The 144,179-nt window shown below is 45.5% G+C and overlaps 1 protein-coding gene across 3 annotated transcripts; it reads left to right on the top strand.

Annotated features, from left to right (window-relative positions):
- The first annotated feature begins 22,606 nt into the window (after window positions 1-22,606).
- Window positions 22,607-133,829, top strand: AMOTL2 (angiomotin like 2). 3 transcript variants are annotated; one of them, XM_063915555.1, is made up of 10 exons: window positions 22,607-22,709; window positions 122,711-123,500; window positions 124,672-124,825; window positions 125,937-126,081; window positions 126,533-126,625; window positions 129,464-129,759; window positions 129,864-130,159; window positions 130,274-130,458; window positions 130,588-130,734; window positions 132,496-133,829. In XM_063915555.1, the coding sequence occupies exons 2-10, from the start codon at window positions 122,812-122,814 to the stop codon at window positions 132,546-132,548; spliced, it is 2,058 nt and encodes a 685-aa protein (XP_063771625.1). In that variant the 5' UTR covers window positions 22,607-22,709; window positions 122,711-122,811; the 3' UTR covers window positions 132,549-133,829. The 3 variants fall into 3 exon arrangements, with proteins under 3 accessions (XP_063771625.1, XP_063771624.1, XP_063771626.1); XM_063915554.1 differs by lacking the exon at window positions 22,607-22,709 and adding an exon at window positions 120,824-121,023; XM_063915556.1 differs by lacking the exon at window positions 22,607-22,709 and adding an exon at window positions 122,377-122,398.
- The last annotated feature ends 10,350 nt before the right edge of the window (window positions 133,830-144,179 follow it).

The raw sequence follows: 144,179 nt of genomic DNA, 5'->3' as shown, positions 1-144,179 counted from the left end.
TGTCCTGAAAAATGCGGTTGCACCCAGTGTCCACTTAACCACGGACATGTGGATAAGTGGAGCAGGGCAAACTAAGGACTACATGACTTTGACAGCCCACTGGGTAGATGTATTGCCTCCCGCAGCAACAACAGCAGCGGCACCAGTAGCAGCATCTCACAAACACCAGCACGTTCCTAGGCAGGCTACGCTGTGTATCACCGGTTTCCATAAGAGGCACATCGCTGACAACCTCTTACGGAAACTGAGGGACATCATCGCACAATGGCTTACCCCACTTAGACTCTACCTGGGAATTTGTGATATTGGACAACGCCACCAATATTGTGCGTGCATTACATCCAGCATGTCCCATACAATTAATTTTGTGGTGCAGAATTTTTTGACAAATGACAGGGGCGTGCAGGAGATGCTGTCGGTGGCCCGAAAATTTGTGGACCACTTTCAGCCACTGCGTGGCACCTCGGTGCACCTCTTTTTCTTCTTTGCATCATGTGCTGTTTGGGGACTAGTTTTTCTAAGTGCCATCCTGTCTGACACTGCAGTGCCACTCCTTGATGGGCAAGGTGTTTGTGCCTTACACTTGTGTCGCTTAGCTTAGTCATACAACAACCTCAGTGCACATCTTTTTCTTCTTTGCATCATGTGCTGTTTGGGGCCTAGTTTTTAAAAGTGCCATCCAGTCTGCCACTGCAGTGCCACTCTTAGATCGGCCAGGTGTTTGTGCTGCACACTTGTGTCGCTTAGCTTAGTCACCCAGCAACCTCAGTGCACCTCATTTTTTTCTTTGCATGATGTACTGTTTGGGGCCTAGTTTTTAGAAGTGCCATCCTGTCTGACACTGCAGTGTCACTCCTAGATGGGCCAGGTATTTGTGCTGCACACTTGTGTCGCTTAGCAAAGTCATCCAGCTACCTTGGTGCAACCTTTTGGCCTAAAAACAATATTGTGAGGCGTGAGGTGTTTAGAATAGACTGGAAATTAGTGGAAATTAATGTTATTGAGGTTAATAATACCGTAGGATCAAAAATTACCCCCAAATTCTGTGATTTTAGCTGTTTTTGTGTTGTTGTTTTTCAAAAATTATCCAGATCCAAAACCAAAACCCGAAAGGGTGGTTTTGGTAAAACCAATCCAGATTCAAAACACGAGCGAGGATCGAGATCCAAAACCAAAGCACAAAACACGAAAAGTGCCTGCTGCACATCTCTAGGTTTTTTTTTTTCTCTTTGCTGTTTGGTAACTACTGTAGAGCAATGATATTATACACACGATTATCAGGAAATTTCTGTGTTGGATTGTTTTCTATTTATAGTACTTGCAAGTTGGTTTGATTGGTTATTGCTAATACATTACTAATTTTTAAAACATTTTTGAACAGAAGTAACTGCCGTGTGTTTGTACCACTGCTCTGTTGCTTAGCCAGGCTTTGGCTTATGTTGGTGAGGTGGTCAAAATTGACTGGAAATCAGTGGAAATGAATATTATTGAGGTTAATAATACTGTAGGAACAAAAACAGGCCAAAATTATGTAATTGTAGCTGTTTTTATGATTTTTAAAAGAAAAAATACAGATCCAAAACCCGAAAAAATGGCCCGGCACACCCCCTAAAATTAGCCCACTCAAATCTAAAGGGGAGTACACACGGAGCGATCCGTTCTTAAAATGTAAGCAATCTGACTAGATTACTTAGATTTTAGGCATGGATCTCTCGTATGTATGCCCCACAGTGATAGCGATGCCTGGCCCCGCACGTCGCTATCGCTGGTGCTAGATTGGCCTCAGCACACATCGCACAAAGCTGAGCGGGGGGAGAGATGTGTGCTGAGCAGTCTATGACAAATCGCTCAGCACACATCTCTCCCCGTGTGTACTGCCCTTTACTCACTCTGCACAAGTTATATCTCCCCCACCTGCAGTGCACATGGTCTTACAAATTAGAGGAAAATGTTGTTTTGCAATCAACATTGAATTAGGCTCTATGTATTGAACTCAGCTAAAGCCTACAGTGGTCCATGCCCTCTCAACTGTACATGATAGTATATTGTATGTTACTGTGAATCTGTCCATAACAGGAGCAACATCACCTCACTTATGGCCTGAACTAAGGGCCTAATTCAGACTTGATCGCTAGGCTGCATTTTCGTAAAGCGGCTGATAATGTCTAAACTACGCATGCACCGCAATGCGCAGGCGTGTCACAAGGGTACAAAGCGGATTGCCGCTCAACGATGGGTTTGTGCGAAGGATCCATTTGCACGGGTATTTGCAAGGAGATTGACAGGAAGAAGTCGTTTGTGGGTGGCAACTGACCGTTTTCTGGGAGCAAGAAAAACAATGGGAAAGCGCTAATTTAATCTGTAGTAGATTTTATTATTAAATTGTTAATTATAAAAATTAGTACCGGTCAGTATCAATAAAATTGACTCACATTTAAGTAAAACACATATACATTACACCAATCCATATAGACAGTGACCCGCAAAAGCTGTATTCTAAATGCAACCCAGTCTCTGTTTAAAAGTCCTTGAATGATACTTTCTGTTTTGGCTACAAGTTTACTGTTTAGTCCACATATCCCCTATAGCAATAAACACATGCACTTAAAAGCTCCTTTCTTTGCGGTTGATAAATGCCTGTTGCTTTAATGATGCAATTAATCGCTTTTTTTTTAGTTTTGACTGCCAAAATAATTTGATAGAGAGCAGTCATGCATGGCCATGCAAAAACTATGCTAAATCCAGAGCTGTCGTTAGCAGATAGAATATCTCAGCATATTATAGCATATTGTTTATGGATCAGTCAGCAAACCTATTTCACCGCAGTTGGATGATTACCCTCCCGGCTGCAGCTCTCTTATTCAGCCTTATCTGGAGTCCGTAGATCACCTCTATAGCAGCGATGTTCCTCCCGGCTGCTTGCTCACCATCAGCTTTCTCGGGAGTGTATGGTCACTTCTCCACCTTGTGCCCCTCTTTGCACTGGGGTATATTGTTGACCAGCCGGCTGGTAAATGTATCTCCGCTATACCGTGTATATGGGAGATGAAACAGACGCGTTTCCCCGCCTTTGGACCTCGGCGGCTTCCTCAGTGTGATTCACTCTCCCCGGCCGTACGTCTTTTAAAGCACATATCTTTCCCGCGGCCCGTGCTAGCATAGACGTCCTATTCTACACGCCTCCTTTGCACAGCTGATACTAGCACACAAGCATAATGGCTTAACTCCTTATTCAAATCTGAGCCCCGTTATCGGCTCATCGACATAGCAGCATCCCTTTACTCGTCTTCAAAGATAATTATTTGTACCTTCAAGAGCTTTTCATATTAATAATATTATCCATAAACATAAACTGATATACATAAAAATATATGTATGCGGGTCACTGTCTTTATGGATTGGTGTAATGTATATGTGTTTTACTTAAATGTGAGTCAATTTTATTGATACTGGCCGGTACTAATTTTTATAATTAACAATTTAATAATAAAATCTACTACAGATTAAATTAGCGCTTTCCCATTGTTTTTCTTGTTCTATTGATTTTTAAGGGTTTTTAAACCAATTACCCCTGGGAAAGCAGCAATTTCTTCTGTGTAATAAAGGCGCCTGTGGTTTTTTGTTTTTGTTTTCTGGGAGCGTTTGGAAAAATGCAGGTGTGTCCAAGCGTTTGCAGGGAGGGTTCCTGACGTCAATTCTGGTCCTGGACAGGCTGAAGTGTTTGTAGCGGCTGAGTAAGTCCTGGGCTACTCAGATTGCACAAAATCTGTTTTCTCTTACGTCCTAGAGGATGCTGGGGACTCCGTAAGGACCATGGGGATAGACGGGCTCCGCAGGAGACATGGGCACTTTAAGAAAGACTTTAGATCTGGGTGTGCACTGGCTCCTCCCTCTATGCCCCTCCTCCAGACCTCAGTTTGATACTGTGCCCAGAGGAGATGGGTGCATTACAGGGAGCTCTCCTGAGCTTTCTGACAGAAAGTATATTTGTTAGGTTTTTTATTTTCAGGGAGCCTGCTGGCAACAGACTCCCTGCATCGAGGGACTGAGGGGAGAGAAGCAGACCTACTTCTGTGAGTTTCAAGGCTCTGCAGAAACACAGGTCTCACCCTGGAGTTCATCCCGGAGCCGCGCCGCCGTCCTCCTCACAGAGCCGGAAGATAGAAGCCGGGTGAGTATGAGAAGAAAAGAAGACTTCAGAGGCGGCAGAAGACTTCATGATCTTCACTGAGGTAACGCACAGCGGTGAAGCTGTGCGCCATTGCTCCCATACACCTCACACACGGCAGTCACTGTAAGGGTGCAGGGCGCAGGGGGGGGCGCCCTGGCCAGCATATAAACCTCTTTTCTGGCAAAAATAATATATATACAGCTGGCCACTGTATATATATAAGAGCCCCCGCCAGTTTTCAGTATATTTGAGCGGGGCTTCTCCCTCAGCACTCACCAGCGCCATTTTCTCCACAGCACAGCGCTGAGAGGAAGCTCCCCAGACTCTCCCCTGCATAATCCACGGTGAAAGAGGGTTTTGTGGGGGAACTGTCTTCAGATAAGAGGATTCCCTGAGTGTGTGGTGTGTCGGTATGCGTGTGTCGACATGTCTGAGGTAGAAGGCTTTCAGGAGGAGGAGGAGGTAAAAATGAATGAGGTGTCTCCGTCGACAATGCCGACACGTGACTGGATGGATATGTGGAATGTTTTAAGTGCTAATGTTAATTTATTGCACAAAAGATTAGACAAAGCTGAAGCTAGGGTACAGTCAGGGATTCAACCCATGCCTGCCCCTATGTCGCAGGGACCTTCGGGGTCTCAAAAGCGCCCACTATTCCAAATTGTTGACACAGATACCGACACGGATTCTGACTCCAGTGTCGACTACGATGATGCAAAGTTGCAGCCAAAATTGGCTAAATGTATTCGATATATGATTATTGCAATAAAAGATGTTTTGCATATCACAGAGGAACCCCCTGTCCCTGACACGAGGGTACACATGTATAAGGGAAAGAAACCTGAGGTAACCTTTCCCCCCTCACATGAGTTGAACGAATTATGTGAAAAAGCTTGGGGATCTCCAGACAAAAACCTGCAGATTCCCAAAAAGGATTCTTATGGCGTATCCTATCCCGCCAACGGACAGGATACGGTGGGAATCCTCCCCTAGGGTGGATAAAGCATTGACACGCTTATCCAAAAAGGTAGCGCTACCCAGTGACGTACGGTGAGGTAAATGGCTGGGGGGGCACTGGCAAGTATCAGAGCCAGATTTACACACACATATATGAACCTGATAGAGGAGCATGTCAGGGAGGGCTGCATTAGGGGGGTCATTCCGAGTTAGATTGCTCGCTAGCTACTTTTAGCAGCCGTGCAAACACATAGTCGCCGCCCATGGGTGAGTGTATTTTCGCTTTGCAAGAGGGCGAACGCCTGTGCAGCCAAGTGGTTTCAAACACATTTTGTACAGAACAAGACCAGCGGCGCCCCCACCCCCCTCATGTAAAATAGGGGCAGTGCGCGTCGTAGGCGCGTGACAAAAATATAGGGGCATGGCTTCATGGGGAAGAGGTGTGGCCACAAAATAAAACTAATTCATATTACGGTGCACATTAGTCTCCATTATTCAAATTACACAGTAAAGTAGCGCCACTACACCAGGCAAAGCCCCTTTTACACATTACGGCAGACAGTCCACCTTTTTACACATTACGGCAGACAGCATCCCCTTTTTACACATTACGGCAGACAGTGTCAACCTTTTACACATTACGGCAGACAGCATCCCCTTTATACACATTACGGCAGACAGCGTCCCCATTTTTACACATTGCGGCAGACAGAGTCCCACTTTTTACACATAACGGCAGACAGCGTCCCCTTATTACACATTGCGGCAGACAGCGTCCCCTTATTGCACATTACGGCAGACAGTCCCCTTTTTTCCACATTGTGGCAGAGACCCATTTTTTACACATTAAAAAAAATCCTGAGATCATGTGCTGTTAGCAGAGATAACAACCTGATCTCAGGCACTGAAGCCTCGGCTGCTGGGGGAGATAAGAGAGAGATGCTTTGAGTAAACCCCCCTCCCCCTCCCTTCCTCCCTTTCCCAGTTCACTCGATCAGTGTGGAGATCAGGCAGCAGGGGGAGGAAGATCTTACCCTGGCCACGTTCCTGCAGTACAGTTGTACACCTCTCCAGCCCAAGCCAGTGGGAGCGCTTGTGAATAGCACCAGTCAGGGGAGGAAGCTGTTGCATTGCATCATGGGGGGAAGGGGCATGCCTTGAGACCCTCTCAAACCACGCATGTCAGAGCTGCCTCTTCTGGCATTGTTTTCAATGCAGAGTTACAGCCTGGCGTGCGGCTCCGCCCCCTAGCTCCAAGCAGTTTCTGGTTACCAGAGGGAGGCAGAGCTATTGCTGCCTCTCCGCTGTCCCTATGAACGAGCAGTGAGTGCAGCAACTTCATACTGCAATGGAAGCAGCTGATGTTTACACTGATCTGTATTATAACAATAAGGATACAATTTTATTGACCCTGGGGCATATAAAAGATGCTGTCTTATATATGAGAGATGCTCAAAGAGACATTAGTCTACTGCAGGGGTGGCCAACCAGTCAGAGACAAAGGGCCAAGAAATCTTGTCAGGTACATCAAAGAGCCGACTTCGAGCCGAAGGCGCACTTGCAAAAATGGGGTGTGACCTTGTGCCTGCTAGGCCACACCCTTGGTATAAAATACATTGAAAAAGCCAGATGCAACATAAAATACAATTAAAAAGCTACTTCTACATCAAATAATTTAAAAAGCCAGATCTGCAGAAAATATATTGAAAAGCCAGATTCACATAATACACTTCAGTTCCCCCATGTGTCACTCCAGCCAGCACCCGCCTGTGTCACTCCAGCCATCTCTCCCATGTGTATTTGGCTCCCTCTTGTGGTCACGTGACTTTGAGTGTTGGGAGCCACATTTGAATAAAGAAAGAGCCGCATGTGGCTCAAGAGCCACGCGTTGGCCACCACTGGTCTACTGGGTTCTAGAATCAACGCTATGTCGATTTCTGCTAGACGAGTCCTATGGACCCGGCAATGGACAGGTGATGCCGACTCAAAGAGGCATATGGAGGTATTACCTTACAAGGGTGAGGAATTGTTTGGAGAAGGTCTCTCGGACCTGGTCTCCACAGCTACAGCTGGTAAATCAATTTTTTTGCCTTATATTCCCTCACAGCCTAAGAAAGCGCCACATTATCAAATGCAGTCCTTTCGATCACAAAGAAACAAGAAAGTACGAGGTGCGTCCTTTCTTGCTATAGGTAAGGGCAGAGGAAAAAAGCTGCACAACACAGCTAGTTCCCAGGACAAGAAGTCCTCTACAAAATCCACCGCATGATGTCTTCGACTTTTCAGCCACATCTGGGTTCACTCACAGGTGGATCCCTGGGCGATAGAAATTGTCTCCCAGGGTTACAAGCTGGAATTCGAAGAGGTGCCCCCTCGCCGGTTTTTCAAATCGGCCCTACCAGCTTCTCCCCCAGAAAGGGAGATAGTGTTAAATGCAATTCACAAATTGTATCTTCAACAGGTGGTGGTCAAGGTTCCCCTGCTTCAACAAGGAAGATGTTCAAGATGGAATCGCTAAGAGCGGTCATCGCCAGCCTGGAAGGGGGGGATTTTATGGTATCTCTGGACATAAAGGATGCATACCTTCATGTTCCCATTTATCCACCTCATCAGGCGTACCTAAGATTTGAGGTACAGGATTGTCATTACCAATTTCAGACGTTGCCGTTTGGGCTTTCCACGGCCCCGAGAATTTTCACCAAGGTAATGGCGGAAATGATGGTGCTCCTGCGAAAGCAAGGTGTCACAATTATCCCGTACTTGGACGATCTCCTCATAAAAGCGAGATCAAGAGAGCAGTTGCTGAACAGCGTATCACTTTCACTGAAGGTGTTACAGCAACACAGCTGGATTCTCAATATCCCCAAGTCGCAGTTGGTTCCTACGACTCGTCTGACTTTCTTGGGCATGATTCTGGATACGGACCAGAAAAGGGTTTATCCTCCGATAGAAAAAGGCCCAGGAACTCAGGACTCTGGTCAGGAACCTATTGAAACCAAAACAGGTGTCAGTGCATCACTGCACTCGAGTCCTGGGAAAGATGGCGGCATCATACAAGGCCATTCCCTTCGGCAGGTTCCATGCGACGATCTTCCAATGGGACCTACTGGACAAGTGGTCCGGGTCACATCTACAGATTCATCAGTTGATCACCCTATCCCCCAGGGCCAGGGTATCTCTCCTGTGGTGGCTGCAGAGTGCTCACCTTCTAGAGGGCCGCAGGTGCGGCATTCAGGACTGGATCCTGGTGACCACGGATGCGAGCCTCCGAGGTTGGGGAGCAGTCACACAGGGAAGAAATTTCCAAGGTCTTTGGTCAAGTCAGGAGACTTGTCTTCACATCAACATCCTGGAACTAAGGGCCATATACAACGCCCTACGGCAAGTGGAGACCTTACTTCGCGACCAACCAGTTCTGATCCAGTCAGACAACGTCACCGCAGTAGCTCATGTAAACCGCCAATGCGGCACAAGGAGCAGAGCGGCAATGGCGGAAGCCACCAGAATTCTTCGCTGGGCGGAGAATCATGTAAGTGCACTGTCAGCAGTGCTCATTCCGGGAGTGGACAACTGGGAAGCAGACTTCCTCAGCAGACGCGACCTGCATCCAGGAGAGTGGGGACTTCATCAGGAAGTCTTCGCACAGATTGCAAGTCGGTGGGGACTGCCCCAGATAGACATGATGGCGTCCCGTCTCAACAAAAAGCTACAGAGGTATTCCGCCAGGTCAAGAGACCCTCAGGCGGTAGCTGTAGACGCCCTAGTGACACCGTGGGTGTTCCGGACGGTCTATGTATTTCCTCCTCTTCCTCTCATACCCAAGGTGTTGATAATAGTAAGAAAAAGAGGAGTGAGAACAATCCTCATTGTTCCAGATTGGCCACGAAGGACCTGGTATCCGGATCTGCAGGAAATGCTCACAGAAGATCCGTGGCCTCTTCCTCTAAGACAGGACTGGTTGCAACAGGGGCCTTGTCTGTTCCAAGACTTACCGCGGCTGCGTTTGACGGCATGGCGGTTGAACGCCGGATCCTAGCGGAAAAAGGTATTCCGGATGAGGTCCGCTAATAATGGCTAGGAAGGACGTGACATCTAAACATTATCACCGTATATGGCGAAAATATGTTTCTTGGTGTGAGGCCAGGAATGCTCCTACGGAAGAATTCCATCTTGGCCGCTTCCTTCACTTCCTACAAACTGGAGTGAATATGGGCCTAAAATTAGGCTCCATTAAGGTTCAGATTTCGGCCTTATCCATTTTCTTTCAAAAAGAATTGGCTTCTCTTCCAGAAGTACAGACGTTTGTGAAGGGAGTGCTGCATATTCAGCCTCCTTTTGTACCTCCGGTGGCACCTTGGGACCTTAACGTGGTGTTGAGTTTCCTTAAGTCCCACTGGTTTGAACCACTTAAAACGGTGGAGTTGAAATATCTCACTTGGAAAGTGGTCAGGTTGTTAGCCTTGGCTTCGGCTAGGCGAGTGTCGGAATTGGCGGCTTGGTCTCATAAAAGCCCCTATCTAGTGTTCCACATGGATAGAGCGGAATTGCGGACCAGTCCTCAATTCTTGCCTAAGGTGGTATCATCTTTTCATATTAACCAACCTATTGTGGTGCCTGTGGCTACGCGAGACTTGGAGGATTCCGAGTCCCTTGATGTAGTCAGGGCTTTGAAAATTTACGTGGCCAGAACGGCTAGAGTCAGAAAAACAGAAGCACTGTTTGTCCTATATGCGGCCAACAAGGTTGGCGCCCCTGCTTCAAAGCAGACTATTGCTCGCTGGATCTGTAACACGATTCAGCAGGCGCATTCGACGGCTGGATTGCCGTTACCAAAATCGGTTAAGGCCCATTCCACTAGGAAGGTGGGCTCATCTTGGGCGGCTGCCCGAGGGGTCTCGGTACTGCAACTATGCCGAGCTGCTACTTGGTCGGGTTCAAACACCTTTGCAAAGTTCTATAAGTTTGATACCCTGGCTGAGGAGGACCTCCTGTTTGCTCAATCGGTGCTGCAGAGTCATCCGCACTCTCCCGCCCGTTTGGGAGTTTTGGTATAATCCCCATGGTCCTTACGGAGTCCCCAGCATCCTCTAGGACGTAAGAGAAAATAAGATTTTAAACCTACCGGTAAATCTTTTTCTCGTAGTCCGTAGAGGATGCTGGGCGCCCGTCCCAAGTGCGGACTACTTCTGCAAGACTTGTATATAGTTATTGCTTACATAAGGGTTATGTTATAGTTTTAATCGGTCTTCGACTGATGCTGTGTTGTTGTCATACTGTTAACTGGTGAGTATATCACAAGTTATACGGTGTGATTGGTGTGGCTGGTATGAATCTTGCCCTTGGATTAACAAAAATCCTTTCCTCGTACTGTCCGTCTCCTCTGGGCACAGTTTCTCTAACTGAGGTCTGGAAGAGGGGCATAGAGGAGCCAGTGCACACCCAGATTTAAAGTCTTTCTTAAAGTGCCCATGTCTCCTGCGGAGCCCGTCTATCCCCATGGTCCTTACGGAGTCCCCAGCATCCTCTACGGACTACGAGAAAAAGATTTACCGGTAGGTTTAAAATCTTATTTGTACAGCTCTGCTACACATGCGTCGAACACTTGCAAAGCGAAAATACACTCCCCTATGGGTGGCAACTATGCGAACGCAGGACTGCAAAAAAAAAACCTAGCGAGCGAACAGGTCTGAATTAGCCCCTAAGTGCTATCTCTGTAATCTATGTGGCTCTGTACATGGTTTTGTCAGCCATACAGATTTACTCTAATACATGGATGTCCATACCAATTTACATCAACGTTGTTTTACGTCTTAAGCCAGATAGATTAAATTGATCTTTGCGAGCACAGCCTTTATTTCAGATGAATTAACCTATTAAGTAATCCTAATTACTAACAATTATTCAGCAGGGATTGATGTCTTTGTTGTAGATCGTTGCAGCGACCACAGCAAAAACAATCATGTATTTGACTATTTGTCATTACATGTGACCAGGTTTTGATCAATAAATCTTCACCACACATTATGAACGACGTATATTTACCATGGCCGCTTCCTGCACACCTGCCTCCTGTTTAATTCCTCTTCTTTTGTTCTCACAGACAGCCTCCGCCTTTCTTCCAACCTGGCCATCTGCTTCCTAAACAGCCAGCTGGGGTCCTTAGGTGTCTCCAGTCCCTTTGTAATGGTATCACAATGAATGGGACATACAGTACAATACACTGATAGATGAACTGGCTGCTTTAAATTCCACAATCTATATATTCCCCGCTGGCACTGAGGCATTATACCCATTAAGGAGTCCTAAGGATCTGACCCCAGAGACACACATTATATGACTGCTATACAACACTGTACACAATATTAATTCTCTATACACCAATATTAATGGTAACATTTTATAATAAAACAGTTTTAGAAATTCAGCGATTAGTATTATATGCTAAGATGTATAAACGCCCAGCAGAAGAGATTACTGACCCGTGCAGCTCAGAATCTTTTTACGTATATCAATTTTTATGTTCATTGTGAGGAGTGTTCTCTATATATGTTATGATAATGTTTTTAATATGTATATATTTTAGGTAGCTTGAAGAATTGTATAGATTGTATTTGTCTCAGACTGCTGTTGCTTCATTAACCAGACCTGTGTCTAATATGAAATATAATTCCTCGGTGATGTATTTTTTCACATTTATTTGGTATCTTGTTCAGGCATAGTCCGACTGCAGCTAACAGGGCAGCCATCAGGGAAAGACTGCGGGGACTGGTGTCCCAGGCCCTTACAGAAAGGGGTGCCACCCCTGGCTCCTTCCGCCAATACCTGTAAAGCTGCACCAGTCTATGAATCAGCAGCAGGCTAATGTGCAGGGAGAACCTCTTAAAACTAAAGATGAGCGGGTTCGGTTCTCAGAGAACCGAACCCTACCGGACTTCACCACCCGAGCCCGGATCCGAGTCAGGCTCAAGTTTTCCCGCTTGGCTCGGAAACCAGAACGAGGCAAAACGTCATTATCCCGCTGTTGGATTCTCCTGGGGTTTGGATTCCATATAAGGGGCCGCGCGTCGCCGCCATTTTCACTCCGGCATTGGAGAGTGACGTGTCTCCGTCCTCAGTGTCCTCAGTGTCCGTGTCTTGTGCTGCTTCTGTCCAGTCACAGTGGTTGTGTCCTCTGCTGCCATATGTCCAGTGCTGCTGTATAAGTACAGTCCAGTGGTGCTGTGTTGTTCTGCATCAGTCCAATAGTGTCTTGTGCTGCATAGTCCAGTCACAATGGTGGTGTCCTCTGCTGCCATATGTCCAGTGCTGCTGTATAAGTCCAGTCCTTTGGTGCTGTGTTGTGCTGCATCAGTCCAGTCACAATGGTGGTGTCCTCTGCTGCCATATGTCCAGTGCTGCTGTATAAGTCCAGTCCAGTGGTGCTGTGTTGTGCTGCATCAGTCCAATGGTGGTGTCCTCTGCTGCCATATGTCCAGTGTAGCTGTATAAGTCCAGTCCATTGCAGTGGTGCTGTGTTGTCCTACATCAGTCCAGTGGTGGTGTCCCTGTGCTGCCGTATATGTCCAATGGTACTGCCGTATATGCCCAGTGATCCTGCCGTATATGTCCATTGATACTGCCGTATATGTCCAGAGGTACTGCCGTTTAAATCCAGTGATCCTGCCGTATAATTCCAGTGATCCTGCCATATAAGTCCAGTGATCCTGCCGTATATGTCCATTGATACTGCTGTATGTGTCCAGCGGTACTGCCGTATAAATCCAGTGATACTGCCGTATAATTCCAGTGATCCTACTGTATAATTCCAGTGGTAATAGCGTATAAATCCAGTGATCCCGCCGTATAATTACAGTGATACTGGCGTATAAGTCCAGTTCAGTGATACTGCCGAATATGTCCAGTGATACTGCTATATATGTCCATTGATACTGCCATATATGTCCAGCGGTACTGCCGTATATGTCCAGCGGTACTGCCGTATAAATCCAGTGATCCTGCCGTATAATTCCAGTGGTACTGCCATATAAGTCCAGTGATCCTGCCGTATCATTCCAGTGATCCTGCCGTATAAATCCAGTGATCCTGCCGTATAATTACAGTGGTACTGGCGTATAAATCCAGTCCAGTGATACTGTCGTATATGTCCATTGATACTGCCGTATATGTCCAGCGGTACTGCCGTATATGTCCAGCGGTACTGCCATATAATTGCAGTTATCCTGCCGTATAACTCCAGTGATCCTGCCGTATAACTCCAGTGATCCTGCCGTATAATTGCAGTGATCCTGCCGTATAATTGCAGTGATCCTGCCGTATAATTCCAGTGATCCTGCCGTATAATTCCATATAATCCATATAATTCTGTATAGGTCCAGTCCAGTGGTGCTGCCATATAAATTCAGGGGTGCTGTCCTGTGCTGTATATTATTTACTCCAAATAAAGGGGTTATTAATATTTAATCCCATTCATTTTCACAGAGTTTGCCCATTGTGGTGTAGAAGTACGCTCTCCTGTACCGCATATTGGGGGTAATTCCAAGTCGATCGCAGCAGGATTTTTGTTACCAGTTGGGCAAAACCATGTGCACTGCAGGGGAGGCAGATATAACATGTGCAGAAAGAGTTAGATTTGGGTGGGTTATTTTATTTCTGTGCAGGGTAAATACTGGCTGCTTTATTTTTACACTGCAAATTAGATTGCAGATTGAACACACCACACCCAAATCTAACTCTCTCTGCACATGTTAAATCTGCCTCCCCTGCAGTGCACATGGTTTTGCCCAACTGCTAACAAAAATCCTGCTGCGATCAACTTGGAATTACCCCCATTGTTATATCACTCTAGAAAAATAATGGAGAACAAAAATTTGGAGGATAAGATAGGGAAAGATCAAGAACCACTTCCTCCTAGTGCTGAAGCTGCTGCCACTAGTCATGACATAGATGATGAAATTACATCAACGTCATCTGCCAAGGCCAATGCCCAAAAGCCAAAGTTCAGTAAAAAGACCCCAAAAAAGAAATTTAAATGGTCTGAGGAGAAACGTAAACTTGCCAATATGCCATTTATGACACGGAGTGACAAGGAACAGCTAAGGCCCTAGCCTATGTTCATGACAAGTGGTACAGCTTCAAATGACAATGGAAGCCCTCATCCTCCCGCTAGAAAAATGATAAGAGTTAAGCTGGAAAAAGCACAGCAAAGAACTGTGCGTTCTAAGATGGTATCACAAATCCCCAAGGAGAGGCCAAGAAGAGGCCAAGGGTCGGCGGTTGCGATGCCTGACCTTCCCAACACTGGATGGGAAGAGGTGGCTCCTTCCACCATTTGCACGCACTCTGCAAGTGCTGGAAGTAGCACCCAGAGTCCAGTTCCTGATATTCAAATTGAAGATGTCACTGTTGAAGTACACCAGGATGAGGATATGGGTGTTGCTGACGCTGAGGAGGAAGTTGACAATGAGGATTCTGATGGTGATGTGGTTTGTTTAAATCAGGCACCGGGGGAGACACCTGTTGTCCATGGGATGATTAAGCCCATTGTGATGCCTGGGCAAAATACGAAGAAAGACACCTCTTCGGTGTGGAATTATTTCTCCACAAATCCAGACAACAGGTGTCAAGCCGTGTAATAAGTACGGGTAAGGACGTTAACCACCTAGGAACATCGTCCCTTATACGTCACCTGCAGCGCATTCATAAGAAGTCAGTATCAAGTTGTGAAAATTTGGGTAAGAGCGTAAGCAGTCCACTGACACCTAAATCCCTTCTTCCTCTTGTACCCAAGCTCCTGCAAGCCACACCACCAACTCCCTCAACGTCAACTTCCTCCTCAGTCAGGAACATCAGTAGTCCTGCAGGCCATGTCACTGGCAAGACTGAGGAGTCCTCTCCTAACTGGGATTCCTCCACAGGATCCTTGAGTGGTACACCTACTGTTGCTGCTGCCGCTGCTGTTGTTGCTGCTGGGAGTCGATTGTCATCCCAGAGGAGAAGTCGGAAGACCACTTGTACTACTTCAACTAAGCAATTGACTGTCCAACAGTCCTTTGTGAGGAACATGAAATATGACACAGTCATCCTTTTGCAAAGCGGATAACTGAGGCCTTGACAGCTATGTTGGTGTTAGACGTGCGTCCGGTATCCACCATTAGTTCAGTGGGATTTAGAGAATTGTTTGAGGTACTGTGTCCACGGTACCAAATCTCATCTAGGTTCCACTTCCTTAGGCAGGCGATACCGAGAATGTACAGAGACGTCAGAAAAAGTGTCCTCGGTGTCCTACAAAATGCAGTTGTACCCACTGTCCACTTAACCACGGACATGTGGACAAGTAGAACAGGGCAGACTAAGGACTATATGACTGTGACAGCCCACTGGGTAAATGTATGGCCTTCCGCAACAACAACAGCAGCGGCACCAGTAGCATCATCTCGCAAACGCCAGCTCATTCCTAGGCAGGCTACGCTATGTATCACCGCTTTCCGTAAGAGGCATACCGCTGACAACCTCTTACGGAAACTGAGGGACATCATTGCACAATGGCTTACCCCAATTAGACTCTCCTGGGGATTTGTGATATCGGACAACGCCACCAACATTGTGCGTGCATTACATCTGGGAAAATTCCAGCACGTCCCATGTTTTGCACATATAATTCATTTGGTGGTGCAGATTTTTTTAAATAATGATAGGGGCGTGCAGGAGATGCTGTCGGTGTCCCAAAAAATTGCGGGACTCTTTCGGCACCGCGTGCCGAAGACTGGAGCGCCATCAAACACACCTGAACCTGCCCTGCCATACCCTGAAGCAAGAGGTGGTAACGAGGTGGAATTCAACCCTCTATATGCTTAAGAGGATGAAGGAGCAGCAAAAGGCCATTCAAGCCTATACAACCACCTTCAATATAGGCAAAGGAGGGGAAATGCACCTGACTCCAGCGCAGTGGAGAATGATTTCCGTCTTGTGCAAGGTTCTCCAACCCTTTGAACTTGCCACACGTGAAGTCAGTTCAGACACTGCCATCAGGCTTTTGCAGAAGCAGCTGGAGAAATTGAAGGAGGAGCTAAGACGGAGCAATTCCGCAAAGTATGCGGGACATGTGGAGGGAGCCCTTCATTCGCTTTGCCAGGATTCAAGGGTGGTCAATCTGTTGAAATCAGAGCACTACATTTTGGCCACAGTGCTCGATCCTAGGTTTAAAACCTACGTTGTATCTCTCTTTCCGGCAGACACAAGTCTGCAGAAGTTCAAAGTTCTGCTGGTGAGAAAATTGTCAACTCAAGCGGAACGTAACCTGTCAACAGCTCCTCCTTTGCTTTCTCCTGCAACTGGGGCTGCGAGGAAAAGGATAAGATTTCCTAGCCCACCCGCTGGCGGTGATGCAGGGCAGTCAGGAGTGAGTGCTGACATCTGGTCCGGATTGAAGGACCTGCCAACGATTACTGACATGTCTACTGTCACTGCATATGATTCTGTCACCATTGAAAGAATGGTGGACGATTATATGAGTGACAGCATCCAAGTAGGCATGTCAGACAGTCCATACATACACTGTCAGGAAAAAGAGGCAATTTGGATGCCCTTGCACAAACTGGCTTTATTTTACCTAAGTTGCCCCCCCTCCAGTGTGTACTCCGAAAGAGTGTTTAGTGCAGCCGGTAACCTTGTCAGCGATTGGCATAGGAGGTTACTTCCACAAAATGTGGAGAAGATGATGTTCATCAAAATGAATTATAAATTCCTCCGGGAAGACCTTGACCAGCAATTGCCTCCAGAAAGTACACAGGGACCTGTGATGGTGGATTCCAGTGGGGACGAATTAATACTCTGTGAGGAGGAGGAGGATGTACACCGTGAAAGGAGTGAGGAATCGGATGATGAGGATGAGGTCGACATCTTGTCTCTGTAGAGCCAGTTTGTGCAAGGAGAGATTGATTGCTTCTTTTTTGGTGGGGGCCCAAACCAACCAGTCATTTCAGCCACAGTCCTGTGGCAGACCCTGTCGCTGAAATGATTGTTTTGTTAAAGTGTGCATCTTGCACCTCTTTTTCTTCTTTGCATCATGTGCTGTTTGGTGCCTAGTTTTATTAAGTGCCATCCTGTCTGCCACTGCAGTGCCACTCCTAGATGGGCCACGTGTTTGTGCTGCACACTTGTGTCACTTAGCGTAGTCATACAGCCACCTTGATGCAAACTTTTGGCCTAAAAACAATATTGTGAGGATTGAGGTGTTCAGAATAGAGTGGAAATGAATGTTATTGAAGTTAATAATACCGTAGGATCAAAATGACCCCCAAATTCTGTGAATTTAGCTTTTTTTATGTTGTTTTTTTTAAATCATCCAGATCCAAAACCAAAACCCGAAGGGGTGGTTTTGGCAAAACCAATCCAAAACTAAAACACGAGCGGCGAATTAGAACCAAAACATAAAAAACGAAAAAAAAGTGCCCACCGCACATCTCTACTTAAAAAAAGCCCTATCTGCACATCAGATCTTTATAAACTGTTCCTTTAGGTCCGCACCACTCTACCTATATGACATTACATAGGGGTGGAGCAGTGCGGTAGACCCTTTTTTTTGGGAGGTAGGGTCCCCACAATTTGTGATGGCAGACCTGGCAGCTAGCAATAAAAACCCTGTATTGAAGAATGGGGCCAGTGGGCGCTTCCAAATGCTGCAGCATGTCAATTATGCTGCAAGTGTGTGTGTGTGGGGGGGGCTGCGAGCGATAATGCAAGATCACAAACCAATGGATTTGTACGTAAGCACACAAATCCTAAGCAGGCCCTTAGCGCCTTAATTTAAGTAAGTTGTACCTACCAGGACCGGACTGCCCATCTGGCACTTCTGGCAGCAGCTTCCGGCTCTACATTTTGCTGATGCCCTGACTCGCGGCACGCCCCCATGAGCAGTTTCCCGCCTCCCCTCCCCAAATTGCCCACTCCAAAAAAATATGAACAGTGTCTGCGCACCCCCTTGCATGCGCGCATACAAATGCCGGGGCCGAAAAGATTCACCAGTCCTTCCATAGTATCTACTATGTGTATTTTCTTCAGTTGTGGTGTTTTGTGGTGTACTCCAGTGTATAGTAAGCGGTGTAATATGTTAATTTGTATTCAGAATGATTCCATGGTACATGCACATTCCGTTTATCACAATTAACAGTCTCAACAAACCTTAGGGGCATACCTCCCAACTTTACATTTGGAGGAAGAGGGACTTTGGCGCAGTGTAGCCCCGCCCCGCTGGGAAAAGAGGGTGTGGCTCATTTGCGTCACTATGGGTGCATGCCCAGTGCTCTATGAGCTGCTGGCATGCCCCCTCTCCCTCTGTCTCCCCGTGAATAGACCCTATGCGCATGTGCACAGCGTCTATTCACCGCTGCTCTGCTAAGCAGTGCAGCAAGTGATAGAGACTCCCAACTGCCCCCACCCCCACCGCAGACTGCGGCCCGCGGGTGGAACAGCGGGACAGTCCCAAAAAAAACAGGACCGTCCTGCGGAAATCTTAAGGCTGGCTAATCTTAAGGCATAGTATATGCCCCTGTAAATTCCTGCATGCTCTGCCATGATTTTAATATGCCCTAATAGCAAAACTGTGGTTGGCATGCTGGGGTGTGTAGTTCCACAGCAGCTGAAGGGCTGCATGTTGAAATATATGCAAGTAGCATCAATGTCAGTATAAATGCTATAAAGTGTAAAATAGCTAATTATTTTTTATATGTTCTAATATTAGAGCCCACATTGCCATCATTGATAATCCTGGAGGATTTCTCCAGATTTCAGATTTCTGTGCAATCCCATGCTTGTAACCTATTCAGGAGTCCAAATTACTATTTTGTGAATGGGCCAAAGTTGATTGTTACCTACCAGATTTGGCATTGTAGGTGCCATCAGTGGGAGAACTTCACTGCCGCCACCTGGAGACAAGCTCTCCTGCAAGGCGCCCTCATTTTCAGAATTAAAGTGCTGCAGGGGTGGGGACGCACAGTGTATAATGGCTGTACACAATTCAGAACGCAGGCCAGACTACCAAGACCGAGCGGCCCAGGTCCCAATATTCTGGTGGTGCTCCATCCCCCCCTTACATCCTCAACACTTGCTGCCTAAAGGCTCTTACATTGCCTCTGGGAGTTACTTCCTTGGGTTCCACCACTTTAACCATGAATAAATATCAAGGAAACCATAGGAGAGCATATAGGCAATACATTCAGCACCATCACTAGTCTGTACATCTGTCTGAGGAGTGATGTAAACACAAAGAAGAGTATGACACAATTCATGACCTTCCTCCCACCTTTGAACTTGCTCTAGGCCAGGGGTGGCCAACCAGTCAGAGACAAAGAGACAAAAACTCTTGTATGGTACGTCAAAGAGCCAACATCAAGCCAAAGGCGCGTGTGCAAAAATGAGGTGTGACCTTGTGCCTGCTAGGCCACACCCCTGGTATAAAAGACAATGAAAATGCCAGATCCACATAAAATACATTTTAAAGCCAAAATCAACATAAAATACATTGAAAAAGACACTTCCACATAAAATAATTTAAAAATCCAGATCCAAATAAAATATATTGAAAAAGCCATATTCACATAATACACTTCAGCTCCTCTATGTGTCACTTGAGCCAGCTCCCCCATATGTCAATGTGTCACTCCAGCCAGCACCCTCCTGTGTCACTCCAGTCAGCAGATGGTTTTGCCCATCTGCTAACAAATTTACTGCTACGATCATGTCTGAATTAGGCCCATAGAGCTCAGACATATTGTATGGATTGTGCATACATTATATCTCCGTGCTAGTTTATTCAGGTCTTATGCCCCTAAATAATTTTTTTGTGTGCTTTAAGGAGACGTCCACCCAGGGGCATAGCCAGAACATTGTAGGCCCTATAGCAACATTTTGACCTCTTCACAGCAGTTATTAATTTTATGCCCCATAATAGTGTCCTAGTTCATATTCTGAACCATAGTAGTGCCTAGGTTAATGTTATGCCCCATAGCAGTACCCTAGTTTATTTTATGAACTATAATAATGTCCTAGTTCACATCATGTCACATTGTAAGGGTGCCAGTATACATTATGTAACACAGCAACCCCAATTTACATTATGGCAAACAGTGTCCTCAGTTCATATTATGCCACATTACAGTGCCCCTAGTTCACATTATGTAATATTACAATGCCCTCCAGTTCACTGTATATCACATAGCAATGAGCAAGTTCAGGGGCATAACTAGATATATTGTAGGCTTCAAGGCAACATTTTGTAAGGACCCTATGTGCCACCCAATGGTGAAAATTTTATAAAACACATGCAACTTTAACTGGGACTTAGTTGGGCCCCTCTCAGCTCTGGCCTCATAGCAGCTGCACTGCCTGCACCTATGGTAGCTACGCCAGTGGCGGAACTAGCGAGCGGTGGGCCCAGGTGCGACAAAATGCTTTGGGCCCCTCATCCCATCCAAGTCCACCCCCTCACCCCTGGAGAGGACCTGGTGAGGGGGACCTGCTCAGGGCCAGAGAAATGGATACCTAGCAACAGTGCCGTAACTAGACATTTTAGCACTGTGTGCAAGAAACGGCATCGGAGCCCCACCCCTGCATGCAATACATAGTGGCGTGGCTTCGTGGGGAAGGGGTGTGTCCACAAAATAATACCAATTCATAAAACGGTGCACAGTAGTCTCCATTATTCAAATTATGCCGCACAGTAGCACCACTACACCAGGTAGAGACCCTTTTACACCGTACGACGGACAGATTCCTCTTTTTACACATTACAACAGACAGTGTCCCCTTTTTACACATTACGGCAGACAGCGTCCCCCTTTTTACACATAACGGCAGACAGCGTGCCCTTTTTACACATAGCGGCAGACAGCATGCACTTTTTACACATAGCGGCAGACAGCGTCCCCTTTTTACACATAACGGCAGACAGCGTGCCCTTGTTAAACATAGCGGCAGACAGCGTGCCCTTGTTAAACATAGCGGCAGACAGCGTCCCCTTTTTACACATTACGGCAGACAGTGTGCCCTTGTTACACATTTACGGCAGACAGCATCCCCCTTTTTACACATTACGGCAGACAGATTCCCCCTTTTTACACATTGTGGCAGACAGCGTCCCCTTTTTACACATAACGGCAGACAGCGTGCCCTTGTTACACATAGCGGCAGACAGTACACTTTTTACACATAACGGCAGACAGCGTGCCCTTGTTAAACATAGCGGCAGACAGCGTCCCCTTTTTACACATTACGGCAGACAGTGTGCCCTTGTTACACATCACGGCAGACAGATTCCCCCTTTTTACACATTGCGTCAGGCAGATTGCCTCTTTTTACACATTACGTCAGGCAGATTCCCCCTTTTTACACATTGCGGCAAGCAGATTCCCCCTTTTTACACATTGTGGCAGGCAGATTCCCCCTTTTTACACATTGCGGCAAGCAGATTCCCCCTTTTTACACATTGCGGCAGGCATATTCCCCCTTTTTACACATTCCGGCAAGCAGATTCCCCCTTTTTACACATTGCGGCAGGCAGTCCCCCATTTTTACACATTGCGGCAGGCAGTCCCCCTTTTTGTACATGGAAAGAAAGAAAGAAAGAAAGAAAGAAAGAAAGAAAGAAAGAAAGAAAGAAAGAAAGAAAGAAAGAAAGAAAGAAAGAAAGAAAGAAAGAAGAATTATACTTACCCTCTCCGCTGGCTCAGGCTCCTCGGTGCAGCTTCTGGTCACGATTCCCGGGCAGGAGAGAAGGAGGAGGAGGGAGGTGGAGGAGGGAGCCACAGCAGCGCTGTGTTATTGGTGGAGGCGCTGCTGCTGCTGCCCCTCTGCTTCACTATAGGCTGTTCTCGGAAGACAGCCTATAGTGAAGCAGAGGGACAGCAGCAGCAGCGCTTCCACCAATAACACAGCGCTGCTGCGGCTCCCTCCTCCACCTCCCTCCTCCTCCTTCTCCCCCGTACCGCTGCGCTCCTCTCCTCTCTGTCCGGGTGGCTGTGTGCTGCGGGCAGCGGTTGCCCGCAGCACACAGCGGCATGTAATGAGTCAGTTTGACTCATTACATGCTTTGGGCCCCTGGACAGTGGCGGGCCCCAGTGCAACGCACTGGTTGCACTGGCGGTAGTTCCGCCTCTGAGCTATGCCCTTGCGTCCATCTACAGATCTTGAAGCTCATCCCACCATATAGAAAGGTAGGGATCACCTTCCTCCACTATTCAGAGATGAAAGCAGATCGCTGTATATGCAGCCAGAGATCTGCATTCATCTCCTCACATGCTGGGGGCCGCCGACCACAGAGCAAGGCCGCCCAGCATGTGTGAGGCCGCCTCCTGATGCGTCCACAATTAGATTGTTGACCCATCTGAACTAATATTGACCCCTTTGCAGTGCAGCCTTGGTGCGCTGTCAGGTGGACGGCGCCCTTTTTTTAATTTTAAATCTCGTATAACCACCCGATCACGTGACTAATGGATCCGGAAGTGAGGCTAGTTACCAGGCAACAGGAGAGCATCAGAGGGAGGAAGCCGGTGACGGGACACGGTGGACGGCGGTTGACGATAGCGAGGTGAGTCTCCGTAGGCGGAAGAGATGTGCAGTAAGCCGCTCTGAGAGCCGCGACTGTCAACATCCCTTCCCCAAGACAGGATCCACTCCCGAGGCTCACCGGTTTCCAGGGAGTGTCTGTGTACAGACACACTTCTGGGAGCCGGGGCAGAGGTGAGGACACCCAGTCCGGAGAGTCTCGGAGACCCTTACTTTCTACCTTAGCCCACACTGTTATCCAAGCTGCACCGTGAAGACCCTCAGTAACTTTAAGGAGACCTAGGGCACAGCGGTGATGCTTTTGTACTTTAGGAGTAGCTCCCTGCCAGTGCAGGTCCTGCGCGCTGGCAGGAGCTACTCGTCGCTGTGAGGGTCGCAGCGGCTATGTGTGACGTCACGCAGCCACCAGGGCCCGCCCCCCCCCCAAAGATCCAGGCATGCCTGCGTTGCACGGTCCGCGCCCCCTAAACGGCGGTTAAACGCCGCAGGCCCGCCCCTTCCCAGCCAGTGGCTGCCTCTCAATCAGGCAGTGGCAATCGCAGGGCTGAGACAGCCGTCGGCTGTCTGGCATGCGCTGGCGCACTGCGACTCTGGCGCATGTGCAGTTCAGACCTGATCGGCTGCTGTGCGAAAACGCACAGCACCGATCAGATCTGAATTAGGCCCCTAATGCGCGCAAACAGCTCACAGATCAGCGGGACGCCGCAGTCTGTTCTTTGACCATAGAGACACCTTCTTGAACTTTTATTTGTGCATCAATTTGTTAAGACTTGATCTATCAATTTTGAACTATAAATCTGGAAAAGACCAAGTTGTTTACAACAGAACTTAATCAAATTTTGGATCCTTTCTCTCAGGGACAGAAAGCTCTATTCCAGTTAGTGTTAATTTACAACATTCACTGTGTATGAGCTAGAAATACCGATTATACAGTGGGGTGGTCTACAGTATGCCGAATGTCGGGATCCCGGCGCACAGTATACCGGCGCCGGAATCCCGACACCCGGCATACCGACATATATTCTCCCTCGTGGGGGTCCACGACCCCCCTGGAGGGAGAATAAAATAGCGTGGCGTGCGTAGCGCGCCACCGTGCCCGCAGCATGGCGTGCGCAGCGAGCCCGCAAGGGGCTCATTTGCGCTCGTCACACTGTCGGTATGCCGGCGGTCGGGCTCCCGGTGCTGTATGCTGGTCGCCGGGAGCCCGGCCGCCGGCATACCATACTACACCCATACAGTGAATGCATGCTACAGGAATATAAATTTTAATAAATCGTGTATTTTCCATGGTAACAAGTGCAGTATTTTCACACAATCTTCATACAATATTCACAAACTGATTATTAAGATAAGCAAAACACGATTACAAACTAGAATAATATTTAGGAGATCATCAAGGTGACATACAGTAGCGACAGGGGTTGAGCGCTACATACCCCAGAACTGTTTTTTTTTTTTTAAAGGCTGCATATGACGTCACGCCCTGGCCCGCTCCCGTTTGTAATGCCCCGCCCCCCCGATGGCCTGCCACTATCAAACACACTCCAGCCGCATCATTTCTGCGGCCGCAATGTATAAGGTCGCGCATGTGCACAATCGCCGATGCGCGTGTGCTGCCCGCGTGGCTGCATCCAGGTCTGAATTGGGCCCTAAGGGGGACATTTACTAAGCAGTGATAAAAGTGAAGAAGTGAGCCAGTGGAGAAGTTGTCCATGGCAACCAATCAGCTGCTCTGTAAACTTTTATAGTATGCAAATTCTAAATGTTACTTCAATGCCGATTGGTAGCCATGGGCAACTTCTCCACTTGCTCACTTCTCCACTTTTATCACTGCTTAGTCATGCTTGCCTACCTGACCCTCTCCATGAGGGAGAAAATGCTCTGTTCCTGGACTTTCCTGGTAATGTATGATTGCCATCACCTGTGGTGAGCTAGTTAATTGACAAGCAAGGTGTTTCACCACAGGTGATGGCAATCATACGTTACCAGGAAAGTCCAGGAACAGAGCATGTTCTCAGTCATGGAGAGGGTCAGGTAGGCAAGTATGTGCTTAGTACATCTCCCCCTAAGTCCTTAATATTGATGTCAGGCCTTTTTTGGACTCCTCCAGACACGTGGAAAACTATAGCCCTTTTGTGTAAGGTAAGGTATTGCGGGAGCAGTGACAGTGTAGAAAGTGCTGCCGTCAGACAGAAAGTAATAGTTGTTATCGGGTTATCGTCCTAGTCAGATATAGGGGCCCCATCCATCCATCCACTGACAAGCGCATACCTCCCAACATGACCCTCTCCAGGAGGGACAGAATGCTCTGCTCCTGGACTTCCCTCTTAATTGATGATTGCCATCACCTGTGGTGAAACACCTTTCTTATCCATTAACCTGCTCAAAACAGGTGCCGGCAATCATACATTAAGAGAAAAGTCCAGAAGCAGAGCATTCTGTCCCTCCTGGAGAGGGTCATGTTGGGAGGTATGCAAGCGTGAATGATGCAGATTTCATGCTGTATTGGGAGTATCCACCAGGAATGTGATGATGTCAGGTGTGTCTGCCATTAGTGCAGGTGGATTTGTGATTATTCCACCTGCTTTAAGGCTACACCCAAATGGTGGGTATGGTCCTGCAGAAGGGAAGCGCAGAATTATTCTACATATTTACAAAATACAGTTTCATATTCTGAGATTATATATTTTGTGAGGAAAGATATAGATCAGTGTTTTTTTTGTGGTATAGTCAGTCAACGTAGCAGTAAGAAACTTTAATGGACAGATATACAGATATATTAATATACAGATCATTCTTCAAATCTCTCTTTAGACTAATCATTCTTCAGATCTAAGCCGAACTAAGTTGATTATTAATCATAAGGTGAAAACAGTGATAGGTGGCGGAAGTGGGCATAAAGGAACAAATAGGAGAATGTATAAGTAGGGGCCCATCAAAAAATGGTGTGTGAGCTGCTGATGAGTGTGACCAGCCACCAAAAAGCGTGCTGTCAACCCACTGAAACCCCCAGACGGATCCACTTTGCATCCCAGCATCCCCTAGTTCAGGGGTTCCCAACCACGGTCCTCAAGGCACACTAATGGTCCAGGTTTTAAGGATAGCCATACTTGAGTACATGCGCATTTATTAGTATCTCAGTTAGTTTGATTATACCATCTGTGCTTAAGCATGGATATCACTAAAACCTGGACTTGTGTTTCCTGAGGACTGAGGTCAGAAAACACTGCCTTAGTCTCACAGCAATTCTTTTCGGATTACGTGGTTAGCATTAATGCCTCACAGCACTGAGGTCTTGGGTTCAGTTCTCACCAAGGCCCTATCTGTGTGGAGTTGCTATGTTCTCCTCGTGTTTATGTAGGTTTCCTCCAGCTACACTGGGCTCCTCCCACAACCCCAAAAAAACCTGTATTGGTAGGTAAATTGTTTTCTGTCAAATATTAACCCTAGTGCAGTGGCTCCCAAATGTGGTCCTCAAGGCACCTTAATAGTTTATGCTTTACAGATATCCCTGTTTGTGCACAGATGGTGTAATGAAACTGACTCAGTACTAATTAAGTAACCTTTGCCTAAGTATTGATGCCCTGAAAACCTGAACCACTGGGGTGCCTTGAGGACTACGTTTGGGAAGACAGCCCTAGTGTATATGTGTGTGTATCTATGGATATGGAATATAGGGCCTAATTCAGAGTTGGTCACAGCAGCAAATGTGTGCAGAGAGAGATAGATTTGTACATTTGTAAATTTTATACAGGCATATTTATTAACATTATTTTTATTAAAATAGTGTAAAAAAGGGTGTTTTCACCCTTGCCAGCAAACTCGCCTGACCTGAACCCCATAGAAAATCTATGGGGCATTGCCAAGATAAAGATGAGAGATATGAGACCGAACAATGCAGAAGAGCTGAAGGTCGCTATTGAGGCATCCTGGTCTTCCATAGCACCTCAGCAGTGCCACAGGCTGATAGAATCCATGCCACACCGCATTGAGGCTGTAATTCATGCAAAAGGGGCCCAAACCAAGTGCTGAGTACATATGCATGATTATACTTTTCAGAGGGCCGCCATTTCTGTATTTAAATCATTTTTTTATTGATTTTATGTAATATTCTAATTTTCTGAGATTTTGGATTTGGGCTTTTCTTAAGCGGTAAGCCCCAATGATCAAAATTATAACAAATAAAGACTTGAAATATCTCACTTTGCATGTAATGAGTTTATATTATATATTAGTTTCACCTTTGAAATTAACTGAAATAAATTAACTTTTGCACGATATTCTCTAATTCTCTGAGTTTCACCTGTAATGATCTCTGACTGATATTTAGTTTCCATCCAAATCAGAATGACATATTGGGGGTAATTCTGAGTTGATCGCAGCAGTTGGGCAAAACCATGTGCACTGCAGGGAAGGCAGATATAATATGTGCAGAGAGAGTTAGATTTGGGTTGGGTGTGTTCAATCTGCAATCTAAATTGCAGTGTAAAAATAAAGCAGCCAGTATTTACCCTGCACATAAACAAAATGACCCACCCAAATCTAACTCTCTCTGCACATGTTATATCTGCCTCCCCTGCAGTGCACATGGTTTTGCCCAACTGCTAACAAAATTCCTGCTGCGATCAACTCAGAATTACCCCCATTATCCGGATCATTCAGTGTGTACACCCAATCTGTGTGATCCCGTGGTCGCATATCTTCTGGTCAGCCGTGCTGCGCAACCAATTGGAAGATATTGCATGCGACCTGGTGCAGTGTAATAAAGGATGGAACAAGGGATCATTACATCATTCCGATGTGTACTGCCAATGCGATATGTTGGCATGTTGGCTGGCATATTGGCTGGGTACACATAGTTCTGATGTGTAGTCCCCATTAGCCTTCCACTTTTATTTTTCAAGATATCATAAGATAATAAAATGTATTTGTGGTAATAATTTAATAATATAAAAAAAAAAAACATACTAAAATTACAGGTAAGCTGGTCAGACACTAAACCAACTAGTTGGTTGGTGGGAAAGAAAATCTGGTAATGGATAGAAGCAAATGACAATCAGCAATTTGCTCCCACACCCAGGAACACCGACAAATTGTTAAAATCAAACCAACTTAACCAACTTGTCTGAACAATAGCTTTTGTCTGTTTTCGTGGGTTTTGCAGAAAACTGCTGTCATTTGTTCCCATCTATTACCAGATTTTCATTCCAACCAGCCAATGAGTTGGATGGTTGGATGAAAGTTTTTCTACTGTATGGCCAGCTTTAAAGGGGCTGGAGCACCCTCAAGCAGCAAATTTATGTCAGAATGTAATGCCAAAGCCATGATGATAACACACAGCCTGAATACTATGGGGTGCGAATGGATGAGAGACAATTCTGGGATGAATTCTCCAGTTCGAATCCAGTGAAACACTACATAGGGGGTAACTCAGAGTTGATCGCGGCAGCCAGGGCTGTTTCTAGCCAATTTGGCTCCCAGTGCGAGATTTAAAAATGCGCCCCCCCATGACATAAAAAATGTGCCCCCCCCCCCCCCACACACACACCTAGATGGGGGAAAAAAATTGCGTGCGCACCCGGCAAGGGGGCGTGGCCTCATCTAAATGGGTGTGGCCTCATTTAAATGGGCATGGCCTCGTCTGATAAGACTACCTCACAATCCAGTTTTTGACCCTGCTCCAACAGATCACGACCACCACAGGAGAAAAAAATTCTACCATATTAAGCCCCACACAGTAATGCCCCCTGCACCATATTATGCCACACACCGCAATGCCCTTGATACATTAAATCCCCACACTACGGCAGGCAAGAGTCCCCATTTCACACATTACGGCAGGTGTCCCCATTTTACACATTGAGAGAGAGAATACTTACAGAGGCGATTACCGCTCTTCGGCCAGCCTCACCAGTCGCTCCTCACGCCGGCCTTTCCCTCTTCCTAACTTGGATCCCCCTCTGTACTCCGCTCGGGGGGGAGTTTCGCGGAGTGACGGGGTTGCGCAACCGAGTCATTCAGTGAAACTCCGCCCCCCGAGCGAGTTACTTGGGAGAAATACGAGGGGGAAGCAGGGAGTCACAGTTAGTGCTGCACCGGGCGCCCAGTGCGGTTGCACTGCTCGCCTGCCCCAAGAAACAGCCCTGGCGGCAGCAAATTTGTTAGCAGTTGGGCAAAACAATGGTGGTCATTCTGAGTTGATCGCTGGCTAGCAGTTTTTAGCAGCTGTGCAAACGCTATGCCGCCTCCCACTGGGAGTGTATTTTAGCTTAGCAGAAGTGCGAACGAAAGGATCGCAGAGCGGCGGCAAACTTTTTTTGTGCAGTTTCACAGTAGCTTCAGACCTACGCAGTGCTTGCGTTCAATTCAGACTATTCAGTTCCTGTTTTGACGTCACGAACATGCCCTGCGTTCGCCCAGCCACGCCTGCGTTTTTCCTGGCACGCCTGCGTTTTTACGAACACTCCCTGAAAACGGTCAGTTGACACCCAGAAACGCCCTCTTCCTGTCAATCACTCTGCGGCCAGCAGTGCGACTGAAAAGCTTCGCTAGATCTTGTGTGAAACTACAACATCCGTTGTAATAGTACGACGCACGAGCGCATTGTGCCACATACGCATGCGCAGAAGTGTAAATTTTTTTGCCTGAACGCTGCGCAGCGAAGGAAAGCAGCTAGCGATCAACTCAGAATGACCCCCAATATGCATTGTAGGGAGTGTGTGTGTGTGTGTGTGGGGGGGGGGGGGGGGGCAGATATAACGTGCAGATAGATTTGGGTGGGGTGTGTTCAAGCTGAAATCTAAATTGCAGTGTAAAAATAATGCAGCCAGTATTTACCCTGCACAGAAATAACATAACCCACCTAAATCTAACTCTCTCTGCACATGTTATATCTGTCCCCCCTGCAGTGCACATGGTTTTGCCCAACTGCTAACAAATTTGCTGCTGCGATCAACTATGAATTACCCCCATAGAGCGATACCACAATGCACACGTCTTCAGTATGACAGAGACAACTCATACAGAGCCGATGCTATTCATCGCTTTACATACTGCCCAGCTAAAGGCAGCACTCCCAGGAATTTGCACGCATCCTTCATTTTCCAGTCCTGTCATCCCCTCGTTCCGGTCACATGAAGTACACCACCAGTGCACATAGATAGGGTGACTGGCTTCTGACAACACACAGCAGGTGGATAATTAATGACTGATGCCTACATGGATGTTATCAGTGGATCGAGTTTGCTCACATTCCCTAAGCCCCATGTTATCTTGTACTGTGGTTCATATCACCAGAGATAACTATAATTATAGAATTATATTGTGTTATCAATGGATCCCATTATCCGCAAATCCCATTATCACCGCTTGCTTCATTTACTGAATTCCACCCTCCCTGGATTCTGCTAATCAACTTGCAGATTATCACAATAAATAAACCCCAGGAAATTACTGTCCGCCTGTTATACCCAGCCTCTGTTGTCTGCAGAGGAGTTACAAAAAAAATTCAAATGTTCCGCCAAATCCCTTGCATGCTACATTAGATAGGCCACAATTAGTGACCAGTTCGGAACATATTTTGAATTTTACTTGTCCCCAAACTGGCTGAACAGCCCGCCCCATTCAGCAGCATTCCAAGCATCTCCCTCTGATTGCCACAAATTAGCTGATTACAGACATTTACATAATGCATGTTATTCCGTAGGCCTTTATTATAGAGCAACAAAGCAGGTAATTACAGTAGAGGTTAATGCTGAAGCCGTGTCTGAGATGTTTTAAAGCAAATTGCTGTTTCAGTTATGTAAGGTGACCAAATTCTTGGTTGCCAGAACAATGCAGGAGTATAACTGGAGTTTGTCAAGTATCATGTGACGTTTCTGATCAGTTATTACACTGTAATTATACAGTTTCAACTTATGTTCTTTTTAATGGGCTGTCTGTGGTTGATTTCTCTTACATACGGTAATATAGTTACTATTCAATGCAGTTGTAGCTAAAACATCTAAGGGCAAGGGAGTAGCTACCATAGGTGTAGGGAGTACATCTGCTATGGGGCCCAGCGCTGAGAGGGGCCACATTCCCTGTCATAGTTACATGTATTATAAACATTTTTCACCATTGAGTGGTACATAGGGGTCTTTACAAACTTTTGCCTTGGGCACTACAATATACCTAGGTATACCCCTGGACCTGCATACCTCCCAACATGACCCTCTCCAGGAGGGACAGAATGCTCTGCTCCTGGACTTCCCTCTTAAGGTATGATTGCTATCACCTGTGCTAAAACACCTTTCTTATCCATTAACCTGTTCAACACAGGTGACGGCAACCATACATTAAGCGGAAAGTCCAGGAGCAGAGCAATTTGTCCCTCCTGGAGAGGGTCATGTTGGTATGTATGGACCTGCTCATTGTAATGTGGTATACAGTGAACTGGAGGGCATGATAATATTATATAATATAAACTGGGGCACAGTAATGTTGCACAATATGAAGTGGAGACACTCTAGTATGGTATAATATGAACTGGGGCACTGTAATGTGGCAAACTATGAAGTGGAGGCACTCTAGTATGGTATAATATGAACTGGGGCACTGTCATGCTGCACAATATGAAGTGGAGGCACTCTAATATGGTATAATATGAACTGGACTGGGGCACTGTAATGTTGCACAGTATGAAGTGGAGGCACTCTAGTATGGTATAATATGAACTGGGGCACTGTAATGCTGCACAATATGAAGTGGAGGCACTCTAGTATGGTATAATATGAACTGGACTGGGGCACTGTAATGTTGCACAATATGAAGTGGAGGCACTCTAGTATGGTATAATATGAACTGGGGCACTGTAATGCTGCACAATATGAAGTGGAGGCACTCTAGTATGGTATAATATGAACTGGGGGCACTGTAATGTGACATAATATGAAGTGGATGCACTCTAGTATGGTATAATATGAACTGGGGCACTGAAATTTTGCACAATATGAAGTGGAGGCACTCTAGTATGGTATAATATGAACTCGGGCACTGTAATGTTGCACAATATTAAGTGGAGGCACTCTAGTATGGTATAATATGAACTGAGGCACTGTAATGTTGCACAATATGAAGTGAAGGCACTCTATTATGGTGTAATATGAACTTAGGGCACTGTAATGGGGCACAATATGAAGTAGAGGCACTATAGTGTGGCATAATATGAACTGGGGGCACTGTAATGTGACATAATATGAAGTGGAGGCACTATAGTGTGGCATAATATGAACTGGGGGCAGCACTGTAATGTGGCATAATATAAACTGGAAGCACTATGTCCTAATGTGAATTGGGGGCACTGTGTGGCATGATGTGTACTGGAAACCATACAATGTGACATTACTGTGGTTCATAAAATAAGGCACTGCTATGGGGCATAACATTAACTAAGGCACTCCTATGGTTCAGAAAATGAACTAGGACACTTTTATTGGGCATAAAATTAAAAGCTGCTGCGGAGAAGCATTGGGACATGGGCCCCTTGAAAATGTTTCTGTGGGGCCCACATTGTTCTGGCTGCGCCCGTGTCTAGGGGTCTATATAGCAAACAATTTTGCACTTACGTTTCCAAGTGATGACCAGTTAGTCTATTTGTCTCATAGCGGGCATGATCAGGTGCATCACATTGTAGAGAGCAAGCCATTACTCTCTACAGCTCTGAATATTTGCTACTACGACCAAGAGCTAAGTGACTTCTATAACATCGCTTTGTAGATAGTGTGTTTTCTACTATTCAGGTAGCACAAAAATGTAAAATAATCCTTTAAACCTCACCTTATATAACGCCATCTGAGAGTGGCATTATAGGAGGACTATCCTTATCTCACCTGAAAACTGCTAGCACAGCTGGATCTCTTCCAATCAGTCTCTGCAGTACCCTGATACTCCTCCTACTCTCCTCCCCATTGACAATTCTAAATTCCTTGTCGTATAAACAACCCTTATGAAGCTAAGAACACTGTACGCTGTTTATGAAGCTAAGAACACTGTACGCTGTTTATTTAAGAAATACCGTAATGATACGCTATTTGCGTAACGATCGCTCAGCCGTAGGCGAGACGCTCAAGCGTCACGTTCGCTCACGGCCCAGTGATCACAGGACACGTTATTGGTTATGTCTAGGGGAAAGATTCGCTGTAACGTAGCGTACGCTAGAGACCACGAGGAGGTCACCAGCGATGCAGACGCTCACAACACTATACCTTTATGTTAAACCTTATACCGATGAAATACACTGAATACCTTAATGTGAGTACAGGGTGTAAGTGCAACCTTGTGGAACCTGACTATCTACAAAGCTGCATGAGCGTCACCGACGCTCAAATGAACACTTATCACTATAGGAAATACACAGATACTGGTTTAGGTTTCCAAGGCCTATTAACTGTATTATGTCTAATATACTTGTAAAAGGGGATAACAGTACATATGATACACTACAATATAACAGAGACTTCCTAACCACAGAACTAAACAATAAATACAAAAAGACAATACTACACTGACCTAAATGCAATACGATACAATACTATAATACTATAAGGTATTTAAGAGAAAAAGAGGAGAGAGAGAGATAGAGAGAGAGAGAGAGAGATTGGCTCGCAGAAAGACAATGATTATGGAGAGAACTTACGCACAAAGGGTATGATCGCCAGCGCCTCGATATCCAGCTCCCGATTATCAGCAGATAACCGTTGATGAGAGAGTGAGAGCTGGATGTGGTCGGCCTGCCTATTTATGCTCCACACACAATGCAATCTCCTGGTCCTACAATCCCATTGTCCATTGGCCGAAGGAATTCGGCCCTGCATCATAACAAAAGGTCATAGGGTGATTCATACAGGTGGGCTGTGACGATTTCCAACAGCTCAGGTGGGTGGGAAACTGGGTTTCCCGCCGCATACCTGAGTATGTGTAATTAATAGAAATGGACATAAACTTCTTATGTCCATAACTATTCGCACGAGCGATTAATACGCTCCAAACCAACACCGGAATATTGCTAATTAAATACTCTTCCGATGGGTACCAAACACTGCTGTATGATTCCTGTTAAACCCTTCGTACGATGCAAAGAGGGATTCCTCAGCTCTGGGACATTATACTTTAACCAAACTTACAGAAACTATCAAAGGGATCATGATCTATAAACTACATTAATTGTGAACATTTGTAACTAATGAGTCGCACGCTACGATCACATAAACTCTACCGTAAATGCGCATACTGCGCGTGCGAGTGCACGCTATTGCGGGTATGCGCTTCCACGGGAGAGCGTACGCATGCGCAGCACGGACCAGTGTGCGGTGCAAATATGGCAACGTGCATTGAGACATTTTTCTGACTTTGACAGTCCACCCTTTGGCAGTCAATAATAACTGCCACAAAATATTTAAGGAGAAAAATGTAAGTCAGGGGTTAATTGATTTCCATGGTGGGGAAAGGAAGAAGAATGGAGTAGGTGTGAAGAGGGTATGACCTAGTGAGAAAGTAGAAGCATGTGTGTATGAGTCCATGTTTGGAGGGTCATGTATCATCGTGCCGTACGTGTGGTAAATCAAGCTTCGAGGTATTGCGAAGTATACATTTGAATTCCTTCTTATCCTGTGGTACAGGTCTGTGGATGGGCTGTCAAACTCTACCGAGCTCATTTCGGCTGTGGTTGTAACACAATGGGGATGCACATTTTAGTTGATGATACATGAATTGGGGGGGGTATGTGGTTGCTGCTATCTGTGCCTGTATTCCCTATCGACTATGTGTGTTATTACCTGAGGGTTGCAGAGATGAAGATAAAGAACACTTACGAAAAATGCAATGATATTCTATGTCAGGTTAATGTACGTTCGTCGATTGGGGTCTTGATTGGTGTCGGTTGATTGGAGTCTTCTTCTTTGTGCTTTTGCTCATAAATCGTGAGTAAAGCATACAACGTCCATGGATTTACAAAAAATGTTGGGCTAGCGTGATTTTAAAGTTCCTAGGGAAACTGGGGTACCCATGGCATTGTCCATCAAAATCTTGTTTATCAGGTCGTCTGCTCTTCTTCTTTCCATCTTTCCGTTGTCGGCCCCTTGGCTCATCAAATCCTTCGTCTACGTGGGTCTTTGTACCTCGGAGGAAAACATAGAAATGGGTGAAAGGCGGACCGTATACTCATTACATCATTACGTCATGGTTTCTAGCATTGGGTCATAAATCAAATCCAGGTTAATTACAGTTTCCTCACTCCTTAAGCTCATCACTTTCGTACTTTGCTTGCACCTCATCAAAGCCTGCCCGCATCTAAATATCAATCCAATAGATATAACGACACCCAAAATACATAGGAGAAACTTTCCAACATCCATTATGACTCCTTGAGCCCAGTCTCCTAAACCGGAGAACCAATTTCGCGGGTTCAACCATGACACCCAACCAGTCAGCTCATTACCTACAGCAGCAAGGGTGAGATTGTGTTTTCGACGAAATTCCCACTTTAATTGCAGAATATCGTCCATCTTTTGGTCTATGACCTCTACCGGATCCTCGGTGCTATTTGTGATATACGTGCAACACTTTATGCCGTACTGTGTTGCCAATGTAACACAATATCCGCCTGTTACTGCTGTAAGATAATTAAGAACCATCCTATGCTGAACTAGTTCTGTTTTGTAAGCTTGAAGTTCTCTTCCAGTGTATCTAAACGTGTCATCATACATTTCAGTGATATTATCTAACAAATTGGCGAGTGCGGAAATGTATCTATAATTCATCACACCTCGAGCGGTGCGAGTGAAATCTAACGCTACCAGAACCTGAATCCCGGTGGATTCATGGATAAGATCAGAGGCCGGATGCTCTAACCTTTCTGACAGTTGTCTTTTAACAAGGTGCTCGTAGTGAGTGTGAGTATAAGGAGTTTGGGCACCACGGTGTATGTCCTTCATTTTGTCATGTGTAACAGTCATTACTTCAGGCAATACTTTTCCAATATAACACAATCCTTCAGAGTTTGGGGCAAGCCACTTGTACGCCTTTCTCCCGCATATGAAATATGCATCATCGGGGAGAACATATGGGACGGAGAAGGACATGACCATGTTACAAACCTTCCAGGTGAAATCTCCTGACCCTAATTCTTCCATCTGTCTAATGCACGTATCAGTTTGTACGATATGTGCACAGTATCCTGGTGATACCTCTCCAACTTTAGTAATCCTATTTCCTAAAGTATATCGATACCGGAAAGATTTTCCTCTACTGGCTATGTGGCGTACGAGCTCTGTATCTGTAGGCATTCTATCTGCTCTGTGTGAAAAGGTCATGGTAAGGTTGCTCCATGACACTTCCCAATTTCCCGGTTTTCTGGGATTGGAGATGTTAAAACATATGAGGGACCTATCCACATGGTATTGGTGGAGCTTCAAACTAGGAGGGCTGGAGATGTTAAACCTCCGGTCCACCGGTCTCCCACCACTTAGCTCAAGTACCTCCCCTAACGTTAAAGGAAATGGTACTAGCCCTGATTTACTGTGACCCTGAGGTACTTGAGAGCATACCCAACAATCTGTTTGGTTTAACACGTTACCCACTAAGGAGTGATAGTCACTCAATGGATGCCGGTCTATATGGATATTAAAACTAGATTGGCATTTCTTTATGCATCCATCTTCAACCAGATTATCACAGAGCCTACAGATACAATTTTCTTCAGCTAACAACCCATCACAATTTCTTCTATCGGATCGTTTTCTGATACTCGCCTTTGCTTGTCGGTTTGGTTGATCTTGGAAAACTACGCCTCCATCATCATAATCGGAACCCATTCCAGAACCTCTTTCGACCTCTATGGTACTCTCGCCGGAACAGACTGCTCTGGTCAACATCATGGTTAACATCAAAATCCGGACCACAGTCTCTTGGGGCAAGTCCATCTTTGAGGAGGAAATAGAGAAGAATGAGAAGGGGGAAAAAGAAATTTTAAAGGAGAGGGGATGGGAAGTGGAGAAAACAATAAAAGGGAGAGGGGAGTCGACAGCTGCTTTCGGTCTTCAAGGCTCAGGTGCCGCCTCAGTCCTCCTGGAACAGACACTCTAGTGATACAACCTCTACCGTCTGTTCCTTATCACGGGACTTCTCTGGATCAGCAACCTTCTTGCAGTGGGATGAATGGACCCAAGTCTCTCTCTCAGCAACCTTCAATGCTGTGGTGCTAGTCAATAAGACCTGGTATGGTCCTTCCCATCTATCAATAAGACAACCTGAGCGTAGAAAATTTCGTATCATTACATAATCCCCAGGTTCAATGTCATGACAATTACTATCTGGTAAATCAGGAATCACCAACTTCAGATTATCATTTTGATTCCTCAACTGCTTACTCATGTTAATCAAGTATTTGACAGTTACTTCATTGTTACATTTCAAATCATCCTGAGGGTTAATCATGACATGCGGTTGTCGACCAAACAGAATTTCAAAAGGAGACAGATTAAGAGGGGACCTGGGAGTGGTTCTGATGCTATACAAAACAATGGGTAAAGCTTCTGGCCACGTCAATCCTGTCTCTGCCATTACTTTACTCAATTTATTTTTAATAGTGCTGTTCACTCTTTCGACCTTCGCACTCGCCTGTGGACGGTACGGAGTGTGCAGCTTACTATCAATTCCCATCAACTTACACATTCCTTGAAAGACATCACCTGTAAAATGGGTACCCCTATCACTTTCAATGATTCTAGGGATACCATATCTACATACAAATTCCTGCACAATTTTCTTAGCTGTAAACATAGCGGTATTTGTAGCTGCTGGAAAAGCTTCGACCCAATTTGAGAAAACATCTATACAGACAAGTACATACTTTAAATTTCTACATGGGGGCAATTGAATGAAGTCAATTTGTATTACTTGGAAAGGGCCGCCGGCAGGTGGGATATGGGATGGTTCTGTTGGTATTGCTTTTCCAATATTCTTTCTCAGACAGGTAAGGCATGACATTGCTCTTTTACTAGCATGAGAGGAGAATCCTGGGGCGCACCAGTATGCTCTTACCAACTTGCACATCCCCTCCTTGCCTAGATGAGTCAGCCCGTGAGCTGCTTCAGCCAGACACGGAAGGTATGCCCTGGGGGCCACTGGTTTACCATGTCCATCCGTCCAGAGCCCTGAGGACTCCTGGCCATATCCCTTTGCCTTCCAGACTGCCTTCTCCTGAGTGGAACACAAATTCTGCATTTCACACAACTTTTGTGTGTTGATGGTATTAAATACCATCAGTTGTGTGGTGTCTGTCCGTATGGGGGTAGCAGCTGCAAGCTTTGCAGCTTCGTCTGCTCGGCTGTTACCAAGGGATACTGGGTCTTGACTATATGTATGTGCTTTACATTTGATAACAGCCACTCTGTCGGGTTCCTGTATCGCTGTTAGAAGCCTTTTTATGTGAGCTGCATGCGCTATCGGTGTACCAGCTGCCGTCATGAAATTTCTGAGACGCCATAGCGCTCCGAAATCATGGACTACCCCGAACGCGTATCTAGAATCGGTGTAGATATTGGCAGACTTACCCTTAGCCAATTCACATGCTCTGGTTAGGGCGACCAGTTCAGCAACCTGGGCTGAGTGAGGTGGGCCTAGCGGTTCCGCTTCTATGGTGTCTTGGTCATCTACGACTGCGTATCCAGTACACAAGTCTCCCGAGTCTGACTGTCTGTGACAACTACCGTCCGTGTAGAACGTGAGTTCTGCATCTTCTAGTGGATTGTCACTGATGTCAGGCCTTGCGGAAAAATTTTGGGTCAAATATTCCATACAATCATGTGCATCTTCCTTTGCATTAAATCCTCCTTCCCCATCACTCTCACCTCCCACCCTTTGTGCCTGTCCAGGCACACCTGGGAGAAATGTTGCAGGGTTTAATGCGCTGCATCTCCTTATGGTGATGTTTACTGGGGCCATTAATGCCAATTCCCATCTCGTAAACCTTGCTGATGAGACATGTCTGGTTTGGGCAGAATTCAATAAGGCCGATACCGCATGTGGTGTATGGATTGTGAGGTTGTGGCCTAGCACGACATCTTCGCTTTTCGTCACTAGCAATGCTATCGCTGCAACGCTACGCAAGCATGTGGGGAGGGATCGCGCTACCGTGTCTAGCTGCGCGCTGTAGTATGCAATTGGCCTGCTGGCATCACCGTGTTTTTGTGTTAGTACACCTGCTGCGCACCCAGCACTTTCTGTTCCGTATAGTTCAAAGGGTTTCCCATAGTCTGGCATACCTAATGCTGGTGCCTGCGTTAGGCACTGTTTGAGTCTCTCAAATGCTGTTTCGGATTCGTCTGTATGCGAAATCCGATCAGGTTTGTTTGAAGAGACCATTTCCTGCAAAGGTAGCGCCAATATGGAAAACCCTGGGATCCAATTACGGCAATACCCACACATTCCTAAAAACGTCCTGATCTGTTGCTGGGTTTGTGGCAGTGTCATGTCTCTAATGGCTTGGATTCTATCAGCGGTCAGGTGTCTCAGTCCTTGTGTTAGACAGTGTCCCAAGTATTTTACCTTAGCTTGGCATAATTGCAACTTGTCTTTGGAGACCTTGTGACCTGTGTCTGAAAGATGAAACAGGAGCTGTTTCGTATCCTTCAGGGATGCCTCCAATGAATCAGAACACAGCAGTAGATCATCCACGTACTGTATCAACACTGATCCACTTTCCGGTTGGAAAGACTGTAAACAATCATGCAAAGCCTGAGAAAATATACTTGGACTATCTATGAAACCTTGGGGTAACCGAGTCCACGTATATTGGACTCCTCTGTATGTGAATGCAAACAAATATTGGCTGTCAGGGTGCAGAGGTACCGAAAAGAAAGCGGAGCAGAGGTCAATAACAGTGAAAAATTTGGCAGTGGGAGGAATTTGCATTAGGATGACAGCTGGATTAGGCACTACGGGGAACTGACTCTCAACTATTTTGTTAATCCCCCTTAGATCCTGCACTAGCCTGTAACCCCTCCCCCCACTCTTTTTAACAGGGAAGATGGGACTATTTGCTGTGCTGGACGTTCTTACTAGAATGCCCTGTTGTAGCAAGCGCTCTATTACCGGGAAAACTCCTAACTCCACCTCTGGCTTCAGAGGATACTGTGGGATTTTTGGAGCTATCCTACCATCTTTTACTTGTACAACTACTGGAGCTACATTTGCCATTAATCCAGTGTCCTGTCCATCTTTTGTCCAAAGCGACTCTGGTATCTGAGATGCCATCTCTTCTACTTGGGATGGATTCCTATTTGTCATAATGGAATGTGACATTAATTTTGATGGGGAGTCTAACATGTCTCGTACTTCCTGAGCGTGATTCTCAGGGATGTCCAAGAATACACCTTCAGGAGTACAATAAATGACGCAACCCATTTTACATAGTAAGTCTCTTCCCAGGAGATTGGTCGGTGCCGATGCAGCCAGCAAAAAGGAATGCTTGGTATGCAAAGGCCCTATTGTAATCTCGGCTGGTTTGCTAACAGGGTAGTGCTGGACTACTCCTGTTACTCCTATGGCTGGAACTGTCCTACCAGTGGTTCTCATGCCCACTGTCGAATTGATCACTGACTTGGCCGCCCCTGTGTCTACAAGAAAGTTTAAAGTTTTACCGGCTACATTGATTGCAATCTCTGGTTCGCTTCCAAGACTGGCAATCAATTTAACTGGTTGCAGATTACAGGTATGGCCACACCCCTATTGGGTATGCTGACCTCCCTGAATCCCGCTGGCAGCAACTACTTGTGAGGGAGTTAGCTGGGAACTACCAGAGGCATGCCAATCTCTGTGTGGGGGATATCTTTTTGTTTCCCCTGTATGTGGCTCAAAACTCCGCCTCTGTGGACCCTGCTCCCAATGTCGTGTGTGGTGTTGTTGTCTAGGGGGTTGAAAAGATCTTTGTACATTTCTTACTCTACAGTCTCGTGCAAAATGTCCTGGTTTGTTACAAGAAAAACATGTTATTACACTTGCCTTACCCACAGGATTCGGTGGTACATACGCAGGCTGCCTTGTGGTCAGCGCCTGTATACTTACGGACATCAACTTATCACTTTGCGACTCCCTGTGCCTAGTGATATTTCTGTCGTGATCAATAGCAGCCTCTCTCAAGGTGGACACTGACAGACCTCGCCAACATGGCTGCGTGGTCTGTACCCTAGCTTTTAATGTTTCTTTCAAACCATCCATCAGTACAGATACTGCTACTTCTCGATGGTTTGGGTTGGTCTTAATGTCTTCTATACCAGTGTACTTTGCCATTTCTAATAGTGCCCGGTGAAAATATTCTATTGCCGTTTCGGACTCCTTTTGCTTAATGGAAAATATTTTATTCCATTTAACAACGGCTGGGAAATACTCTTTTAGCTGTAAATTTATCCTTTTTACATTATCCTTATTGTACACGTCTGTAAGCGGTACATCTTTATCCAATGCACAATCAGCTAAAAACTGAGTTGCATCAACATTGGAAGGTAAACAAGCTCTTAGCAGTATCTGCCAATCCTTGTTGTTGGGTTCTACCGTGTTACCTAAATCCCTGATGTATTTTTGGCTAGCAACTAAATCCTTCCTGGGGTCAGGAAATTCGGACACTATTGTTCTTAATTCCATTCTGGAAAATGGAGTGTACATGGCAATGTTCCTTATGGGAGTGGCTCCAGACACATCTGTTTTTCCATTGGGAACTGCTATTACCCTTACAGGAGCAATTCTAACAGCCTCTTCCTGTGTAGATTCTACAGCTTGTTGTGGTACAATTGTTTCAGTGTAGTGCATGGTGCCGTACTTACCCGTTGACACGACCTCACCTATCCCTCCGCTAGGGGCTTTCACTAATCTCGTGGGTGTCGCTGTGCCTACTGTGGTCTCTGCTATGGTGGCTGCAAGAGAGAGAGCTGAAATTGTTGCTGAATCGTCTTCTTGATCACACTCCTGAGGAAGGTTCAAAACAGGGTACATCTTGCACGGGTTAATACTTGCATGAGTTATTTGGTTAACATCATTAACATTTACAGTGTTACTAAGAGTTTGTGTTTTACAACCCAGTGCGTTTCTCTCCGCAATCAACTTCTCTCCTGCAATGTATGGTGGGGGAGGAGCTGTGGCAATCAACTTCCTGACTGCCCCAGATCCCGCCGCCAGAGCCAAACCTCTCTGTATCTCACCTTCCTGGTGCCATAACTGTAAATAATCATGATGCTGAATTCGTCTCTTTGCTGATTTTACGAGACATATCCTCCTCCTTAAATTTTGTAACACCTCTGGACTGAAGCTACCTATTCTTGGGAACTTGTCCCTGTCTTGTACAGTCATTCTCTCCCATTCATCACATAAAACCTCTGTGTGACTACCGTATTTTTCACACATGATGTATCTTGCCGACCCGACTGGTCGGTTCTCTGAATCAACCTGAACCTGGGTTGATCGCCCCCTACCTGAGCAACTGGCCCCCATCGTCTGTAGGTGTTGCTTAATCCTCCTTGGATTTTCTGTATCAAGGTTTTCAGCAAGCCTTTTCAGACAACCAAATTACTCCACAGTAGGCCGGCGGTGGCGGTTTACCGAGTACCCCACTCACTCGCCCACCTCGACCAATACGACCTGTAAACACCGTTATGATGCCAGCGTACTCGATACAGGGCCCCTATGGAACCTTCAGTTTACTGGAACATATGAGGGTTACCCGCAGGACACTTACTCTTTCCAGTAAAGTTGGGGTTGTTAGATAGTTCCTGAGTGACCAGCGAACTTCCCTTCCAAAAATAAAAAATTACACAAATCACGTCAGAATGTACAAATAGCGTTTGTGACCACTTTACTCTAATGGTATTTAGGTCAGATTACTAACTACTGCACACAATTACGTGTGGTCCAATCGTTCAGTACACGAGCACTATTTGTCATGTACTGAAAGACCAATGGAATCGATGTTTCCGGCCGCGATTCCTTCAACCAGAGCTTATGGCCTATATGGGTTCTGCACCAACACCCCAGGCGTTGTGCCACTGGACTTTTATAGCGGACCTTTTACCTTACGACCTCCTGGTCTTGTTCCTTATGACCTCCTGGTCTTGTTACCTTATGGTCCGCTATACTCTAATGCTCAAATATTATTTAACCAGGGATGCCTCCCTGGCCACCGTATATGTCACTTACACGTATGTTCCTTAACGAGTACCCGACTTTCCTTTTGGTTCCACCTTAAAGTTATATAAACTTTTGTATACAAAACACACTCACTCAACACATGTACACTTTGTTTCTATATCTATTTCTGCGCAGAAATTGTCTTCAGGCCAAAAGTGTTACCAATTAGGAGCAGGATCTGTTAAACTAAATTTCAGATTTTCCAAAAAAATAGATTTGCGTTATTTACCGCTTCGCGTTATCTACCGCTGTGCGTTACTTATCGCTTTTGCGCTAATTATCGCTTTGCGCTAATTCAACTTTTCGTGACTTGGGCTACGTGGGCGTAACCAGACGCTACGTTGCGTAATGAACGCTGCGTGCGTCTGCCTTTTGGATTGCGTACGTTAGTCTTTGTTAGCGACACGTGTACGCAATGCAAAGGATCCACCGTAACACAATATATTTATTTATCAATGTAGGTGATCCCTGATCATCTACCGCAATCCACACTGCCTGCCTTGTATCTCAGACAAACCGTGTGTTTGTTCTATACTTTAACTATTACCTCTAAAATAACAGCAAATCTCTTTTTTAGCACTTTCTATCAACTATAAAAAATTGGCAAACAGGAATAGTGATATACGAAAATGAAACAGAAATGCAGATAAATGTATGCGTACGCAAGACAAAAGAAAAATAAACAGTTTTAAAAGACACAAGCGTTTTGTTCTTACTTCCGGTTACCGGATTCCTTCAGCACTCTTTACCTAAGCGAAGCAGACGCTTATCCCGCCAGCACTATGAGACAACCTCCCACCCTTTGCTGGAGGGATAATGTCTGCTGATCTACCTAGTGCAGATGTGAAAAGGACCGGACGAGCCCGCAATTGACAATTCTAAATTCCTTGTCGTATAAACAACCCTTATGAAGCTAAGAACACTGTACGCTGTTTATGAAGCTAAGAACACTGTACGCTGTTTATTTAAGAAATACCGTAATGATACGCTATTTGCGTAACGATCGCTCAGCCGTAGGCGAGACGCTCAAGCGTCACGTTCGCTCACGGCCCAGTGATCACAGGACACGTTATTGGTTATGTCTAGGGGAAAGATTCGCTGTAACGTAGCGTACGCTAGAGACCACGAGGAGGTCACCAGCGATGCAGACGCTCACAACACTATACCTTTATGTTAAACCTTATACCGATGAAATACACTGAATACCTTAATGTGAGTACAGGGTGTAAGTGCAACCTTGTGGAACCTGACTATCTACAAAGCTGCATGAGCGTCACCGACGCTCAAATGAACACTTATCACTATAGGAAATACACAGATACTGGTTTAGGTTTCCAAGGCCTATTAACTGTATTATGTCTAATATACTTGTAAAAGGGGATAACAGTACATATGATACACTACAATATAACAGAGACTTCCTAACCACAGAACTAAACAATAAATACAAAAAGACAATACTACACTGACCTAAATGCAATACGATACAATACTATAATACTATAAGGTATTTAAGAGAAAAAGAGGAGAGAGAGAGATAGAGAGAGAGAGAGAGAGATTGGCTCGCAGAAAGACAATGATTATGGAGAGAACTTACGCACAAAGGGTATGATCGCCAGCGCCTCGATATCCAGCTCCCGATTATCAGCAGATAACCGTTGATGAGAGAGTGAGAGCTGGATGTGGTCGGCCTGCCTATTTATGCTCCACACACAATGCAATCTCCTGGTCCTACAATCCCATTGTCCATTGGCCGAAGGAATTCGGCCCTGCATCATAACAAAAGGTCATAGGGTGATTCATACAGGTGGGCTGTGACGATTTCCAACAGCTCAGGTGGGTGGGAAACTGGGTTTCCCGCCGCATACCTGAGTATGTGTAATTAATAGAAATGGACATAAACTTCTTATGTCCATAACTATTCGCACGAGCGATTAATACGCTCCAAACCAACACCGGAATATTGCTAATTAAATACTCTTCCGATGGGTACCAAACACTGCTGTATGATTCCTGTTAAACCCTTCGTACGATGCAAAGAGGGATTCCTCAGCTCTGGGACATTATACTTTAACCAAACTTACAGAAACTATCAAAGGGATCATGATCTATAAACTACATTAATTGTGAACATTTGTAACTAATGAGTCGCACGCTACGATCACATAAACTCTACCGTAAATGCGCATACTGCGCGTGCGAGTGCACGCTATTGCGGGTATGCGCTTCCACGGGAGAGCGTACGCATGCGCAGCACGGACCAGTGTGCGGTGCAAATATGGCAACGTGCATTGAGACATTTTTCTGACTTTGACACCTTCTTGGGCAAATACAATATATATATATATATATATATATATATATATATGTCGGTAGAATGGTCGTGCAATCAATGCTGTTTGTCCTTTTAATAATATAGTCCGTGATTTGCAAATGATGCGAATGCTGGCACCTCTAATTTAACAATGTTACCACCATTGTTAATCCATGGACAAATGCACTGAAAGAAACGAGGGCGCACTCGGTGAGATAAAATATCAAGTAGTTTTACTACAAATAACACATGTTCACGTACATCATAGTTAAAAAGCACCAGTGTAAAGAAGAATCGCTGCTGTCTCCGGATCACAGCCTGCGGCTCGTCCTGCACAGTTCTGGCTGCAGTCTTTAATAAGTCAGCGTCTCAGCTTTTAGACTCAATGCTCACAGACAGCAAATCGAACACGTCCTAAATTGGACACGTCCAACGCGTTTCGTCACCGTTGGACTATTAGAGATGAGCGGGTTCGGTTCGTCGAGATCCGAACCCCCCCCGAACTTCACGTGGTTTACACGGGTCCGAGGCAGCCTCGGTTCTTCCCACCTAACACGCAAAACCCGAACGGGGGAAAACGTCATCATCCCACTGTCGGATTCTCGCGAGATTCGGATTCCATATTAAGAGCCGCGCGTTGCCGCCATTTTCACTCGTGCATTGTCGATTGAGCGGAGAGGATGTGGCTACGTTCTCTGCCTGAAAAGCTCAATATCTGTGCTCAGTGTGCTGCATTGTGGTGACGACCAGTATATAGTAGTACAGTAGGCCATTGCTGTATCTTGCTGCTCTGTGTCACTTCTAGTATCCTGATCAGTGCTCAATATCTGTGCTGCATTGTGGTAATCAGTATATAGTAGTACAGTGCTGCATTGTGGTGACCACCAGTATATAGTAGTACAGTACAGTAGTCCATTGCTGTATCTTGCAGCTCTGTGTCAGACTCAGTTCTATTCTCCTGATCAGTGCTCAATATCTGTGCTGCATTGTGATGACCAGTATATAATAGTACAGTGCTGCATTTTGGTGACCACCAGTATATAGTAGTACAGTACAGTAGTCCATTGCTGTATCTTGCAGCTCCGTGTCAGACTCAGTTCTATTCTCCTGATCAGTGCTCAATATCTGTGCTGCATTGTGGTGACCAGTATATAGTAGTACAGTGCTGCATTGTGGTGACCACCAGTATATAGTAGTACAGTACAGTAGTCCATTGCTGTATCTTGCAGCTCCGTGTCAGACACTGTTCTATTCTCCTGATCAGTACTCAATATTTGTGCTGCATTGTGGTGACCAGTATATAGTAGTACAGTGCTGCATTGTGATGACCACCAGTATATAGAAGTACAGAACAGTAGGCCATTGCTGTATCTTGCTGCTCTGTGTCACTTCTAGTATCCTGACCAGTGCTCAATATCTGTGCTGCATTGTGGTGACCAGTATATAGTAATACAGTGCTGCACTGTGGTGACCACCAGTATATAGTAGTACAGTACAGTAGTCCATTGCTGTATCTTGCAGGTCCGTGTCAGACTCAGTTCTATTCTCCTGATCAGTGCTAAATATCTGTGCTGCATTGTTGTGACCAGTATATAGTAGTACAGTGCTGCATTGTGGTGACCACCAGTATATAGTAGTACAGTACAGTAGTCCATTGCTGTATCTTGCAGGTCCGTGTCAGACTCAGTTCTATTCTCCTGATCAGTGCTCAATATCTGTGCTGCATTGTGGTAACCAGTATATAGTAGTACAGTGCTGCATTGTGGTGACCACCAGTATATAGTAGTACAGTACAGTAGTCCATTGCTGTATCTTGCAGCTCCGTGTCAGACACTGTTCTATTCTCCTGATCAGTGCTCAATATTTGTGCTGCATTGTGGTGACCAGTATATAGTAGTACAGTGCTGCATTGTGATGACCACCAGTATATAGTAGTACAGAACAGTAGGCCATTGCTGTATCTTGCTGCTCTGTGTCACTTCTAGTATCCTGATCAGTGCTCAATATCTGTGCTGCATTGTGGTGACCAGTATATAGTAGTACAGTGCTGCACTGTGGTGACCACCAGTATATACTAGTACAGTACAGTAGTCCATTGCTGTATCTTGCAGGTCCGTGTCAGACTCAGTTCTATTCTCCTGATCAGTGCTAAATATCTGTGCTGCATTGTTGTGACCAGTATATAGTAGTACAGTGCTGCATTGTGGTGACCACCAGTATATAGTAGTACAGTACAGTAGTCCATTGCTGTATCTTGCAGGTCCGTGTCAGACTCAGTTCTATTCTCCTGACCAGTGCTAAATATCTGTGCTGCATTGTTGTGACCAGTATATAGTAGTACAGTGCTGCATTGTGGTGACCACCAGTATATAGTAGTACAGTACAGTAGTCCACAATTCGGCATACACAAGAGGATGGAAGTCATCGCAAACGTCAGAGACCCACCTGAAAAACATCTTGCCACACCTGCGTTTTTTCAAACACACCCACAAAACGCCATGTTTTCTTCCCTTAATGCTGGCTTCCTGTCAGTCAAAATGCGATTGCGTTGAAGTACAATGCATTTGCAGGAATAATCGCAAACCACAGGTGCGCATGTACAATGCAAATGCTGCGCATGCGCATTCGTTCAATGATTGTCTGGAATATGTTTTCTCAATTTTACGATCCGTGCTGAACAGTAGTTTTCTACAGTTAAATATGTAAGCTTTCATATAGTCAGTTACCCCCTGCCTCTACGTGCATTCACAGAAATCCAAAACGTAACATTCTTGTTACTACAACAAAGGTGACATTTGAGTAAAATGTGAGCTGCATACTGTATAATAGATTTCCCTAAAGCAACAAGAGAAATACTTATTTGATAAGAAGACAAGCTGTATATATAGTAACTGGTCTATGCTACTGTACTTTGCACAGTTCCTTACATTTGTGTACTGTACAGGAACCTTTCACTGTATGCAAACTAACCGGTTTTAGGCAAATAAGTTCCTTTTATTCATTAAGTGAACATTTTATAGATTACCAGGTAAGTCTATTTGAATTTTCTCATTGAGATTCAGCGGAATTTTGGGGGGGGAAAAGTAGCAAATTGGAACTGTACAGTTAAGGTGATTAGTTCAGTGGAGGACTGCATTTGAGTATACTTTCAGTATACTGTGCAAGAAAGTAACTACATGTCCAGTGTAATGTGGCATAATCTGAATTGGAGGGCACTGTAAAGTGGCATAATATGAACTGAAGGCACTATAATGTAGCATAATATGAACTGGAGGCCCTATAGTGTAGCATAATATGAACTGGAGGCACTATAGTGTAGCATAATATGAACTGGAGGCACTATAGTGTAGCATAATATGAACTGGAGGCACTATAGTGTAGCAAAATATGTCCTGGAGGCACATAATATTGGGACATAGCTATACCAGGATACAATTTAGGAAGGATAGAATGGAAAGAATAGGAGGAGGGGTAGCAATGTATGTGAAAAAAAGCATAAATGCTACTTTAATACAAAATATTGAAGACAAAACTGAGGCCTTTTGGGTCGCCACAGAAACCGGGGAGAATGATATTATTCGCATTGGGGTGATCTATAGACCACCAGGCCAGGGGCAGGATTTGGACAGGAACCTATTGTTGGACATCACTAAAATGGCTTTAAAGGGAGAAGTCATAATCATGGGAGACTTTAATTTACCTGATGTAAATTGGGAGGGGTCTTTTGCAAGTTCAGCTACAAGTGGCACATTTCTACATTCCTTACAGTGAGCATCTCTCAAGCAATTGGTGAGGGAGCCCACTTGCAAAGACTCAATATTAGATTTAATTCTCAAAAATGGTGACAGGATATCAGACATATATGTGGGTGAGCACCTGGGATCCAGTAATCATCAAGCAGTATGGTTTAGTACGAAAGACAGGATCCAACTCCTGTCACACAAAAACAAAGGTGTTGAATTTTAGAAATGCTGACTTTGCAAAAACGGGGAGATGTTTAAGTGATTCATTGGCGGACTGGAGGAACTGGGAAGGAGTGCAGGAGAGGTGAGAAAAACTGAAAGGTGCAATACTAAGGGCAATAGACCTTTGTATCATAAGGGTTAGGAAAAGCACCAGGAAAAGGAAGCCAGTGTGGTTCACAAAAGAAGTATCAACCAGTGTGAAAGCAAAAAAGATGGCTTTTAGGAAATACAAACAGACTCAAAATAATAACGACAAAGAGGTGTATCTTGACAGACAGAAGGATGCTAAGAAAGTGATCAGACGTGCAAAGGCAGAAGCTAAGGAGAAAATGGCCCAGTCAGTAGATAAAGGGGGCAAAACTATATAAATGAAAGGAGAAAATCAAATGGAGGAATAATAAGACTTAAGACAGAGAGTGAGAATTTGGTGGAGGGAGACAAGGTAATAGCAGATCACCTAAATCATTATTTTTGCTCAGGATTTACTACATAAGGAGAATGAGATGGGAAGGGGCCACAGTTAAGCTGCAAGGACATTCTTAAAAATAAGGTAGATGAAACAACATTTATAGAGGAGAAGGTCCTAACAGAACTTTCAAAACTAAAAGTGGATAAATCAATGGAGCCAGATAGGATACACCCTAGAATACTAAAAGAGCTAAAAGATGTGCTGGTGGCACCATTACCAGAATTAACCAGTCACTAAATTCAGATGCCATTCTAGAGGGCTGGAAAAGAGCGAATGTAGTACCACTGTACAAAAGTGGAAGCAAGGAAGAAGCAAGTAACTACAGACCAGTAAGCCTTACATCAGTAGTAGGGAAAGTAATGGAAAAACTATTAAAAGAAAGAGTTGTGGAATATCTTAAATTAAACAATTTACAGGATCCAAAACAGCATGGATTTACTGGTGGAAGATCATGCCAAACAAATCTTACTTACTTTTTTGACTCTTTGATGAAAATAATAGATCAAGGGGGAGCTGTAGATGTAGCATGTCTAGACTTTAGTAAGGCAATTGACACTGTCCCACATCGCAGACTGCTAAATAAACTTGAAAGCGTAGGGGTGGATTATAAAACAGTTAAATGGATAAGAACCTGGTTGCATGATAGGAAACAGACAGTTGTAGTAAATGGAGTGCAATCTTTGGAAGGAAATGTTACCAGTGGAGTACCCCAGGGATCTGTACTTGGACCAGTTCTCTTTAATATCTTTGTTGGTAAAATTGCAAATGGTATTAAAGGGAAAGTATGCCTTTTTGCTGCAGATGATACAAAGATTTGCAACAAGGTAGATATACCGGGAGGGGTAAAATAAATGATTGATGACCTAGCTAGGCTTGACAAATTGTCAAGAACGTGGCAACTACAGTTTAATGCTAAAAAATGAAAAATCGTGTACTTGGGTCTCAAAAACCCAAAGGCTAAATATAGTATCAAATGTACTATCATGGAAACTACTGAGGAGGGAAGGGATTTAGGAGTCACTATTTCAAGTGACTAAAAGGCAAGAAAGCAATGCAACAAGGCAATGAGAAAGGCAAGTCAGATGCTTGGTTACATAGTGAGAGGAATCAGTTTCAGGAAAAAAGAAGTGATAATGCCACTGTATAGGTCATTGGTACGGCCTCATCTGGAATACTGTGTCCAGTTCTGGAGACCATATCTCCAGAAGGATATAAATACATTAGAGAGTGTACAAAGAAGGGCAACTGAAATGGTGCATGGCTTACATCACAAAACTAACCCGGAAAGGCTAAAATATCTTAACATGTATAGTTTGGAGGAGAGAAGGGAAAGGAGGGACATGATAGAAACTTTCAAATATACCAAGGGTTTTAACAAAGTTCAGGAGGGAAACATTCTTCAAAGGAAAAGGAGTATTAGAACTCGAGGACATACACTGAAACTGGAGGGAGGCAGGTTCAGGGGCAATTTAAGGAAAAATTACTTCACAGAAAGGGTAGTGGACAAGTGGAATAACCTCCCATCAGAGGTGGCAGAGGCTAAGACTGTAGAGCAATTTAAATATGCTTGGGATAGGCATATGAATATCCTTACAAAGAATTAAGGTTAAAAAAGGGTTGAGATTACCTAAAGGATAAAAAAAAGGACAGACTAGATGGGCCAAGTGGTTCTTATCTGCCGTCAAATTCTATGTTTTTAACTGGAGGCCCTATAGTGTAGCATAATATGAACTGGAGGCACTATAGTGTAGCATAATATGAACTGGAGGCACTATAGTGAAACATATTATGAACTGGAGGCACTATAGTGAAGCATATTATGAACTGAAGGCACTATAGTGAAGCATATTATGAACTGGAGGCACTATAGTGTAGCATATTATGAACTGGAGGCACTATAGTGAAGCATATTATGAACTGGAGGCATTATAGTGAAGCATATTATGAACTGTAGGCACAATAGTGAAGCATATTATGAACTGGAGGCACTATAGTGAAACATTATGAACTGGAGGCACTTCAATGTGCCATAATTTAAACTTTAGGGCACTATAATGTGGCACAATATGAAGTGGAAGCTCTGTAATGTGACATAATATAAACTGAGGACACCGTATGTCATGTGAATTGGGGGTATTGTGTGGCAAAATTTATACTGGCAGTCCTATAATGTGACATAATGTGAATTAAGACATTTCTATGGCTCAGAAAATGAACTAGGGCACTATTATGGGGCATAACATTAACAACTGCTGCAGAGAGGTGTCTCTCTAGAATCATTGGGACAGGGGTCAATTCTAAATGTTGCTATGGGCCCACAAAGTTTGGGTTACACCCTTGCTGGTGCCTCTATAGGTCAGGGAACAATGGGATGGCAGTATGTTGTTCGTTATCCCAAAATCCTTACTTGCAGGCAACAGATAAAAAGTTATTGCTGATTGGATTATAAGGGTTACTTACTGCAGATGTGCACTGTTGTGCAATGTTACTAGTTAATGTTAGCCTTGTATTCATGCCTGTCATACAATATACCTGGCTGCATAAGGCCTCACTCCCACTGGTATTGTTTAAATGTTGTTTACACATGTGTCATTGGCCCTGATACTAGAAGCCTTTGTTACTATATGCATTGGCATAGTTCCTTATGTTGCTATCTGTTGCGGACTATTTTTCAGACTGTAACTTTAGAGAATTGGAAAACATACAAACATTAGTAAAATGCTAAATAGTGTTTCAAATGCAAACTGAATATATATTGTGCTTTAGATCATATAACATATGTAACAGTCAAAGGGGAAGGTGGGCCCCCTCAGCTCTGGGCCCCATAGCAGCTGCACTCCCTGCACCTATGGTAGCTGTGCCCTAGTTTATTTATTTATTAAAAGTTTCTTATATAGCACAGCTTTACAATTGTACACAATGATAACACAAAACCGGGTAATAATAACAAATATTCATAGAGGTAGGAAGGCCCTGCTCACAAGCTTACAATGTATGGGGAAATAGGCATTGATACACAAGGATAGGTGCTGTCTATTGCATAGTTGTCCACTGGATTGCAAAGGTTCTAGGTGGGCTTCCTGATATCACATCACAGAAATTATGAACCAGGGTCAGAAGGAAGGGAAAGTGAAGAAAGAGAAAATTTGTGGAGGATATGTGTGGACTGTACAGTGGGGATGCGTTTTGAGTAGAGATGTGCACCGGAAATTTTTCGGGTTTTGGTTTTGGGTTCGGTTCCGTGGCCGTGTTTTGGGTTCGAACGCGTTTTGGCAAAACCTCACCGAATTTTTTTTGTCGGATTCGGGTGTGTTTTGGATTCGGGTGTTTTTTTCAAAAAACCCTAAAAAACAGCATAAATCATAGAATTTGGGGGTCATTTTGATCCCAAAGTATTATTAACCTCAATAACCATAATTTCCACTCATTTTCAGTCTATTCTGAACACCTCACACCTCACAATATTATTTTTAGTCCTAAAATTTGCACCAAGGTCGCTGGATGACTAAGCTCAGCGACCCAAGTGGCCGACACAAACACCTGGCCCATCTAGGAGTGGCACTGCAGTGTCACGCAGGATGGCCCTTCCAAAAAACACTCCCCAAACAGCACATGACGCAAAGAAAAAAAGAGGCGCAATGAGGTAGCTGTGTGACTAAGCTCAGCGACCCTAGTGGCCGACACAAACACCTGGCCCATCTAGGAGTGGCACTGCAGTGTCACGCAGGATGGCCCTTCCAAAAAACACTCCCCAAACAGCACATGACACAAAGAAAAAAAGAGGCGCAATGAGGTAGCTGTGTGAGTAAGCTAAGCGACCCTAGTGGCCGACACAAACACCTGGCCCATCTAGGAGTGGCACTGCAGTGTCAGGCCGGATGGCCCTTCCAAAAAATACTCCCCAAACAGCACATGACGCAAAGAAGAAAAAAAAGAGGCGCAATGAGGTAGCTGTGTGACTAAGATAAGTGACCCTAGTGGCCGACACAAACACCTGGCCCATCTAGGAGTGGCACTGCAGTGTCACGCAGGATGGCCCTTCCCAAAAATACTCCCCAAACAGCACATGACGCAAAGAAGAAAAAAAAGAGGCGCAATGAGGTAGCTGTGTGACTAAGATAAGCGACCCTAGTGGCCGACACAAACACCTGGCCCATCTAGGAGTGGCACTGCAGTGTCACGCAGGATGGCCCTTCCAAAAAACACTCCCCAAACAGCACATGACGCAAAGAAAAATGAAAGAAAAAAGAGGTGCAAGATGGAATTGTCCTTGGGCCCTCCCACCCACCCTTATGTTGTATAAACAGGACATGCACACTTTATCCAACCCATCATTTCAGTGACAGGGTCTGCCACACGACTGTGACTGAAATGACGGGTTGGTTTGGACCCCCACCAAAAAAGAAGCAATTAATCTCTCCTTGCACAAACTGGCTCTACAGAGGCAAGATATCCACCTCATCATCATCCTCCGATTCATCACCGTGTACATCCCCCTCCTCACAGATTATCAATTCGTCCCCACTGGAATCCACCATCACAGCTCCCTGTGTACTTTGTGGAGGCAATTGCTGCTGGTGAATGTCTCCACGGAGGAATTGATTATAATTCATTTTAATGAACATCATCTTCTCCACATTTTCTGGAAGTAACCTCGTACGCCGATTGCTGACAAGGTGAGCGGCGGCACTAAACACTCTTTCGGAGTACACACTTGTGGGAGGGCAACTTAGGTAGAATAAAGCCAGTTTGTGCAAGGGCCTCCAAATTGCCTCTTTTTCCTGCCAGTATACGTACGGACTGTCAGACGTGCCTACTTGGATGCGGTCACTCATATAATCCTCCACCATTCTTTCAATGGAGAGAGAATCATATGCAGTGCCAGTAGACCACATGTCCGTAATCGTTGTCAGGTCCTTCAGTCCGGACCAGATGTCAGCATCAGCAGTCGCTCCAGACTGCCCTGCATCACCGCCAGCGGGTGGGCTCGGAATTCTGAGCCTTTTCCTCGCACCCCCAGTTGCGGGAGAATGTGAAGGAGGAGATGTTGACAGGTCGCGTTCCGCTTGACTTGACAATTTTCTCACCAGCAGTTCTTTGAACCCCTGCAGACTTGTGTCTGCCGGAAAGAGAGATACAACGTAGGTTTTAAATCTAGGATCGAGCACGGTGGCCAAAATGTAGTGCTCTGATTTCAACAGATTGACCACCCGTGAATCCTTGTTAAGCGAATTAAGGGCTCCATCCACAAGTCCCACATGCCTAGTGGAATCGATCAGTGTTAGCTCCTCCTTCAATGTCTCCAGCTTCTTCTGCAAAAGCCTGATGAGGGGAATGACCTGACTCAGGCTGGCAGTGTCTGAACTGACTTCACGTGTGGCAAGTTCAAAAGGTTGCAGAACCTTGCACAACATTGAAATCATTCTCCACTGCGCTTGAGACAGGTGCATTCCACCTCCTATATCGTGGTCAGTTGTATAGGCTTGAATGGCCTTTTGCTGCTCCTCCAACCTCTGAAGCATATAGAGGGTTGAATTCCACCTCGTTACCACTTCTTGCTTCAGATGATGGCAGGGCAGGTTCAGGCGTTTTTGGTGTTGCTCCAGTCTTCTGTACGTGGTGCCTGTACGCCGAAAGTGTCCCGCAATTCTTCTGGCCACCGACAGCATCTCTTGCACGCCCCTCTCGTTTTTTAAATAATTCTGCACCACCAAATTCAAGGTATGTGCAAAACATGGGACGTGCTGGAATTTGCCCATATTTAATGCACACACAATATTGCTGGCGTTGTCCGATGCCACAAATCCACAGGAGAGTCCAATTGGGGTAAGCCATTCTGCGATGATCTTCCTCAGTTGCCGTAAGAGGTTTTTAGCTGTGTGCGTATTCTGGAAAGCGGTGATACAAAACGTAGCCTGCCTAGGAAAGAGTTGGCGTTTGCGAGATGCTGCTACTGGTGCCGCCGCTGCTGTTCTTGCGGCGGGAGTCAATACATCTACCCAGTGGGCTGTTACAGTCATATAGTCCTGAGTCTGCCCTGCTCCACTTGTCCACATGTCCGTGGTTAAGTGGACATTGGGTACAACTGCATTTTTTAGGACACTGGTGAGTCTTTTTCTGAGGTCTGTGTACATTTTCGGTATCGCCTGCCTAGAGAAATGGAACCTAGATGGTATTTGGTACCGGGGACACAGTACCTCAATCAAGTCTATAGTTGGCTCTGCAGTAATGATGGATACCGGAACCACGTTTCTCACCGCCCAGGATGCCAAGGCCTGAGTTATCCGCTTTGCAGCAGGATGACTGCTGTGATATTTCATCTTCCTCGCAAAGGACTGTTGGACAGTCAATTGCTTGGTGGAAGTAGTAAAAGTGGTCTTACGACTTCCCCTCTGGGATGACCATCGACTCCCAGCAGCAACAACAGCAGCGCCAGCAGCAGTAGGCGTTACACGCAAGGATGCATCGGAGGAATCCCAGGCAGGAGAGGACTCGTCAGAATTGCCAGTGACATGGCCTGCAGGACTATTGGCATTCCTGGGGAAGGAGGAAATTGACACTGAGGGAGTTGGTGGGGTGGTTTGCGTGAGCTTGGTTACAAGAGGAAGGGATTTACTGGTCAGTGGACTGCTTCCGCTGTCGCCCAAAGTTTTTGAACTTGTCACTGACTTATGATGAATGCGCTGCAGGTGACGTATAAGGGAGGATGTTCCGAGGTGGTTAACGTCCTTACCCCTACTTATTACAGCTTGACAAAGGCAACACACGGCTTGACACCTGTTGTCCGCATTTCTGTTGAAATAGTTCCACACCGAAGAGCTGATTTTTTTGGTATTTTCACCAGGCATGTCAATGGCCATATTCCTCCCACGGACAACAGGTGTCTCCCCGGGTGCCTGACTTAAACAAACCACTTCACCATCAGAATCCTCCTTGTCAATTTCCTCCCCAGCGCCAGCAACACCCATATCCTCCTCATCCTGGTGTACTTCAACACTGACATCTTCAATCTGACTATCAGGAACTGGACTGCGGGTGCTCCTTCCAGCACTTGCAGGGGGCGTGCAAATGGTGGAAGGCGCATGCTCTTCACGTCCAGTGTTGGGAAGGTCAGGCATCGCAACCGACACAATTGGACTCTCCTTGTGGATTTGTGATTTCGAAGAACGCACAGTTCTTTGCTGTGCTTTTGCCAGCTTAAGTCTTTTCATTTTTCTAGCGAGAGGCTGAGTGCTTCCATCCTCATGTGAAGCTGAACCACTAGCCATGAACATAGGCCAGGGCCTCAGCCGTTCCTTGCCACTCCGTGTGGTAAATGGCATATTGGCAAGTTTACGCTTCTCCTCCGACGATTTTATTTTAGATTTTTGAGACCTTTTTTTACTGATATTTTGTGTTTTGGATTTTACATGCTCTGTACTATGACATTGGGCATCGGCCTTGGCAGACGACGTTGATGGAATTTCATCGTCTCGGCCATGACTAGTGGCAGCAGCTTCAGCACGAGGTGGAAGTGGATCTTGATCTTTCCCTATTTTTGGAACCTCAACATTTTTGTTCTCCATATTTTAATAGGCACAACTAAAAGGCACCTCAGGTAAACAATGGAGATGGATGGATACTAGTATACTTATGGATGACGAGTGACTGACGACACAGAGGTAGCTACAGCCGTGGACTACCGTACTGCGTCTGCTAGTATAGAGATGATAATGATATAAAAAATATATATATATCACTACTGCAGGTATATATAATATAATGACGGACCTGCTGGACACTGTCAGCAGACTCCTAAACTACTAGTATGAAGAAGATAGAAAAAAAAACCCCTCCACAGGTAGGTATACAATTATGGACGAGCACTGACGACACAGAGGTAGCCACAGCCGTGGACTACCGTACTGCGTCTGTTAGTATAGAGATGATAATGATATAAAAAATATATATATATATCACTACTGCAGGTATATATAATACAATGACGGACCTGCTGGACACTGTCAGCAGACTCCTAAACTACTAGTATGAAGAAGATAGAAAAAAAAAACCCACCACAGGTAGGTATACAATTATGGACGAGCACTGACGACACAGAGGTAGCTACAGCCGTGGACTACCGTACTGCGTCTGCTAGTTTAGAGATGATAATGATATAAAAAAAATATATATATCACTACTGCAGGTATATATAATATAATGACGGACCTGCTGGACACTGTCAGCAGACTCCTAAACTACTAGTATGAAGAAGATAGAAAAAAAAACCCCACCACAGGTAGGTATACAATTATGGACGAGCACTAACGACACAGAGGTAGCTACAGCCGTGGACTACCGTACTGCGTCTGCTAGTATAGAGATGATAATGATATAAAAAATATATATATATCACTACTGCAGGTATATATAATATAATGACGGACCTGCTGGACACTGTCAGCAGACTCCTAAACTACTAGTATGAAGAAGATAGAAAAAAAAAAAAAACCACCACAGGTAGGTATACAATTATGGACGAGCACTGACGACACAGAGGTAGCTACAGCCGTGGACTACCGTACTGCGTCTGCTAGTATAGAGATGATAATGATATAAAAAATATATATATATCACTACTGCAGGTATATATAATATAATGACGGACCTGCTGGACACTGTCAGCAGACTCCTAAACTACTAGTATGAAGAAGATAGAAAAAAAAACCCCACCACAGGTAGGTATACAATTATGGACGAGCACTGACGACACAGAGGTAGCCACAGCCGTGGACTACCGTACTGCATCTGCTAATATAGAGATGATAAAGATGATAGAGATGAACAAAAAAAATATAACACTACTGCAGGTAAATATTTATATAATATAATGAATGACGGACCTGCTGGACACTGTCAGCAGAATGCGTTTATAGAATAAAAAAAAAAAAACACCACAGGAGTGTTTAACTTTTTCAGGCAGACAATATACTGGTGGTCACTGGTCAGTCACACTGGCAGCAAAAGTGTGCACTGTACTCCTGCTATAACTGCACCCCAGTCTCCCCCACAATTAAGCTGTGTGAGCAGTGAGCACTCAGCACAGTCAGATATACATATAGATGATATTATCATGCAGCACACTGAGGCTGAGCACAGATATGGTATGTGACTGTGTATCGTTTTTTTTCAGGCAGAGAACGGATTATATTAAATAATAAAGTGGTCAGTCACTAGTAACTATCAGCAAAACTCTGCACTCTGAGTACTCCTAATGCTCCCCAAAATTACTAAGTAATCAACTCAAGTGTCTCTATCTACTAACGGAGAGGACGCCAGCCACGTCCTCTCCCTATCAATCTCAATGCATGTGTGAAAATAGCGGCGACGCGCGGCACCTTATATAGAATCCGAGTCTCGCGATAGAATACGAGCCTCGCGAGAATCCGACAGCGGGATGATGACGTTCGGGCGCGCTCGGGTTAGCCAAACAAGGCGGGAAGATCCGAGTCTGCCTCGGACCCGTGTAAAAAGGCTGAAGTTCGGGGGGGTTCGGATTCCGAGGAACCGAACCCGCTCATCTCTAGTTTTGAGTAGGATTTTGATCAGCTTTATAAATAAATGACGGTAACTAAAGGGGGGTACTCACGGAGCGATCGCTGCTTAAAATCTAAGCAATCTGACTCCATGTGTACTCCTCACAGCGATAGCGATGTGCAGCCCCGCGCATCGCTATCGCTGGTGCTAGATTGTCCCGCTGGGTGAAATGAGCGCTCCCCCCCCCCCGTCTCCCCCCCGCACACTCAGCACACATCGCGCTCTGCTGAGCAGTGGGAGAGATGTGTGCTGAGCGGTTCGCCCAGCACACATCTCTCCCCACATCTGCCGGTGAGTACTGGCCTTTAGATGAGGTGTGCAGGTCAGAGCTGTGCCTGTTATTCTGCATTTGCTGGCAGTATGTTGTCATTGTAGGAATTTCACCATCCCCCTCCCTGTGCTTTCCAGCAGAAAGGGCGAGAGGTGCAAAATGACTTTGTTTAAGTACAACAGGACCAGATTGTCACAGGCTGCTGGCTGCCAATTAGCATGGAATGCTTATTGACTCCGCAGCTTCAATTGCAAGCTTCGCTGGCCAGCATTCCTCTCTCCCACTGTGCCTTTATTGCTGTTTCTATCAATCATTCAATACATTACTGTACCACGTGCCTTTGAAGGTGATAATAAGAATGTAGAGATTAATGGCTAACTCTTAGGGATTTCAGAATGAAGGCTATGTAAGTGGAGGGATGTCTGAAAATAAACAAAAAAGAGTCTAATCGGATATATCAAAGACATAATAAGGAAAATTATTTTATTATTAAGTTATTTATATAGCGCACACATATTCCGCAGCGCTTTACAGAGAATATTTGTCCATTCACATCGTCCCTACTCCAGGGGAGCTCACAATCTATATTCCCTACTACATGTACACACGCACATATACACTAGGGTTAATTTTGTCTGGAGCCAATAAACATACCAGCAGGGCCAGATTAAGGGAGGGGTGACAGGGGTGGTCGTCCCGGGGGCCCCACATTAGGAGCTCCCACACACAGCAGTGTTTTGGGGTTTAGTCCTTCAGCAGCTGAGTTGTGCTGCTGCCGCCGAGGAAGTCGTCTGTGTTCAGCATGTCTCGTGGGACAGTAAGGGGAAATCCCATGAGACAGTGGGCAGGATGCGGCAGCATGGGGTGCTTCATTACTGGTCCTACCTCGGGGGCTGCTACGTGGACGGCCCAGGGGTTGGTGTGTCTGTGTGTGTGTGTCACGGCTGGTTATAAGCAATTTTACTGGGCAAGCTTGGGGACAATGGGGCTAATTCAGGTTGGATCGCAAATCGCGATCCAATCGGAATTTTTACGATGGCCCCCACACTTTCTGCGGGGCGGCTGCAGAAAAAGCGATCACCTCTGCCTGTCAATCAGGCAGAGGCGTTTGCGGGGTGGGGGGTGGCAATGCTCCATTTCCAGGGAGGAGACGGAACATTGCGGGGGCGGGGCAGCGAGAATTGTGGGCGGAGGTGGATGAACAGGGACATGTCATGGGCGTGATCGTGGTGGCTGCATGACATCACACGCAGCCGCTGCGATCGGGATACTGGCAGAGGGTCTCCTGCTGCCACAGCTAGGCTGCACTGGCAGGAGGCTCCCACAGTTTCTGCTAACAAGCAGAAATTGCAAACGCTTCACAATTTCTGCTTGTTGGAACGGTTTGCAATTTCTGCTTGTTGGAACGCTTCGCAATTTCTGCTTGTTGAACTGGGGGAGGCTCCGGTCAGAATGCTAGGCGGCCTTGCCCAGCGATGGACGGCCCCCAGCATGTGATCCAAAGGATAGCAAATTCTGCTGATTAGCAGAATTTGCTATCCTTACTGAATTTGCCCCAATATGCAAACTCCACAAGGTTAGGGCTGTGGTGGGAATGGAACCCCAGACCTCAGTGCTGCAAGGCAGCAGTGCTAACCATTACACCATTCGTGCTGCCACAATAAGAGAAATACCAATAACTCATCATCATCATTTATGTGTGAGTTGCCAAAAAAAACCCATCAGCATCATATCGTCGTGACACATCACAGTGAGAGTTTATGGTCTATAAAACACTCAACAAAAGGTCATTTTTGCAGATGCCAACATTGTGTTATGAATGTGCCAACACGGTCATATACAGCAGAGCGTGTTGCATATACAGATGTGTAATAGATTTGTATATCAAGCTGTATTGTATATTTTCTTTCCTTAAATGTTATTAATGCATTTAAAATTTTTTTTTTTTAGTTTTTTTTATATTCCCGCGACCGTTTACAGTGGAGCTCAACCTAAGTGCCAACAAGCAGGTTTCCTATGCCAAACATAAAGTGTGGATCTGGAGAGTTTAGCAGAAAGCTCTGGACTGCACCCACCAGATACTCATTTGTTTCCCTGCAGAACTACAGATCACATATTTCAATGGAATCTTTCCATTTTTATTGTAACATTTCCCAGAACGCACCCACCACTTCCTGTTGTAACGTATCACATTCCCGATGTCACATTCCAACTAAAAGTCATTTTTTTACTTTAAATCTCAGTTGCACAGGAAAATTAGGGGAAATATTAGTTTCACCAGTGATCTGTGGTACGGACTGTTTTCAGAAGCCGTTAATGTACAGTATTCGGCTTTTACTGTTTTATTTTACTAACCAGAGACACTTATTCCAGTTGTTGCAGTGTTTACAAAGATTCTAATCCTGATTATCCATCATCACAGTTTATAAAGAATGCTGAGCGATTCCAGTTTTGTTACTCTGCAAAATCTTGTCTCAATTTATTTTGAACACTTGCTGTTTTCTTTCCAGGGCTAATTAATATTTTAGATTCTGACTATAACTATGCTAACTTCAAATAGATTTTTAGGAGTTATCAAAGAGTATTAGCATCTTTGGGGTCTAGTCATGAAGCAGTGAAAAGAGTGGAGGAGGGAGCCTGTGGAGAAGTTGCTCATGGCACCAATCAGCTGCTCTGTACAATTGTATAGTATGCAAATTATAAATGTTACTTCAATGCTGATTGGTAGCCATGAGCAACTTCTTCACTGGCTCACTTCAAACTTTTCACTGCTTCATGAATAGACTCCTTAGATTGCAAATGTAGCCCCCATAAGTTTCTACAGGGACTGCATAAATGCCAAATTTGCCAAGCTCATTCTGGAGCTTGGCCCCAGTAGCTAATGCTATCTTTAGATGTTATTAGCCATTGTAGCCTATGGGCTACATTCTGCAAAATTACCGGGAGAGGGATCCTCAGCAGACTGTACATGAGCAGTAGCGCATCCAGACTCAATCACTTTACTTATGATTAATGCAGGAAGACCCTGTCTCTGAATGGCTATTTTATTATCAGTTATTTATATAGCGCACACATATTCCGCAGCGCTTTTCAGAGCATATTTGGCCATTCACATCAGCCCCTGCCCCAGTGGAGCTTAGAATCTACATTGCATACATTTTGTTGGGAGCCAATTAAACTACCTGGATATTTTTTGAATGTGGGAGGAAACCGGAGTCCCCATAGGAAACCCACAAAAGCATCGAAAGACTATACAAACTCCACACAGTTAATAAATCCTAGCAGTACATAATTTCTTATTGCCGCATAAGCAGCAATAATAAATTATAATTATAAGGTCTAAAACACAATCTTTAAAAAATGGGCCCAGGCATCGTGAAAATGGGGAATTGCCATGTTGGCCATCTCCATCTTCATCTCTTTTCAGTAGCGGATCTTGCTGGTTCCGGTATGAATGGTCGACCATGTTATGGTCGACAGTCATTAGGTCGACCACTATTGGTCGACATTGACATGGTCGACATGGACACATGGTCGACACATGAAAATGGTCGACACGTGAAAGGTCGACATATGAAAAGGTCGACATGAATTTTTTAACTTTTTTGGGTGTCGTTTTTTGCGTAAAGTGACTGGGAACCCCAATTAGTGCACCGCGTCCCCTCGCATGGCTCGCTTCGCTCGCCATGCTTCGGGCATGTGCCTTCGCTCCGCTACCGCTTCGCTCGGCACACTTTATCGTTCCAATCGTAGTCCATGTGGATCGTAAAGTATGGAAAAGTTCCCCAAAAGAAAAAAAAGTTAAAAAACTCATGTCGACCTTTTCATGTGTCGACCATTTTCATGTGTCGACCATGTGTCCATGTCGACCATGTCAATGTCGACCAATAGTGGTCGACCTAATGACTGTCGACCATAACATGGTCGACCATGTGAACGGATACCGATCTTGCTACGGGAACGCAGGATTTTTGCCCGGGGCGCTGCCTTCCGGAGGGTGCCGCGGCAAGATCCGCTACTGGTGGTGCCCCCCGGTGTTGTGTGGTGCTGTGCGGTGCGCAATGATGGCAATGCGCACCGCACGGCATTGTGGGACCGCCACATAGATGCTAGGGGTCATAATTGACCTCTAGTGTCTATGCTGTGCTATGGGAGAGACGTCATGACGACTCTCCCATAGATCCGAGGAGCGGCGCCGGTGGCCAGAGACGGAGGACAGCAGCGGTCGGGAAGTAGGAGCGGGGATTGTGAGTATTTTTGTATTTATTTTATTTATTTATTACTTTTTTGGGGTGATCGGTGCTACTGGGGGCATAGTATTGGGGGCACAGTACAGGGGGCACAACTGTTGAGGGCACAGCTACAGGGGGCATAACTGACCATGCCCCTTCTCCAAAGCCACGCCCCTTTTTTTTACCCTGGGCGCCACAAGGCCTAGATCCGGCCCTGTCTCTTTCCTATGCACATGCCGAGGCGCATATACTGGAACACAGCCAGGATCAAACTGGGCAATTTAATCGTTCACAGCTGCGATCAGCCGCAACAGAGCACGTTTTACCATCCACTAAGAAAGCAAAAAAATAATGGTAAATACAGCCTAGACTACATAATTTATCGCCGCAAAACTTGGGAGAAATTACCTTATTTTGGCTAAAGTGCACATGGCCATAGAAGTGCTGGGTGTGGGTTGGGAAGTATAGTCCCTGCTGCTTTGTGTAGCGTAAGCCACACACAAGTGTGCATGCCACTAAATGGGTGTTTTTAGAAATGTGAATCCAGTGTTTGCACATTTTCGGAGCATACAGAAGAGGAGCGGCACTATGCAGGTGTCAGTACACAATGGGTAACAGCAAGGGCTGGCTCGACAAAATGTGTGTTCTCTTCTTACTTTAGAGAGTGACGCTAGCCACGACCTGGCTCAATTACACATTTAAAAGGCAAAAAAGGAAGTTTACCAGCGCTTGCTGTTAATGAAGTATAAAGTAATAAATAGATATCTGAACGGTTTATAAAAAGATACACATTTATTATATACACATATTTTAAAAGCAACACAAAAATTAAATAAAAATAAAAAAATTAGTATAGAAAGGCCACACTAACAACCTGTATAGGTAATGCAATTATGATATTCCTCAGGTGCTGGCTAGGATTCACTCAAATGGGGTTATTGTCACTGAAATAGACCTCATTAATCGGCTGTTTTTGCATAGTTCCGATACTTTGCAGTCATGAAGTTAATCTCACTGGTCAAAATATGCACTATCCATGAGGTGTCCACTAGAGATGAGCGGGTTCGGTTTCTTTGAATCCGAACCCGCACGAACTTCACTTTTTTTTTCACGGGTCCGAGCGACTCGGATCTTCCCGCCTTGCTCGGTTAACCCGAGCGCGCCCGAACGTCATCATGACGCTGTCGGATTCTCGCGAGACTCGGATTCTATATAAGGAGCCGCGCGTCGCCGCCATTTTCACACGTGCATTGAGATTGATAGGGAGAGGACGTGGCTGGCGTCCTCTCCATTTAGATTAGATTTAGAAGAGAGAGAGAGAGAGAGATTGCTGTGATACTGTAGATTAGAAGAGAGTGCAGACAGAGTTTAGTGACTGACGACCACAGTGACCAGTGACCACCAGAGACAGTGCAGTTGTTTGTTTTATTTAATATATCCGTTCTCTGCCTGAAAAAAACGATACACAGTCACACAGTGACTCAGTCTGTGTGCACTGCTCAGCCCAGTGTGCTGCACATCAATGTATTGTATATAAAGCTTATAATTGTGGGGGAGACTGGGGAGCACTGCAGGTTGTTATAGCAGGAGCCAGGAGTACATGATAAATAATATTATATTAAAATTAAACAGTGCACACTTTTGCTGCAGGAGTGCCACTGCCAGTGTGACTAGTGGTGACCAGTGCCTGACCACCAGTATATTAGTAGTATTGTATACTATCTCTTTATCAACCAGTCTATATTAGCAGCAGACACAGTACAGTGCGGTAGTTCACGGCTGTGGCTACCTCTGTGTCGGCACTCGGCAGGCAGTCCGTCCATCCATAATTGTATTATAATATATACCACCTAACCGTGGTTTTTTTTTCATTCTTTATACCGTCGTCATACTAGTTGTTACGAGTATACTACTATCTCTTTATCAACCAGTGTACAGTGCGGTAGTTCACGGCTGTGGCTACCTCTGTGTCGGCACTCGGCAGGCAGTCCGTCCAACCATAATTGTATTATATACCACCTAACCGTGGTTTTTTTTTCATTCTTTATACCGTCGTCATACTAGTTGTTACGAGTATACTACTATCTCTTTATCAACCAGTGTACAGTGCGGTAGTTCACGGCTGTGGCTACCTCTGTGTCGGCACTCGGCAGGCAGTCCGTCCATCCATAATTGTATTATAATATATACCACCTAACCGTGGTTTTTTTTTCATTCTTTAAACCGTCGTCATACTAGTTGTTACGAGTATACTACTATCTCTTTATCAACCAGTGTACAGTGCGGTAGTTCACGGCTGTGGCTACCTCTGTGTCGGCACTCGGCAGGCAGTCCGTCCAACCATAATTGTATTATAATATATACCACCTAACCGTGGTTTTTTTTTCATTCTTTATACCGTCGTCATACTAGTTGTTACGAGTATACTACTATCTCTTTATCAACCAGTGTACAGTGCGGTAGTTCACGGCTGTGGCTACCTCTGTGTCGGCACTCGGCAGGCAGTCCGTCCAACCATAATTGTATTATATACCACCTAACCGTGGTTTTTTTTTCATTCTTTATACCGTCGTCATACTAGTTGTTACGAGTATACTACTATCTCTTTATCAACCAGTGTACAGTGCGGTAGTTCACGGCTGTGGCTACCTCTGTGTCGGCACTCGGCAGGCAGTCCGTCCAACCATAATTGTATTATAATATATACCACCTAACCGTGTTTTTTTTTTCATTCTTTATACCGTCGTCATACTAGTTGTTACGAGTATACTACTATCTCTTTATCAACCAGTGTACAGTGCGGTAGTTCACGGCTGTGGCTACCTCTGTGTCGGCACTCGGCAGGCAGTCCGTCCATCCATAATTGTATTATAATATATACCACCTAACCGTGGTTTTTTTTTCATTCTTTATACCGTCGTCATACTAGTTGTTACGAGTATACTACTATCTCTTTATCAACCAGTGTACAGTGCGGTAGTTCACGGCTGTGGCTACCTCTGTGTCGGCACTCGGCAGGCAGTCCGTCCAACCATAATTGTATTATAATATATACCACCTAACCGTGGTTTTTTTTTCATTCTTTATACCGTCGTCATACTAGTTGTTACGAGTATACTACTATCTCTTTATCAACCAGTGTACAGTGCGGTAGTTCACGGCTGTGGCTACCTCTGTGTCGGCACTCGGCAGGCAGTCCGTCCAACCATAATTGTATTATAATATATACCACCTAACCGTGGTTTTTTTTTCATTCTTTATACCGTCGTCATACTAGTTGTTACGAGTATACTACTATCTCTTTATCAACCAGTGTACAGTGCGGTAGTTCACGGCTGTGGCTACCTCTGTGTCGGCACTCGGCAGGCAGTCCGTCCATCCATAATTGTATTATATACCACCTAACCGTGGTTTTTTTATACCACCTAACCGTGGCAGTCCGTCCATAATTGTATACTAGTATCCAATCCATCCATCTCCATTGTTTACCTGAGGTGCCTTTTAGTTCTGCCTATAAAATATGGAGAACAAAAAAGTTGAGGTTCCAAAATTAGGGAAAGATCAAGATCCACTTCCACCTCGTGCTGAAGCTGCTGCCACTAGTCATGGCCGAGACGATGAAATGCCAGCAACGTCGTCTGCCAAGGCCGATGCCCAATGTCATAGTACAGAGCATGTCAAATCCAAAACACCAAATATCAGAAAAAAAAGGACTCCAAAACCTAAAATAAAATTGTCGGAGGAGAAGCGTAAACTTGCCAATATGCCATTTACCACACGGAGTGGCAAGGAACGGCTGAGGCCCTGGCCTATGTTCATGGCTAGTGGTTCAGCTTCACATGAGGATGGAAGCACTCAGCCTCTCGCTAGAAAACTGAAAAGACTCAAGCTGGCAAAAGCACCGCAAAGAACTGTGCGTTCTTTGAAATCCCAAATCCACAAGGAGAGTCCAATTGTGTCGGTTGCGATGCCTGACCTTCCCAACACTGGACGTGAAGAGCATGCGCCTTCCACCATTTGCACGCCCCCTGCAAGTGCTGGAAGGAGCACCCGCAGTCCAGTTCCTGATAGTCAGATTGAAGATGTCAGTGTTGAAGTACACCAGGATGAGGAGGATATGGGTGTTGCTGGCGCTGGGGAGGAAATTGACCAGGAGGATTCTGATGGTGAGGTGGTTTGTTTAAGTCAGGCACCCGGGGAGACACCTGTTGTCCGTGGGAGGAATATGGCCGTTGACATGCCAGGTGAAAATACCAAAAAAATCAGCTCTTCGGTGTGGAGGTATTTCACCAGAAATGCGGACAACAGGTGTCAAGCCGTGTGTTCCCTTTGTCAAGCTGTAATAAGTAGGGGTAAGGACGTTAACCACCTCGGAACATCCTCCCTTATACGTCACCTGCAGCGCATTCATAATAAGTCAGTGACAAGTTCAAAAACTTTGGGTGACAGCGGAAGCAGTCCACTGACCAGTAAATCCCTTCCTCTTGTAACCAAGCTCACGCAAACCACCCCACCAACTCCCTCAGTGTCAATTTCCTCCTTCCCCAGGAATGCCAATAGTCCTGCAGGCCATGTCACTGGCAAGTCTGACGAGTCCTCTCCTGCCTGGGATTCCTCCGATGCATCCTTGCGTGTAACGCCTACTGCTGCTGGCGCTGCTGTTGTTGCCGCTGGGAGTCGATGGTCATCCCAGAGGGGAAGTCGTAAGCCCACTTGTACTACTTCCAGTAAGCAATTGACTGTTCAACAGTCCTTTGCGAGGAAGATGAAATATCACAGCAGTCATCCTACTGCAAAGCGGATAACTGAGGCCTTGGCATCCTGGGTGGTGAGAAACGTGGTTCCGGTATCCATCATTACTGCAGAGCCAACTAGAGACTTGTTGGAGGTACTGTGTCCCCGGTACCAAATACCATCTAGGTTCCATTTCTCTAGGCAGGCGATACCGAAAATGTACACAGACCTCAGAAAAAGAGTCACCAGTGTCCTAAAAAATGCAGCTGTACCCAATGTCCACTTAACCACGGACATGTGGACAAGTGGAGCAGGGCAGGGTCAGGACTATATGACTGTGACAGCCCACTGGGTAGATGTATGGACTCCCGCCGCAAGAACAGCAGCGGCGGCACCAGTAGCAGCATCTCGCAAACGCCAACTCTTTCCTAGGCAGGCTACGCTTTGTATCACCGCTTTCCAGAATACGCACACAGCTGAAAACCTCTTACGGCAACTGAGGAAGATCATCGCGGAATGGCTTACCCCAATTGGACTCTCCTGTGGATTTGTGGCATCGGACAACGCCAGCAATATTGTGTGTGCATTAAATCTGGGCCAATTCCAGCACGTCCCATGTTTTGCACATACCTTGAATTTGGTGGTGCAGAATTTTTTAAAAAACGACAGGGGCGTGCAAGAGATGCTGTCGGTGGCCAGAAGAATTGCGGGACACTTTCGGCGTACAGGCACCACGTACAGAAAACTGGAGCACCACCAAAAACTACTGAACCTGCCCTGCCATCATCTGAAGCAAGAAGTGGTAACGAGGTGGAATTCAACCCTCTATATGCTTCAGAGGTTGGAGGAGCAGCAAAAGGCCATTCAAGCCTATACAATTGAGCACGATATAGTAGGTGGAATGCACCTGTCTCAAGTGCAGTGGAGAATGATTTCAACGTTGTGCAAGGTTCTGATGCCCTTTGAACTTGCCACACGTGAAGTCAGTTCAGACACTGCCAGCCTGAGTCAGGTCATTCCCCTCATCAGGCTTTTGCAGAAGAAGCTGGAGGCATTGAAGGAGGAGCTAACACGGAGCGATTCCGCTAGGCATGTGGGACTTGTGGATGCAGCCCTTAATTCGCTTAACAAGGATTCACGGGTGGTCAATCTGTTGAAATCAGAGCACTACATTTTGGCCACCGTGCTCGATCCTAGATTTAAAGCCTACCTTGGATCTCTCTTTCCGGCAGACACAGGTCTGCTGGGGTTGAAAGACCTGCTGGTGACAAAATTGTCAAGTCAAGCGGAACGCGACCTGTCAACATCTCCTCCTTCACATTCTCCCGCAACTGGGGGTGCGAGGAAAAGGCTCAGAATTCCGAGCCCACCCGCTGGCGGTGATGCAGGGCAGTCTGGAGCGACTGCTGATGCTGACATCTGGTCCGGACTGAAGGACCTGACAACGATTACGGACATGTCGTCTACTGTCACTGCATATGATTCTCTCAACATTGATAGAATGGTGGAGGATTATATGAGTGACCGCATCCAAGTAGGCACGTCACACAGTCCGTACTTATACTGGCAGGAAAAAGAGGCAATTTGGAGGCCCTTGCACAAACTGGCTTTATTCTACCTAAGTTGCCCTCCCACAAGTGTGTACTCCGAAAGAGTGTTTAGTGCCGCCGCTCACCTTGTCAGCAATCGGCGTACGAGGTTACATCCAGAAAATGTGGAGAAGATGATGTTCATTAAAATGAATTATAATCAATTCCTCCGCGGAGACATTGACCAGCAGCAATTGCCTCCACAAAGTACACAGGGAGCTGAGATGGTGGATTCCAGTGGGGACGAATTGATAATCTGTGAGGAGGGGGATGTACACGGTGATATATCGGAGGGTGAAGATGAGGTGGACATCTTGCCTCTGTAGAGCCAGTTTGTGCAAGGAGAGATTAATTGCTTCTTTTTTTGGGGGGGTCCAAACCAACCCGTCATATCAGTCACAGTCGTGTGGCAGACCCTGTCACTGAAATGATGGGTTGGTTAAAGTGTGCATGTCCTGTTTTGTTTATACAACATAAGGGTGGGTGGGAGGGCCCAAGGATAATTCCATCTTGCACCTCTTTTTTCTTTTCTTTTTCTTTGCATCATGTGCTGATTGGGGAGGGTTTTTTGGAAGGGACATCCTGCGTGACACTGCAGTGCCACTCCTAGATGGGCCCGGTGTTTGTGTCGGCCACTAGGGTCGCTAATCTTACTCACACAGCTACCTCATTGCGCCTCTTTTTTTCTTTGCGTCATGTGCTGTTTGGGGAGGGTTTTTTGGAAGGGACATCCTGCGTGACACTGCAGTGCCACTCCTAGATGTGCCCGGTGTTTGTGTCGGCCACTAGGGTCGCTAATCTTACTCACACAGCTACCTCATTGCGCCTCTTTTTTTCTTTGCGTCATGTGCTGTTTGGGGAGGGTTTTTTGGAAGGGACATCCTGCGTGACACTGCAGTGCCACTCCTAGATGTGCCCGGTGTTTGTGTCGGCCACTAGGGTCGCTTAGCTTACTCACACAGTCAGCTACCTCATTGCGCCTCTTTTTTTCTTTGCGTCATGTGCTGTTTGGGGAGGGTTTTTTGGAAGGGCCATCCTGCGTGACACTGCAGTGCCACTCCTAGATGGGCCCGGTGTTTGTGTCGGCCACTAGGGTCGCTAATCTTACTCACACAGCTACCTCATTGCGCCTCTTTTTTTCTTTGCGTCATGTGCTGTTTGGGGAGGGTTTTTTGGAAGGGACATCCTGCGTGACACTGCAGTGCCACTCCTAGATGGGCCCGGTGTTTGTGTCGGCCACTAGGGTCGCTTATCTTACTCACACAGCGACCTCGGTGCAAATATTAGGACTAAAAATAATATTGTGAGGTGTGAGGTATTCAGAATAGACTGAAAATGAGTGTAAATTATGGTTTTTGAGGTTAATAATACTTTGGGATCAAAATGACCCCCAAATTCTATGATTTAAGCTGTTTTTTAGTGTTTTTGGAAAAAAACACCCAAATCCAAAACACACCCGAATCCGACAAAAATAATTCGGTGAGGTTTTGCCAAAACGCGTTCGAACCCAAAACACGGCCGCGGAACCGAACCCAAAACCAAAACACAAAACCCGAAAAATTTCAGGCGCTCATCTCTAGTGTCCACCTCATAGATAGTTCAAAGGACTCGTCCGGTTCCAGCTAGGACCAAATCAAGAGGGTCGGGCGCCAAATGAGAAAGTCCCAAAGTGCAAGGAGTGACCAATAGTTGCTAGCATGTGCAGTAAATTCCAAATAACAGGTAGGTGTGGAAAAAGGCACAATGCGTTTCGCTGGTGTCTCAAATCCTGCTTCCTCAGGAGCATGTATTACACATTTAGCTGTTATCATTTATAGAGGATGAGGGGAATTACACTTATACATTATAGCAGACCCCTCCAGCCACCTTAAAAAATAAAGTAAAATAAAAAACATATAAAAGTAATCTGTTATATTTTTTATTTTCGGTGATACTTTGTCATTGCATTGTTGAGTCTCTCATCTGCTGCACTGTATATAGCAGCGTATAGTGTGTCTATATGTGTAGTGGGCAGAGATCTTTGTCCTATTTTCTTCTGTTTCACAAGTGAGGGTGGTGGGATTATTAGGAAATGACTGCATTCCTGACATTACCATACAGACAGAATGAGGTGTGTGAAGCAGAAGGTGGGGGTGAGATGAGACGACAAAGTGCATCCTGTCTGCCTCCTCTCTCATAATCCCAGGTGAAGTCATTATTTGGGAGATATAAATTGTAAAATGTCATTATCACCTTTGGATAGATTAATATGAAATTCTTTGTTGCCACTGATTGTGCCTCTGTAATATAACCTGATTGTTTATCAGTGTATTTGGGTGTAATTATGCCTGACACATGCCTGGCACACATTCTAGGGCTGAATACTTCTTACAATACCTACATCTCAGCAATTGGTTGTAAATAAGCTATTTGTATATTCAGCTTTTGTCCAACTCAACTACATTATCATGCATGCACCAGCAGTATTTTATATATATATATATATATATATATATATATACATACACACACACACGCGCGCGCGCACACACACACACATACAGTGCATCTGGAAAGTGTTCACATCGCTTCACTTTTTCCACATTTTGTTATGTTGCAGCCTTATTCCAAAACAGAATAAATTAATTTTTTACCTCAAAATTCTACACACAGGGGGTAATTCCAAGTTGATCGCAGCAGGAATTTTTTTAGCAGTTGGGCAAAACCATGTGCACTGCAGGGGAGGCAGATATAACATGTGCAGAGAGAGTTAGATTTGGGTGTGGTGTGTTCAATCTGCAATCTAATTTGCAGTGTAAAATAAAGCAGCCAGTATTTACCATGCACAGAAATAAAATAACCCACCCAAATCTAACTTTTTCTGCACGTTATATCTGCCTCCCCTGCAGTGCACATGGTTTTGCCCAAATGCTAAAAAATTTCCTGCTGCGATCAACTTGGAATTACCCCTACTGTACCTAATAATGACAATGTGAAGATTTTGAGATTTTTGCTAATTTATTAAAAATAAAAAAAACTAAGAAATTACATATACATAAGTATTCACAGCCTTTGCCATGAAGCTCAAAATTGAGCTCAGGTACATTCTGTTTCCACTGATCATCACTGAGATGTTTCTTAAGCTTCATTGGAGTACACCTGTGGTAAATTCAGTTGATTGGACATGATTTGGAAAGGCACACACCTGTCTATATAAGGTCCCACACTTGACAGTGCATGTCTGAGCACAAACCAAGCATTAAGTCAAAGGAATTGTGTGTAGACTACCGAGACAAGATTGTCTCAAGGCACAAATCTGGGGAAGGGTACAGAAAAATATCAGCTGCTTTGAAGGTCTCAATGAGCACAGAGGCCTCCATCATCCGTAAATGGAAGCTCAGACCCACCAGGACTCTTCCTAGAGCTGGCTAGCCATCTAAACTGAGCTATAGGGGAAGGAGGGCCCTAGTCAGGGACGTGACCAAGAACCCAATGGTCGCTTTGCCAGAGCTACTGCATTCCTCTGTGGAGAGAGGAGAACCTTCCAGAAGGACAACCATCTCTGCAGCAATCCACCAATCAGACCTGTATGGTAGAGTGGCCAGACGGAAGCCACTCCTTAGTAAAAAGCACATGGCAGCCCGCCTGGAGTTTGCCATAATGCACCTGAAGGACTCTCAGACCATGAGAAACAAAATTCTCTAGTCTGATGAGACAAAGATTGAACTCTTTGGGATGAATGCCATGCGTCATGTTTGGAGGAAACCAGGCACCGCTCATCACCAGGCCAATAACATCCCTACAGTGAAGCCAGGTGGTGGCAGCATCATGCTGTGGGGATGTTTTTCAGCAGCAGGAACTGGGAGACTAGTCAGAATAGAGGGAAAGATTAATGCAGCAATGTACAGAGACATCCTGGATGAAAACCTGCTCCAGAGCGCTTTTGACCTCAGACTGGGGCAACGGTTCATCTTTCAGCAGGACAATGACCCTAGGCACACAGCCAAGATATCAAAGGAGTGGCTTCAGGACAACTCTGTGAATGTACTTGAGTGGCCCAGCCAGACCCCAGACTTGAATCCGATTGAACATCTATGGAGAGATCTGAAAATGGCTGTGCACCAACGCTTCTCATCCAAACTGATGGAGCTTGAGAGGTGGGTGAAACTGCCCAAAGATAGGTGTGCCAAGCTTGTGGCATCATATTCAAAAAGACTTTAGGCTGTAATTACTGCCAAAGGTGCATCAACAAAGTATTGAGCAAAGGCTGTGAATATATTTGTAATAAATTTGCAAAAAAATTTTTTTTTTACACGTTGTCATTATGGGGTATTGTGTGTAGAATTTTGAGGGAAAAATGAATTTATTACATTTTGGAATAAGGCCGTAACATAACAAAATGTGGAAAAAGTGAAGCGCTGTGAATACTTTCTGGATGTGTAAAAAAAATAAACATATATAGTCCCTGTGACAGCTGGCCACACCCCTTCTGGAGACCGACCACACCGCTAAACATGCATTCCCCAGTGAGTCCTTCATGCTTCATGATGGAGGTTACAGAGCCACTGACACCGTATTACATAGGGAAAGAAAGCAAAGGTGACCATACACTGCAGTCGACTAGCCAATAGTTGGAAGGTGTTTGGAGGTGATAGCTAGTCACTGTCACAGCATGAAGTTGCTAAATGACAGTCTGGTGGATTGGACAGGCTTGATAACTAAACCAAATAATCCAGACAATTTTTCAGCCATTTTCAGGCTGTGAATGATAATTATTCAATACCATGCACTCAATGATAATTATTCAAACCAGTGGTTTGGTTGACTAGTAATTGTGCACTGTATGATCATCTTATTATTCAATTATACCAGGAACAAAATGTAAACAACCTAATTGGGGACAGAAGAAGATGGACAAAGGGGTGAGACAGGTATTCCTCTGAAGCCTCGCATTCTAGTATGTAAAACCAGAAGACCATGGGTGGAATTCAAATGTTTGAAAAGTCGGTTGGGTGTCTGTTTTTCCTGTCTATTAGGAAAAAACAAACCCCCAACTGACTTTTCAAACATTTGAATCTCCCCCCATGAATTCTGAGATCCTGTCCATCACAGAGAGTGTGAATTCTTCCATTTCCATACATTGGTCAATTCTGTTGAACCAGTCACGTATCCCATCCTCCTACTTTTACTGTACTAAATACAAATACCAACACTACCATGCAGGAAGACGTCTCCCCGTCCCGTCTCCTGCTGCCAAATGTCATGGGGACTGAAGGCTGGATCCTGAGAGCTTCCCAAAATTCGGTAGTTTCCAATAAATCCCAGGACAGTAGGAAAGCATGATGACAGCCCTCTTATGTACAATTCCCTGGATGCTGGGCATTGCTCCATCAGTCATTGCAACTCCCTAAACCAAGGCAATACATAGCAAAACCTGCAAACCCAGCATGAAAACAGTTTAACTGCTACATATTTTTAATCTGCTTTTAGTTTTAGTACATACTGTTTAATATACATTGATAATATATGTAGCAGACAAAAAAAGAATGAGTGTGCATTCTCCAAACATTACTAATCAGAATACATTTAGCTATTTAAGTAAGTAAAAGTGAGGCTCTGTGCATAATTTTGCCCAAAAGTATGGGCCTTTCCCACAGCGTCCAGGTAACCTCATCAGAACTGCAGTTCTAAATTGTAATGTTTGGAGAGTGCACATGCATTCAGTTTTTCTGTGTGCGGCACTACAAGCCTCAGCATGGTAGCACCTCTCATTATGGGGGTAATTCTGAGTTGATCGCAGAAGCAAATTTGTTAGCAGTTGGGCAAAACCATGTGCACTGCAGGTGGGGCAGATATAACATTTGCAGAGAGAGTAAGGGTGTGTACACACGGTGAGATCCTTGCTATGTTCGTTACTTGCGATTTCCCTTAAACTCCCCTGAGCCCAGATAGGACAGATTTTGACTAACTTTTCTTGAGATATGGACTATGTGTGCTTACGATTTTGGCTTATGTGAGATTTTGGCTTATGTGAGATGAACTAGATAGTACACCGATCTAGCAAGGATTGACTTGCCTGCACAGTCTATCTTTTCTTGCGATGCCGACCTGGCGGGGCCGCGCATCGGGATCGCAAGGTGACTTTCACCTTGCAATTTGCACTAACTTTTCTTGCGATTTTGACTATATAGTCAAAATCTCAAGACAAAATCTCACCGTGTGTACAACTGTACACACCTTTAGATTTGGGTGGGCTATTTTGTTTCTGTGCAGGGTAAATACTGGGTGCTTTATTTTTACACTGCAATTTAGATTTCAGTTTGAACACACCCCACCCAAATCTAACTCTCTCTGCACATTTTATATCTGCCCCCCCCTGCAGTGCACATGGTTTTGCCGAACTGCTAACAAATGTGCTGCTACGATCAACTCTGAATTAGGCCCTATGGGGGTAATTCTGAGTTGATCGCAGCAGCTAGTTTGTTAGCAATTGGGCAAAACCATGTGCACTGCAGAGGGGCAGATATAACATTTGCAGAGAGAGTTAGATTTGGGTGGGGTATAGTTTCTGTGCAGGGTAAATACTGGCTGCTTTATTTTTACACTGCAATTTAGATCTCAGTTTGAATACATCCCACCCAAATCTAACTCTCTCTGCACCTGTTATATCTGTCCCCCCTCAGTGCACATGGTTTTGCCCAACTGCTAACAAATTTGCTGCTGCGATCAACTCAGAATTAGGCCCTATTTACAGTTAGGGTGGGCAGTCTAGGTCTCTCCCCACCCCCCCTCCTATATTATATAATATGTCGGATGAATAAAACATGTTACATTTTGAAATATTTCCTCATCTCAAGGCACAAAAATGTTGTTATGATAATCGAATTATTAACAATCTCAAAAACCATTACATTCTCAGCATGTTACATTTGTCTACAGCTGAAAAATGACATTCTAGCCATTAAAATTTTACAGCCATTAGATACATCATATCTGAGAACCACAGTAATGGTTCTCCTTAATACCGTCTGTTCATGTTGCTTAAAGGGATAATGACATCTTTTTTAAAATGCCAGGGACAAACGCAGGGAATTTTATGTAGGAGTTTCTGTATATATATATATATATATACTAGCTGTTCTGCCCGTTCTTCTTTGCACGGGAGTTTCTGATTTTCACAGTTGTAAATATAAATGAGTGTAAAAAAAATTGGCAAATCTATAGAGATGTAAATTTGAGACGTCTAAGTGTAAGTATATTAATCCAAGGTTCTTGCGTTACCTGAGGTGCACCTGCAGCAGATAGATAGATAGATAGATAGATAGATAGATAGATAGATACTGTATTACTATTCTATGTTTATTAATACTCTTTTGGGTTTTTTACTCTGACAAATGGAATCGAAATCACACGTCAGGGCCTCCGGGTAACCTAGGCACAAATGCAGCAACCCAGGCAATTGAAGCACTGAAGTACTGCTGCCATTAGGTTAACACCTTGATAATATTACATCAGAGCACAGAGGTCACCCCTAACACCCCCCTCCCTCTGCCTCCCCTCCCTCCTCTTAGCCACAAGGGACTATTTGCTGCTGGGTCCCACCACTACCCATACCCGGCTCAGTGACAGGGAGAAGCCCTCGCCTCTGGCGTCTCCAGCATGTTGTTTGTCTCTGGCATTCCCTATCACACAGGCCGGGTGTCGGATGGCTGCTAACGCAGGTCAGATTCAGACTCTTCCTGTTATTCAGGACCACAGGCGGATTGGCCATAGGGCCTACAGGGAAGATTCCCGGTGGGCCGGCGCACCTGCGGGGCCTGTATTGTTTGAGGACGTGTGGTCCTATTTATAGACATAATGAATAAGATGCCAAACAATTTTCATATATGAAAATTACTTTTTCTTTAGCCTGTGATTGCAGATGATCTAGTGTATGCTCTGTCTGCCTGCTTGGCTGACATATAAGATTGAGTGAATAGTGATTGGGATACGGTTGGTGTAATAAGCAAGAAAATATATCTTTCTAAAGAATTATATAGTTTCCTAAATTCTGAAGGTCTATCATATAATGTGCTCATAACATTTAATTTTATTTCCTTTTAACTTCCCCTTGATGCTGGACATGCCCACTATCTGGAAAGTCTTGGGGGGAGGGTGCTGCTGCCATGGCCCATGGCTAGACCTTACACCTCTGGTGCTGCCCAAGTGGGGCCACTAGTACAAATTTTTCCAGGGCCGCTTTTTGTTCTCAATCCGCCCCTCTTCAGGACGTGAGACTCCGCTTCGCTCCAGGCCCCGGCGCCCCATTCTCTCTGCTGGAAACCTTGGGTGACCAGGGACACAGAAAAGGCTTCTCATCCTCCAGCCCGCAGCCCGCAGCTGTCGTTGAGAGTGGTGTCCCCAGCAACCAGCAATGCAGAGTGGCAGTGGAGTGAGGAGGCTTGGTGGGGGGGGAACATCACCAGCAGAGGGGTAAGGACGGCGTGAGATGTTCACCTGTAGAGGTTTCACAAGGCCTGGCGGGTGTGATAGGGTCAGCAACAGGTGGGTGAAGAGGCAAGAAAAGGAGTGATACAGTGACCAAAAGGTAGGGCTTATGACCTACTAATAACAATTTTAAAACAGGGACGCACCAAATAACAGCCTTGCCGTGGGTGAGAAAAATTCCGGCTGATGGGGTCTGAACTTGGACTGAAACGGCATCTGGAGTGTCACTATTCATCTTCGTGACCCCGAAAACAATGGATTTTTACATGTCACTCCCTTCCCAACCCCACCCCTAGGGGTGCTAGGGGTGTCTTACCCACACAGTATTTTTTACCTTGTAAGTCAATTGTGCACCAAGTTTGGTGTAAATTGCTCCAGGCATTCCAGAGTTATGCTGGAACATAAACACACATGCATCTATATCTATATATTTATATCTATATATCTATCTATCTATATATATATATATATATATATATATATATATATATATACTGCTCAAAATAATAAAGGGAACACTAAAATAACACATCCTAGATCTGAATGAATGAAATATTCTTATTAAATACTTTGTTCTTTACATAGTTGAATGTGCTGATAACAAAATCACACAAAAATGTCAATAGAAATCAAATTTATTAACCCATGGAGGTCTGGATTTGGAGTCACCCTCAAAATTAAAGTGGAAAAACACACTACAGGCTGATCCAACTTTGATGTAATATCCTTAAAACAAGTCAAAATGAGGCTCAGTAGTGTGTGTGGCCTCCACGTGACTGTATGACCTCCCTACAATGCCTGGTCATGCTCCTGATGAGGTGGCTGATGGTCTCCTGAGGGATCTCCTCCCAGACCTGGACTAAAGCATCCGCCAACTCCTGGACAGTCTGTGGTGCAACTTGGCGTTAGTGGATGGAGCGAGACATGATGTCCCGGATGTGCTCAATTGGATTCAGGTCTGGGGAACGGGCGGGCCAGTCCATAGCATCAATGACTTCGTCTTGCAGGAACTGCTGACACACTCCAGCCACATGAGGTCTAGCATTATCTTGCATTAGGAGGAACCCGGGGCCAACCGCACCAGCATATGGTCTCACAAGGGGTCTGAAGATCTCATCTCGGTACCTAATGGCAGTCAGGCTACCTCTGGCGAGCACATGGAGGGCTGTGCGGCCCCCCAAAGAAATGCCACCCCACACCATTACTGACCCACTGCCAAACCGGTCATGCTGGAGGATGTTGCAGGCAGCAGAACATTCTCCTTGGCATCTCCAGACTCTGTCACATCTGTCACATGTGCTCAGTGAGAACCTGCTTTCATCTGTGAAGAGCACAGGGCGCCAGTGGCGAATTTGCCAATCTTGGTGTTCTCTGGCAAATGCCAAACGTCCTGCACGGTGTTGGGCTGTAAGCACAACCCCCACCGGTGGACGTCGGGCCCTCATACCACCCTCATGGAGTCTGTTTCTGATCGTTTGGGTAGACACATGCACATTTGTTGCTTGCTGGAGGTCATTTTGCAGGGCTCTGGCAGTGCTCCTCCTGTTCCTCCTTGCACAAAGGCGGAGGTAGCGGTCCTGCTGCTGGGTTGTTGCCCTGCTACGGCCTCCTCCACATCTCCTGATGTACTGGCCTGTCTCCTGGTAGCGCCTCCATGCTCTGGACACTACGCTGACAGACACAGCAAACCTTCTTGCCACAGTTCGCATTGATGTGCCATCCTGGATGAGCTGCACTACCTGAGCCACTTGTGTGGGTTGTAGGGAGGTCATACAGGCACGTGGAGGCCACACACACTACTGAGCCTCACTTTGATTTGTTTTAAGGACATTACATCAAAGTTGGATCAGCCTGTAGTGTGTTTTTCCACTTTAATTTTGAGGGTGACTCCAAATCCAGACCTCCATGGGTTAATAAATTTGATTTCCATTGATAATTTTTGTGTGATTTTGTTGTCAGCACATTCAACTATGTAAAAAATAAGATTTTACTTACCGGTAAATCTATTTCTCGTAGTCCGTAGAGGATGCTGGGACTCCGTAAGGACCATGAGGAATAGACGGGCTCCGCAGGAGATAGGGCACTTTAAGAAAGCTTTGGACTCTGGGTGTGCAGTGGCTCCTCCCTCTATGCCCCTCCTCCAGACCTCAGTTAGGGAAACTGTGCCCAGAGGAGATGGACAGTACGAGGAAGGATTTTTGTAAATCTAAGGGCGAGATTCATACCAGCCACACCAATCACACCGTATAACTAGTAATAAACTTACCCAGTTAACAGTATGAACAACAACATAGCCACGGTTCCACCGAAAAACTATAACATAACCCTAATGTAAGCAATAACTATATACAAGTCTTGCAGAAGAAGTCCGCACTTGGGACGGGCGCCCAGCATCCTCTACGGACTACGAGAAATAGATTTACCGGTAAGTAAAATCTTATTTTCTCTAATGTCCTTGAGGATGCTGGGACTCCGTAAGGACCATGGGGATTATACCAAAGCTCCCAAACGGGCGGGAGAGTGCAGATGACTCTGCAGCACCGATTGAGCAAACAGGAGGTCCTCCTCAGCCAGGGTATCAAACTTATAGAACTTTGCAAAGGTGTTTGTCCCTGACCAAGTAGCTGCTCGGCACAACTGTAATGCCGAGACCCCTCGGGCAGCCGCCCAAGAAGAGCCCACTTTCCTAGTGGAGTGGGCCTTAACCGATTTCGGTAACGGCAATCCTGCCGTAGAATGTGCCTGCTGAATCGTGTTACAGATCCAGCGAGCAATAGTCTGCTTTGAAGCAGGAGCGCCAACCTTGTTGGCCACATACAGAACGAACAAAGCTTCAGTCTTCCTGATTCTAGCCGTTCTGGTCACATAAATCTTCAAAGCTCTGACTACATCCAGGGACTCGGAATCCTCCAAGTCCCGTGTAGCTACAGGCACGACAATAGGTTGGTTCACATGAAAAGATGAGACCACTTTTGGCAGAAAGTGAGGGCGAGTCCTCAACTCTGCCCTATCCACGTGAAAAACCAAGTATGGGCTTTTATGTTATAAAGCCGCCAATTCGGAAACACGTCTTGCCGAAGCTAACGCCAACAACATGACCACTTTCCACGTGAGGTATTTCAACTCCACAGTTTTGAGTGGTTCAAACCAAGGTGACTTGAGGAAATGTAACACTACGTTAAGATCCCAAGGCGCCACCGGAGGCACAAAGGGAGGCTGAATATGCAGCACTCCCTTCACAAAGGTCTGTACTTCAGGAATAGAAGCCAATTCTCTTTGAAAGAAAATGGATAAGGCCAAAATCTGGACCTTTATGGACCCTAATTTTAGGCCCAAAGTCACTCCTGTTTGAAGGAAGTGAAGTAGACGGCCCAAATGGAACTCCTCCGTAGAAGCAGCTCTGGCCTCACACCAAGAAACATATTTTCGCCATATACGGTGATAATGTTTTAACGTCACGTCTTTCTAGCCTTGATCAGGGTAAGAATGACTTCCTCCGGAATCCCTTTTTCCGCTAGGATCCGGCGTTCAACCGCCATGCCGTCAAACGCAGCCGCGGTAAGTCTTGGAACAGACAGGGCCCCTGCCGCAGCAGGTCCTGCCTTAGAGGAAGAGGCCGCGGATCCCCTGCGAGCAACTCTTGCAGCTCCGGATACCAAGTCCTCCGTGGCCAATCCGGAACAATGAGTATTGTTCTGACCCTGCTTCTCCGTATTATTCTCAACACCTTGGGTATGAGAGGAAGAGGAGGAAACACATAGACCGATCTGAACACCCAAGGTGTCACCAGAGCGTCTACCGCTACCGCCTGAGGGTCCCTTGACCTGGCGCAATACCGCTTTAGCTTTTTGTTGAGACGGGATGCCATCATGTCGATTTGAGGCAGTCCCCAACGATCCGTGATCTGTGCGAAGACTTCTTGATGAAGTCCCCACTCTCCCGGATGCACATTGTGCCTGCTGAGGAAGTCCGCCTCCCAGTTGTCCACCCCCGGGATGAACACCGCTGACAGCGTGCTTACATGGCCTTCCGCCCAGCGTAGAATCCTGGTCGCTTCTGCCATGGCCATTCTGCTCCTTGTTCCGCCTTGGCGGTTTATATGAGCCACTGCCGTGACATTGTCTAACTGAATCAGAACCGGTTTTCTCCGAAGCAATTCCTCCGCTTGACGCAGGGCGTTGTATATGGCCCTCAACTCCAGGACACTCTGTGGAGACAAGACTCTAGGCTTGACCAGAGACCTTGGAAATTTCTTCCCAGTGTCACTGCTCCCCAGCCTCGGAGGCTTGCGTCCGTGGTCACCAGGACCCAGTCCTGAATGCCGAACCTGCGACCTTCTAGTAGGTGAGCACTGTTCAGCCACCACAGGAGAGATACCCTGGTCCTGGGAGACAGGGTGATCCTTTGAAGCATTTGTAAAGGGGACCCTGACCACTTGTCCAAGAGGTCCCATTGAAAAGTCCTCGCATGGAACCTGCCGAAAGGGATGGCCTCGTAGGAAGCCACCATCTTCCCCAGGACCCACGTGCAATGATGCACTGAAACCTTTTTTGGTTTTAATAGGTTCCTGACCATGGCTATGAGTTCCTGAACCTTTTCGATCGGAAGAAAAACCTTTTTCTGGTCTGTGTCTAGAATCAGCCCCAAAAAGGTCAGACGCGTTGTAGGGACTAGCTGGGACTTCGGTATATTGAGAATCCAGCCGTGTATCTGCAACGTCTTCATGGACAGAGACACGCTTTCCAGCAACCTCTCCCGAGATCTCGCCTTTATGAGGAGATCGTCCAAGTATGGGATAATTGTGACCCCCTGCCTGCGCAGGAGCACCATCATTTCCGCCATTACCTTGGTGAAAATTCTCAGGGCCATGGAAAGCCCAAACGGCAACGTCTGAAATTGGTAGTGACAGTCCTGCACTGCAAATCTCAGGAACGCCTGATGAGGGGGGAATATCGGAACATGAAGGTAAGCATCCTTTATGTCCAGGGACACCATCCAATCCCCCCCCTCCAGGCTGGCGATGACCGCCCTGAGTGATTCCATTTTGAACGTGAACCTCTTCAAGTACAGGTTCAGAGATTTCAGGTTTAAAATGAGTCTGACCGAACCGTCCGATTTCGGGACCACAAACAGGGTTGAGTAATATCCCTCTCCTTACTGGAGATGAGGAACTGTGACAATCACCTGTTGAATATACAATTTTTGGATTGCTGCCAACACTAGCTCCCTCTCTGACGGGGAAGCCGGCAGAGCCGATTTGAAAAATCGGTGAGGAGGCAAGTCTTCGAATTCCAGCCTGTATCCCTGAGAAACAATCTCTAATGCCCAGGGATCCACCTGCGAGTGAACCCAGACGTGGCTGAAAAATCGAAGACGAGCCCCCACCAGATCTGCCTCCCCTCGGAAAGCCCCAGCGTCATGCGGTGGACTTTGCAGACGCAGGGGAGGACTTCTGCTCTTGGGAACTAGCTGTGTGCAGCTTTTTTCCCCTGCCTTTCCCTCTGGCAACAAAGGATGATCCACGTACCTTCTTGTTTTCATTGGAACGAAAGGACTGCATTTGATAATGAGGTGCCTTTTTTGTATGGTGCGGGGGGACATAAGGTAAGAAATTTGACTTACCAGCCGTAGCCGTAGAGACAAGATCCGAGAGGCCGTCTCCAAAGAACTCCACCCCTTTGTAAGGCAAGGACTCCATATGCTGCTTTGAATCGGCATCTCCCGTCCACTGTCGGGTCCACAAGAGCCGCCTAGCAGAAATAGACATAGCATTTATTCTGGAGCTTAATAAACAAATGTCTCTCTGAGCATCCCTCATATACAAGGCAGCATCTCTGATATGCTCTATGGTCATTTGAATGGCGTCCCTATCTAAGGTGTCAATTTCCGTAGATAAGGAATCTGCCCATGCCACAACCGCACTACAAACCCAGGCCGACGCCATAGCCGGTCGAGCAATAGTACCGGAATGATTGTAAATGTGCTTTAAGGTAATTTCCTGCCTGTGATCAGCAGGTTCCTTGAGGGAAGCCGTATCCTGAGAAGGCAGTGCCACCTTGGACAAACGTGTCAGCGCCTTGTCAACTTTTGGCGAAGATTCCCAGCGTATCCTATCAGTTTGTGGAAAAGGATACGCCATGAGAATCCTTTTGGGAACTTGTGGTCTCCTATCCGGAGATTCCCAAGCCTTTTCGCACAAGTCACTTAATTCAAATGAGGATGGAAAAGTGACTTCAGGCCTTTTCCCTTTATACATGTGTACCCTCGTGTCAGGGACAGGGTGTTCCTCAGTAATATGCAAAACCTCTTTAATGGCCATAATCATGTACCGTATACCCTTAGCCACCTTTGGCTGCAATTTTGCATCTTCATAGTCGACACTAGAGTCAGTATCTGTGTCGGTATCTATGTTATCGATCTGGGATATGGTGCGCTTCTGAGACCCCGAAGGACCTGGCGCCCCAGGGACAGGCATGGACTGGCTACCTGACTGATCCCTAGCTTCTGCCTTGTCTAATCTTTTATGCAATAGATTGACATTTGCATTCAAGACATTCAGCATATCCACCCATTCCGGTGTCGGCGTTGCTGACGGCGACCTGACATTCAAGCACTCCCCCTCCACATTAAGCGAGCCTTCCTCATCAAACATGTCGACACACGTGTACCGACACACTTCACACACACACAGGGAACACCTTTCCTGAAGACAGGGCCCTTTGGAGAGACAGAGAGAGAGTATGCCAGCACACACCCCAGCGCAATAACCCTGGAGACCAACACAAAATGGTTTTCCCCAGCAGCGCTGTATAATATGTAAACCGCCAATTATGTGCCCCCCCCCTCTCTTTTAAGCACCCTATCACCGTGTGTAAGCAGGGGAGAGTCCGGGGAGCTTCCTCTCAGCAGTGCTGATGAAAGAAAATGGCGCTGGTGCTGAGGGAGAAGCCCCGCCCCCTCGGCGGCGGGCTTCTGTCCCGCTCAAACTTAGTAAAATATGGCGGGGGCTCTTTTATATACTTGTACAGAGCCCACCTGTATCTGTATATAGTCTTTTTGTCATGCAGAGGATTATATTGCTGCCCAGGGCGCCCCCCCCTGCGCCCTGCACCCTTACAGTGACCGGAGTATGTGAGGTGTATGGGAGCAATGACGCACAGCTGCAGTGCTGTGCGTTACTTCAGTGAAGCTGAAGGCTTCTGCCGCCTGACGACTTCTGTCTTCTGTACTTCTAGCTCTGTGAGGAGAACGGCGGCGCGGCTCCGGGGGTGGACGCCCAGTAAGAACCTGCGTTCACCCCCTCTGGAGCTAATGCATACCTCCCAACTTTTGGCTGGACGAAATAGTCAACCCGAAAAGGGGGCGTGGCCTTGCTTGAGTGGGCATGGCCTCTCCAAACGGCCCGTTTTTCTGCCTTTTGGGAGCGTGCCCAGTGCTCCCCGAGCAGCTGGGCAGCTCCTGCTCCCCTCCTAGCTCTGAATACATGCCGTGCGCAGTGATCACCGGCTGCTTTGCAGAGCAGAGCAGCGGGTGATCAAAGCCTCCCCCCAACTGCTCCCCCACCCGAGGGACACTGCTGCCCGTGGGAGGGACAGCGGGACAGGGTCCGAATAGCGGGACTGTCCCGCTGAAAGCGGGACAGTTGGGAGGTATGGCTAATGGTGTCCAGTAGCCGAGGAAGCAGAGCCTATCTCTGACAAGAAGGTCTGCTCCTCTCTCCTCAGTCCCTCGATGCAGGGAGCCTGTTGCCAGCAATGCTCCCTGTGAAAAAGTAGTAAAAGGTAGAGAAAAAAAAATCCAAACAAAAATGCTTCTAGGCAGAGAACTCTGGAGAGCTCTCTGCAGTGCACCCATCTTGCTCTGGGCACAGTGTAAAACTGAGGTCTGGAGGAGGGGCATAGAGGGAGGAGCCAGTGCACACCCAGAGTCCAAAGCTTTCTTAAAGTGCCCTATCTCCTGCGGAGCCCGTCTATTCCCCATGGTCCTTACGGAGTCCCAGCATCCTCAAGGACGTTAGAGAAAACAAAGTATTTAATACGAATATTTAATTCATTCAGATCTAGGATGTGTTATTTTAGTGTTCCCTTTATTTTTTTGAGCAGTGTATATATATATATGTATATATATATAATTGCAGGACCGGCACTCCTGTTGTTATAAATCAGCTGCTCCTGGTGCCCTCATAAAGGTCGATATAGTCAAGATGTAGGATGCGGCACTCAGGAGAAAATGAGTCATAAGTAGTGTAAGTATCATACTTAAGTATGATACTTACACTGCTTATGACTCGTTTTTTCCTGAGTGCCGCATCCTACATCTTGTATATATATATATATATATATATATATATACCATGTCCTCTGATGCTGCTGCTGCAGTAGTTGTGGACTTCCTCCGTGGCCCTGCCAGGCTGCTTGGCAGTGCAGATCCTTCTTCTCTTTCAGAGCTGTGATAACACTGCCACCGCCTTGTTTTGTTCATACGTTTGTAAATCCAGTCATCAGGACACAGAGACATGTGAGTTCACTGCTATGCTGTTTATTCCCTCACCAACTCCAGGCACACCGCACACTGGATCACCCACTTCCCAGCATCCCCCTGGTCCCTGGGACCATCACTGAAAATTCAGGCTTACACAGGTTAGTAAGGGAGTGTCTACAAATATTAAGCATTCTAATACACTAACATCACATCCTCTTTTCTTTAAAGATAAGCCCTGTACGCTTCAATGCAACAATTTACAACGTCATATTAAGAACATCATCTAACACGTTTCAATGAGTCTCTCAGGTCTGCGTATTTCCCTTTTGGGTCTTTCATACACAGTCTGTGTTTCATCGACCATGTTGGACCTTTCTAGAATTGTGGTTTGTTCACCATTATCAGGATCATCATACATGTCAGATGAAGGGTATTCTTCAGTCATGTTGTCTTCATTATGGTTAGGTTGAGATCTTAAATCCACCCGATTTCTTCTTACTTCCGTTCCACGCTCTGTACGTATAGTATAAGATCTTGGTGCTACTTGTGCTTGCACAATACCTTTCTGCACCCAAATACCTTTCTCGTGATCTCTGAGACGCACTTGGTCACCCGATTTTAGATCAGATAAGCTTTTTTGCTCGCCTGTCAGGGAACAGTTTCTGTTTCACCTGTTGATGTTCCTTACTCAGTCTGACCAACGCTGAGTTATGTGTATTAAGCAGCTCATCATGTATCGGGAGATTTGCTCTAATCCTCCTTCCCATCAGCATTTGTGCAGGAGAAAGTCCATTCTGTAAAGGTGTACTGCGGTAGATTAAAAGACTTTTGTAGAAATCTTCTTTACCTTCTTGAGCTTTTTTCATGAGACTCTTTACAGTTTTTACTGAACTTTCTACCAACCCATTTGAGCGTGGATAGTGGGGACTTGACGTGGGTGGTCTTCTGTTTGCCGGCGGTCGGGCTCCCGGCGCTCAGTATACCGGCGCCGGGAGCCCGACAGCCGGAATACCGACAATTATTTTCCCTCGTGGGGGTCCACGACCCCCATAGAGGGAGAATAAAATAGTGTGGCGCGCGTAGCGCGCCACCGTGCCCGTAGCGTGGCGAGCGCAGCGAGCCCGCAAGGGGCTCATTTGCGCTCGCCAAGCTGTCGGTAAGCCGGCGGTCGGGCTCCCGGCGCCGGGATGCTGGTCGCCGGGAGCCCGACCGCCGGCCAGCCGTAGTGAACCCCTTGACGTAGTATGGACAAATTCCCACTCATCAGCAAATTGTCTAAATTCAGCACTGGAAAACTGAGGACCATTGTCAGTGAACACTTCCATAGGAACACCATGCCTTGCAAACATTGACTTCATGCAATTGATTACGGCTTTACCAGTAGTTGTATGTAGTGTTTTCACCTCAGGGTAGTTAGAGTAATAATCAGTCAATGTACAATGTACGTTTTCCCATTACAATCAAACAAATCTGCGCCAACTTTCTGGTATGGTCTCTCTGGCACTGCGTGAGGACTCAGTGGTTTGACTTGTTGTTTCGGCCTATACGTAAGACATAATTCACATGTAGCTGTAGTCTGTGCTATGTCTTGGTTCATTCTTGGCCAATACATAACTTCACACGCTCTCCGCTTACATTTTTCTTCTCCTAAGTGGCCTTCATGTATCTTACACAGCATAGTTTTTCTTAGTCGTGCAGGTATGACAAACCTATTGCCTTAGTAAATAATACCATCGACAACTGTAAGGTCACTGTGGTACATCCAATAATCATGGATAGACAGCGGACACGCATGTTTTTCTGCTGGTCAACCTTTCAGAATTATATCTTTTAACACTTTCATTGTGTCATCTGTCTCAGTTTCTTTCCTAATCTGTTCTTGTCTTGCAAGAGCCACTGGTAGAGAAGCTACGATCAAATTAACATAGGCTTCTATCTCTTCATCCATCAGACTTTTGGAACCTTCACTTTTGTCCACAGCACGAGAAAGTGTAACAGCAATGTACATGTATTTGCCGGGACAGTACAGCAAGTGTACATCATATTTCTGTAGTCTGATAAGCATTCGTTAAATTCTCATGGGACAGTCATGTAATGATTTAGTCATGATAGCTACCAATGGCTTGTGGTCAGTTTCCACTGTAAATGTTTGACCATACACAAACTGATGAAATCGCTCACATGCATATGTGATCGCTAGAAGTTATTTTTCTATCTGAGCATACCTTGTTTCAGCACTTGTCAGTGCTCTTGATGCATAGATTACTGGTTGCCATGTATCCTCATGTTCTTGTAACAGCACTGAGCCTAGGCCAAATTGTGAAGCATCTGCTGAAATTCTTATTCTTTTCGCAGGATCAAAGAATTTTAGCACTGGTTGCTCTGTAATGATCTGTTTCAAGTTTTGCCAACTTCTTCTTGTTCACGTGACCACATCCACTCGTTATCTCTGTCCAACAACCATCTAAGAGAGGCTGTTCGTTCAGAGAGTTGAGAAATAAACTTTCCTAAGTAAGTAATCATTCCTAGGAATCTTCTGACGTTGTCTTTGTTGTTAGGACGTTCCATGTTCACTATGGCTGATATTTTCCTTGGGTCTGGTTTTACACCTTGATCCGAGACCACGTCGCCCATAAAGGTAAGTGTATTCACACCAAATTCACATTTGTCCTTGTTTAGCTTTAGATTCACTTTCTTGACAAGTTCCATTACTTGTCTCAATCTAGAATCATGTTCTTCCTTTGTAGATCCCCAGACAATAATGTCATCCATCATTGTTTCAACACCTGGAATATGTTCAAAAATCATGTGTATCCATTCACACCGGATCCATAATTGAAAGCAGCCCTGGGTTTGTCAGTACAGCCCAAGCAGCATTAAAAAAAATGTGGTTTTTTTTTTTATTGTCTATGGGGCTGATTCAAGCAAAGCAACCACAAAAATTACAAAAAGGACGCGGAAGCATGTGCAGCGCCTTTCCTGCGCATGCGCTCACATTTTCTGCAGGAGCCTGTCAATCAGCCAGAGGCGGGGGCGGAGCGGCAACGCTCCATTTCCTAGGCGGAGATGGAGCGTTGCAGGGGTGGAGGCAGGGAAATGGGGGCGGTGTCATTAAAATGGGGGGTGGGTGGTGTGGGCGTGATCACGGTGGCTGTGTGACGTCACACGCAGCCGCCACGATCAGAAAGATGGCGGTGGGCCTCCTGATTCTGCGCCGGCAGAAGGCAACACTAATTCATGCGATCAGGCTGTGATCGCAATTTCTGCTTGATCAAGGGGGGTGGGGGGGGGAGTGGCGGCCAGCATGCTGGACCTGCGATGGGTGGACCCCAGCATGCGTTTAAAAGGATTGCAAATTTTGCTGCTTAGCAGAATTTGCAATCCAACCTGATTCAGGCTCTTTATCGGCTTGCACACAGCGTGGGCCCTTAGAAATCAGGATTAGTGTTGAGGTCGAAGGAAGAGGATATTTTTTCAAATATGAGTAAAAGTCACTGAGCTTCACAATTATTTAGCCGCATTTCAACCACATTCTGGCAAACAGAAATTTTGGGGTTTCCTATAACCCTAGAGTGAGGTGGCTTGCTATTAATCTGTTTGTCACCTATCACCACGATGAAAAGCTAACCACGATTCTCAGCTGCCTTGCTAATACTGGCCAGGAGCAGTAAGGGTTAACTTAGCGCTTCATCATGCCAATATCAGGGGATATGTACATACACCACCCAGCTCATGCATGCTCAGCTGAAAAAAAAAAAAAAAAGAGATGGAACATTTATATATATAAATGACCAGTGAAAAAACTCCTTGATAAAGGATTGTTTTTCTGTTATCACCATCCGGAGAATAACTGAACAAATACTGAACTAGTGTGTGTTCTGCCGTGATATTTGTTAAATAAACCTTCTCATGCAATCTTCCTGCCTGCTGTTGTTACCCCCAGTAATAACACTGCTATACTCTCTGATAAAGGAGGAAGACCATAGCCAGTGAAAACCACCAATTTTTTCACCCTGAAACAAAAATTCACTGGGCGGTATTCAAATGATATATCACGCCCAATCTCCTTTCTAAAGTGATCCCCATTATCGCGCATATTGCGCCCATAGTAGTCAGGTTTAGCTGCGTAAAGGATTGGGTGTCGTCGCTACCCCGGGGGTAGCAAGCAGAAACAGAACGGTTGTGGAAGGGGGTGAAAAGAATTGAATACCGCCCACTGATTTGGATGGCCCAACATATATATATATATATATATATATATATATATATATACAAATATATGTCACAAATCTTTTGTACTGTGGGTTCATACCATTTGTCTTGTCTCCTTGTAGATATAACACTGCTTACTTTGAGAGAGATTATCAGGGCAGTTTGCATTCCGCTGAAACTGAGATGGAAGATGGCAGTATACATGATTGTTTATTGTGATTATATGTATAAAGAGAGTATATGAGATTTGGGGTACGCAATGGTGCTCCTATGGGTTACTGTGCAACCTGAGTGGATCCTGGTTTTACCCCAAACACCAACCGAAGAATGATGAAGACAAAAATAGTTTGGGACCCTCAAGGCGCTGAGACCTTAATTGAAGAATAACAGTATAGAGAACACAACTTCCCTTTCAAATACAGAAGGTCTCAGGTAAAGCTGGGTACACACCTTAACGATCACTCGGCTGATGTGGTAAAATGCTCCCTATAAGCCATCTATGGGATTGGGAGGTTGGGACGATTGTATATGTGGGTATGCAGTAGAGATGTGTGAGGACCCCCATGTTTTGGTTTTCATTTTGCCAAAATCACCCTTCTGTGTTTTGTTTTTGTTCTCTGGTTTTGACAAAACCACCCTCATGTGTTTTGGTTTTGGATCTGGATTTTGGTTTTTATTGCTAAAAAACATCTAAAATCATGTAATTTTGCCTGGTTTTGTTTCTACCATATTATTAACCTCAATAGCATTAATTTCCTGTCATTTTTGATCACCTCACAGCTCACAATATTGTTCACCAATATAGGCCAAAGGCTGGCTGGCTAAATTAAGCAGCAGAGCAGTGGCACAAATACATGGCAGTTACTTTAAGAATATGGCACATCTTTGAAACTTTGCGGCACAGTAGTGGCAGACAAGATGGCCACTTAATAACCTATACGACCAGGGCCGACATAACCTTCATAAAGGAGAGAGAATTGACTACATAGGAGAGGAATGAGTTAAACATCCTGTGAGGGGTGGACCTGACTGTGAGGAAGTACAGCCCTTAGGAAAAGGGGAGGGTTAGGATATATATGGCCAGGAGTGGCCATTTTGGGTCTCTTTGATAGTGATTTGTCTTGGGGTAAGTGCTGCTGTGCAGAGAATTTTTATTACCCCTTTTTCAAATTTGCTTTAAGTTAATTGATAGTGATTTGCCTTGTGAATGGGTGAGTCCTGCAGTGCAGAACTTTCCCATTTTCAATAGTCTTGACTTAATTTAATATTTCTTGGTCTGTTTATGCCCCTCTCTGCATACGAGATCTGCCCTGCTTAGGAATGGCTTCCCAACCCCGGCGTTCCGCCGGGACACCGGGCCGTTGTCGGGCATCAGGCGCTGGGTCTGGGCCGGAGGATGGCCTAGCTGGCCCTGGGGACGGCGTCCCGTCCCCTGGGACCTTCAGCGGCTCTGACAGCGGGCCGGAGCAGAGTGCGGGATGGGGGGAGACTCAGGGTCGGGCGCGCCGCGATGGGCGCGCGTTGCCATGGGAGCCGATCCCTCCTGCAGTCTCTTCCCCCTCGCCACGACCGCAAATCAGCGCCGGCCGAGGGGGGACATATAGGCGGGAGACGACGGTGACCAAGGCTGCAGCGGAGAATGTGGCGCCGGGAAGAGACGGGACGCGTGCACGGGGCGCGCACGCCTGCGCTCGCCAAAGGCGGCGCCGTTTGCACACGTGTGCGCGCAGCGGCGCCGCTGGTCTCCCTGTCTCCCCTGCTCAATCCCCAACAGCCGGGGAGCGGGGGAGAAGAAGGGGCAGAGAGCGGGGCAGGAGCAGCAGTGCTGCTCAGGGCCTGGAAGCGCGGTGGCTGAGCCGTTAGCTTAGTGGGTAGCATCTGGATTGTAACCAGGATGTCCTAGGTTCAATCCCCACTATGGGTTGTAACTAAACGCCGCGGCGCCCTCCCCGCAAACGGAAGGAGCTCCGGCCTGAGGGGGGAGGGTGCGCGCGGCGGGAGGGATAGCGAACGCGGCGCTGGCTCCGGCTGGCTGGCCAGCGGAGTAGGCGCTGTATCGCGGGGGTCAGGGCCGCTGGCGGGTAAAGGCGCTGCCCATTCCCCTCCGAGGCAAGCTGGGCGCAGGGCGTCGGGGTCACAGTTGACGCCAATCAAGTACCCAGCGAGCAGGCGTACGAACACGCCGGCTGGGGAGCCCGCGGGGGGGCACGCTGAGTTTTTTTGGGCGGGCCAGGACCCCTCCGGAACTTTGGCGTCAGCCCTGGCCGCGTTGGTGGCTACGTTAGGGCCGCGGCCTCTTCCCCGGAAGTGTCTAGCGCTTCCGGAGTGCAGGCAGTGGCAGGCGGGTCCGGTGCAAAGACGGTTCCGTCAGCGCAGCGGGTTGCGCGGGCTTGCAGGGAGATCGGTGAGGCCGCAGCGCATTTGGAGCGTGGTTCCGAGCGGGACAAGCAAGGGAGCACTAGGAGGACGCCTCCCTCCCGGGGTGCTGGGCGTGCGCTGCGAATTTTTGTCTGGGTCGTTCTCTCCGTCTTTTTCTGCAGGTGTTTACGGAGCCGAGGAAATGGAAGGAAGCGAGGACGATGACGTGGCGTTCGACACGCCGGAGGATTCTAGGTCCGAGCAGTCGGAGGCGTCAGGTGAGTCGGACCAGTAGGGGTCGGGCTCCAGCACGCGCTCCAGTTCTTGCAGCTCGTCTTCATCGTCGCAGGCGCCCGTGTCAGTAGTACGACTAAGGCGAAGAAGCGTGCGACTACATTCGCCATGAAGGCGGCGGGGCAGCAGGTGTGGCGGAAGAAGCGTAGGCGGGTTAGCAGGGACGCTCGCAGGGCCAAGAAGCGACGCGTTCTGCCCGGGGTAGTCCGCTGCGAGTATACTGCTGTTATGCGGGGGCTAGGAGACAGCTGCCGTGGGAAGATTCGCAGGGGGGACTACGTCTACGTGTTCGTCATGACAAAAGACGCGGAGAAGGACTTTAAGTCGGCGGCAGCAAAGGAGGGAATCGGGGCCGAGGCCTTCCGTACCTTCGATAACTGGCTGGCTGGTTTTTGGGTCTTCGCGGCTTGTTACCTAGAAGATAGGCCGGACGAGCACAGGCATAGCATTGCGACCTGCACCTCATGGCGTAGATATGATGAAGAGTTCCGGGAGAAGCAGGACGGGATATAGGTCATGGACTTTGGGTTTAAGGACGTAGAAGTCTGGCTCAAGGTCACTCGGGCTTCGCAGCAGGGTAAAGAGCCCCGGAACGCGGGGGGCGGACGGGCACCGCGCAGGGTCGTCCGCCCATGTGCACGGCGCGGACGGCGGGTCGGCCAAGCCAGGTTGGTCGGCCGTCCGGGCAGGGGGGCAGCCCGCAACGAAAGGAAAATGTTTCGCGTTTAACAGCGCGACATGTTCCTACGGCAAGCAGTGTCGATTCCGGCACGCGTGCCTCCATTGCGGGGGTTCCCACCCGGCCTCATCCTGCTTCAAGAGTAGTCGGCAGGGCCCCCGTGCTAAGCAATCTTACACAAGAGCGGCATCCGGCGGGAGCGCTCCACAGGGCGCCAACGCCAATTAGGTTGGATACTATGGGTAGATGGTTGTATTGGTATCCAAATAGGGCGGATGCCATGTTTTTATATTCAGGTTTTCGTTGGTTTCTGCTTGCCTGTTGCGAGCGATGTTACGGTTCGGGCCCAGAGAAACCTCCAGTCTCTCGGGCATTGCCTTTAGTGCTGCGGGAAAAGGTCGATAAAGAGGTCAGGCTGGGCAGGATGGAGGGGCCGTTTTCAGCACTCCCAGTGGAGGACCTGGTCATCTCCCCGGTGGGGGTGGTCCCCAAGAAAACGCCCGTTTCTTTTCGCCTGATTCAACATCTTTCCTACCCAGCGGGGTCGTCGGTCAACGACGCCATACCTCCGGCACAATGCTCGGTAGTGTATCAGTCGTTTGACGAGGCGCTTGATCTGGTCCGCAGCTATGGCACTGGGGCCCTCATGGCAAAGATTGATGTGGAATCCGCTTTCAGGTTGCCTGTCATTTCTGGGAATCGAGATCGACACGGTGGCTGGCGCGTGTCGCCTACCTTTGGACAAAGTGGCTAAGCTTCTCGACGCCATTGGCCGTTTCATGGGTTCACGCAAGGTTAAGCTGCGGCAGGCGCAATCCTTGCTGGGTATGTTTAACTTTGCGTGTCGGGTCATCCCGATGGGCAGGGTTTTCTGCCGGAAGCTTGAAAGAGCGACCGCGGGGTGTGCCAGACCGCACCACTTTGAACGCTTGTCCGGTGAGATAAAAAGGGATCTGGCCGTATGGGCCTCGTTCCTGGAGGATTTCAACGGTGTACGCATATGGCAGGCCCCAACGGTCGACAGCGCTAGATTGCAGCTGTTTACCGACGCGGCGGGAGCCTCCGGTTTTGGTTGCTATCTAGAGGGATCTTGGTGCGCTGCATCATGGCCGGCGGAATGGCATAAAGCGGGCTTGACTAAGGACCTTCTGCTCCTGGAACTTTTCCCCATCATGGTTGCGCTGGAAATCTGGGGCGAGCGGCTAGCACATCGCAGCATCTTGTTCAGATGTGACAATCTGGGCGTGGTGCACGCGATTAACAACCAAAGGGCAAAATCGCTGGTGGTGCGAAGGGTACTAGGGCAGTTGCTGTTGAATTGCCTGCGCAGGAACGTGTGGTTTCGCGCGCAACACGTGCCTGGTCTGGAGAATGGGGTCGCTGACGCACTTTCACGAGGGCAATGGGATAGGTTTTGCTTGTTGGCTCCCGAGGCCGACGAAAGGAGTTTTCATTGTCCCGGTTATGTCTGGCAGGTCATCGGGCCGGACTGGAAGGTCTAGCACTGCGATCGGTCGCGCCATCCACGCTAAAGCTTACGACCAAGCCTGGAGCGAATGGGAAGAATTTGCTAAAGGACGGAAGCAACGAGGTAAGAGCGGGCATCGGATGATGCGGTTTTTTATTTGGCAGCTTTATGTGTCGGGCAGGTCTAGAGCGGTGGTTTCCCGGTACTTGGCTGGCATTGCGTTCTTCTGCAGAATTAAGTGCGTTCCCGATGTGACGAAAAGTGGGATTCTGCTTAGGGCAATGAAGGGATGGGCGCGCGTTGCGCCTACGCCGCCTGACAGGAGGCGGCCCATTGATGCGGCTTTGCTGCCGGGCATTATCAGGTCGGTCGGAGCCATCGCATCATCTATGTTGGAATCGCTGCTTTTTAGATTGGCGTTCTCCACGGCTTACCACGGTGCCTTTAGGATATCGGAGTTGGTAGCGCCTTCTAAGCAAACGGATTCGCACTTGCTAGTGGGGGACGTGGTGGTGAGTGGGAGGTCCTTGCTGTGCAGATTGCGACGCTTTAAGACGGACCAAGTGGGGAGAGGCCGATGGGTCACCTTGGTTTCGGCACTTGAGGAGAGCATATGCCCAGTGCGGTTGGCAGTGCAATATGAGGCAGTAAGGCCTGATTGTCGGGGGTCGTGGTTGCTGCACTATGACGGGCTGCCAGTAACGAAGTTTCAATTTCGGTGGATGATGGGTCGCTGTCTGACGAGCTTGGGCCTTTCCCCCTCCCACTTCGGTACACACTCCTTCCGCATAGGGGCTGCGACGGCGGGTCTTTCAGGGTCGCAAATCCAGGCGGTGGGACGATGGAAGTCGTCCTGTTATAAGCGATACATTCGCCCCGTCGCCTGAGATATTTTGCTCAGGCGTAGTTTGTCTTATTAAGATTAGTGTAAGATCATGTTGGTCTTGTGTTTATGCATATGTTATGTTTGCTGTCCGTTGGTTTGTTTACCCGTGTGTGATCCTACTCAGGGATTAGCCACTCGCCGCTGCTGGCGTGAGCCGGCAGCGGGGGTCTGGAGTTATTTTGCGATTTTTGCCTGACTTGACGGACTGAATTCTAATCATTAATTCGGCTGATCTGTTCTAATATAAGTCCCTCAGCAGGTTTTATGCTTTCACCTCCAGCTGAGTTACTTCATGTGTTACCCCCTTTTTTATACCCCCCCCCTCTTTAATTTCGTTTTGTTTTGTTTTGCCTTTCCCTTCGTGTGTTAATGTTTTGCTTCAAATCAGCTAGAAGCTCGTGAGATCGGCTAGGCCGTGACTGCTGCGACATTTGGAAGCAATAAAAATTTTTCTTTTTGGCAGATCCTTCAGGTTAACGCAATTACAAGTTATGGCTTAGAATTCTAGTAACAAATTTTACCCCTTTTTCCTCCTCTTCAGGTTGTGTTGCTGATGGCTTGCCCGTTTGGGTGGTCGGCCACTCGTATGTCTTTTGGGCAGCAAGGTTTTTGGCCTCTGATAGGGCTCAGAGGTTCCCTGGAGGTCAGGGAATCAGATGGCTTGGTTGGCGAGGAATGATGTGGAAAGATCTGATGAGTAGACTAGTCAGTCAGGCCAGCAAGCATGGGGTTCCCAAGGTTTTGGTTGTCCATTTAGGTGGCAACGACCTAGGGAAGAGGACTTCCTTGGAGTTACGGTGGGCCATGATACAAGATCTGGCAAGGGTGGCCGCAGCATGGACCAATTGTATATTGGTATTTTCCCTGATGGTGCCAAGGTTGAGTTGGCGAGGTGTGGAGGACGGACGCGTAATAGATGAGGCCAGGATAAAGGTGAATGGGGCGGTGGCGAAGTGGGTCTTGGCCCACGGAGGTAAAGTGGTTCGCCACCCTAGGATTCGGTTCAGAGACAGACACCTTTTTCGGCCTGATGGTGTACATCTATCCAATGAGGGGATGATGTTTTTCCTGGAGGATCTGTTCCTAGTGTTGCAGGAGTTAGGGTAGGTTATGGTGGTGGTGCGAGGACTCTGGGATGGAGTCCGTCGCTTTTGGCGGAAAAGAACGGCAGTTTGTTAGTTGTATGGTTTTTATAGGTAGTAAGTTTCAGTGCTATATGGTTTAGGTGCACTCACCTCCATCGACTTAATGGCCGCTCGACCACCCATCCGGGAGGCAGCGGCAGGGCACCCAGGAGCGGTGGGAAGTCACTGTGGGGGTTGTGTTGACACCTATTACCGATTTTGATAGGGTGCTGGACGGTTTCGGTCAGTTTACCATTTTAAGTTTACCAATAGTTTAATAGAGCCGTTCTTTTTTCTGCCACCATTATGCCGGCTGATTCGGCATTTTAACAAACTTTTCCCAATTACAGGTTTTGCTATGGTTAGGGTCAAATAAATAGCTAGCAATTTTTCTGCCAAAATCAAGTCTCCGTGTCTTTATTTACTGGTATAAGAGGTAACTAAGGTTTACTTGAATAAAGGGGGTCCACCAAATGTCACTAGGATGTTTAGGAGAGAGAATTGACTACATAGGAGAGGAATGAGTTAAACATCCTGTGAGGGGTGGACCTGACTGTGAGGAAGTACAGCCCTTAGGAAAAGGGGAGGGTTAGGATATATATGGCCAGGAGTGGCCATTTTGGGTCTCTTTGATAGTGATTTGTCTTCCCGCCCTCCCGCCCTATGGGTAGAGGTTTTGTTTTGACACGGAGTGCATTGGCATCTAATTGTTTTTAGCTGGTTTTCTTCGTTGGCTATTTATCGGCGGAAAAGAACGGCAGTTTGTTAGTTGTATGGTTTTTATAGGTAGTAAGTTTCAGTGCTATATGGTTTAGGTGCACTCACCTCCATCGACTTAATGGCCGCTCGACCACCCATCCGGGAGGCAGCGGCAGGGCACCCAGGAGCGGTGGGAAGTCACTGTGGGGGTTGTGTTGACACCTATTACCGATTTTGATAGGGTGCTGGACGGTTTCGGTCAGTTTACCATTTTAAGTTTACCAATAGTTTAATAGAGCCGTTCTTTTTTCTGCCACCATTATGCCGGCTGATTCGGCATTTTAACAAACTTTTCCCAATTACAGGTTTTGCTATGGTTAGGGTCAAATAAATAGCTAGCAATTTTTCTGCCAAAATCAAGTCTCCGTGTCTTTATTTACTGGTATAAGAGGTAACTAAGGTTTACTTGAATAAAGGGGGTCCACCAAATGTCACTAGGATGTTTAGGAGAGAGAATTGACTACATAGGAGAGGAATGAGTTAAACATCCTGTGAGGGGTGGACCTGACTGTGAGGAAGTACAGCCCTTAGGAAAAGGGGAGGGTTAGGATATATATGGCCAGGAGTGGCCATTTTGGGTCTCTTTGATAGTGATTTGTCTTCCCGCCCTCCCGCCCTATGGGTAGAGGTTTTGTTTTGACACGGAGTGCATTGGCATCTAATTGTTTTTAGCTGGTTTTCTTCGTTGGCTATTTATCGGCGGAAAAGAACGGCAGTTTGTTAGTTGTATGGTTTTTATAGGTAGTAAGTTTCAGTGCTATATGGTTTAGGTGCACTCACCTCCATCGACTTAATGGCCGCTCGACCACCCATCCGGGAGGCAGCGGCAGGGCACCCAGGAGCGGTGGGAAGTCACTGTGGGGGTTGTGTTGACACCTATTACCGATTTTGATAGGGTGCTGGACGGTTTCGGTCAGTTTACCATTTTAAGTTTACCAATAGTTTAATAGAGCCGTTCTTTTTTCTGCCACCATTATGCCGGCTGATTCGGCATTTTAACAAACTTTTCCCAATTACAGGTTTTGCTATGGTTAGGGTCAAATAAATAGCTAGCAATTTTTCTGCCAAAATCAAGTCTCCGTGTCTTTATTTACTGGTATAAGAGGTAACTAAGGTTTACTTGAATAAAGGGGGTCCACCAAATGTCACTAGGATGTTTATGATTCTACCTAATTATCTCCCCTTTTTACAGTTTGCACAAAACTTCCATATGTTCTCTTTCTACAGTCACACACACTACTTACTCCAGGTCAACACTGCTGTGTGATTGGATCATGTAGCCCACCAAAAACCCTTTACCTTTACAATCTGGCTGGACCAATCTACAACATGTAGCACATAGCCTCATGTATCATGGCCCTCATTCCGAGTTGATCGGTCGCAAGGCGAATTTAGCAGAGTTACACACGCTTAGTCTACGCCTACTGGGAGTGTATCTTAGCATCTTAAAAGTGCGAACGAAGTTTACGCAATATTGCGAACAAAAAAAACTTAGCAGTTTTAGAGTAGCTCCAGACTTACTCTGCCTGTGCGATCAGTTCAGTGCTTGTCGTTCCTGGTTTGACGTCACAAACACTCCCAGCGTTCGCCCAGACACTCCCCCGTTTCTCCGGCCACTCCTGCGTTTTTTCCGGAAACGGTAGCGTTTTCAGCCACACGCCCATAAAACGCCGTGTTTCCGCCCAGTAACACCCATTTCCTGTCAATCACACTACGTTCGCCGGTGCGAACAAAAAGCCGTGAGTAAAAATCCTTTCTTCATAGCAGAATTACTTAGCGCAGTCGCAGTGCGAACATTGCGCATGCGCTCTAAGCTGATTTTCACTGCGATGCGAAAAAAAAGAACGAGCGAACGACTCGGAATGAGGGCCCATATTCCTATTCCCTTATAGATCGTAAGATTGCGAGCAGGGCCCTCTTACCTCCCTGTCTATCTGTAAAGTACAAAGGAAATAGGCTGTACAAGTAAATGATCACAAATGAATAAATCTTTAAATTCCATTTTTATGAGATTTCTTTCAGAAGTAACTTCACAGTACTTTGTTATATTTCATTGTGTAGATATATATTTGCCTTTACCATAAAGAACTATTAATTGCAACTCAATTGATAATATATAAAAAAATAATTATATTCTGTCCACTTAGCCCATTTGCTAATATTTTTATAGGATGTGCCCTTGTGAGCTTATTAGCATGTTATACAGTGTAAGTGCACCGAACATCTATTTTTTTTCTTCCGTGCCTTTTCCTTGTATGTGAGGGGACATGTGTGAGACGAGAGAGAGAGCAGATGGCAGATTCAGGTGGTTTGGAATTAATGACAAAACATCTTAGCAGACAGCGCTTCTCCTCACACTGATTAAATAAGGAGGATTTCTGCTCACCAAGCCAGCTGGCAAGCAGAGACAAACACCCTCCAGCAAAAAACACACATTAATATGGACACATTAGGCAAATATTCCTAACGACTAAACCCTGGAGCCAAAATATGTTTTCGGGCTTTCATTCAAATGGTATGGCTTGTGTCATTTAACTCATTGCAAGCGAGTCAGTCCTCTGATTAACCATACTCTGATGATTCATTCATGTTTTCTCTTGCATTCTCTATCTTAACAACACTGCGACACAATCTAGTTTAGTCTACATGCAAATTACTATCGATTTAAATTTATACAAATGAAGGAGAGTGTTATGGAGATAAAGTCTACTATACAAAAGGTTGATTTATTACTTACATTAAACATTGATAGGTTAGTTTTATTTGCTACGTTTTCAGATATACTTAGTAGCAGACAGTCTACCAATGCCAGCATTCCAGAGTATCAAGTGAATTTAGATTAGGCTTTGGAAGTCTTTGTCGGTATTTATCTAGTGTTATAACCTTTATAGCTACCATGGGCCTCTGTCACATTTAGTCTTTGTACCAGTCTCTGCCACCTTCATTCCAGAGGTATAAAACAGTAATAAAACAAGACTGGGAAATAACAGACAGACATTGAGGTAGGAGGGCCCTGCTCGCAAGCTTATAGACCCTACACATTAGGCGACATCAATGAAAGATATGAACGATCTTGTTCATTAATGAACGAGACACCATTAATATATTTCAGTGTAAATGCACCAACGATGAACGATGCACAGTCCCGTGCTCATTCATTGGTGCCGGGTCGCTTATACATGCAGGCCAATATGGACAATCTCGTCCATATTGGCATGCACTGCTATGGGGCCGGATGACGGAACTTCACTCCCCCCACCCGTCACTCATCCCCGCCGCCCGTCGGCCGTATTGGCCGTCGGGCACCTCGGCGGCATATTGATTAATGTGTAGGGCCCATTACTCTCTATAGGGAAGCAGGCAAGGATACACAATCATAAGTGCTACATATTGCATATTGGTCCAGCCAGATTGCAGAGGTTCTTGGTAGGCTGCATGATGTAGTCACACAGCAATGTTGGCCACGGGTCAGGAGGATGTGTGAGTGAAGAAAGAGTAGTGATGTAAAGTTATGTGTGGACTGTATAGAGGGGATGATAATTGTGTAGGATAGCTGATGGAGGTTATGTGGGTGGCTCTGGAATCTCATAAGCTTAGCTGAAGAGGTGAGTTTTCAGGGAGCACTTGGAGGTTTGGAGACTATTATTGTGCATGGGAGGGCAGATCTGACGAGGTATACTGTGCAACAGTTTAAGCATCCAATCAACATCCAGCTTAATACCAGCCCCTTTATTAAACTAAACGTTTCTGGTTTCCTTATACAATGCTGCTTAGTTTAGCACAACTTATGCTTTAGATCAATCATTAGAGTGTGAAGGAATCAGGATCGTCGTTGTGGTACTTTTGTGTGATTAAAGTCTAATTCTATACTGTGTAAAGTAAGCCCTGCATATTTACTTCTCCCCAAAGATGCAGTTGGCAGGTGCGAAATATGTCCCACCGGAAGTGCTGGAGCAAAATTCAAGTATGTATGCAGATTGTAATGACTGCCCTTGTATATAGCTAAGAACACCTCTATATTGTGTATACTCCACCCGTTCCTTTTGGGATACGGTCGTTAGGTTGACACAGCTTAGGTCGACAGTCATTAGGTCGACCACTGAAGGTCGACACGGACATTATGTCGACATGCAATAGGTCGACATGGGCATTAGGTCAACATGTACTAGGTCGACAGGTCAAAAGGTCAACATGAGTTTTTCACATATTTTTTTTATTTTTTTCTATTTTTTGGACTTTTTCATACTTTACGATCCACATGGACTACAATTGGGAACGGTAACCTGTGTCAAGCGCAGCTAGGCACCTTGCCTGAAGCATGCAAGGGGACACGGTGCACTAATTGGGGTTCCCCGTGGCTTTACGAAGAAAACGACACCAAAAAAAGTCCAAAAACTCATGTCGACCTTTTCACCTGTCGACCTAGTGCATGTCGACCTAATGCCCATGTCGACCTTCAGTGGTTGACCTAATGACTGTCGGCCTAAGTTGTGTCGACCCAACGACCCGTACCGTTCCTTTCATCTCATTTATTTTCTCACTCTGTAAATTGAAATATTTAATCATTAGCAAGTATCGCCCCCACCGTACTCTTCCCAGAGGCCATTGCAAACATCTGCTCCTGCACGTACATGGTATTCTCTAGCGTTCTCTAGCGTATTAGCCGACGAAAGTTATAGTTTTGTTTCCTCTGTATTTAATTACATGAGAAGTGGGGAGAAATCACTGATTTCTCTGCTTTTTTGTTTCTCTTCTCTTATCCTGCACCCCCCATTTTATTTAAAGGGGGCTGTGCAGGATCTATATTTATATAGATGAGAGAAGCAAAACTTATAATATTTTTTTTAAGAAACATAGTGCCATTTCTAGATGGCGTTATGTGTCCTTTTGAAAAGCATAGAAAAGTTCATTCCTGCCTTTCTCTTCTGTCCGGGACGGCTCTGCCTTGTCTGCTCCCCAGGCCAGCTCAGATTCTTCTCTCTTCTCTACTGGCTGGTTTTCCGATCAGCGTCTGTGACGTCACCGATGCTGATTGACACATGCGAGAATAATTCAAATATCTTTAATGCAAAATATCTTTATTGGGTTTAATATCAAAGAAAACCAAAGAGTACAAGAAAAGACAAACAAAACAGATACAGCATGTGAAGTACAGCAAGAAATGACAAATAGCAAGGATGATACAACAATCGAATCCAGAATTGACAAAAAACAAAATCTCAAATAATCCATTACAGGTATAAGGAACTTAAAAAGAAATGGGGCAAGGGAAAGAAAAGAAGAGATACAAGTAGGGGGTCATATGACCAAGTAAGGAGGGGGGAAGGAGAACAATAAGTGGGAGAAGGGAAACAAAAAGGGAGAGCAGGAAGAAGAAGAAATTGCTCCACATTAGCCGGACAGGTCTGATACTATCCAAGACCAGTTTCAACCAAAGAGTTGAATTGAGGGCTAACATAGAGTAAAATCCCTGGAGGTAAATGAACAAGTGCATTGTCATCTTTATGGACCCATTTTGAAACCCCAGGAACCTCATCACCATAAAGCAGGAGGGGTAGTCATATTCATAATTCAAACATCTTATGGTTTTACGAAAGATGTTTAGAGTGTCCTCATAGGGACAGTCTTTTACCCCAAGGGCTGTAGCGGCACTGAAACAATAAATACGGCAAAGGCTACTGTAGTGGCAATTTTTTTGTGTGCTGCTTTTGGCATTGTTTAATAAGTAGATCCTAAGATCCATTCATGTTTCTCCAGGGTGGGGGTGTGAGAGGTAGAAATTAGGGAGGCCAATCCCGGGATCGGTGGGATCCCGGGGTTTAGGCCCCAAAACAGCCGGGATTGGAAGCTCCAATCCAGGGGATTGAGGGATCAGCATTGAGCTTCCTCAGGAAGCTCAGACGCTGCCCGGCTCTCTCCTCCCGGCTCCCCCGCACAGCGTGACATGTAGTCAGAGGTCAAGCTGCCCCGTTACTCACCGCCGGGAGCCACTGAGAGAGGGGAGAAGAGGTTTCCCGCCCGCCCGCGATGTATGGTGAGTTTTGTGGGCAGGGCAGAGTGGGGCGAGGGGGGCGGCCACAAATGGAAAAGCCAATCTTGGGTATACCGGGATTGACCATTTTTCAATCCCGATGGGATTGAAAAAATGGACTGGGATTGGCCTCCCTAGTAGAAATAGAACTAGAAGCTGCAATGTGTGTGATTGTGGATTATGACTGGTCCTCCTGAGTTGATCGCTCGCTGCCGCTTTTTGCAGCGCAGCGATCAGGTCACTACTGAGCATGTGTATGCACCGCAATGCGCACGCGCGTCGTACGGGTACAAACAGCATCGTTGCTGTGCAATAGTTCTAGCGACTAATCCATTCGCACAGCCGATCGCAAGGAGATTTACTGGAAGAGGGCGTTTGTGGGTGTCAACTGACCGTTTTCTGGGAGTGGTAGGGAAAACACAGGCATGTCCATGCGTTTGCAGGGCGGGTGTCTGACGTCAATTCCGGGACCGGACAGGCTGAAGTGATCGCAAGGGCTGAGTAAGTTCAGACCTACTCTGAAATCGCTCGGCTGCACATGCGATCGCACACTTGCAAAGCAAAAATACATTCTCCCGTGGGCGGCGACTATACGTTTGCATGGCTGCAAAAAGTAGCTAGCGAGCGATCAACTCTGAATGTGTGGTCAAAGGGGCCCATTTATCTCTAATAGCATATTCAGTGCGATCTGGCGTGATATTAGCGCCTAGGATCGCATTGCAATATGTGATTACATTACGATGGAATGCATGATTGGGCACCCGCAAGAACATGGGCTCCAAAAGGAGCCCATCCCTGCGATGAGCTCAGTGTGTTCCCTCTGACCACAAATTTCTGGGGAGAGCTCGAGGGGAGCCCTCTGCCATCTGTATACGTGGTGAGTAACCCTTAGGCTACAACGGGCTGGCGATAGCTGCAGGGGTCAATCTCCGGAATGTGAAGCATCACATCAGCTATGGGTGTTGCGGCTGCAGGTGGGAATCAGGTATCGGAGATATCTGCTGTGTTCCCTCCTACATACATTGCAAGAATACTTCATATTTGCGGCTAACCCCCGAAAACTGGTGTTTGATAAATGGGTCCCAATGTCATCCTGCCCCTTCAGGGTGAGAGGGGTGGGTAGTTGTTCCCCTTGATCTACCACTGTGAGTAACATCTAACTATTAGATGTTAATGAGGCCCCTAAGTATTCTCAGCTCTACCAAAGGACACCACACAGTAGAATGAATTGATGGTCATCACCACAGTTCCATGTCTCTGCCATGAGTGACACAAATACATTGCCAAATGGTGCACTTTTAGTGATTTTTTTTAAACCCTGTGGATTGTCTCTTAGAATTTGATCATTTGTTTAACATTGTATATGTGTTGTCATTAAGCACTTATTATTTTTTGTATAATTGATTAAATATAAAGATATTTGAGTTCTTGGTATTAGTAATAATTATTATTGCTTTTATGGGTATAGTTGTTGAGTGACCAAACCAAGTGCCCGATCCAGACCTGATCGCTGATGTGCGTTTTTGCAGCAGTCTGTGATAAGATAGCCACCGCCCATAGAGAGTGAAAACCCGCCCCGTGCAAGTGTGCGAATGCATGTGTACGGCGTGCGAAAATTCTGCCAGACAGCGGACATCTGCAAATTCGTTCTCAACTCACTCACCATCTAATGATTTTTCCAGTGTGTGCAGTCTGTGCGTAGCCCAGGACTTACTCCTACAGTGCTATACAAACAGGCTGATCGGGGCCGGAGCTGATGTCACACACCCTCCCCGAAAACATTTGGGAACGCCGCGTTTTTCCTGACACTCCCAGAAAAATGCCAGTTACCACCCACAAACATCCGCTTCCTGTCAATCACCTTGCGAATGCCCGTGCGATAGAAATTTTTGAACCATCCTGTCACTGTTTGGTGACGCGCCTGCGCATTGCGGTGCATACGCATGTGCAGTCATTCAATAATTGGCCGCTGTGCAATTTCGCACAACAGCGATCAGATCTGAATCGGGCCCCAAGTCACTAATGGGAGCTTTAAAAAAATGATTTACCAATGCAGAGCTTTTTTTTATTAATAATACGTTATTCATATATTGCGCCCAAATGTATATATTTCTGGTAGTTAAAGAAGAGTTCAAAGATTTCATATATGTAAATTCACACCTCTGGGGAATGGGCTATTCTGTTACATACAGCAATTGTGTTACAGTTTCTCTCATTTCCGCTCGGTTATTTGTACAAACTATGCTGTCCTGAATCATATATTATAATACCAGGCTGTAATGGGAGCATCACAGAGATGTGCGGCATGGCCAACTAACAATGGGCCTAATTCAGATCTGATCACTCGCTAGGTTTTTTTTGCACTGCTGCGAACAGATAGTCGCCGCCCATAGGGGAGTGTATTTTCGCTTTGCAAGTGTGCGAACACATGTGTATCCGAGCTGTAGGAACAGATCTTGTGCAGTCTCTGAGTAGCCCAGGACTTACTCAGACGCTGCGATCACTTCAGCCTGTCCGGGACCGGAATTGATGTCAGGAACTCTCCCTGCAAATGCTTGGACACGCCTGCGTTTATCCAACCACTCCCTGAAAATGGTCAGTTGACACCCACAAACGGCTTCTTCCTGTCAATCGCCTTGCAATCCCCCGTGCAAATGGATTCTTCACACAAACCCATCGCTGAGTAGCAATCCGTTTTGTACCTGTGTGACGCGCCTGCGCATTGCCGTGCATACGCATGCGTAGTTCTGACCTGATCGCAGCGCTGCAAAAAAACACTAGCGAGCGATCAGGTCTGAATTAGGCCCATAGGTCCTCGCTGTTTATGAGCAAGGTAAAGTTATAACTCCTGTAAGCCACTTTGAAAGACCAAATATAACTCTGGAAAGGGCTGTGAGAGAGTTTAGAGGATGGCAACTGTCGGGCCAGTGCTGATAAAAGACCTTTGTATTTCCTCTCTGCAGCACAGTGCTGTACATGGTTAAAATGGCAGATGCAGCAGGAGCCAGCAGGTGGGTTAAGTTGGTGTAGTGCAGTTGGGAGCAGGGGGGTCGGTCACCTGTAATTGTAGGATCTGTACACAGTGCTGTCATTGTTAATGACTCTCCATATGGCAGGAGGTTTACCGACCTTGCTCAGCTAGTTTCAGGCCCCTAATGCAGTGTAAAAGCTAATAAAATCACAAGCTGTCTATTAATTGTGTGCTCATTTCTATAAAACTGATTTATTTAGCTCAATACATGGGTTCATTCGGTAAATGGAGATCTATATGGAAACTTAAAAGTACAAATGTTAAAATAATATATTATGTACTGTGTTGTAATAAAAGTAGGGTTGTTAAATACTGAATTTTCGTTTGTTTCATAACTTGTCACAGAACATAGAACATAGGGGGGGAGTCAGATGTGGACGCTATTTAGCAAAAATCGCAAACAGCCATGTTTCGGCCATCTGCACATGCGCAGCTCTTGTATAGTGCATGCGTGGACTTTCACTATGCGATCACACCCCAAAAAGATGCAATCGCATAGTGACTGACATGCGGTGGACGGTGACATGGTGTTGGAGGGGGGGGGGGATGGTACAGGAAGTGCAGATGCGCAGGGAGGCTGACGGGAAACATGGCGGTGCGCCTGTGTATGCATCTTGGCTGCGTATACAGGGGTCGACCTCTATTTGGCTCTTTCTGCGATGCAATCTCAATTGAATTGCGGTGCTACACATGCTGGCCAGCCTTGCCCTGTGCTGGGGGGTCCTCAGCATGTGATTTTATCAGTAACAGTTTTTGCTATTTTAGCAAAAACTGCTATCAACACTGAATAGCCCCCATAATTTGGTGTGAATACTACATTTACAAAAGACAGTTCCATGGTTTAATCAAACTGAATCTCCCCATTTGACCTGCTGCTGCTGTAATCTCACAGACATTTAAAAATGCTTAAATGCTTAGTAAATGACGGCTAATCACAGGTGGCTTTGTAGTGGCCGCACGGCTATAATAATCTACAAGTGCTCAGGTAGCCTGCCAAAGTATGGTGCACACTGCTTATTATTAGTTATCAGCAGATCACAAGATTAGACAGGATTATTGAGAACATGTGTATGAAGCTGAAGCATTAGTGAAATACCCACTGGTGTAAAAGCAAGGAGTGCTCATAAACAACAGCAATCTCCTGCCAATATAAACCACGATTTTGAAAGGTTTGCTGAAAATGTTGTAGTTATTATAAGATCAGCTATGTTATATGGCCAAAGTAATAACACCTGAGAAGACTAAACAATCTTGAGAACATCAGATTTTGGTGTGTACGCGCTAGCGATTTATTGTTCTAATCCAAACATTTATACACTCTACATGCTTTTCTGGAGAAATTATATGCATCAGGTCAAACCAAATCATGTAATCCGTGTGCCTTTGGAATTATTGGCTTCTGGTGCCACGTACACTCTCTGAGATTATTGGATCAAGCAGCTGGAAATCTGCTGATCAGCCCCATAATTGCGCAGTGTCTACCTACAGTAGCTTAACACAACTGTGCAACTAAACCATCATTTATCAACCCGGGAAGTTGTATGTTAGTAATTGAGGTGGCAGTCACAATGACAAGTATTGCATACAGCGGTGGTTCTCAAACTGTGTGTCGTGGCACCCTGGGGTGCCTCAGGACACTTGCAGGGGTGCCTCAGGTTGGTGGTCAAGGACCAATTCAAACTATTTATTATCAATGTAATAGGCAAAACCAGCACTGGTGGCTGCCACTCATAAAATATGTGGACAAACAAAAGTGAATCCTGTCCCTCACCACATATCTGAACCTAAGGATGACATATAAACATAATTTACTTAATTTAATATTTTTTTCTAAACTTCTCAATGAGAAACGTTTGGCCTAGGGGTGCCGTGTAAAAAAAATGTGATACTCCAGGGCTTCAAAAAAGGTTGGGAACCACTGGTATACAGTAGTATGATATGCTTTCCTAGCTCTGGATCTTTGGTAACTATTAATAATACACACTTGCTCCTTTTAGGAAAAAGGAAAGAACAGACAAACTGGTGACAATTTACAATACTTTCACATCTTTAACCCTTCTAACCCCCCCCCCCCCACCCCACATAAACATACACCAAAAAAAAAAAGAACTGTACCCTTGAGATTATGTCACAAACAATGACAGCTTCTAGCACCCGCTGTCTGTATGGGGAGAGGGAAATATGGGCACAGACGGTCCCTGCAGAATGAATGGGACACTGTTCTGGTTGACATCTGTTATCCCAGTTGAGGAGCATCTGTAAGAGTTCTGTAGAGACAATGTCAGGCTGCTAAACCCATTACTGGAATAGAAATACACTGATACTATCACAGACCAGTTAAAACCGCACTGGGCCATAAAGTGGATATCAGGGCCCTTTGATAGGGAACTAGATATCAGGCTTCTTTATTGTCACAAAACAGTCCAGGTAATATAAAGTGGCTGCCGCCATACAGGATTATACTGTACAATGTGTACACAATAGGGCAGCCGATCACTGACAGATATAATACAGCAGTAATAAAGGCCATCTAGTCTTCCACATTACACTCTGGCTCCAGGTAAAGGTAGATCCTTAGGGGGTTGGGGTAGGTTTATATTAAGGGGGCAGTTGTTGAAAAGTGGTAACCTGTGTAATATTACATGGATTCTACACTGTGGCCGGGATGTAATGAAGTACGAGTTCAGTGGCAGTGTGGGATGCCGGCCGAACTCTGACTTTTTTTAAAAGGGGCAATCATTTAAAAGGCTAAACCATACCTTGTAAATGATTTCCCCTTTAAAAAAAACGGTCCGGATGTAACGGCCCGGCAGCAGCAAACGTTTACAAAACAAAACCAACCAGGTTTCGCCTTGTAAACATTTGCTGCATTAAAAATACGTACAAGTCTTGCCGGAGTCTCAGAGCTCCGGTCGTCTCGCCAGCCATGGCCCGTTTTTTTTATATGGGAAATCATTTACAAGGCATGGTTTAGCCTTTTAAATGATTGACCCTTTTAAAAAAAACATCCAAATTCGTCCGGCATCCCGAACTGCCACTGAACTTGGACTTCATTATATCCTGCCCTGTGTCTAAGGTTTACCGTATTGCTGGCCAGTCAGTGGCCCAACTGCTCCTGGGTGACCCGGCATTGACAGTCCACACAGGTGCACTAAACCTGGAGGCTGTCTCAAGCATCCAGGTGCAGATTCACTAAACATAAAAATAAACTAATTTAAAAGAAGGAAAAAAGAAAAAGGGGAAAAAAACAATGTTAATATAAGTTAAATTGATAGCATAAGAGGACAGCCAGCACTGCAAGAGAGCCCCTACGACAGCCACCACCGGCAATATCTAGTGATGGACATCAGATCTTATGGGATATGATAAACAGGGAGGATCCCGAAATTTGATAAAAATTTTAATTTTCAACTGGTTAGGTATCTTTTCAGTTTAATAAATATACCCCTTATAATAATTTTGGGGACCTCTCTGTCATAAAAAAACAAATTAAGATTTGCCCTGAAGACACTGTGCTAAATTATACCATCATCTATCCGCATGTTGGCTGCAGCACTTTGGACTTCCCCACCAAATATGTAACTGTTGAGTAGTATGCTAAATAATCATTAGGGTTTTTTCTGTGCCATTAAAGCACAAAACAAATTTACTTTCATTCTTTAAATTTCAATATATCTGTCAAAAGTAATCCCCTGAATGGACGTCATTTGGCACTGATGGATTAGCGAGGAATACATCTGATTTTGTTGCTTTCATATTTTAAGTTCTTACGGTGTATCATCTCTTGTTTAGTTCTGGCACAGCACCTGTCTTAAAAATGTAACACGGTACCCCGTGTGTGACAATGAATGCAGCACTGTATTCAGGAGTATTTCTGTACTCATAAACTGGCTCCTTGTTTTAAAGTGTAAATTGTAAATGACCAGAACAGCTGGTAGAAGTATTTCAAGTGATATACAATGCATAGACCAAATAAGTTTATCCTTATGATCCGGCACTCTGTTCTATCAGTCAACTTGCTTGGGTGCCCATGCTGTATCCATACAAAGTTCCTGCTGCTCAAGAAAAGCAAACTGCACGGCACTCCAGTATAAAATGCTTGATTATCCATTTATTTTCAAACATGTTTGTTAGTTTTTTCTTTTTCTTTGTTTCACTTTGGTTACATAAGTCTATACATGTAGCAGCACTACAGTGGAGTTCTGATGATGGGACCATATAGGGTCCAGAAACGAGCCGTTGACAGACAGCTGGCTGCACTATGCTAGCGCATGTTTACCAAGGATCGGAACCCTTATTGAAAATAAATGGATAACCAAGCATATTATACTGGAGTGCTGTGCCAACAGGACCTATATATGTGTGTGTGTATATATATATATATATATATATATATATAGTGCATCCGGAAAGTATTCACAGCGCTTCACTTTTTCCACATTTTGTTATGTTATAGCCTTATTCCAAACTGGAGTAAATTATTTTTTCCCCCTCAAAATTCTACACACAATACCCCATAATTACAACATGAAAAAAGTTTTGTTTTTTTAGATTTTTGCTAATTATGAAAAACTAAGAAATCACATGTACATAAGTATTCACAGCCTTTGCTCAATACTTTGTTAATGCACCTTTGGCAGCAATTACAGCCTCAAGTCTTTTTGAATATGATGCCACAAGCTTGGCACACCTATCTTTGGGCAGTTTCGCCCATTCTTCTTTGCAGCATCTCTCAAGCTACATCAGGTTAGATGGGAAGCGTCGGTGCACAGCCATTTTCAGATCTCTCCAGAGATGTTTAATCGGATTCAAGTCTGGGCTCTGGCTGGGCCACTCAATAACATTCACAGAGTTGTCCTGAAGCCACTCCTTTGCTATCTTGGCTGCGTGCTTAGAGTCGTTGTCCTGCTGAAAGATGAACCGTTGCCACAGTCTGAGGTCAAGAGAGCTCTGGAGCAGGTTTTCATCCAGGATGTCTCTGTACAATGCTGCATTCATCTTTCCCTCTATCCTGACTAGTCTCCCAGTTCCTGCCACTGAAAAACATCCTCACAGCATGATGCTGCCATCACCATGCTTCACTGTAGGGATGTTATTGGCCTGGTGATGAGCGGTGCCTGATTTCCTCCAAATATGATGCCTGGCATTCACGCCAAAGAGTTCAATCTTTGTCTCATCAGACCACAGAATTTTGTTTCCCATGGTCTGAGAGTCCTTCAGGTGCATTTTGGCAAACTCCAGCTGGGCAGCCATGTGCTTTGTACTAAGGAGTGGCTTCTGTCTGGCCACTCTCCCATACAGGCCTGCTGGTGGATTGCTGCAAAGATGGTTGTCCTTCTGGAAGGTTCTCCTCTCTCCACAGAGGAATGCTGTAGCTCTGACAGAGTGACCATCGGGTTCTTGGTCACCTCCCTGACTAGGGCCCATCTCCACCAATCGCTCAGTTTAGATGGCCGGCCAGCTCTAGGAAGAGTCCTGGTGGTTCAAAACTTCTTCCATTTGCTCATTGGGACCTTCAAAGCAGCAGATATTTTTCTGTACCCTTCCCCAGATTTGTGCCTCCAGACAATCCTGTCTCAGAGGTCTACAGACAATTCCTTTGACTTCATGCTTGGTTTGTGCTCAGACATGCACTGTCAAGTGTGTGGCCTTATATAGATAGGTGTGTGCCTTTCCAAATCATATCCAATCAACTGAATTTACAACAGGTGGACTCCAATTAAGCTGTAGGAAGATCTCAAGGATGAACAGGATGATCAGTAGAAACAGGATGAGCTTCATGGCAAAGGCTGTGAATACTTATGTACGTGTGATTTTTTTTTTTATAAATTAGCAAAAATCTCAAAAAAACTTTTTTCACGTTGTCATCATGGGGTATTGTGTGTAGAATTTTGAGGGAAAAAATAAATTTATTCCATTTTGGAATAAGGCTGTAATGTAACAAAATGTGGAAAAAGTGAAGCGCTGTGAATACTTTCCGGATGCATTGTACAAACATATATATATATATATATATATATATACATTTTAGAATGCATTATAATTTCACTCTCATTAGGCATTAGTTTCAGATATTACATTATTATTTTGTTAGTATATGCTGAGTCAGGATGTAGTTACAATGCCACCGGATGGGATCCCGGCGGTCGAAATACCAACGCCGGAATGCCGAATAATGCTGGCATCAAAATCCCGACGGAGATCAGGATCCTAGTGTCCAAATCCGGCTGCCTGGAATCCTGCTCTTTTAGCGAGACACACTTGCGTAATGCCAAATGGGGGGGTGGGGGTGAGGTTAGGTTTAGGCATTAGAAGGAGGGTTAGGGTACAGGGTTGGGAAGGGGATTGTTAGATACCGGGGAGAGGGGGTTAGGGTTAGGCCAGGGTCGGACTGGACCACAGGGGCAATCCCCGGTGGGCCCCACTCCCTGGGGCTCTTCTCCTCCTAAAGGGATCAGGTTCCAGACCTGATTATAATTATACATTATACATATGTTACCTTATACTGTAACTGCACAGGACTATTGAGTATTTTCTACAGTGCATTTCAGGTATTAACCTGGTACATTATCATGTATGTGGTAGCAGTACTAACTATATATATTTATCTATCAAGGGTCCTGGCTCATGCACTCTCTAATGGTTAGGCAAACCAATATTTTGGCTGAAGACTAGCTACACCCCTAAACATGTGCCCCTATCACTGCATTCCCCCGGTGGGCCTTTCATGCCCCAGTCCAATGCTGGGTTAGGCACTTACAAGGTGAGGTTAGGATTAGGCACCAAGCGGGGAAGATTAGATTTAGGCAGGTAGGAAAGGAGGGTTAGGGTTAGGCACCACCGGAGAGGGTTAGGCACCACCGGTGAGGGTTAGGGCTAGGCACCAACAAGGGAGGGTTAGGGTAGGGGACAGGGGAGGGCTAGGGTACTTTCTGGGGGTCTGTCAGGATTCTGATGGTCGGGATACCGCTGTCGGTATTCTGACCACTGGCATCCCGTCCATCAGTATATCATACTGAATCCGTTGAGTCTCCCATAGCCAAAATGCATGGGACCACAAGTATTTTAGATGTCAGATTTTTCAGTATAATGGAATATTTGCATACCATAATGAGATATCTTGGGGATGAGACCCTAGTCTAAACATAGAATGCATTTATGTCTCATATACACCTTATATACACAGCCGGAAGGTCATTTTATGCAATATTTGTTATAATTTTATGCATAAAACAGAATTTTTGTTCATTGAACCTTCAGAAAACTAAGGTTGCATTATCCCAGTCCCACTCAATAAATTCTAAATTGCGGAATAATCCGTATTTCAGGGTTTTGGCAGACTCAACCTGCAATTTAATTGTTTCATTTATTTGTTGATTGGTGGGACTGATAGCCTAAGTCTGCTTATGCATATCCCTCAAGATCATACTTGCCTATCTTATATTTCTCTCCTCCAGAGATCTTGTAGGGGAGGTAAGAGTGAGAGGTACAGGAGATGTGGTGTCATTGCTTCCACACCCACTGATGTTCAATGTCGCAATTTAATGCACTGGTCCATGAGGGGTGGGGCCGCATTAATGCGATTCACTGCAAATAACAGAGGACGACATGAACGATAACAATCTTTTTTACATAATCTATCGCTCATATTGTCCAGTGTGTGTGGATGAACGATGTGCGCACCCGCGGGTCGTTCTCGTTCATCCATGATCTACTGAGCATGCAACTCAACTTTTACTATGTCTTTGAGCTGCATGTTTGGGCGGTATGGGGGATGACGACACTGAACAATATCGTTCATTCATATCGTTCATTGTGTGTGCACTAGCGATCTCCTCTAATTAGCAATCAGCAATATAGCGCTAATTGCTAACTAGGGGAGGTCGCCCAGTGTGTACCCGGCTTAAGCCCCAGACTGCTCGCTTCACTCGAGAAGTGGGTGGGGCTAGGAGGTCGGTCTACTGTCATGGGAGTGCAGGAGAAATTGCATAATCCTGAACTAGGAAGGTATGTCTGAGACTGACTGGTGCAGACCTGTAAGTTAAGCCTTACTGCTCCCTACTAGTATTTCTGAGGCAGCTGCCACTGTGATATTTTTTTGATAAATGATAGCACTGGCATAGTTTCTATATCAGTGATAAGCAATGATAGAGAGCCAATATAATCAGGGCCCCTGAGGTACTGCAGACTGCATGGCCAAATCCGGGGAGGCGGCCCCTCAAAGTAAATGTCAAAATAGTTTTCTAGGCACCATCAAGTGGCGCCAGCGGCCGAACAGGAGGCACCGGTGGTTATACAGGAGGACATTTGTCCCCCTCAGCAGCACTCAAAGGTTGACAATGTCCCTGGCCAGGGTAATTAGTACCTTTTCCCCCCTCCCCTTCTCGATGCCCCGATTATTATCTGTCTGCCACTTCCACAAGTTCTGATTAACATCTGCTTGATCATGTGCCTTTGTTCTGCTTTCACTTCTCTCTGTTGTTGGCGGAGGTAAAAACAGTTTCCCTCTGATAGGTGTCCTTGTAAAAACTCTGCTTTTTCTCAAATAAACATATGAAGGTTTGTCTGACACCTTTATTCAGGAGTGTGCATGTCTTTTGTTTAGATGTAGGAATATTGAGTTACAGGATGTCTGCTTTCCTTTGGTGCAAACACCTTTATTCATTCCACAGTAGTTAAGAACACACATATATGAACACCACGAATAAACAAAGACTGAATCTACTCCAATATTTGTTGCAGCATCATTAAATTTAAAATGCAGATGATCAGAGGATCAGAGGATGTCTGCAACAAGACTGTGGCCATAACGGTTGGGTTTATTGTATACTAGTGTTTGCCCATGGCTTTGATCACGTAGATGTCTGTTACTGCTCTGCTGAACTAATTTTACAAAGATAATAGTGCTATCTAATATTGTGATGTATCATTTATATTGTACACATGAGCAAGCCACATAAAGCTGCTCATGGGAGAAGCAGCTGGTCCTGAGAGCCCTAAACGTTTGCCCCTGCGACTTGTTGATCATCATAGCAAAGCAGATGCTTACAGGAAACTGAAGGTGCTTGAAATTAAAAGGAACATTGTTGTATATAAGGGGTATACACAGAGGCACTTTCAGAGAGGAGGGGCCCGTGTGCAGTCTCTGATTGGGCCCCCTCCTCTCAGGTGGTGCAGTAGACTCTGGCACAATGCCAGAGTCTATTGCACATGTGCAGGTCTCCGGGAACATGGCGTCTGCGCTGTGTTCCCGTGGACATCATTACTGCGCATGCATGAATCATCAGAAAATAGTCGTGGCGGGCACTTTCTGAGTGATTTTTGCCGCTGTACAGCAAGCGCCGGCCCGACGGAAAGATGAATATAGTTAAATGGGCGCAAGGTGTGCGGTGTGTGGGCCTTGCACCCATTACAGATACACCAGTGGGTATACGTGGTATACACACTGTCTCAACTGCACCACATCCCACTAGAATCTCTGCCTCAATTAAGCTCCTCTGCAGAGCAGTCACTTTAAGTTGGGTTTCATTGCATAACTTGGGGAGAGTCAAGTTCCGCAGAAGAATGATGATTATTACTCCTCTCTCTGATGTCACATCAAGAGCATACATACCTCAGTTTCCTTTTAGGTTACTAAGCTATACAATAGTAAAAATGCGATCCAAATTTATCCAGTAGTTTTTGCGTGATGTTGGAATGAACAGACAGACAAAAATACATATTATTTTTTTTTGTCTCCATGGTTCATAAACAGTATAGAAGTATATTTCTCAAAAAAACAATTGCTCTGTAAAGACACGGGTGTGGTATGTGTGACCGGTGGTCAGGAGACTGCTGGTCAGCATACCGACGCCAGGATCCCGGCAGCGGTATCCCGGCGGGAGGTGGCGAGTGCAGCAAGCCCCTACGGTCGCCACGGATTCTATTCCTACTCTATGGGTGTCGTGGACAACCCACGAGTGGGAATAGTCCCTGTTGGACGGCATTCCGACCGTCAGGATTGTGAGGGGGGCGGGATGTAGGGGGAGGTTATGTGACCGTCGGTCTCCTGACCGTCGGTCACATGACTACATCCCTAAAGACACAACCCTTACAGTTTTATTATACTGTATATATAGATATGCCTGGCACCCTACTTTAGTCTTGTTTCTAAAAAAGTCACATCATTATAATATGTCTGAGGACAACTCTTGTGCTTTAACACCTGCTACCACTTCCTTACTGATGATATCACACTTAATAACAGTATGCTCCTCACTTTTGTATGTATGTTCTCCTGTGTTTGTGTGAGTTTCCCCCAGGTCCTCTGTTTTTTTCCAACAATACAGAGACACACTGGTAGGTTAATAGGCAACTGCAATAAACAGCTTGTGTGCGTGTTCATGTGGTAGGGAATATATATTGTAAGCTCCACTGGGGCAGGGACTGATGTGAATTTATTATTTATTTACTACTAGTTATTTATATAGCGCATACATATTTTGCAGCGATTTACAGAGAATTTATGGTCATTCACATCAGTCCCTGCCCCAGTGGAGCTTACAATCTATTTTCCCTACCACATCAACATGCACACACATAAACACTAGGGTTAGTTTATGTTGGGAACCAATTACACTATCAGTATATTTTTGGATTGAATATATGCTCTAGGTGCACATGAACTGTATGTGTCTGTAAATGCAACATAATAGATGTATAATGGCACTACAGGCTGCTCTCAGTTCCCCAATACATCTCTGTACTGTACTTGATTGAATGGGCAGGAGGGAAATGTATTATATGGCCAATATTCAATTGTTATATTGCGCCCGATGTCCCATCTAAAGTGACGGGAGATTATGGGGCGATATTCAATAGAGGTCTGGCAAACCCGACCAAACTAATGGCCATGACGTGAAGAGTTCCCATTTGGGCGCCCGAACGGGTCACTGTTTTCTGACATTTGAGCTCACCAACCCTGGAGGGTGCGAGCTGAAATGCCGGCGCCAGCAGCCAGCGCACCTGAACGAACAACTAAATTGCTTTGTTGGGCACCATCTAGTGGCTGCTGGCACGATAACAATTGAATATTGCCCTATGTGTCATCTCTTCCAGGCATTGCCTATTTTGCCCAGTGTGCCTAAAATGTAGCACGCCTCACCTGGATCCCTCGTGGGCACGGGTGTAGCGAGGGGGGCTCCAGTGGAGCGCGAGCTCCAGGTGCCAAAAAAGTTAGAGGGCGCAGATGGGGCACACACTGACTCAGCCTCAGAGACTAGGTGGGGAACAAGTCAGGCCAGTGGTGACAGCAGGAGACACTGACATCCAGCACATGCCGGAGCTCTGCCTACCCTCTTTATATGTCTCACTGTCTGCTTGTAGCTGTGCAGTTCGGTTACTTGTGTCCTGCAGCCCTCACTGCTGCAGCACCTCTTTCTGCCCTGGCTGCTGCAGCACCTCTCTCTGCCCTGAATGCTGTAGCACCTCTCTCTTTTCCTTGGCTGCTGCAGCACCTCAGTCTGCCCCGGCTGCTACAGCACCACTTTCTGCCTCGGCTGCTGCAGACCTCTCTCTGCCCCAGCTGTTGCAGCACCCCTCTCTGCGCCGGATGCTACAGCACCTCTCTCTACATTGATGCTGCAGCACCTCTCTATGCCCCAGCTGCTGCTGCTGCAGCACATCTCTCTGCGTTAGAAGCTGCAACATAACAAGTATAAAGGCTCTTCTGTGGTGTAATGTGTATAAGCAACTCTACTGTGGTGTAACATGTATAAGCAACTCTACTGTGTGGCGTAACGTGTATCAGGGGCTCTACTGTGGTGTAACGTATGTAATCGGCTCTACTGTGCTGCGTAACATGTATAAGGGGCTCTACTGTGGTGTAACGTATATAAGTGGCTCTGCTCTACTGTGTGGCATAACGTGTATAAGGGGATGTACTGTGGCATAATGTGTATAAACAGCTCTTCTGTGGTCTCTACTGTGTGGTGTAAAGTGATTAACGGAAACTACTGTGCAGTGTAATGTGAATTGGTACTATTCTGTGGTCATACTCCTACCACATGAAGCCACGACCCTATATATTTGTTGCGTGCCTGGGGCACGCACTGTCCCTGTTTTAAACTTGGGGTGCCCAGAGGAAACTTTTGCCCTGAGCTCTACAAGGTCTAGAACCGTCCCTGTCAGCAATTTAGAATTTTTAAATATTTTTTATTGCCACCACATGTTGGCCAGGCCCCCAATTCCGTACAGGGCAGGAGGTGCCGAAACATACCCTTGATCCGGGCAACATGGCACTTAGCTACACCTCTGCTCGTGGGTAGGATGAATAATCTTTAGAACTGATGACCCAAAATGGCTGCCTCACCTTTGTATTATGTTCATGGTTTACGTATTTTATACAGTTCTATACATCTGTATTATGTTCATTATGTTATGAAAATCTAAACCTCTGTGACTTGAGTGCAAATGAAGAAAATCGCTTATATAAACTTATTATTAATTATTATTATTATTATTATTATTATTATTATTATTATGATTATTATTATTATTATTATTATTACTACTTGTTTCTAACAGAAGCCTTTAATTCATTCATAAAGCACATTTAGCTTGCTACATCCTAGCATAACAATAAATTAAATATGTATAATGTAATTGCTAGTCTGCTTCAGAATTTTATTCATGCTACTGTATAAAAATAAAATATTACTGTATGTTTGCTTTTTATACATTCATATTCCTATTTTTACTGTTCAGAATGTATGCATCATATTGCGGCTGTGAGTTATTATATTATTATTTAGTTACTATTATAATGATGATATTGAGTCTTTGTTCCCACTAGTGTGGAATACGCCGGCAATGAGCTCTCCTGCCCCTAGTGGTGGAAGAGGGTGTGTGCAGGCAGCCAGTGAGGGAGGCGGAGAGCAGGAGGGGCAGGAGAAAGGTTATGTGTGGTTATAGCTTCTATCCCAGGGGGAGCCTGAAACTCTCACATTCCTGGCATAGCAGTAGCTAGTGAGGCAGATAGTGTGAGCGCAGGAGAGTCAGTCAGTCAGTCTGATCAGAGCTCTCAGGCTGTACACACTACACAGGCTGCTGCACAGTCCCGACACTGAGGGACAAGCACTGCGCACCGGGACCTGTCCCAGGCTGGCAATCTCCTGCTGCTACTGCACACATCTGCTATGATCTGGTGAGTGCCCATTCATTGTCATTGCATGCAGCACTACTGGGGATTATTATCCCACCATCAGCGCTTATTACAGCTGTGGAGGCAGAACGGCTGCATCCACACTGCACGTGTCTGGGGTACAGTGGCAGCATCCTCAGAAGTGGGTATTGCTATTTCCATGACAAGTGTGTAGCCTTGTGTATGTCTCCTGTGAGTGTCTGAGTCTTGCCATAGAAGGTGTCATTGTTTTACATACAGAAAAAGAAGCTGGGGGAATTGAACATATGTCAACATGTGTATATACAATTCTGTTTCTAGAAATTGCAATCTGCAGTACACTTCATGATTATATATATATATATATATATATATATATATATATAAAAATCAAAGCCATATTGCCTCTGTATTGTTGTTGTGTTATTATTATTATTATTATTATTATTATTATTTTTTTATATATATTACTGGTTTCTTGTTCCAAGTATTGTTGTTAAATGAACCCTAGCGATATGTGCTTATTATGCTTGTAGACTATGTATGTGCTTCATATATTCATATAATACAGGTCTAAGTTCCTTGGGGTGCCTTGTTTACAATGTATCAGTGAAGGGTTAACAATGGTGCATTCTTTATTGGGGACCGCAAGGCAGAAATGCAGGTGTTTGGTCACCCTAGCAATGGCTGAGGAATCCAGGGGGTATTTTTCTGTTATTGTTCTTGTTTTGAGTACGAAGCCTTTGTACGCTTGTGGCAGGGCTGCAATCCACAAAGAATGTCAGTTGCAACACAAAGGGCCCGGTGATGTCACGTCTTAGATATGTGTGAGGTGGTTGTATCTGCTCCGCTGTGGAAAAAGTGCTCTGTGCCCTGAGAGAACAGGAAAGCCACAGGTTTGTGGACACTAAACTCATCCTTTAAACATGTAACAGACATTTGTAGAATGTTGTAGCTCATCAGTTTATCTATTTAACCCATTGCTGCCAAGCTGCACGTCGTTGTATTGGAAACAAAGACAGGGGGGTGTTTTGTTTATAAGTTGTCCCAGCTAGGGCATTACCTTGAAGATGACCAAGATAATAGGTCTTCAGTGATGGTGTCTCATTATCTTTAACCTGGCCCAATCTTAAAGAATTGTACAAACATTCCAGCAACTTCAACTAGAAGAATGTGGTATTCAAGCGGAAGGTTAAAAAACAAGCAGCAGGGGGGCATACCAAACAAATACTGGACTTTATCTCTTTAGGAAGGGGAGGGGGGAATTTACAATCATTAATACATCCCCCTCAGGTGAAAAACAAAACCAGGTCAAAAGTCTTACCTATCCAGGCTACTGTGAGACAGCAGGAGTTAGGAACAAGACCATTAGAGGGGCATTTGCAATTCACCAGGACAGGTAGCGTCAAGGGCAATGCTTTCATGTTATTTTCAGTTAAATGCTCAGTAATGATTGGGATTCCTCAGTCTCCGCTGATGTCCTAGGAAGCCTCTGATGTTCTCTATTGGCACACAATAATATACAATGGGTTTTTTGTTTTTGTTTTTTGTGTGAAATATTCTTACATTGTAATTTTTTTCGGAAATGTTAAATGTTCTCTAAAATGTGATATAGCAAAAGCCCAGGGCAATGGGGAGGTCTTGTCTTTGCTACCTGAAACCACCACACAATATTTGTATGACTCTTACATATTTTTCCATTCATACGCAGGGTCTTCACAACAGTTTCATAAACCAGCAGGACTTTTGGGTAAAGGATTATCCAGTGTTATCACTTTCTGTGGTGGGATTTATATTTGTCCATTGTGCGAGATGAGAACAGCGGAGGATTCGTCTGGAACGGTTCTTCACCGCCTTATTCAGGAGCAACTAAGATATGGCAACCTGAGTGAGAATCGCACATTGTTGGCCATCCAGCAACAGGCTTTACGGGGAGGAGGGGGTACTGGAAGTCCTAGATCATCCCTGGAAAGCCTTGAGCAAGAGGAGATGCAGGGTAGTCCTTCAACAAGGCAGGAACCTCAGGGGCAAGAGCACCATTGTGACCATTTCTACTTGGAAAACCCTATGTACAAAGCTCATGAGTTCCAACATAAGGGTGAGGAACTTCCAACCTATGAAGAAGCCAAAGCTGCCTTATCTCAATATTACACAGCTCAAAATGTTCAGAAGGTAGAACACGCTTCTCAACGACAAGACCAGTCCCTTATGGAGCTGAAGCATGGTCATGTCAGGTCTCTGAGCGAAAGGTTGCTGCAGATGTCTCTAGAACGCAATGGTGCCAAGCCACAAAACCTCATGAGCTCCTCACTCAGCTATCCTCAGCTCTCTAGGCAGTACCAGCTGTCGGTAGCTCGCGGACAACAAGAGGGAGTACAGTACAGGAATGCTCCACCTGAGTACCCAAATTATGGACAACCTGACCCTACCATCCGTGGCTATGCATCAGAGCAGAGGCGCTATTCTGGAGATCTCCCTTTATACCCTCAACCTGAAGTTAGGTAAGCATATGAACTCACACCAATGTCATATTGCATGCATAAGTTGGCGCAATGTGTAGCAGAAAAACCTAAATGCAAAATCTGTGAATAATGATTGAGTTTCATATTATCTTTAAATGCATTGCATTTAATTCTGTCTTCTTCCAACATACAGTTACAATGCTTGATTTCTGGATATGCTAATCTCTAAGCCACAAAGTAGTTTAAATCGATTGTTTATTCCACAACCGATTATCAGTCCGTAGTCACATGTAGTTGTGTGCACACCTTTTTATTAACAGTATCTTCAAAATTTAAAGAAAAACCCTTTAAACTCTGGTGTCTTTGGCATTTAAGATTTCCCTGAGCTTCAGGAGCTGCGACAATTCGGTATTGTTCACACAGGAAGAGATAAACAGATGCAGGAAGTGGCTCTGTATGTGGAGAGACCGATAATGGTTAGGCAATATTTTCAGTCTCACAATGAAAGAATGTTGTCCCTTGTTACTTCTTGTAACCCCTTTGGCAGCTACGTGGATTAGGGTCATTGCCGGAAATACCAACTCCCATTGTGATTGCCTTTTTGAATTCCTAAATTCCAGGCACTTTGAGACTAAAAATATTTTTTTTTTTTTTATTTTGGCTTTGGGATGGTCGCATAGAACTCTTGCCTCCCTTTTAGATGTGGTCTGCAGGTACAGGATTAGAAATATCAATATTACTTATCGAATCCATTATATTACCATCTTGTTCACTATAAGCTTAATACAGTGCCAGCACTCAAAGATAGAAACATGCCAGTATAAAGTTGGTAGACTAGTTTTTTGTTTTTATTTTAAAATCACGGAATGATCTAGTTCTGCTGGTTATTTTTAGAAGTCAGTGTATTATTTTTGGACGTGTGCCTGACATTTTTCACTAGTGATAGATTGTTTTTTAGCTTTGCTAGCACAAGAACATACAGGTCCCATGATTAGGTTTAGCGTTAATCTCTCAATAGTGTTCTAAAAAATGTTTCCAAAGTATAATTAAGTTGGCTGCTCTGGGGCAGTGAGCACTTTCTGTTGTCATCATCGTTTGGAACGAAAATACTTTTTTGTTATTTTCACATTATACCTTGAAACGAGTTGAATAATCATTGAGCTGATGTGTGTAGTATTTAACAGTAAATCTAAATCTTTCTCTCTTGCAGGGTGATGCCCGAGAACAATATGCACTATGGTCAGATGGCGGCTTTTAACGTTACGGGCTCTCACATGGCGCGAATGGATGCTCTGCTGCGAGAGAATGAAACATTGCGCAGGGAACTTGAGAATTACAGTGAAAAAGCCGTCAGAATCCAGAAGGTAAATTGAAGCTCCTAAGCAGGCTTATAAAAGGGCATCTATGCTATAGGGCAGATATTACAGCTCTTTGCGTCATGCGTGGAAAAGGACAATAGGCATAGAAGGAAGATGTACAAAACATACTTAGTGGGAACTGTAGAAGTCTGAGGAGCGTACATTGTGAGTGCAGTGCGCAGCTGTCTCCTGTGCACTGTATCAGCCACCCATTAATGTCCAAACATGATTCCCATCACTAAACAGGTTATTGTATAAGGTTCCCCAGCTGGCTACAGAGGGTGGGTGTCTGCTCTCAGTTTCGTTTTGTCATCTCTTTCACTTTCAGTGCCCCCCCCCCCTCGCCATAGACTACCCTCTAACAGCTGCGAGGGATTTTGCACAATGGGGAAGCTATAAGCCATTTGTTAGAGGCACACGTAGGGCCGAGGGCTGCTGACAGTTGCTTGAGTTTTGTGTTCTGCTTGAGCTGACCTGATGTGGCATAAATGAGCCATTGTGTGGTGATGAAAAGGTGCCTGTGTTAGGAAGGCCTCAGCTGTAAGGAATAGTGAGGGGGGGGGGGGAGAGCGGAGCAGCAGCCATTCAGCAAATGTGCAATCCAGACAGGCAGGTGGCACAAAGTTTACAGACATAATCAGGGTCTGACACGAGAATTGTTGTGGTTGTGTCCAGATCCTTCAAATCAGAGAATGTATGAAACACAAATTCTGTTCAATCCAACTTTAGTGCGACATACGAACAATATAAAAATTTAGGTAGCATGAAAATACTGAATTTTAAACTGTATTATTTTTTTACAGTGTGGTCAGATATAAATACTATAATGGATCCATCTTTACCAGTAATTACCCAGCATGCACTAAGCCTATCAAAGCCTGTAGAACACTTCAATCCTCATAGAGTAGAGCTACAGGGTAGTATAGTACGTAGCCTGTGTTTTAACCCATGGAAAGCAATCTATAGGAGATGTTCCCTCCTTAGCGCTATATTCATGAAAACGGATTTGTTGCACTAGGTTTCGACACATGTGAAGCATTAGGGTTATGTGTTATACTGTACTATGCTTTCTTCTCTGGAAAATCCGATAAACATGATTCCTTCCTTTCCTCCGCAGCTGGAGACAGAAATCCAGCGGATCTCGGAAGCTTATGACAGTCTCATGAAAGCGTCCTCTAAGCGGGAGTCACTTGAGAGTGCCATGAGGACCAAGATGGAAGGAGAGATGAGACGCATGCAGGACTTCAACCGCGACCTGAGAGGTGGGAGCGATCAACTATTGTTCACTATCTTCAGTCAATATCAGGCTTAACGGAGAGGACATAGATCCTTAGGAGCATCAACACCTTTAGAAGCCAAATAGGATTACAGGAGCACAGGAACATCAGTGAACCATCCTGGGAAAGCTCATTAACCTATATATCGCATCAAAACTTTATTAATTGAAGTTACTTAAAATATACATATGAACGGAAGAGATTCCAGAACCCTGAATAGCACTGTGCTATATACAGATGTAACAGCTATTTTGGAAAAGAAACCACCTCTCTAGGGAGGCAGCCACAGAAATCTGTTGAGGGAGAACACAATCTCTGCTGAGAAGCAGGCTCTGAGATTCCGCACAGCAGTAAAATGTTAGGTCATCGCTAAATCTTGCGGAAATCTTTTTATGTCTGTGATCTGAAACTCATTTTATTCTCTCTTTTTGTTTAGAACGTCTGGAATCTGCACACAAACAGCTGTCAGCCAGGAGCGCAGAACAGAGGGAAGACAATCAGGGAGCAGTATCCAAGCTGCTTGCTCAGTGTAAGTTATAATACTGGAAATCCCAACCATACAACTGCCTTAACCCCAAGGTCTTCATTTGTACTTTCGAAAATGTAAACCAGATATCCACCTTTTGTCTGAACGGGGTGAATTGAAAATAAGTCATAAACAAGTTCTCACTAAGTCTAATATTCAGCGTACAAGAGCATTACACATTTTGCAAACAGTGTGACTAGATTTACAGTATCTGAGCTGATAAACAAGTCTCGGCTGTGTACGTGGGATATAGCCTGATGCACCTTTAAGTATACAGGGGAGGTGTGTCTGATCGGTTTCCTGAAGAAAAGACTGAGTTGCTTTAGCAAACAAACATTCTTCAATGGGATCTGAATTCTTTGCATTCCAGTAGCTGGTCTGCTCAGCCCCCTTTATGTCTCCAGAGGAGAAGCAGGAAGGGGGGGAGAGGGGGGTTAACACAATGAGATTTGCAGTTTATTTAGCAGAAAAACCTTATGAGCAGTAACGAAAGACCAGCAGATTTATCTGAGATGATTTTACCTTTTCATATGACAAATAATTCTTTGTTGCATACAGTATGTTCAATTAAAATATTTTAGTCTTGTGATTATACAAATGTTTTGGAAGACAGTGGAATTAGAGTGTAGGTCTTGCCTGCAGTATTTAGAAGGCTGAAGTAATATATGTGAAGATGCAGGCATGCTTCTGGGGCACTTATACACTGAGGGTCTAATAATGAATTGAACGCATGTTGATGCAATTTCCACTAAAAATCCGTATTGGCACAATAGCGTATATTGGGGGTCATTCCGAGTTGATCACTCGCTAACTGTTTTTAGCAGCCGTGCAAACGCTATGCCGCCGCCCACTGGGGGAGTGTATTTTAGCTTAGCAGAAGTGCGAACGCATGTGCAGCAGAGCTCTGCAAAAACAGTTTGTGCAGTTTCAGAGTAGCTCTGGACCTACTCCGCGCTTGCCATCACTTCAGCCTATTCGTGTCCGGATTTGACGTCATACACCCGCCCAGCCACGCCTGCGTTTTTTCAGACACGCCTGCGTTTTTGCAAACACTCCCTGAAAACGGTCAGTTGACACCCAGAAACGCCCCCTTCCTGTCAATCTTCTTGCGGCCATCAGTGCAACTGAAAACTTCACTAGAACCTGTGCACACCACAATGGGCTTTGTACCCGTACGTCACGCGTGCGCATTGCGGTTCATACACGTGCAGAAATGCCGATTTTTAGCCTGATCGCTGCGCTGCGAACAACGGCAGCTAGCGATCAACTCGGAATGACCTCCTTAGACCCATATCCTGAATGTAAGAATGGCAAGGAATAAAAGTTTCAGAGAGTGCGCAGTCAGCCAGTCAGTGCAATTAACCATCATAATCATTGTGTATAGCCATCATTCACCACAATTGATATGGCTTTTACAGGTGCAAAGTCACAACTGTTCGTCCTTGCTGTCCTTTGCTACCATTACCAATAGAACCCACATGCTAGAATTTAGGTCTGATTTCTTTCTTTTGTGCATCCATCCACACTAAACCAATCTGGTAGCTTTTTCCCATGTTGGGAAAGTTGGAAACGTCACAAGATAGAACTGGTCTTACAAGGATATACATCCTTGAGCTATCTGGCTGCTGGAAGCCTGGGAACCTGCATATTTGCTTAACCTTTCATGGAACAGTGCAGGAGCAGTCAAGTTTAACATATACTTAGGAATATTCTTGTCAGGTCATTCCACACGCAGACAAAACTCTTGTAAACATGTTCAGGATCTCACAGGCATACTGGCTGTTTGCAGAGCTTATCATACCGCACAGGTCTCTTCTTTTTTGTGTTTGCTAATCCCTCCAAACCTCATAGACTTGTTCAAAACTCTGAGAGCTCATTACAAACTTTTATTTTACTTGCAGCTATAATTGTCATATTCATTTTTTTTTTGTCCTGTAAAGTATTGCTGGCCTGATTCTGAGTCAGACAGATCTCTTAGCATAGGGCGAGTTTGTGCGCAGAAGTGAATTTGCAAATTTTTTGTGCGTCTCCGTCCCATTTGGAGTCAGATGGAACTTAGCTGGATCTGTCTTTCCGTGAAATTGGGCGTTTTGGGGTGGCAACAATTAGAGCACACAGAACCGACCCTGTCTTGTGTCATTGTCGCACCATGGGAGTATATCAAAAGCTCTGCGATTCTGATTTGTGTGCATAGGGAAGGGAAGCCAGTTTCTGACGGATCTCTTGCACCTGCTGGTGCAGGTGCAAACACTAAGAATGACGTTTGCAGCGTCCAATGTAAAATAAGTGGCCAATGCGGGTGCAACCCCCCGAATTAGTTTAATGGAATCTCATATTAGCATCAGGCATTAAATCTGGGTTCCACGGCTGCCTACCAATACAGCCATTTTGTGTGGGACTCAGAATCAACCGCTGTATATTTTTGTTTCTGTGCTGGACTTTCCAGCAAGGGGATATTTGAATATTTCATCATAACCAATTGCAGGTAATGTAAGTGTACCTGTGGCCTTACTAAGAAGCTAGGATGTCATTGGTGCGTAGAGAACGAATAGGCTGCGAGTTTCTGCATACATCCCACAAAGTGGCTCTGCTAGGGGGTTTGGAGGCGACAGGTGCTTTGTAATACATGGATTGAAGCTTAAATCAAATATAGAACATATGTAAGGAGAAATGCTATATGTCTGTAACTGATACTCTGAGTCTCCATTCACATTCTTCAAAATTTTGGTCCCAGCCTTAGTCAGTTATTTGAACCAAGAGCCCAAAAATACTCTTGTTACAAAGAACGTTTAAACTATAACCTATCAGGTTATTAATCAGGTTTTGTTTTCTCTGTTGCAGGCCGTGAACAGCAGCAAGATAAAGACAAACTGGAGAGAGAGATCAGCCTCCTGCGCAGTGCTAATGAGGACCAGCGTCGCAGAGCAGAATTGTTGGAAAAAGCTCTAAGTAATGCTCAGTCCACCGCCGCTCGCACTGAAGATGAACTGCGCAAGAAGCGGGCGTATGTAGAAAAGGTGGAGAGACTACAACAGGCATTGAGTCAACTGCAAGCTGCCTGCGAAAAGAGAGAACATCTGGAACTGCGCCTGCGGACAAGGCTGGAGCAAGAGCTAAAGAACTTAAGGGCTCAGCAGGTGAGTAGCTCATTAATGCAGAGCATTTTGCATTCATTATTGTCTTTTAAGCTACTGCCTAAATTGAAAGAGGAAAAACTCACTGAAATGTGTCTCTCTGACAGAGGCAACCGTTGGCTCAGAATGGAGGCCTTTCTCCCGAGTTGTCTGCCCAAGTACTCTCTGAGCAGCTGAGGGAGAAAGAAGAACGGATACTGGCTCTGGAGGCGGACATGACGAAGTGGGAGCAGAAGTATTTGGAGGAACGGACCATGCGCCAGTTTGCGATGGATGCCGCAGCCACTGCCGCAGCGCAGCGGGACACTACCATCATCAACCATTCACCTCGCCACTCACCAAACAATAGCTTCAACGAGGACCTTCTGATGGTCAACCATAGGCACCAAGAAATGGAAAACAGGTACGTCCTGCTTAGTGGTAGAGTTGAGAATGCTACTGGGTCCTCACCTTGCTTTCCGAAGTTCCTCTTTACATCATTTGTAACATCCATTTCTGCAATTCTTCTTTTCTGTAGAATCAAGGCTCTTCATGCCCAGATACTGGAGAAAGATGCTGTTATCAAAGTCTTGCAGCAACGCAAGCCCTACCAGAGCCCATTGCGACCCGCTAAGTCAGTGCCTTCCATCTTTACTCCATCTGTGCCGACCCCAAACTCAGCGGCTGGTGAACCACAAGTGAATACGTCGCAAGGAGCAACAGGTGATTATTTTCGATATCTAATGATGGCTAGACTTGACATATGATCTAGTTGTTTCCGGTGTTTAGATAACTTCACCTAATTGTAAGAAGAACTATTTGCTTATTCCTGCCTTATTTCTCTCTTCTTAGTAAGCAAACCAAACTGTCTGCCATCTGCCAGCGTTGGCATTTTACCGGTTCACTCCAAACATGGCAGCAAAGATGGCAGCACCCAGACAGAGTCTTCTTCTGAGAAAACAACCATGACCGATTTGGACAGAAACACCTCTTCACTAGGTGGGTGCCATTTCCTAGTGTTACTCTATGCGAGCAGCCACGCTATTGGACACAGCTTATTAGCAGAAGAGGATTTAAAAGCTCTTTCTTAATTCAAGAATTTCAAAACTGCATTTCTGGAACAAAACTGAGCCTATTGGTGTCCATTAGCACTTCTACCTGGGGGCTCCTTTAAGATTCATTGCAGACATGTCAGTTCCCACGAAACTGTGTCTGGATATAGGGTGTGTTTGCTGCTCATTAATGTAAAGCTAGATTAAACACTACATTAACATTATATAGTTTCCCTTTAAATAAGGCATTAATATGCAGCCCTCTGTTGTCAAACCTTCACTTAGTCATGGATAGAACAAGCTTGGCTATTTAGCTAGAAATGTCTCCCTGTGTTCCTTTTATAAGGTGCAGAAGTCTTTTTGCAATGGCAGAAGCTGCACTCGCTCACCTCCCCTCCCCCAGGCTGAGCCCGTGCCGAGCCCTGCATAGCTAAGAGCTTTCTCCTCTCACAATTGCTGCCAAGGCTTGGCCTCCCTTGGTGATGACTAATGCCAATGAATCTCAGCTATGCAGCTGGGAAGAGAATGCAGGTGCGAGGCCAAGAGAACGGAGAGCAAGGGGGAAGGGAACATCTCTAATGTATGAAAGATCATATTATTAATCTAGTGCCTGGAGACTCCGGTACACAGTCAACAAATGATCACAGTGTTAAATACGGCGAGATACCATTTATATTAGGAGGATGAAACTTAAATGCTGCAGGTATTACCGGCTCCTGCTTTATGGGAAAGGGTTGTCCGGCGATCCCTTGATTGAGGACCTCTTCTTCTTCTGTATTACAAAATCTTAATGTTTCTTGAGCCATTACTCTCACCATAATATTTTAAGTAGATACAGCCAGTCTGACGATCCAAAGCTACAGGCATGTCTGGTATGTCCTCCCCCTCACATCACAACGCATCCATTGAAAATGGGACATTGTGATCTAGCATGCCAGATTTTGAGACACAGCACCATAGCGTAACGCCCATAAGCACTGAATGCATCACCCTGCCTACTCCAGACAATCACACAGCCTTTCTCAGTACAAGCCAGGCTTGCTGCCCAAACTTCACTCTGTCTTACAGTTCATTGTATAGCGTTCAGTCATCTTTTACGTGTCCTCATACTGACATGAGTGATCACATGCCTGTCTCACCATTTATGTGTTCAATGGCCTTTGTGAAGGGTGAATCAGAAGATGGAATCAGTGAAGTACATAGCTAGAGCTAGATGGCTAATCCACTCATGCATAGACAATTTGCTGTGAGCATGACAGGATATTCAGTAAATTAATATCAATGCTTGTCAGTCTGCTGCTTCTCATATGCTGGCATTTTAAATATTATGATATAGCGTGTCCAATACATATGAAATGTCAATTCCGCGTGTAATCATCGTGTCAATTTCATAGTTTGAATTACGTTAATGGTTTTCTTATGACCAGTTTGTTTTCGTGCTTAGGTATTGCAGCAGTTTTAGTTTTTATCTTTTTGACTTACAAGATATTAATAGGGAAGTTTCATTGGTAGATTTGTGGTGGTCCCAGAGTACGGGGGAACCTCCTGCCTCAAAACATGTTATGTAAATGTTTACAGTAGATGATAGTTGAATTCTCAGTAAAATGCGTTTTTGTTGACCAACAAATTAGAGCCTACATAGCAGTCTATTTTGGATTTATTGCTGATGGTTTGGCTTTTTCATTAATCATCTGTTCCTTTCTTACAGAATCTACTTCTAAAAGCTCCAACATTTCCGACATGGTAGAGATTCTCATCTGAGTCACCGTCCTCTTGGGCTAACGCCTCTGCGTTGAGAAAAGTCTTACACGATCGAGGATCGTAGCTGGGTTGATCAGCTATAGTCCACAGGCAAAGAATACAGTATTCAGTCTGTAATAATGAGGTGCTCTTGGAGTTGGGACAAGGAACGTTACAGCTCAGATACTCCAACCTAGAATGCCGTTGGACTTTAAGAGTCGCTCGGCACACCAACCTGAGCTATGGCTGAGAAGACTAGAAGATACTCGTTATTTTAACTTAATCTGAGGTCGAAAACACTCGCTGACTTCAGTTAATGTGATAAAGTGGTTGTGGTTTCTGATCTCCATCTCAACCTCAAGACTTTAATTCACATGGACACATACTCTGGGGGAAGAAGAAGAAAGTCATTTTGGCTTTGGAGAGCCGAGGGCCAATCCCTTTTGCTGCTAGAAATACCTACAGAATACTGCAGGGGTTTGAAGTGGTTTAAAGTTACTGGACTCTTGTCCTAAACATTTTTCATGTAAATACTTGTGTTTATTTTTATAAATCCCCCATTGTCACTATTTATACAGCTCTGTTTTCGCTCTGTTTTCATGACTCTCTAAGGTCTACTTTGAAGTTCTAGCAAGATATTAGGATTTATACATACGTGGAGGCTCATAGGTTGATGGACACAAAAGCATTTAGCTTACATAGGCCTGCCAATGCAAGGGCAAGCCAGAACGTTACTCCCTGTACATCTCCAAAAAAAACCTATAATGTATTTATTTTATATTATGAAAACGATTTCCCCCGCCGTCCTTCTCTCTCTTATGCTGCTATTGCTGGTCAACAGTGGCTATTGTTCCACTCAATTCCTGTGCATTGTTTACAGAATTAGATCAGCCGACAATTGCATCAAGCAATTTACTAAAGATTTTTCTTATTTAGAAATTATTGCCCCTTCCTCTAACCCTAAGCTCACCAGAGAAGAGTAAATGCTTTCTTTCTGACAGTGAAATGGGTTACAAATGTAATATATATATATATATATATAATTTTTTTTTTTTTTTTGGTATTTGTTATTTTGCCTATCTGCGCTGTGAAAGTCTGTTTTATTCCAAAGATGTATGAATCTGATATATATTTTTTGTGAGTTTACTTAAGTTATCGAAAGTATTTAAAGAAGTAAGCGTGGCTGTTGTTTCTTAATATTATTCTGCTTATTATATGCTGCCTGGATGCCATGTGGTCCTGCTGTTGCAGACCAGACTTTTGTTATTTTAAATATGAAATTAAATACATTTTAAAACTAAACTATTCCTGTGTGACAAGTCATCACTTATTTCTGTACTGTGCAAAGGGTCTTAAAGTAGGATTTGCAAAGCTCATGAAAGAGTTTGATAACATAAAGAGGTGTATTATAATGGTCCGAATTTAGGGTTCCTATATCAAGAAAATAACAAAACCGGACTCATTTGCGTGGATCCTGCTGGCGCATTTGAAGCGCACCCTTTTATATAGATATAAAAGACCCAAGAGCAAGTTAAAATATCAAAATATACAGAGTATTTCCCCTTATTGCAGGGTAAAAATAGTCTAGTTTATATTTACTATTCTATTGAGAACCTGTCGCAGAGGTGCAAAAATCGCTATGAAGCGATTTTTGCAGATTTGCGCATGGACTTGCCCTGTGCTGGGCGTCCCCCCGCATGTCTAAGAATTTAATCGAAGATGTTCATTTTTTCGCACATCTACAATCAGGTCTGAATTACCCCCTAGCTGTGAAAATGATTTGACAGACTCAAAATAAAAGTACGTAAAGTCAAGTACAAGTTGAAATACAAAGAACTAAATATTATAGGCTGTGAGCTGCTGGACTTTGTATGAGTGTGCCTGTTTTTTTTTTTTTTTTTAAGGCAGCAATCCGTTACAGTACCTTTTAAATGATTGCTGCTTTAAAAAAACGGACAGACTTTATTGCATCCTAGAAGATGATAGACAGTATCATTTTTAGAACCTTTAGTAAATGTACCCTTTAGACTCAGCCAAAACGTCCAACATAATAACTAATTCTGGCTGGGTCTGGGTAAGAATATTAAATGTGATTTACTGCGCTTGTGTATATTAGCAGCTCCGTATGTTAAGAAAGCCAAAATGTTTAAAATAAAGGAGCGCTTGTTATAATTAGTACCGCTTATACCTGTAAAAAAAATCTGGGTTAATAATATATGATGTTTACAGCCCCTTTCAGAGGTATTTTGTTTAAGATGTGGAAGTGGAGTAATGAGGATTCCAAATATGATGCGGTCCGGTACCCGTTACGGGTGATGTTCATGCGGAGCAGTCCCGTCCTAACTATCCCTGCTAACCCTACCTTACAAGGCGCTGACTGCGGCTCGCTTCCGGTGCTGGTTTCCTCGCCGCTTGTTAGCGGTACGTGTGCAGATTACTCTGCCGGGCGTTCAGTGATGACGTGCGGCTGCACCTCCTTCCTCCGTCTCTCTCTCTCCAACGCGTTTCGGGGTTAAACCCCTTTCTCAAGGATGAGGGAGAACGATTTCCTTTTCCTTTTTATTTGTTAATTATTAAAAAAACGTTCAAAAAACTTTATTGTTCGTTCTGTTTAAAACCGGAAGTGGTCATTCCGGAAGTTGTGTTTTCAGCGGCAACCATGTGCCTAATTAATTTCGTTAAAAATATATATTTTTTTATGGTATAGCGGTATTTTCATTAACTAAAACGTTTTGAACGTTTTTTTAATAATTAACAAATAAAAAGGAAAAGGAAATCGTTCTCCCTCATCCTTGAGAAAGGGGTTTAACCCCGAAACGCGTTGGAGAGAGAGAGAGACGGAGGAAGGAGGTGCAGCCGCACGTCATCACTGAACGCCCGGCAGAGTAATCTGCACACGTACCGCTAACAAGCGGCGAGGAAACCAGCACCGGAAGCGAGCCGCAGTCAGCGCCTTGTAAGGTAGGGTTAGCAGGGATAGTTAGGACGGGACTGCTCCGCATGAACATCACCCGTAACGGGTACCGGACCGCATCATATTTGGAATCCTCATTACTCCACTTCCACATCTTAAACAAAATACCTCTGAAAGGGGCTGTAAACATCATATATTATTAACCCAGATTTTTTTACAGGTATAAGCGGTACTAATTATAACAAGCGCTCCTTTATTTTAAACATTTTGGGTCTGGGTAAGACTGATCCTGCCAGACCAATGACTACTAACAGAATGCCTGTACTCCACCGCGGCTGGTGGAAAGTAAAAGACTGCTGCCGTTGACATCATAACATGCGGTTTGCTGCTGGGAACCACAGTTCCATCATCTGACTGCGCAGGAGCACCCCCCATTAAACAGGGACACTTGGGTTTCCCGAAGATTGCCTTAGGGACGCCAGACCACAAACCCCAATTCTGGTGTGATCCCGGGATGTATAGCATACCTATCCAACTTGGCTGTGTCTAGTGTACTACTCTTCTATGGAAGAAATGTGGCTGAGCTCATACTAGCAGAGACTTACTGAAAATGCTAGTGTGAATCCCAGTATTGGAACCTTGCTACCATGGACTAGTCTCTTTGTGTTTCATCCAAAACTCAACAATTAAAGAGGAACTGGGAGGAAATTTGCTAAGCAAATTAAGATAATTGGTATGTGGTATATTGAATAGCATTACTGTTCCAGAAGGACTTAGGTTATGAACTCAGTTCTCGGCCAGGTACATATGTGTGGCGTTTGTATGTTCTCATGTTTGCGTGGGTTTCCTCCCACATTCCAAAAACATACTTGTAGGTTCATTGTATTCTAACAAAATGAAAGCCCTAGTGCAGAGGTTCTCAAACTTTTTAAAATCACGGCGCCCTAAAGTATCAGAATTTTTCTCACGGCACCCCTAGGACAAAAGTTTCTTATTGAGAATTCTAGAAAGAAATATTACATTAAGTAAATTGTATTTCTGGGTCATCCTTAGGTTCAGTTATATGATGAGGGACAGGAGTCACATCTGTTTGTCCACATATTTTACTATTGGCAGCCACCAGCAGAGGTTTTGCCTATTACATTGACCATAAATAACTTTAATTGTTAATGGACCACCAACCCAGGTCACCCCTGCAAGTGTCCTGAGGCACCTCACGGTGCCACAGCACACAGTTTGAGAACCACTGCCCTAGTGTGTTTCTGTATTTTTATGTTAGGGACTGTAGGGGTTTTTCTGCAGCGGGTTACCCTGGTATTCCACAGGGAATAACATCGGGGTGTAGAGTTGGATCTTGATCCGAGGCACCAACAGGCTAAAGCTTTGACTGTTCCCAGGATGCACTGCACCGCCTCCTCTATAGCCCCGCCTCCAGGCACTGGAGCTCGGTTTGTAAGTTGGTGCCTGCAGTGCAGGTCACTAACGGGGGGCTGCGCTAGGCAGCCCTGAAAAGAGCTTTTTAAGAAGACTTCAAGGGCCGCAGCACTTTTATGTCATTATGACCTGCTGTGCTGTGGCTCCATCACCTCCCTCAGCAGCGCTGCATACTCCCGTGGCTTGGTTCCTGGGTACTTGCAGCGGGGATGCACCGGTTGCTAGGCACACCACCGCTGCCGCTCTCCTGGATTGCTTGGCTGCACGACAGGGAGGAGGTAAGAAGGTCTCCCATGTGGGACCCGCCAGTAAATTGCAATCCGGTCGCGGTCCCAGGAGACAGACCACGCCGCTGGGGTGGACACTGTGGCCGTACAGGGACCTTACTATATACACCAGGGCAGGGAGCACAGGTCGGATTTACTAAAATCCCTTTAATATAGGCTCCATAGTACCCGGTGGTGAAGTCCAGCAGAGGGGATAAGGCGCTGACCTGTAGCCCCTCCCCCAGCTCCGGGCGCCATCTACTGCTGATGTTCCCGCCCTGGAGCTGCATCTCTCTCTTCCTCACTCCCTGAAGAGATTTTGGCGCCGTTACATAGCTGGGCAGATCTCCGGGACTGCTGGGCAGTGTGTATTTACAGACGCTTAAGGATTCTACATGTCATTTTAGACAGTGTTAGTTAAGAACAAGTGTACTGCTATATGAATATTTAGTACAAGTATTCTGTGATATACATCCAGTGTTTACTGCGCATTGTTTTATCTGTATACATACATATCTATATGTAGATTTACTAGTCCAGTGCAGTCTTATTGTTTATATGTAATAATTTCTGCATTGTACCTGTGACTGTGTGTGCCGATAGCTGCTGTGTGGATTCTATTCTGTGTATTACATGTGTTGCTATCACTATGGGGGGGGGGGCGCTAAGTGTGTCAGGGTCTCATTTAAAATATAGTGTTCCACAGGATATACTGTTTTGTATTTTTCACTGTGTGTTTCAGTCACCTCACACCACCTAAATCCTCTGTTTTGTGCTTTTCATTTGCTATCACATAACACAGGTTTTTTTTGCAGGTATTGTGTTTGTCTGGCTATATTGTACTGCTGCGCCCTAAGGCTACATTCCCAATAATGTCTGCTACACAGGGCGGGAAATCCACAGACACTCCTGCATCATGCAGTGCTGGTGCCACGGATTTGACTGAGGAAAAGGTTTCAGCTGAGGGTTCAGGTACTGCGTGCCCTGCACCTTCCAGTCAGTCTGAAGCACCTGTGGCAAATCAAGACCCACCTTGGGCTGCTTTTTCAAATATGCTGACGACGCTTGTAACGCAGCTTACGCCCCCTGTTGTACCTCCTGTGCCATTGCAGCAACATATTGTCCCTGTAGTTAACCTGCCTTGGGCGGATGCTCTGTCTACCCAGTTACAACTAATTAAATCAGTCTTTGGTTAGACAAAAACCTACCCCTTGCCCTGCTGGGGCCAAGGGGTCATCTAAACGAGCCATTTCTTCCTCACAATCCACTAATATTTCAGATGATTCTTCCGATGAGGATGGGGATTATACTGATCCGTCAGACACTGATACAGTTGCTTCTGATGAGGAATCCACAACTCAAGTTGATGTTCCTGACCTGGTGGAGGCTATCAAGCTGATTCTCCAGATTGATGATGATATTGAGCCCCCCGCTACGTCTAAGAAACCTGATATGTTAAAACGTCAGAAGGTTGCTAAAGTAGTTTTACCGCATTCTAACTTTTTAATTGACATACGTCAGGAATCCTGGTCATCTCCAGAGAAGAAATTTTCCCTGTCCAAAAAGATGCTAGCTCGTTACCCTATCCCTGCGGAGTTGAGTAACAAGTGGGAAACTCCACCGCCGGTGGACTCTCATGTTGCCCGTATAGTGGTATCTTCTACTCTGCCTGTCACCACTGTCGCCTCACTGAAGGAACCGATGGATAAGCGTGTGGAGGGATGCCTGAAGTCTATTTACACACTTACCAGTGCGGTGCAATTAGTCCCACTATGGCAGCCTCTTGGGCTGCAAAAGCTATTGAAGCATGGGTTCAGGCAATTGAGTATGAGCTACCTCTACATTGTTCTGACACTGCCAGACAATATCTGTCATATATTACCACAGCCTCTCACTATATTCAGGAGGCGGCCTCTGATGCAGGCGTAATGGTGTAAGTTGTCTCTTTCGGGTACGCGATCTCCTTCAAGAGATGTCCCCCTCACCAGTTCTGTTTGATGGTTATCCCTTCGGATCCGCTGAAAGCACAGACTTTCACTTGGTTGTACAATCTCTCCTAGATACTGGAGTGATTGTGCCGGCACCTCTGTCTCAAAGAGGCAGGGGCTACTATTCGACCCTGTTTCTAGTCCAAAACCAAATGGGTCCTCCCGGCCTATACTCAACCTCAAATCTTTGAACAAATTTGTGAGGGTATCCAAATTCCATATGGAAACTCTGCGTTCTATTGTACTGGCCATGGAACCAAAGGAATATATGGTATCCCTGGACATACAGGATGCTTACCTGCACATTCCTATTGCCATGTCGCATCAGCAGTACCTGTGGTTTGCTTTTGGCAACCTACATTATCAATTCCAGGCCTTGCCTTTTCGGACTGACCACGGCTCCTCGGATTTTCACCAAGGTCATGGCAGTCATGACGGCTCTTCTCCGCCGTCAGGGTATCGGGGTCATGCCGTATCTGGCCGACTTGCTGATCCTGGCGAACTCCCCAGAGGTTCTCCTTAGTCACCTGGAACTGACGGTCCAATTCCTACAAGCCCATGGGCGGCTCATCAACTGAAAGAAGTCCTCGCTGATCCCTGCTCAGAGCATGGTGTACCTGGGGGCACTGTTGGACGCACACAACAGATTGTTCTTGTCTCCAGAGAAGGTCCTGAAACTTCAGGACAGGATCAGATACTTCCTCTCTCACCAGAGAGTGTTAGTACACTCGGCAATGCAAGAACTAGGCCTCATGGTGTCGGCATTTGACATGGTAGAGTACGATCAATTTCATTGCCGCCCTCTGTAGAGGTTAATCCTTTCCAAGTGGGACGGCCTGCCTCACCGGCTCAGGTCTCAAATGATCTCTTTGACTCCGGAGGTTCGTCTGTCACTGAACAGGACCAATAGTTGAGCAGGGGCCGTCCCTTCTGGATCTAAAACTGGGTCCTCCTGACAAAGGACGCCAGTCTGCGAGGTTGGGGCGCGGTGTTGGAGCAATACTCTCTCCAGAGTCGGTGGACCAGGGAGGAATCTCTACTCCCGATAAACATTCTGGAATTGCGGGCAGTGTTCAATGCGTTGACACTGGCCCTGCCTCTGGTACAGAACAGGCCTGTTCAAGTACAATCAGGCAACGCCACCACGATGGCGTACATAAATCATCAAAGCGGCACTCAAAGCCGCATGGAAATGATGGAAGTGTCAAAAATCCTCCAATGGGCGAAACGCCATCTGCCAGCTATATCGGCAGTGTTCATTCCGGGAGTCCTCAACTGGGATGCGGACTTCCTCAGTCGTCAGGACGTGCATGCCGGAGAGTGGAGTCTTCATCCAGAAGTCTTTCAACTCTTAGTGGACAAGTGGGGCCTACCAGATATAGACCTGATGGCATCTCGACACAATCACAAGGTTCCGGTCTTCGGAGCAAGGACAAGGGATCCTCAAGCAGCGTTCGTGGATGCACTGGCAATTCCATGGAACTTTTGGCTGCCATACGTGTTCCCTCCAGTGTCACTCCTGCCCTGGGTGATATGGAAGTTCAAGCAAGAAGGAGGAATACTACTTCTAATCGCTCCAGCGTGGCCCAGACGGCACTGGTTCTCAGACCTACCTACAGGGTCTCTCAATAGAGCGTCCTCTTCTACTTCCTCAACGCCCAGACCTCCTCGTTCAGGGCCCTTGTGTCTACCTGGACCTGGCCAGACTGGCTTTGATGGCGTGGCTCTTGAAGCATCACTCCTGAGAACAAAAGGATTCTCTGAGGCAGTCATTCAAACTATGTTGAAAGCCTGTAAACCAGCTTCAGCTCGGATTTATTACAGGGTCTGGAATTCTTATTTCACATGGTGTGCTGCTAAGAATTATGATGCATATACTTTCAAAACTACCAGACTTTTGGCTTTTCTACAACAAGACCTAGACTTGGGTCTTCGTCTGGCCTCCCTCAAGGTTCATATATCTGCCTTATCGGTGTGGTTTCACTCAGGGTGTTCTATGGATTCAGCCTCCCTATGTCCATCCTGTGGCTCCATGGGATCTATCTGTCATCTTAAATGCGCTGCAAGAGTCTCCATTTGAACCTCTTGAGTCTGTGGACCTTACATGCCTTACGCTTAAGGTTGTATTTCTGTTGGCTATTGCCTCTGCTAGGAGGGTGTCGGACTTAGGCGCTTTGTCCTGTCATCCACCCTTTCTGATTTTTCACCGTGATCAGGCAGGTCTTTGAACTCGCCCTGGTTATTTGCCTAAGGTGGTATCTTTTCACCTTATCCAAGAGATTGTGGTTCCGGCCTTCATCTCTTCTGGTTTGTCTTTCAAAGAAAGATCTTTGGATGAGGTACGGCTCTCCGTGTTTATGTGAAACTGACTGCCTCTATTAGGAGGTCAGATTCCCTTTTTGTACTTTTTGGTTTTCACAAATGTGGCTGGCCTGCGAATAAGCAAACCTTGGCCAGATGGATTAGAATGGTGATTACACAGGTTCTATGCCGTTGATACTTCCGCCTCCTAGGATGCTTCCATTGGACGCCGGGTTCTTGTGCCTGCTACAGTGCGTCCCCTCCCATGAGGAACTACTTTAGGACATCCCCGATGTTATTCCCTGTGGAATACCAGTGTACCTCGCTGCAGAAAAGGAGATTTATGGTAGACTTACCATTGTTAACTCTCTTTCTGCGAGGTACACTGGATTCCACAGGGCGCGCACCCTGACGCACTTGGCTTCTTTGGGTTTGTATAGCATTAGCCGCTAGTCCCTTCTCCTGTCGTGAGAATGTGTTTCTATGTGACTACCGTCTCTCTTACCTGGTACTGCATTGGACTGGCTAACAAAACTGAGCTCCAGTGCCTGGAGGCTGGGCTATAGAGGAGGCGGCGCAATGCATCCTGGGAACAGTCAAAGCTTTAGCCTGTTGGTGCCTCGGATCAAAATCCAACTCTACACCCTGATGTTATTCCTTGTGGAATCCAGTGTACCTCGCAGAAAGAGATTTAACAATGGTAAGTCTACCATAAATCTCCTTTTTTACTAACCCTTGGAGAGAGATAAAGTACCAATCAAATCGGTGAAACATCAGGAATAATTGCAGAAAACATACCCATTTTTTTCACACCCGTTGTTTTACCAGAGCTAGTATGATATCGCCCTTAGACTGTAATACAGCTTCAATTAGCTAGGGACTGATGTGACGAAAACTTGCTGTACAGCGCTGTGTAAAATGGTAATAATATTATTTTATTGCATTGTACATTCATACGTGGCTTCTTACTTTTGCTACCTGTAAGATTAGTGAATGCAAAAAAATATATAACCTATGATGAATTAGGAATTACTGTAACTTGTATTTTAATAAACATGTCTTCAGTGGGATTAGGAAGTCGGGAACAAGATAGCATGGGCTGCACATCAGATCCCGACAGAGGCGTCACTTACATAGTGACACCTGTGCAGCTTCTAAAAAAGGGGGCGAGGCTTCACGGGGCACCATAAGAAGGGATGGGGCATCACTGCATGGGGGTGTGGCTAAGCTTCCCGACCCCCGTTTCTGTCACTACGGAAGACTGCAGTGCCGGCTTCTACGCAGGGACAGAAGCCGGACACTGCACATAATGCACGTAATGTTACAGTGCTGCGCCCGGCTCTTGTCGCTGTTTCTGACACTTTGGTGACAACCCTCAGCGGGTGACACCTGGGTGCAGGCCGCAACCCCATTGTGATGCCACTGGATCCCGACCTCCTGATCTGACCATTGCAAAAGCACGTGAAGCCGTTCTATCAGCGAACACCCTGGCATACACACTAGAAGATTACCTGGCTTATCATACAATTATCGGCTGATCAGACTACTGTCACTGCAATCTGAAAATGCTAGGCAACCCAGATCCTTACATTCTGCTATGGCCTTTTCCTGAATATAAGCCCAGGTTAGAATGATCAATATGAAACGTTACAAAGTGTGATTATGAGGAATGTAAGGAGCAGGGAGCATACGAGTACACATCAAGCTATAACAGGACTTCTTGGGAAACCATTTGTGTAGTTCATGCTTGTCAGTCTCAGCCCTCAAGGTCTACTGACCTGACATACTTTAAGTATTTATGTAATTAAAAAGGACTTTCATTACCTTTTCTGCAAATAGCACCATACAAAGGGGATTGTTAGCAAACCAAAAAAAGTTATCAATTGGGAAAAACCATGTTGCGCTCACTGCTGGTGGAGCAGATGTAACATGTGCAGAGAGACTTTGGGCCTAATTCAGACCTGATTGCAGCAGCCATTTTGTTAGCTAATGGACAAAACAGCGTGCACTGCAGGGGGAGGGGGGGCAGATAAAACATTTGCAGAAAGATTTAGATTTGAGGGGGTTGTGTTGTTTCTGTGCAGGGCAAATACTGGCTGCTTAATTTGTACACTGCAATTAGGATTTTAGTTTGAACCATACTTGCCTACTTTTGAAAACTAGTTTCAGGGAGATTCGAGGCGGCAGCAGAATACGCAGCAGAAAGCGCGGCATGCCGTTGAAGGGGGGGTCATGCTTCTCCCAAAGTGCGTGTTGAGGACTACCTATAGGCGTATTTATTGACACTCAGGGGTGTGTCCTGCAATGGCAGGTGAAAATTAGTACTAAAAGCAGCAAAAAAAAAAAAGGGTAATACTATAGGTACACTAGAGTAATAATACAGGTGCACTAAATTATGATACCATGTACATTTCTGAGAAGAAACGGAAGGTATATTACACATTACACCCAGTACACACAGCATATAATACATTATATTATACACAACCCCCTCCACATATTGTACCCAGTACCATATTACATTACGTTAAACACAGCCCCACTCCCCCATATTACAGCCAGTACCACATAACATAACATTATACATAGCCCCAGTCAGTGCCTTAACTAGACATTTTTTTTAGCACCGTGTGCAAGAAACAGCATCGGTGCCCCCCTATAAAAAACTGGGCAAGTGTGGGGGGCGTGGCCTGGTTGTGGAGAGAGGAGGACGTGCCGAACCTGGGCTCCTGACCACGACGGCATTAAA

Source organism: Pseudophryne corroboree, chromosome 4 (genome assembly GCF_028390025.1).
Source record: "Pseudophryne corroboree isolate aPseCor3 chromosome 4, aPseCor3.hap2, whole genome shotgun sequence".
In the NCBI taxonomy this organism is placed as follows: Eukaryota; Metazoa; Chordata; class Amphibia; order Anura; family Myobatrachidae; genus Pseudophryne; species Pseudophryne corroboree.
This window is presented reverse-complemented; position numbering and strand designations above follow the sequence as displayed.

What these genes read in the sequence shown, in the direction of transcription:
- AMOTL2 (XM_063915555.1), top strand. Translation starts at nt 122,812, where the DNA reads ATGAGAACAGCGGAGGATTCGTCTGGAACGGTTCTTCACCGCCTTATT. An exon ending in AAGCCGTCAGAATCCAGAAG is followed by an intron (nt 124,826 to 125,936) that starts GTAAATTGAAGC and finishes TTTCCTCCGCAG; the next exon opens with CTGGAGACAGAAATCCAGCG. An exon ending in AGAACTTAAGGGCTCAGCAG is followed by an intron (nt 129,760 to 129,863) that starts GTGAGTAGCTCA and finishes TCTCTCTGACAG; the next exon opens with AGGCAACCGTTGGCTCAGAA.